Source organism: Gossypium hirsutum, chromosome D08 (assembly GCF_007990345.1).
Source record: "Gossypium hirsutum isolate 1008001.06 chromosome D08, Gossypium_hirsutum_v2.1, whole genome shotgun sequence".
Taxonomy (NCBI): domain Eukaryota; kingdom Viridiplantae; phylum Streptophyta; class Magnoliopsida; order Malvales; family Malvaceae; genus Gossypium; species Gossypium hirsutum.
In genome coordinates this window covers 3,666,026-3,810,204 of record NC_053444.1, presented here as the reverse complement: position 1 = coordinate 3,810,204, position 144,179 = coordinate 3,666,026, and the positions used below count along the sequence as shown (strand labels likewise).

The 144,179-nt window shown below is 32.5% G+C and overlaps 12 protein-coding genes, 2 long non-coding RNA genes, 1 other non-coding gene and 1 pseudogene across 18 annotated transcripts; 9 read left to right on the top strand and 7 right to left on the bottom strand.

Moving 5' to 3' along the window:
* Positions 1 to 686: 686 nt before the first annotated feature.
* On the top strand, positions 687 to 20,428 carry LOC121220068 (BEACH domain-containing protein C2-like; annotated as a pseudogene).
* A 6,752-nt stretch (positions 20,429 to 27,180) lies between these two features.
* On the top strand, positions 27,181 to 30,972 carry LOC107922626 (ankyrin repeat and zinc finger domain-containing protein 1). The gene is made up of 7 exons (XM_016852737.2): positions 27,181 to 27,611; positions 27,719 to 28,173; positions 28,290 to 28,404; positions 28,533 to 29,201; positions 29,769 to 29,846; positions 30,237 to 30,353; positions 30,498 to 30,972. The coding sequence occupies exons 1-7, from the start codon at positions 27,282 to 27,284 to the stop codon at positions 30,792 to 30,794; spliced, it is 2,061 nt and encodes a 686-aa protein (XP_016708226.1). The 5' UTR covers positions 27,181 to 27,281; the 3' UTR covers positions 30,795 to 30,972.
* A 13,897-nt stretch (positions 30,973 to 44,869) lies between these two features.
* LOC107922469 (kinesin-like protein KIN-UB) lies at positions 44,870 to 51,570 on the top strand. The gene is made up of 19 exons (XM_016852518.2): positions 44,870 to 45,199; positions 45,315 to 45,415; positions 45,562 to 45,684; positions 45,874 to 46,059; positions 46,285 to 46,506; positions 46,636 to 46,789; positions 47,034 to 47,183; positions 47,373 to 47,461; positions 47,759 to 47,962; positions 48,108 to 48,230; positions 48,607 to 48,741; positions 48,841 to 48,972; positions 49,130 to 49,253; positions 49,336 to 49,428; positions 49,618 to 49,743; positions 49,891 to 50,016; positions 50,541 to 50,684; positions 50,896 to 51,024; positions 51,133 to 51,570. The coding sequence occupies exons 1-19, from the start codon at positions 45,019 to 45,021 to the stop codon at positions 51,291 to 51,293; spliced, it is 2,703 nt and encodes a 900-aa protein (XP_016708007.1). The 5' UTR covers positions 44,870 to 45,018; the 3' UTR covers positions 51,294 to 51,570.
* A 2,222-nt stretch (positions 51,571 to 53,792) lies between these two features.
* LOC107922132 (brefeldin A-inhibited guanine nucleotide-exchange protein 2) lies at positions 53,793 to 62,264 on the bottom strand. Its single transcript, XM_016851984.2, has 11 exons — positions 60,766 to 62,264; positions 59,642 to 59,959; positions 59,192 to 59,537; positions 58,677 to 59,099; positions 58,303 to 58,595; positions 57,649 to 57,922; positions 56,682 to 57,184; positions 56,270 to 56,591; positions 55,795 to 56,173; positions 54,966 to 55,651; positions 53,793 to 54,683 (listed from the first exon to the last, which is right to left on the bottom strand). The coding sequence occupies exons 1-11, from the start codon at positions 61,950 to 61,952 to the stop codon at positions 54,072 to 54,074; spliced, it is 5,343 nt and encodes a 1,780-aa protein (XP_016707473.2). The 5' UTR covers positions 61,953 to 62,264; the 3' UTR covers positions 53,793 to 54,071.
* Positions 62,265 to 67,308: 5,044 nt separating this feature from the next.
* Positions 67,309 to 74,475, top strand: LOC107920946 (protein GRAVITROPIC IN THE LIGHT 1). Its single transcript, XM_041099564.1, has 3 exons — positions 67,309 to 67,917; positions 72,036 to 72,044; positions 73,018 to 74,475. The coding sequence occupies exons 1-3, from the start codon at positions 67,435 to 67,437 to the stop codon at positions 73,954 to 73,956; spliced, it is 1,431 nt and encodes a 476-aa protein (XP_040955498.1). The 5' UTR covers positions 67,309 to 67,434; the 3' UTR covers positions 73,957 to 74,475.
* Positions 74,476 to 76,215: 1,740 nt separating this feature from the next.
* On the bottom strand, positions 76,216 to 78,574 carry LOC107922412 (uncharacterized). Its single transcript, XM_016852442.2, has one exon. It carries the CDS (start codon positions 78,451 to 78,453, stop codon positions 76,588 to 76,590), a length of 1,866 nt encoding a protein of 621 aa, XP_016707931.2. The 5' UTR covers positions 78,454 to 78,574; the 3' UTR covers positions 76,216 to 76,587.
* Positions 78,575 to 79,773: 1,199 nt separating this feature from the next.
* Positions 79,774 to 82,804, bottom strand: LOC107920891 (proteasome subunit beta type-1). Its single transcript, NM_001327181.1, is given in 7 exon segments — positions 79,774 to 79,848; positions 80,724 to 80,810; positions 80,893 to 81,035; positions 81,130 to 81,259; positions 81,491 to 81,572; positions 82,540 to 82,647; positions 82,758 to 82,804. Coding segments are annotated over 7 exon segments (672 nt in total).
* A 672-nt stretch (positions 82,805 to 83,476) lies between these two features.
* On the top strand, positions 83,477 to 83,549 carry TRNAK-CUU (transfer RNA lysine (anticodon CUU)). Its single transcript has one exon. It is a non-coding gene; the product is annotated as a tRNA-Lys (tRNA).
* A 108-nt stretch (positions 83,550 to 83,657) lies between these two features.
* LOC107921009 (transducin beta-like protein 2) lies at positions 83,658 to 87,505 on the bottom strand. Its single transcript, XM_016850862.2, has 10 exons — positions 87,127 to 87,505; positions 86,687 to 86,792; positions 86,507 to 86,567; positions 86,119 to 86,417; positions 85,867 to 86,006; positions 85,613 to 85,687; positions 85,128 to 85,218; positions 84,554 to 84,757; positions 84,199 to 84,243; positions 83,658 to 84,108 (listed from the first exon to the last, which is right to left on the bottom strand). The coding sequence occupies exons 1-10, from the start codon at positions 87,334 to 87,336 to the stop codon at positions 84,026 to 84,028; spliced, it is 1,314 nt and encodes a 437-aa protein (XP_016706351.2). The 5' UTR covers positions 87,337 to 87,505; the 3' UTR covers positions 83,658 to 84,025.
* Positions 87,506 to 92,378: 4,873 nt separating this feature from the next.
* LOC107920890 (40S ribosomal protein S13) lies at positions 92,379 to 94,646 on the top strand. Its single transcript, XM_016850710.2, has 5 exons — positions 92,379 to 92,602; positions 92,717 to 92,789; positions 93,691 to 93,829; positions 93,913 to 94,099; positions 94,397 to 94,646. Exons 1-5 carry the CDS (start codon positions 92,580 to 92,582, stop codon positions 94,428 to 94,430), a joined length of 456 nt encoding a protein of 151 aa, XP_016706199.1. The 5' UTR covers positions 92,379 to 92,579; the 3' UTR covers positions 94,431 to 94,646.
* A 6,786-nt stretch (positions 94,647 to 101,432) lies between these two features.
* Positions 101,433 to 105,166, top strand: LOC107944554 (uncharacterized). 2 transcript variants are annotated; one of them, XR_001696238.2, is made up of 7 exons: positions 101,433 to 101,902; positions 102,062 to 102,124; positions 102,406 to 102,476; positions 102,768 to 103,586; positions 104,239 to 104,329; positions 104,407 to 104,490; positions 104,871 to 105,166. It is a non-coding gene; the product is annotated as an uncharacterized lncRNA (long non-coding RNA). The 2 variants fall into 2 exon arrangements; XR_001696237.2 differs by having other exon boundaries at positions 101,440 to 102,124.
* A 389-nt stretch (positions 105,167 to 105,555) lies between these two features.
* LOC121220207 (uncharacterized) lies at positions 105,556 to 106,859 on the top strand. The gene is made up of 5 exons (XR_005917381.1): positions 105,556 to 105,997; positions 106,078 to 106,159; positions 106,298 to 106,406; positions 106,485 to 106,601; positions 106,702 to 106,859. It is a non-coding gene; the product is annotated as an uncharacterized lncRNA (long non-coding RNA).
* An 821-nt stretch (positions 106,860 to 107,680) lies between these two features.
* On the top strand, positions 107,681 to 110,415 carry LOC107944553 (uncharacterized). Of its 3 annotated transcripts, none has more exons than XM_016878368.2 (4): positions 107,681 to 108,184; positions 108,628 to 108,713; positions 109,158 to 109,261; positions 109,951 to 110,415. In XM_016878368.2, the coding sequence occupies exons 2-4, from the start codon at positions 108,686 to 108,688 to the stop codon at positions 110,068 to 110,070; spliced, it is 252 nt and encodes an 83-aa protein (XP_016733857.1). In that variant the 5' UTR covers positions 107,681 to 108,184; positions 108,628 to 108,685; the 3' UTR covers positions 110,071 to 110,415. The 3 variants fall into 3 exon arrangements, 2 of the variants coding, with proteins under 2 accessions (XP_016733857.1, XP_016733856.1); XR_001696236.2 differs by having other exon boundaries at positions 107,699 to 108,184; positions 109,100 to 109,261; XM_016878367.2 differs by lacking the exon at positions 109,158 to 109,261 and having other exon boundaries at positions 107,704 to 108,184.
* A 2,396-nt stretch (positions 110,416 to 112,811) lies between these two features.
* Positions 112,812 to 114,816, bottom strand: LOC107922656 (UDP-glucuronate 4-epimerase 3-like). The gene has a single exon (NM_001327207.2). It carries the CDS (start codon positions 114,381 to 114,383, stop codon positions 113,076 to 113,078), a length of 1,308 nt encoding a protein of 435 aa, NP_001314136.1. The 5' UTR covers positions 114,384 to 114,816; the 3' UTR covers positions 112,812 to 113,075.
* A 7,390-nt stretch (positions 114,817 to 122,206) lies between these two features.
* LOC107922403 (protein GRAVITROPIC IN THE LIGHT 1) lies at positions 122,207 to 124,338 on the bottom strand. Its single transcript, XM_016852423.2, has one exon. The coding sequence runs from the start codon at positions 124,122 to 124,124 to the stop codon at positions 122,691 to 122,693; it is 1,434 nt and encodes a 477-aa protein (XP_016707912.2). The 5' UTR covers positions 124,125 to 124,338; the 3' UTR covers positions 122,207 to 122,690.
* Positions 124,339 to 135,383: 11,045 nt separating this feature from the next.
* On the bottom strand, positions 135,384 to 136,328 carry LOC107921256 (histone H3.2). Its single transcript, XM_041099563.1, has 2 exons — positions 135,817 to 136,328; positions 135,384 to 135,663 (listed from the first exon to the last, which is right to left on the bottom strand). Exon 1 carries the CDS (start codon positions 136,225 to 136,227, stop codon positions 135,817 to 135,819), a length of 411 nt encoding a protein of 136 aa, XP_040955497.1. The 5' UTR covers positions 136,228 to 136,328; the 3' UTR covers positions 135,384 to 135,663.
* Positions 136,329 to 144,179: the final 7,851 nt, after the last annotated feature.

Here is a 144,179-nt window from a genome sequence, read left to right as displayed (position 1 = left end):
TGGGCCTTAATTTTTAGAAATTAATTTTCTTTTAATCTATGGTGCTGTGTTAAAAGTTAAAGTATTTTATTCATTTAATAAAAAAATAAATTTTATATATAAGATTAAAAAGTAAACTAATTATTTTCATTAGGATTTTCACTTCTAACTACAAGGATATTAATGGTACTTTCACCTATCTGTTATATTATTATTTTAATTTCGTTTATTTAAAAATTGAAATTGATATAGCAAAAAGAAATTAAAAAAATTGTACGTTTACTTATAAATCATAATTTTAATCAGAAAATCTTTTTTAATAATTTATTATTATATTTGTGGGTAAAATACAAATTTTTTAACCTCAAAAGTGCTTAATCGAAAAAAATAAAATAAGAAAAAAAGGGAAGGCCTAAGCAATTATGATCCTTAGTTTTTTTGACTGAGCAATCAAAAGGAAGGCCTAATGCGCTAATTACTTGCCAAATGCACCTTCTCTTTCGCGCCATTTTCGCGCTCTTTTCATTTCTCTTTTGCTCTCTCGTCTTCTTTGATTCTCTCTTTCTCATTTCGATTTTATTTATCGTTCTTACTTTGAAATCGATACATTCAACGGGAAACTTAAGAATTTGAACCGCACTGATCCATTTGAGGTAACTTCATCAGTTACTTTCTCCATTACAGGTATGTTAGAATTATTCAAATCAATGACCGGTAAACTATGATCTCTGCATGTATCTCAATTATTTATGTTTTCAATTAGGTTGGATCGATCATTTCTTGTTTTCTCATATTCCCGATTGTTAGTCTCAATGGTAATTGATCGATTCGTCAATGTAAGGATGAGATCATTTTTTTAACCATACAATTGGGAGAAACTTATAGTTTTAAATGTTTACGTGCTTCATGAGATGGATCTGCGGCTTGTTATATCTAACTATTTGATTCAAATTTGAATTGCTTGCTTTTTCTTCTGTGCGAATTTGAGTCAGTTGCCAGCGGGGAAGTTGCGCTTAATTTTTAGTCAGTGTGCAAAAAAATTATGTTACAGGGTTCTGTTTGGTTTAGTTCACGAGAATATTAGCAAATTTAGAGGAGCTTCAAATTCTTCTTCTTCTTTTTGTACTACAAGACTAGTTTCACGTGGTGATAGTTTTGCATCTTAGAGTGTTAAGAATTATAGGAATGACACTTCTCTTCTGATTTATTTATTTCGCAGGAAAATTAGTTGTAAAAATATAAATGAGTATCTGCTAACCTTTAAAGTAGAAAAAAATGGAAGAGAGGAAGAAAAAACTTTGGAGAACTAATGCACTCTCAGATAGGGTAGGAGGATCTCATCAGGGAACGTTAATTTTACAACTGGCGAGGAAGCTGTATTAAGAAATGATAATGCCAGTGTCACAGGGGTTTTGTTCTGCATCTATGATTGGGAATAAGACAAATCTGAGCATGTATCTCTAGAAAATCAGCCTAAGACTGCTGGGGAGTCTCATGTGGGTCAGCTGGATACGAATCCATCCAAAGATTTAGACTGTGACAGAGGGCTCATCAGGTGGGTTTGAGGAGCATGATTCTTTCCCAATGATTGGAACATGGCATGACCGTTCTAATTCAAGCCTGGACCAGCAAGACATACAGATTATGATATTAGGCAGTCAAAGCTCGGCAACTTGTCTTGATTCTGTCTTTATGCAGATTCTGGATATTCACCCCATGCTTCACCAAGAAAGGCAAAGCCAAAAGCTGCTATGCCAAACGTGTCTCCTGAGCTATTGCATTTGGTGGGATTCTGCCATTTATGGGAAACCCTGAAAGCTTGAACAAGCTGGCAAGAATTTTGTAGCTGGGGTTGAGGACTTTTGGAAGTGAGGAAACATGGAAGCATTCCTTTCTTGGTTGTTGATTCACTTATTTGCCACAATGGGTGGAGTGAAAGTTTTGAAGAGGACGAGGATAACAATCCTCCTAGTGTGATGCTAAACTCTCGGGCTGCCAATAGTGGCAGGTGAGCTAATTCCCTTGGCTTCCTTGGGAAGACGATAGTGACATTGCCATGTCTTCCAGGACACGGATGGTTAGAGGCTTGCTTGTTATTTGCGGGCTTGCACAAGAAACAGGGCAATGTGCTCTATGGCTGGTTATTACAAGTGCTTTTGAGGTCAGCTGAGAATATTTTGCTCAGGGTGTTGGTTCACTAGAGCATATTAAAATGGGATGGGACTCCCTTATGTTATTGCATCCAACATTTGGCGGGGCATTCACTTAGTGTTATTGATTTGCGTAGATGGTTTCAGGTCATTACAAGAACACTGACTACCATTTGGGCACCTCACTTACTGATTGCATTAGAGAAGGCAGTGAGTGGGAGAGAGTCGAGGGGGCCAGCACGCACCTTTGAATTTGATGGTGAAAGCTCTGGTTTACTTGGTCCTGGGGAAAGTCGTTGGCCATTTACCAATGGATTTTCCTTTGCAACGTGGATCTACATTGGAATCCTTTGCAGATACATTAAACACAGCAACTGCTGCGCTGCAATTGCTGCTGCAGCTGCAGCAAGTCAGGAAAATCATCGGCTATGTCTGCTGCTGCCGCTGCAAGTGCCCTTGCTGGTCAAGGCACAGCACACATGCCTTGTTTATTTAGCTTCTTTCTGCTGATAATAAGGAATAGAGGCATATTTTCATGCACAATTTTTAGTGGTTGAAAGTGGTAGCGCAAAGGAAAGAAAAACATCTTTACATTTTACTCATGCATTCAAACCTCATGTTGGTTTTATTGGATGGAATATGTATGCAGGCAGGGATTATTGGGAAGCGACAGTGAATTGAGATTATATATTGATGGATCTTTGTATGAAGCCATCCTTTTGAATTTCCTCGCATTTCCAAGCCACTAGCTTTCAGTTGCGTTGGGACAAGCCCTCCTCCGGCAATGGTGGCTTACAGCGCCTCGCCGTCAATGCCCTTTATTGCTGAATAGGCCCAGTGTATATCTTTAAGAACCATTGGGCCTGAAAGAATGGCACGAATAGCTTCAGGGGAGGGATTGCTGCTTCTTTTGGTAATGGTGCGATTCCTTGGCTGCCAATTGATCATGTTCAGATGCTGGGATTGTTTATTGATGCTGAATTGGGTTGTCTTCACCTACTCTACCACCCCTGTCTTCTTACTGGGCGGTTCTGTCGAGATGCTTCTCCTTCTGCTCAGCGGTGATAGATTCATCTTTAATTTCAGTTCTTTTTTAGTGCATGAATGTCCATGAGCGTTAAGTTCTTTTCTTCGGTACTTGTTTCTTATTTATGATATTTTTTCTCTTTCCATGTTCCTGAATTCAGAACGGTTTATAAGATTGCTAAATAGAGGAGAGAGTTGTTATATTAATCTCATTTTCTTTTCCCTTTATTTGTGCTGTTTTAAGTAGTACGAGCATGCAGAATGCTTCTGTTTTTATTAGTATGTTTCTTTTCCTACGTTTTTCCCACTCTCAGTGCATGCATGGATGTTGGAGGAAGTGTTGGTGATGGCATGTCAGTTTACTTGACTGTGAATGTAATTCTTCTGCTGTGATGGTTTACCCGTTTCATTTATGTGACATTGTCTTTTTCTGGTTTGTAAAGTGTTATCCTACATCTGTTAAATATTAGGTCTCCTATGGTCTTATATTAAGTTGATCCCTCCACCTATTACCAATTGGTTTCAGGTTGGATGCTTAATTTTTATCAAGTCTTGTTTTTGTTTGTTGTTCTTCCTACCAAATCCATGCAAGGTTGTCCACATGTAGGCATTGCGTTTACATGTGAGGGGGAGTATTAAGTGGTGTTATCCACATCTCTTAATATTAGGCTTCTTTTGTGCTTATATCAAATTTGGATGGTTAACATCTTTACATTAACTTCCAGACATTGCAGCATTGCACTCTCTATTTCCTAGATGAGTGGAGAAAAGAGTTCATTTTTTTTTGTTTATATTAGTGAAATCACCATAGTATTTTTTTTCCCCTTCATATTTGACTTTTTTGTTATGTTTAACTTGAAATTTCTTGGCCCTCTTTCTTTTCTATTGTATCTAAGTAATTTTCAGTTCTTGCTTAAATTACCTATCTATGGTGATTCAGATTCTGCGCAGACCTGCTGAGGTTCTTGACAAGTCCATGTTGCAACACGAATGAGACTGTGGAGGCTCTTTGGGCTTTAGCCTATGGAGGTCCCATGTCCTTACTTCCTCTGGCTGTCAGCAAAATGTGTCAAGATAGCTTGGAACCAGAACAGGGTAGTCTTCATTGTCTTTGGCTACAGCAGCTCTAGCTGCTCCAATATTTAGATTATTTCTATTGCCCTCACCACCCAGGAACAATGAAGAGATACGTCGCACAAGGGGACTTGAGATTCTTTCAGAATCTTAGACTATCTTTTACAAACTTTGTCTTCTTGGGGATGGAAGCATGATGGTGCGGGAGATGAGGAGCTTGTTGCAGCTGTGGTTTCTCTATGTCAATCTCAGAAGCATAATTACGTGCTTAAAGTGCAGCTTTTCAGTACACTGCTTTTGGATCTTAAATTTGGAGTTTGTGCAGCTATGGGCTCCAAAAGAAACTCCTATCATCGCTTGCAGATATGGTCTTCACACAGTCAACAGTGATGCGAGATGCCAATGCTATGCAGATGCTCCTTGATGGCTGCAGAAGGTGCTACTGGACAATTTCTGAAAAGGACTCCTTGGATACTTTCTCCTTACTTGATGCTACACAGAGAGTAGGTGAGTGAATGCTTTGGTTGATGAACTCTTAGTGTCATTGAACTTTTAATAGGAGCAGCACCACCTTCATTGGCTGCAGATGATGTGCGTTGTTTACTAGGATTCATGGTTGATTGCCCACAACCTAATCAGGTGAGTTCATGTTGGTTCTTATTTCCTTTTCACTATTTCCTTTAAAGATGAGCAGTTCACTTTTTCTAGATAAAGTTGAACAGATGTTGGTTTAACGATGTTTGTCATATTGAAGATGACTATCTTTGTATGTTTTGTTATCTTTTAATTAAATAAACTTTGGAAAGAAACTTAATTTCTTAAGAAGTAAGCTTCTGATGATGATGTGCTTAAATTGTTTTTGCTTCTTCTCTGAAGTTTATTTTGGGTCTCCAGAACATTTATCCTATTTGACTTTCTTTTGCTGGATCAGCATATGATCAGATGCACTAGACCATACGGTTATATGCATGCTTCTTATTTCTGGCTGATATTGGAGGACATCTCTCTCATTGTTTTGCTAGAAATGACTCAGTTGTATTCCTTTCAGGTTGCCAGGGTGCTACATTTAATCTACAGGCTAGTGGTACAACCAATGCCACCAGAGCTCAAACATTTGCAAGTTCTTTCATGGGTTCTGGTGGGATAGAAACACTACTTGTCCTCCTGCAACGAGAAGTTAAAGCTGGCGATCACAACATTCCTGAAACTAGCAATAAGGAGGATGAAAGCTTGTCTGTTCAAAGATCTGAACCAGAAGGAAGCCAGGATGAAGGGTCTACGAAGGAGAGGGATCAAATTTCACAGAAAGATTTTGAATCTCTATTCCTTGATGGTGGTAGTAGCCATGTGGCAGCTTTCCTAGTGTGAAATGGAAAGGATGTATCTGTTTCTGAAATTGCTTTTATGACGAATTTGGGTGGAATAAGTATTTCAATTAGTGCCGACAATGCAAGGAATAATGTTTACATGTTGACAAAAATGATGGAATTGTTGTTGGGGTCATTGGACTGTTAGCCGCTTTAGTAGCAAATGGCATCTGAAAATTGGTTTACGCGAGTCCTCAGAAATGACAAGCAGCCTTTTTGGTGTTGCATTGAGTGATTCAGGTGCAGTATGTTTGATGATAAAGTTCTCTTCTGTTTTATGCTTTGCAGAAGGCTTTTCAGGCTGCTCCTAACAGGCTTATGACAAGCAACGCTTACACTGCTTTATGGGGCTTCAGTATGATAACAATCTTTTGCTTTAATATTATCTTGACCTTGATGATCAATGATATTCTGCTTATATTTTCTTTCAGTTGTGCATTGGAAAACTTATTGGTCTACCATTGCATCAACTTCTAAAACTTTCTTTTAATTCTTTTCTTTCTTTTTTAAAGTATAACCAGGATGTGGTATTTTTCAGCCTGCTGAAGTAAAAATATCATCTATGCTTTGGAACTATGCTAGCTTCTTATGGCATCTTGTACTTGCATATAGCACTGAATGCCGAAGTCATTATTATTATTTTCTCAGATCAATGCTTCTTCGACAGAGGATAGGTTGAGCTTTTATGATTCTGGCCATCGTTTTGAACACTTACAACTTTTGGTGGTTTTGTTGCGTTTGCTGCCATATGCATCTAGATCTTTCCAAGCCGGGCACTACAGGTATTCTTGTCTGAATTTATCAGTTGCAGATTTCGTTCTAGTGTTTACGAATAGTAATACAAAATAAGCTTTAACTATATATGCTTATCAGAACATAACACAGTTTTCAACCATCACCAATTTATTTTTGTGCCTAGCTTTTTCTGTCCTGATTCAACTGCAGTTATATACCATTGCGTTTTGCTTTCATGCTCTTAACTATCCATATTACGACTTTTTCTGATTTTGTATTATAGTTTCTGAGTTATTTATTTCTGTTCAGGATCTTCTGTTTTTGGCTTGCAGTCATCCAGAAAATAGAAGTAGTCTAACAAAAATGGAGGAATGGCCTGAGTGGATACTAGAGGTCCTTATCCATAACTATGAGGTAACTCTTTCCATCTTCAAATTTTCTTTATGTTTGTGCTTCTTCCCCTTGTCGTCTTTGATGTTCCACTGCATATAAATCTGTTAGATGGTGTTGTTTAGTGTTAAAAGTATCTAAGCTAAACCAATTGGCTATAGAAGGAGGGGTCCAGTTTAATATAAGACCACAGAAACTCTGTACTTGATAGATATGAATAGCTCCACTTAAAACTCCCTGGACAATGTCAGCAGGGCTCTCAACCTCACTTGGGGTTGGGTTAGGTAGGAAGAACAACATAACAGAACTTTGCTCCAATACTATGTTAAAGCATCCAATCTAAAGCCAGTTGGCTTAAGCGGAGGGTCCTAACGTTAATATAACACCACATGAAACCTGATACTTAGTTGATGTGGATAACATCACTTGATCTTTAGGATTGACATTTTAGAGGATTTGGACTAGTATTGACCTTTTTGGGCAACTATGAATATGCATATACTCCTTGTGTTAAGCATTACACATTGTTACTTGATTTTGCAGATGGATGAAAGAAAACAGTCTAATTCAGTAAGCTTTGGAGACATAGAGGATCTCATACACAATTTCCTGATTATTATTTTGGAGCATTCAATGCGCCAGAAGGATGGATGGCAGGTTTTTCTTTATCCATATTTTCCAATTTACTGTATCTTTCAATATATATTTGTTCCCCTTAATTCAAGCATGTCAGTTCCATTTATATTTTCTGGTTATTGGTTCCAATTTACAGGATATTGAAGCTACAATTCATTGTGCAGAATGGCTCTCTATTGTGGGTGGATCAAGCACTGGGATCAGAGAATTAGGTATTAACTCTATTGAGTCCTGTTCCATAAATTTATTGCTGTAATTGTCTCCAACAGTACACTGGTGCCATTTGTGATTTGTTGAACCTTAGTTCCTTTCCCTTGGACTGCTATGTAAAATGAGCACTTCTGTCGGAACATCACAACATGCACTTGTCAAAGGAGAATTCTACACTTTGTATTTACACAGATATAAAGATCTCACTTGCCAACTTGTAGAATCACCTAGTCATTGAATTCTGTCCTTCCTTGAGGTAACAAAATCATTGGCTGCTTTGATATGAAGTGTCAAAGTATAGAAACTTAATTTGCTTCTTTTTCTTATTGCTTAAAATTCTGATACATCATGCACTGCACTAAACACTTTGTGTATCCAATATATTTAATATGCTTTGCATAGGATATTAAATAGCCACAAGGCTACAGTGATTTATTTAACATTGTCTCTGATTGTTTCATATGTGTTCTTCATGAAGCCTATTAAATGTGTTACGTTTGGCAGCAGTTGCTATTATTGGTGAAAGCTTATCTGTAATATATTTTTTGTATGAACAAGTAAGCATTATTTATTTTGATTTCCTTTGTGGTTGTTTTCTGAAGGCGTGAAGAATATTTGCCAATATTCAAGAGAAGGCTTTTGATTGGGTTGCTGGACTTCGCTGCTAGAGAGCTGCAGGCTCAGGTAAGATGGTCTTAACAATTGCAGTTTAATGCAATAATTATGGCTTCTATTTTCTTGATTTTTGTTATTTTACTGTTCTCACCACTAGCTGCTTTCTCATATTTCTGCGGCTGTTTATATTTCAATGATTAGTATTAAGTCTCACTACTAGAGGAAAAAGTTGCAATAATTCTTCATTAAGCTTTTCTTCCATGGCAGACTCAAGTGATTGCTGCAGCTGCTGCTGGGTTGCAGCAGAAGGTTTGTCCCCAATGGAAGCCAAGGCACAAGCAGAGAACGCTGCGCAACTTTCTATTTTTTGGTAGAGAATGCAATTGTCATTTTAATGCTTGTTGAAGATCATTTACGGTTACAAAGTAAACTTCTTGTGCATCACACAAAGCTGAGGGTATTGTATCTCCGCTTTCTCTCGTATCTCCCCTATATAATTACTCAAATTCCATTGCATCAACTGGTAGAGAATCAACTGGTAGAGAATCAATTGGTAGAGAATCATCAGAAGGTTCGGATGATCGTAGATCTGGAAATTCTGGTGGACTTCCTCTTGATGTACGTGCATTGCCCCCTTAAAGATAATTGTCTATGCATACATGGAATTTTCATATTTTAGAGATTTATGTCTTTATGAAGTTCTCTACTGTTAAACTTCTTCATCTTCCACGATAGCCTTATTAGCCATAATGTCTTCCTGGATTTCCTGACTTATAGCATGGACATGTGACAGTTCTTAGGCCTGATTGTTATTATTAACTTTTTATGGACATTGCTTTGACTTCCTTTATGCTATGCCTTGTTCTAATATTTTTTATTTCCTGCTTTCATGTTCTTTTTCCAAACAAGGTCCTTGCTTCAATGGCTGATGCAAACGGGCAGATTTCTGCAAAGGCGATGGAAAGGCTTACTGCTGCTGCTGCAGCTGAGCCATATGACTCTGTCTCCTCAGCTTTTGTGTCATATGGAAGTTGTGCTATGGATATAGCTGAGGGTTGGAAATACAGGAGCCGCTTATGGTATGGGGTTGGCTTTCCTAAAACTAGTGAGTTTGGCGCTGGTGGCAGCGGCTGGGAGTTGTGGAGTGCTGCTTTACAAAAGGATCCTAACGGGAATTGGATTGAACTTCCTCTAGTGAAGAAGTCTGTAAGCATGCTCCAAGCTTTATTGTTAGATGATTCTGGACTTGGTGGCGGCCTTGGTATAGGTGGTGGATCAGGTACTGGGATGGGAGGAATGGCAGCACCTTACCAGTTACTGGACAGTGACCAACCATTTTTATGCATGCTTCGCATGGTGCTTCTTTCAATGAGGGAAGATGATAATGGAGCAGACAAGATGGTCGCGAGGAATGTGGGCATAGAAGATGGAGTGCCAGAAGCATTGTATCACCAAGGAGAGAACATCATGTCCTTAGACAACAGTGATGGAATCGCAGCAGGAAATCCAGAGTCAGCATTGTTGTGGAGGTAAGTTAGTGGAGGATTCTCCTAATCAACAACCACATGATGCATAAGTGTACATATCTATCCACTAAAGTGCCTGCTCTGTCTCTCTCCTGTACCGTGTAGTCTAATTGGTCTTGTTTCCACCTCACTTCCATTACTCATATACAAGGAGATTTTAGAACTTATTAATTTAATTATTTGCAGTGTGCTTTCTCCTATTCTGAACATGCCAGTTTCTGATTCCAAGAGACAGAGAGTTTTGGTAGCATCCTGTGTTCTCTATTCTGAGGTTAGTTCTAAGTGAATTGCTTGGTATGAAATAGCAACAAATTATTTACTTCATTAGTTTTTGTGCTTTACTCTTCAACTTTTTGTGGCACAGCAATATGTTGTCTTCTTCTTTTCTTTGTTCTCATCTATTGTCATATTCATTCTGTTATGATATTGCAAAGGAATGTTTAATGTTTACTTTTATTTCTTCCTCATCACTATGATTATCTAGGTTCTTGATTGATATTCTGAATTAACCTATACATGACATATGCTGCAGATATGGCATGCTGTTGGGAGGGACAGAAAGCTGCTTCGTAAACAGTATCTTGAAGCCATTGTACCACCTTTTATTGCTGTTTTGAGGAGATGGAGACCACTTTTGGCAGGAATCCATGAACTTGCTACTGCTGATGGTTTGAATCCTCTAGCTGTTGGTAATCCTGTGTTGGCTGCTGATGCTCCACCGTTAGAGGTTACTACATATTATTCTTAGCTCCTTTCGTAAAATAATCTTGCTCATAAGTGTTAATTTGTCTTTCCTAGTGCAACAGTACTATGTGCACACATGCATGCTTCTCTGTTTTGCATGACTCTCAGCAAGGAGCCGGAATTTATTTTCTGGGAATTTTTTTTTCAGAGTTGGTTGTTATCCTCACGCTACATTGTTTTCCTTCTTTCAATGTTTTTCTCATTGGTGCTTTGCTTGAGAATTTTCAATTTTTACCCCACCCCACTTTTTTTTCCAGACAGCTCTTGCAATGATCTCTCCAGATTGGGCTGCTGCGTTTGCATCACCACCAGCTGCAATGGCATTGGCAATGATTGCTGCTGGGGCTAGCGGAGCAGAAACTCCAGCTTCTCCAGCAACCACACAGTTTAAACGTGAATCCTCAATGCTTGAGCGTAAAACAACTAAGCTGCATACTTTTTCAAGCTTTCATAAACCTCCCACAGCGCCTAACAAATCATCATCCTTTCCAAAAGACAAGGCTGCTGCAAAAGCTGCTGCCTTGGCAGCTGCACGTGATCTTGAACGCAACTCAAAGATTGGTTCTGGAAGAGGTCTCTGTGCTATTGCAATGGCTACTTCTGCACAGAGGAGGAATGCTAGTGATATGGAACGTGTGAAAAGATGGAATGAATCTGAAGCCATGGGAGTTGCTTGGATGGAATGTCTGCAACCAGTTGATACAAAATCAGTCTATGGGAAAGATTTTAATGCTTTATCCTATAAATTTATTGCAGTCCTTGTTGCAAGTTTTGCTTTAGCAAGAAATATTCAGCGGTCAGAGGTTTGATTACTGCTAGCTATCATGATTGTTGTTGCTTTTTTAGGCTGCAATAAAAGTTAGTAACTGGATTAATCTACCTTTTGCTCTCCAGATTGATAGGCGCACACAAGTTGATCTAGTTGCACAACACCAGTTATTCACTGGGATTCGAGCATGGCGTAAACTTGTTCTTTGCTTGATAGAGATGAAATGTCTCTTTGGACCAGCAGGGACCAACCTAGTCAGGCACGTGTAAGTTTAGACTTCTCTTTTCTCCTTCTGAAAAGAAAAAGTTTATGTTTCCAGATAGCTGATTTTTTTTTCTTCTTCCCTGCTCTAACATTTCTCTTTCCTTTTTATGATATGTGTAGACTTTATGTAAGCTAAGGTTTATGGAGAGTTCTTCAAGAATGAGACCATATTTGAGAAGGAATTACACAGGGACTGCTCATTTTGGCAGTGCTACTAATTTTGAAGATCAAAGTGATCTGAAAAACAATCAGCAAGATGTCATAAGCTCATCTACTGCTCCTATTCTGGCAGCAGAAGCAATCTCAACAAATTTATTGAATGAAGTTGATGAACAGCCAGAACTTGATAATGAAGACAACAGAGGCTATGAAAATGACCAAGGTGGAAAAGATCAGCCAAGGCTTTATGGAATATCTGGGCAACCCTTGCACAAAATGGTAGAATCTACCGATTCTCAATTTTCCAATGAGCAAGACTTGGTCCAAAGTTTATCAGCAGTTGCTCCTGGATACAATTCTAGTGAACTTGGTGAGAGAATTGTGTTTGAACTTCCTTCATCCATGGTTAGACTGCTGAAGATTATACGAGGAACATTTCAAGTAAGATTTTTATATTGTGTTTAAAATATTTGCAGATTATATTCAGTGATATAGTTGTTTTACACTGCTTTACAGTGGGCTTAGTATTTCTTTGATACCACCAAATTCTCAAACCTAGATGATTGCTTAAACTATGATAAATTTCTGATGCATGGATTCTCAAAAGCTTCTGATAGGATTCTCTTTAATTAAGGCAATATGTTTGGCATATAAACTCATAATAGGACCAAGACTGTTGGCTGAAGAACCAGTCAATTTTCTGAAATTTTCAGGGAACAGTGCCTCTTTTTGATATTAGCGAATTGTGGATTTTGACAGAAGTGCATGAACTTAAAGGGAACATCATTCTTAAATGGCTTTAAATGAGGACTGCATGCTATCTGGTGCTTAGGATTAGATCCGTTAACAGAAGGAATCTACTTGAGTCACAACAGCCAAGTCTAAAATATGATGAAGTATGCAGCTAAGTTGTCAACTTACTGTATAAGATCGATAAATTGTATTAGAACAGAAAAGTAATGAAGAGATCTACAAGAATAGAAGTCCCGCTTCCTCTCTAATGTTTCTGCCTAATTGAGATAGCCCTCGTATAAGTCACCAATCTAATTCATTTTTCATCTCATAACTCATAGCTTAGGTACAACTTTACAGCTCAACTTATGGGGACTTTTAAACTAAGTAGCCATTAACATTTGTCACACTTGCAGAGCCAGATGTCTGGCCACTGAGGATGCTATCATGCATCTTTATACAATCCTTATTTCACCTGCTTTCCCATAATCCTCCGTCATAGGTGTCTGTGGATGCTAGTTTTCCTATAGATTTAGGATAAAAGAGAAATTATTTTTATTTGTGTTCTAGAACAAGAATGGAAACTACTGTTGCAAATCTAGTGCGACTTGTTTCTCATACTTTCAGTACTTGTTCTATCAAACCAGAAGAAATGGTTATCAAGAATATGAACTATTCTCCTTTTTTCAGGTAACCACAAAGAAAATAAATTTTATAGTTGATAATACGGAAAACAACACAACAATGGATGGTTTGGAACGCAACTCTGAAATGAGAAATGACCAAAAAGACCATAGTTGGCTGATTACTTCTCTTCATCAAATGTATAGCCGAAGGTGAAGTTATAGTGAAACATAATAGTTTTACTGTCATTTTTGTTCAAGCTAGCCTTAGAAAATTTGAGCATCACTATTGTATTTACTAGCTTTGAGCTTCAAGTTTTGTTATCTGATATTCTCAGTAGTTGTATTATACTCATCTTGCTTATCATTATCAGACAATATATGTCTAGTTATTATCAACCATCCTTGATTTCATATTACATTCATGCTATCAAATATTGAAACAAGATGCTTGCCTAAAACAAGGAATGAGAAAAAGATGCCTGCTGGCATTTTATTGTTGTATGAAATTACTTTTATTTCAGCATCTCATCTATATCTCTTAACAACCAAAAGTTTTCCAGAAATTTCTCAATATTCTGAAAATGTCAATGTGAATGTCTGCACACTATACTGCAAGAGTTGGATATGACTAGCAGATGAGGATTTCTTTTATTATTATTGTTGTTGTTGTTATAGTTGTAAAATCCAGTAATGACTTTAAGGTCTTCTCTCTTTGTGCTTATCGTTTATATTAATATTACAAGGAGCGTAAAGAAATATTTATTCCACACAGTTATCCATCACATAATAATATTTTTCATAGCTGCATTAAAGAATTTTAACTTTTCATCATCCAATATTGCTTTAGCTTTAGCATCTTCTTTGTGCCTCATTTGCTGGTTTGTTTTTGCCATAGATATCTCTTAAGACGAAGTGCCTTGGAGCTGTTCATGGTTGACCGTTCTAACTTCTTCTTTGATTTCGGGGTATGTTCCTATTGGATGCGCCTTCAAAGTTTATTTGTTTGTGATTACAAGAAGTATGCTTTTGATGTTTGTTTACTACCTGTATGTTCCTCTTATTTGCATTGGCTTTGGCTTTTCCCCCCTCTTCTTTTCTTTCTTAAAAAAAAAAAATGGATCCAGAGTTCCGAGGCCCGAAGAAATGCCTACCAAGCTATTGTTCAAGCACAACCTCCTCATTTGAACAACATTTATCTTGCAACTCAGGTTGTATTTTGGTTGATTTTTATTTTTATTTTATATTCTTTTATTTTAATTGAAAGAGGTCTAGCACGAATGCAGATAGATAATATCATCTGTATTTAAAGGAAATGAGTGGAAAGTTCACTGGTATTTTACTTCTATAAATTTGGGTTCATTACAACTTAGCTAAAGGTGTGTGTATTAGCTGCTGTTTACAAGGATTCATTTTTTATTTACCTTCCTGAACCTGAACTTATATTGTTTTCTGATGTAGAGACCAGAACAACTTCTGAAAAGAACTCAGTTAATGGAGCGCTGGGCCAGGTGGGAGGTATGAATTACAGTACATATATAAATAATTCACATGCAATAAATAAGCATCATAATTACTGGCAGAATTGTAACCCTTCTGCAGATCAGCAATTTTGAATATTTAATGCAGCTAAACACATTGGCTGGGCGTAGTTACAATGACATAACTCAAGTGAGACTGTTTCTGAGTGCATTTTGATGGATAATCACACGTTCTTTGTGCGTACTTACATTGCCCTTTTCTTTCTTACTTACAGTATCCAGTATTCCCATGGATTCTTTCTGACTACAGTTCAAAGAGTTTGAATCTTGCTGATCCATCTGCTTACAGAGATCTTTCAAAGGTAGTTTGCTTTAATCTTGCTGGCACTTACTTTCTATCTGCACTATCCTTTTCCATTATAAAGTCATGTGTGTTTGCAGCCTGTTGGGGCACTGAATCCAGATCGTCTGAAGAAATTCCAAGAGAGATATGCTAACTTCAATGATCCGGTTATCCCCAAGTTCCACTATGACTCACACTATTCAAGTGCCGGAACTGTAGGTTTCCTAACATATTTAACATTTCTAGTTGTACTTTTATGATGGTTATAAGAAAATTCCTTGAAATAGGGGCAATGTCAGATATATCCCTGCTATTCATGAAGGGTTTGATTTCCTTAGTTTGTTTCCTCATAGTACTTGGGACATTTGCATACATGTGCGTGCAATTGTTACCTGTGCAGTGGTTGGCTTTAAAAATTAAATTATACTACCTTCTGTATGATACTCTCATTCATCCCTACAGGTGGTGCTTCACATGATAGACTAATCCCCTTTATAGGGCCAACATGTTGCTGCTGTGCACCTGAAATCTGTAGTATATGCTCTTTAACATATTGGTCTAAATCTAATACCATGAGATTTACAGTTGCATTCTGCATCAGCCAGTTCACTAGGTTGCATGCTTCATTTATTTAGTTTTAAGGATTATTTACATCTATCCTCTGAATTATGTGCAAACATTCATTTGAAAACAATGTGATTGCAAGAAGTCTTCCTTTCCTCTAATTTCTTTTTTCTATTTTTTGATGGAAGACTTTCATCGTATTCAATCCAATTTTCTATTTCTATGCAAAGTAGTTGATTTTGTTAGTTTTGCCATCAATTTGAGCAGGTTCTTTATCTAACTTCTTTGTTATATGTGGTGCTTTCTTGCAGGTTTTGTACTATCTTGTTAGAATAGAGCCATTTACTACTCTTTCAATTCAGCTGCAAGGTAGAAATTTTAATCATTCAGACCGGATATTTTCAGATGTTGCTGCTACTTGGAATAGAGTTCTTGAGGACATGAGTGATGTGAAGGAATTGGTATGTGTTTTATGTTTTGTCTTCAGTGTGAAGGAATTGGTGTGTGTTTTATGTTTTGTCTGGTTAAAATATGAAGCACGTGTGTACCCTGTGATTGTTGCTTGTCTTATCTTGCCGATCAGTTTTGGACACATTTGTACTTCAGTAGAGTATCAATATTTCCTTCATTTGCTTTTTATTTTATATTATTTCTGTTAGGTTCCTGAATTGTTTTACCTTCCTGAGATGTTAACCAATGAATATTCAATCAACTTCGGAACAACACAAGTAGGAAGAAATCTTGGTATGTACCTAAGTTTCCTCTTTTCATTGTCTGAAGAGAAACAAAAGCCATTTGCACTGAGTCTGATTCTTTTCTCTTTTTTTCAACATGCAGATTCTGTTAAACTCCCACCATGGACCCAAACCCCAGTTGATTTCATTCATAAACATCGAATGGCTCTTGAGAGTGAGCATGTCTCTGCACATTTGAATGAATGGATTGACCTCATATTTGGGTACATTTTTGTATTACTTTCACTAATAATAATTGTAATATTCTTTTTTGTAATAATAATTGTTCACAGAGATTCTTGTTTTAAGAAAACCTTGAGTTTACAAGATTTTAAATGAGTGAATTTGAATGTTTAGGTATAAGCAACGAGGCAGAGAAGCGATATTGTCCAATAACATGTTCTTATACATTACATATGAAGGGACAGTTGATATTAATAAGATCTCTGATCCAGTAAGTTTGATTTGTTATCTTTTCTTCTAATGTCTGCTCTATTTGGGAAACCTTCTTTATTGTCTTACACATGTTTTACATATAAAAGGTACAACAGTGTGCTACACAAAACAAGATCGCTTATTTTGGACAAACTCCTTCCCAACTCCTTACTGTTCCTCACATGAAGAAGATGCCACTTTCAGAGGTTCTTCATTTGCAGGTAGCAATTAGCAATTCCATCTGCAGTTCAGTAGTGATCTAATAATGTCCTTTCACTAATGGCAAACTTTTTTTTTCGAAAATGAATATGTTAGATCTACTTCTGATTAACATTTAATGCCAGACAATCTTTCGGAACCCAAGAGCAGTCAAACCATATGCTGTCCCTGGTCCTGAACGCTGCAATTTGCCTGCATCTGCTATTCATGCATGTTCAGATGCTCTCATAATTGTTGGCACTAATGCACCTGCAGCTCGTATTGCACAGCACAAGTGGCAGCCAAACACTCCTGATGATCAGGGAACACCATTTATGTTTGAACATGGAAAGGCAATCGCAAACTCAGCTGGTGGTGCACTTATAAGAATGTTAAAAATGCCAGCTGGCTCTGGTTCTGATGAGGAGCAGTTTCCCCAGGCACTAGCATATGCTTCGTCTGGGATCAGGAGTTCATCTATTGTTTCCATCACATGTGATAAAGAAATTGTTACAGGTAGCCTCTTGATTCATAATTTCTCTAATAAATTTCTTTCAGCTTATGAACCCTAAATCAGAAAAGAAAAAGTAATATTTCTTTCAGATGCTTGCTGGGATTTCGTTACAACATCTCATTAGAATCCTTCCCTTGGTCCTTGTAGTAATAAGTTGTAAAAGGGTGCTTCTTACATGCACCATTGACTGAACTCTGAAGAATACTTTATAAGCATGAATTGAACTTTTCTTTTAAAGACTTTTTCTGGTCAACCGAATGAACTATGATTGTAATTAAAAATGTGCTTATAGCTGTCTCTTAACAAATCTTGGTCCCTTTGTAAAAGAAAAAGGGTGGATGGTAGCATGTCTAAAACTATCCCAAGTTCTCATAAACATTCTATAATAAGATAATCTTTCAATTTCATAGCAGTGAAATGCTGCATGACAACTATGTTTTATGATGATGATAACAGTTTTTGGTGTCTAATCTTCTGATCTTTTACAATCAGCTTCTACTGTTTAATGTTTAAATATTTAGGGTGAAACATTGGTTAAAAAATATATCAATAACTTGTGAATTGTCCCTTTACTTTTCAATTTTGATTTGCTGTTCAATCACTATTTATATAACATTTGTAGCAGTAAGAGACTTAATTTTGAACTACATGTTCAGTGTTATTGATAATGGTCATGCGCATTTCTTGTGTTATTTAGTATCTCCTTATATATTTTTTCTGGAATTTAACTAGGTGGACATGCGGATAACAGTATCAAGTTACTCTCATCTGATGGAGCAAAAACACTAGAAACGGCTTTTGGACACTGTGCTCCTGTCACTTGCCTTGCTCTATCACCAGATAACAACTATCTCGTGACCGGTTCCCGGGACACTACTGTATTACTTTGGAGGATACATAGGGCATTAACATCCAGCTCAAGCAGCACATCAGAAGCAACTGCTGACCCTGGCACACCAACCTCAACTACTGGTACTTTAGCTAACACCTTTGCAGAAAAAAGCAGGAAGCATAGGATAGAAGGTCCCTTACATGTTCTTCGGGGCCACCGCAACGAAGTTATTTGTTGCTGTGTCAATTCAGATCTAGGTATTGTTGTTTCATGTGGTCATTCATCAGATGTTCTCTTGCATTCTATAAGGAAGGGTTGCTTGATGAGACGGTTTGCTGGTGTGGTAGCTGACACTGTCTGCCTTTCTTCTGCGGGAATCATTTTAACCTGGAACCAATCGCAACATGTTCTCAGAACATTCAATCTCAATGGGATTCCAGTGGCAACAGCAAACGTTCCTTCCTTTGGTGGTCTCAGTTGCATGGAAATTTCTGTGGATGGCAACAGTGCTTTGATTGGAATGAACTCATCTTCCAATGGAGTGTTCAATAACAACCAAAACTTCAGCTTTAAGAATCCCGGGGTTGACGATTCAAATCTCGAGTCAGAAGAGATCGAAGAATTGGATATTCCATCACCTTCAGTTTGCTTCTTGGATCTGCATGCTCTGAAGGTACAAGACAACATTTAAACTAAGATGCTATTATTACCCACTGTATATGGTGAATGCAGCCATGCTTGTGGATTCAGTTTGCATTAATTTTGTTCTAAGGTACCTTGGGGAGACTAAACCTCTCTTCCTCCATCTCGGAATGGGGTGTTCCATAGATTAAACTCCTTTGAATGCATGTTACGCATAAGGAGAACGAGCCATATTGGCAAATAGTGTCACCTGGCTAAAATCTTTGATTTACAGGTGCTCCATGTGTTGAAACTGGGAAAAGGGCAGGATATTGCAGCTCTTGCTTTGGACAAGGATAACACAAATCTTCTAGTCTCAACCGCAGATAAGCAGTTGATCATTTTCACCAATCCAACCGTAAGTTAGCCTGATCTTCCAATCTACCTAATTTGAATTTTTGGCTTAAATATAGAAAGAACCCTGATCTTGAACTAAATAACCATCTAAGCATCATTGTTTTAATACAAAATCAATTAAATCCTCAAGCATCTATTTTTCACCCAATTGAACCCTTGATTGGACTAAAATTGTCAGATTGAAGGCTCAATTGGATGAAAATAGATTTGAAGGGTTCAAATGCATGAAAATAGATGTTGAAGGCTCAATTTATTGTGAATGACAAGGGCTTGGATGATTATTTAATTTTAGTTCAAGAGGTCCTTTTTTTTCGTTTTAATACTTGAATTTAAGTTAATTACAAGTATTTAAATTTATGTGGCCTAAATATAACTAAAACGAAAAAATAACCATCTAAGCTTTATTGGTTTATTACAATCAATTAAATCTTTAAAATTAAATTTTTTATTGGACAAAATTGGTTAATCGCATAATCAATTTCCATCCAATTGAGGACTCAATTGAGTAAGGATGAATGTTTTGAGGGTTGAAATGATAAGGGTTTAGATGATTAATTCTTTTCATTGAATTTAATTTTAGTTAGAAGTATATGAATTTTTGTGGCTTACATATAAAAGAGCCCCTAAACCAAAACCAAATATTCATCTAAGCTTTCATTATTTTATTATAATCAATTTAGTCTTCAAGCATCTAATTGTCACTCAATTAAACCTTAGATTGGATGAAAATTGATTAAAGTTATAATTAATTTCCGTCGAATCAAGGTTCAATCGGATGAAATTAAATACTTGGAGGTTTGAGAGTTCTATTTACTATAATAAAATGATTCTAGCTGATTATTTAACTTTAATTTGATAATTTAAAAAAAAATCAAACCCAATTTCGAGCTCAATCTAATTATAAGATTTTAAATATTTGTAGTTGAGTAAGAAAATGGCAGAGAAGAAACCCAAGGTTGGTAGGGAAGGTGAAGCAGCCAGCCCTCGTCTAAAATCATAGTCTTCAATTCAGCCTTTTTTGAGCTTTGAGTGGTGATGATAATATACAAGATGCAACCATTGATGTCACCATGGTCCATATTATTATGCAAAATCAAATCAATAAACACGACTTTAAAAAGGCCTATCCAAGTGCTGCTGCTGCTGCTTCTGTGTACATATATTTTATGCGTTGTATATTTTCACTAGTGAAAAACAAACCCTCTAACAAAAGGGCTTTTAGGCTGATTCCTTTTGCTTATTCCATTTGTGAAAATGATGAGCTGAGATCTTCATTTTTTTGTTCATCAATTCTTTTTTTTTTTTATTCTTTTAGGACGCATTTTTGGTTTTGTATCTAATTGTGACCAATTAGATTGAGAAGGCTTCATGGATTTTAATTGAGATCATAGATGTCATTTCTCACATTTAGTGCAATTGTGAAGGTATCAATCGAAAAAAGAAATAAAATCATTACACTAAGAATTAAGATTAAAAGGTACCATTATAAATAGAATAATTAATTTCAAACAAGCAAAGATTATCACATTTGGACAAATGAATTTAGAGGAGGAAAATGTATAAATCTATTAAATTTTCTTGATTTAATAATCAGAGATGTTAACTCATTTTCTTTTTTATTCATTTCTTTTTAAATCGCAACTTCAAAATCGTTAAAATCAATAATTAATTTATTGCTTTCTAAAATTAAAAAGAATGATAATCTTTTCATTTATAAATAAAATACTAATATAATGAAAAAATAAAATACTTAAATTTTAATTAAAAATGTTAATTGAATCATATAAATTATAACTTTTAACTTATACAACCAAAATCAAATAAACTAATTATCGTTTATCGTGTCAATTTCTTAACCTTTTATATTAAAAAAATTCTATTGTTAATATATTAAAAAATTATTCTTATTTTAAATTAAAATTAGATTGAAATTAAAATTTAATTTAATGATGTATTATCTAGGGTAAGGTAGAATATGACAGTTCATACAATAGTGTTAAGAGAAGAAGATTTTTAGGATAAATTGACCATAAAAAAAGTTAGTTTAGTCATGGGAGTCTCAACATGTGCATCTAGATGTGATGGATGAGACATTAAATTTGCTGAAAAACTCTCAAACGTAATCGATGTTGACTTGGTGTTTGTCCACGTGCAAAACATGTACAAAATTGGCATCGACAGAGAATGGTATATAAATCCTATGCACGTGACAAGATATTTATTCTAGGCGAGGTGGCTTCTTACAATGTTTGTGTGGACGCTTCTTTATCATTTATTGAACAAGATGACCCATACGAGCAATCCTCTCCTCTCTCTTTTTTATTAGAGCAACACGCTAATAATGTGAATGTATTGTCCTCTTTGGATACCACAGAAGAGCAACGCATTCTCAAGGTTTTGTCAATTACTTTGAAGAAAGTTAAAAGGTATCTTTCAGAGTTTCTCAAAACGGATGACAAAATCTTAAGGATGCATTATTCTTTAACTACATTTAAGAAGGACAATATTTGCATTATCAACATGATGCTTTAATAATAGTCAACAAAAAATCTATATACATCCATATAATAATTTGCATATCTTTATATTTCCACAAATGGAACAAAAAGCTCTACAAGCATATTCTCATATAATTAAAGGCCACATGGTAATGTTATAACCCTACTTGTGGAGTTTTTTTTTATTTTTTATACGCTAAGTTAATTGGAAATATTTTATTCGAATAAAATTATTACTTTTCTCTTACATTAAAAATATTATAAATATGCCAATAAGGTATTAATAATATCTTAAGCGTTCAACTTTGAGTCTTAACATGTATAGAGGTATTTGGGTTCTCTTCCAAATCATCTTTTGCTTAAGTCTCATCATGTGTTAATATTGTCTAAATTTATTCTGATTTAAATTTAGATATATTTCAATTTTATATTAAGCTAATTCTAATTCTAATTAATTAAATTTTTATTATTATGATTTATATCTTACTTGTGAGTATGCATGTAACTTAAAAAGAATATTATAAATATCTAATTTTTCATCACACCAAAATATATAAAAAAAAATTAGTTTATTAGAAAAAAGTTAAAACTAACCTACCCAATTCTTGTCATAAAGGAAAACAAAAAGGTTAAGGCTATCCTGGGAGGTTTTGGGTTTAATTATCTTTGGAAATATTTTTTCTCCAGTTTGATCCCTGCCTCACTTTTTACTATGACGTTGTGAGATAATCACCCAAAAGCCAAGCAACAAAACTTCACAAAATCATGGCTTTCACCTTTGATTCTCTTCAAGGCTACTCTGATATGCTTTTACTCTCCTTTGTGTTTCATTTCATTAGCTTGTTCTCATTGCTTCATCTTACTTTGAGCTTTTGAGATGGTTTCAAAGAGTGTTTTTTTATTTATTTCCCAAACAATACTTTGGCTATAAGCTCTCTTATGATGTTTCTTCAATGGAAGAAACTCCTAAAAACTTGAGGAAATTGTTAAGAGCTTAGCTTTATTTATAGATGGAAGCATGAACATACAAAAAGCCCAAAATGCTACATGGGATTGTTGGAAATTTTCAAATTTCTTCAGGAAAGGGAATACAGAGAGGAAATGAAGAATTAAAACTTTTTCAGATATGCCCCAAATAAAGACTGAAGAGCAACTAGTAAAAGAACCACAGTAGGATGAGCAAGGCAGTTTACAAGAAGGTAATATTTGTATTCCAGAAGAACATGTTGATATTACTTCTGAGAATGTGGAAGAATGAGTTAAGGTGGTGTATATTGAAAAGACAGATAAGGTAGTGGAAGAAAGTGACTAATTGTTAGTAGAACCTTACTATCCAAACCAAGATATCACTCAGCAACAACCAATAGAAATTGATCCAGAGGCACAATAATTTGTTGAAGAAGTAACAGCAGCAGAAGAATAGTGAAGAAGTTGGTGGTGAAGAGCCTAAGATAGTTGCAATTGGTTCTGCATCTCAAATTGAGTCCAAGTACACCAATAAATTTATTGGAAACTGCTGAAGCAGGTAGGCCTGAGCCTGAGTAGAGGAAACCAAGATTCCTCAACCCGACATATGCAAAGAGAATGAAGATCATAGTTGAAAAAGGTTTTATCAACAAAAGGAACATCCAAGAGAATTGGTTCTGTTTCATATGTCAAGTCGTATGTGAAGAACCTAGTGTTGGAATTCTATGTCAATCTTTAGAAATCCATCAAAGACAAGGATAATGAACATTATATGCAGACATATGTCAGATGACACTTATTCACGTTTAACCTTGCTGTGATAAGCAAATTCTTTCATCATTCTAGTAAAGATGGTGAAATTTTTATTGTGGAATATGATTATCTAGCCTCCCAACTCATAAATCAAATTTGATCCATTTGACTCAAACTTGAGCCTACATGTTGCATTGGAGGCCATAACTACTAAAAATTGGAGTATTGTGGTCAGCAAGAAAATGGTTGTGTTGCTATTCAAGGTAGTTTCATTTATATCTGTTGATCTTGGTTTACTAATCTTCAATGAAATTATGAAGCACGCAGAGACCAAGAACACCAGGCATATGCTGCTTTTTCCCTAGCTTATCTACCAAATCCTGCGACAACAAAAGAAGGATATTGTGCAGGAAGATGAAGTCATTGAGTCACCTGTGTCTGACTTGAAGTGCTCTTATAAGTGGAAAATGGGTAAACATGTAGCTATAAACACAAAGTCAATTTCATGTTTTCATCAAAATAAACTATTTTTTATACTATTCAATTTAGTCTTCTTTTCCGATAACTAATCTCAATTATAGCAATTCAATTCAAATAATTACTTTATCTTTCCTCAATATCATACTATGCAAAAATTTTAGTGATTCAAATGTTAGAAATACAAACCGAAGATTTGAGTTACTCGTTGTCGGCTCTCGCCTTTCTTTTCCCTCTCGATGGCCCTGCATCGTCTTTAGCTACGAATAATAATCCAACAATACATGGTATCAAATTCCAGTTCAAACCGCAACCAATTACAAAGTCACACATATTTTATAATTTACTCAATTTAGTCCTTAAACCCGAGACAAGCATAACTTTCGGTTTAGACCTTTGGATTAAAATCTAATTTCACATATATTCATTAGGGACCTTGTATTTTCTATTATTATCAAAATTTCATAACAATTTTACATTTTATTTAATTTGGTCCCTAATGTACAAAATTATCACACACAAAAAACTTTACAACTTAGTCATTTTTTAATCAAGCTTAATTTCTATCGATTTAACACCTAAATCATTCAATTCTCAACAACGACATCTCATCAAAACTTCACCAATTGATCAAATTGATTCTTGGATTAGCTTAATCAAACTTCTAAGATAAAAAAAATCTATAAAAATCAAAGAAAAATGACTAGGGACTTACTTACATTTAAGAACCAAAAGCTTCAAAACTTGAAAATGGCGTTAAACTTCTTATTCTTTGTTAGCAGTTAGTTGGAGGAGATGAATGTATCTTTCCTTCCATTGAAAATGTGGATTAAAATTAAATTAACTTTAATTAATCATATTCTAATTATAATTATCTTATTTTACTTACTGAAACCAATGTCATCATACCGTCCACTAATCCTTATTTGAATATGGTTTAATTACTATTTAAGTCCCCAAACCTTAATCTAATTAAAAATTTAGCGATTAAACTTTTACAATTTAGTCTCTAAGCTAATATTTCTCACAATTTTGGTTAAATCACTTGATCAAATTTCAATTCATAAACACAATAACTCTATAAATATCTCTATTAAATATTTACGGGCTTAATTTACAGAAATGAGATCCCAAAACCGCCTTTTTTTGACACCATCAGAAACTAGGTCGTTACATGATACATTTTCTACTAGTGATGCTTCTAGTTTTTTTCTTCTTCTGGTATATTACTATGTTATAGACCTGATCAGGCCACCCACCCAGGCTTGAAAGCCTGCCCAAAAAGTAAAAAGGTTGGGCAAAAATATAGGTTCAAAAAATGAACTTGGATAAAAAAATAAGACTTGTTTTCTAAACGGACTGAGTCTTGGGTAGGATTTTTGGCTTGGCCCGGCCCAAATCAGCCTATACTTTCTTTTCTGATGTTGTTTTGCTATCACTATGCTATTATATTGCTACTATTTCGTTATTATTATTTAGATTGTATAATTTGTGTTTTTTTGTTAATTTTGTTACTATTTTAGAGACATTTGCTTGCTAAATTGCAATTATCTTAATGTTATTTAAGTATAAAAACTTTTTTAATGTATTTTGAATTTGTTGAGAAACATTTATTTTAATGTTTTCAGTGTATTTGATATATTATATTTTTTAAATTTATTTTTTATATAAAAATTAATATGGGCGGGCTGGGTCAGACTTGGGTTTAACATTTATAATCTAGATCAAGTTTAGGTAGAATTTTAGATCTTTTTTTTAGGTCGAGCCCAGATCCAAGAAAATGGGCCTAAAATTTTGCATCATCCCGGCCCAACTCAACTCATGATTAAGCCTACTATCCTACTATATTCTTCTATTTTTACTACTTATTTACTCTTTTGCATTAATGATTGATTTCATAGTTATGCTACGTAGTTGGTGGGATTAAGAGGGAGTGTTGTGTAGAAGATCACATTTACTTTGCTTGAAGATTAATATTGTATTTTGGTTAAAAATGCCAAAGAGAGAGATTGATAGTGCCACTTACACTTTTCAAATGCAAAGTCAATCACAACTTAACTTGTATATGTAGGGGTGTAAATGAATAGAACATTCGATGAACTGTTCATGAACCGTTCGTTTATGTTTATTTATTAAGCTAAATAAACGAGTATGAACAAATTTTTTATGTTCATTTAATAAACGAACGAACACGAACAGAGGTGTGCTCGGTTCATTTATGTTCACGAACAAGTTCGTTTAAAAGCTTGTTTATTGGCTCGTTTATAAGCTCGTTTATTGACTCGTTTATGACTCGTTTATTTATTAATGATATTTTCTTATAAAAATTCCATTAGTATATATTAATAAAATTATCTTAGTTTGTATTTTTTTCATTTATAATATAATTATTAATATTTATATTTGACTATTTTTTTATCTAACCAATATATGTGTGTGTGTATTTATTTATTTATTGTTAGTTTGTTTATTATTTATTAACATTGTTCGTGAACATGTTTAATTATATGTTCATGAACATGTTCGTTTAATGTCCGTGAACATGTTCGATTAAGTTAAATGAACATATTCGTGAACATTAAACAAACGAACATGAACAAAAATTTGGAATTTTTAACGAACACAAACTGAACACAAATAAACTTAAAAATAAATAAACAAACATAAACAGAGGTTTGTTCATTCAAACTCGATTCATTTACAGCCTTATATATGTATATGGATTGTTTTCTGTAATTTGTTATATATGTTGGCATTTCTTTGATCGGAAAACATCAACTTTTTAATGTATATATTGGAAGATTTGGAGCAACATTTTATTGGATTAAAAAGTAAAAAAAAAATCAAGTCAATAAGGACTATTTAACAACTTTCAACATGATCAAATTCTCGTCAATTTGGTTTTTTTTTTTAAATTTGACCATTAAATTTTTAAAAAAAGTCAAATTATTTTTTTTAATAAAAATACGGACTAAAACATTAAAACTTTTTAACAATGTTAGCGTGCCAACCTACATGACAGTATATGTATACTTCGTGCTAACATGACACTATTTGTCTTATATATCGCATTAATAAATAATTTAAAATTTAAAAAATTAAATTCAAAAGTAAAATAAATTTAAATTTTAAAAAATATAAAAATATAAAAATTCATTAAAATACACGTGAATTATTATACGAGCTGTCATGTCAATATTTTGTTAAAAAAACAATTCTATTTTTTTTTTGTGGAAAGTTATTGTTAAATTCAACTCTTTTTAAAAAATGGAGGTCAAATTTTACTTAAGAAAAAGAATAAAGTCCAAATTGATAAAAATATAAAAATTAAGTACTTAATTTGTTATTATGCATATATTTTAATCTAAAGGTTTTCGATTGCGAGGCATCGTTTCGTTTAGCAGTAGTAAAGCAAACCAAAACCAAAGGGCTCAACCCAGTCCACAGCCATGGCAAGCGAACATCTTCCATCCTCCTCCTCCTCCTCCTCCGCCGCCGCCACTTCCCCAGTAAACTGGCACCGTTCGATATTCGACCTCCCTGTCAACTTCTTCGATTCGTGTCGTTTGCTTTCTCCTTCTTTAACTTCAGTCTTCGAGCCCCTCTCAATCTCCGAAAACTATTCTTCAGAAAACCCTCATAGCACCGATGACAGGGAAGAAAAGAGCACCAAAACCGGCGTCTTTTTTCCTAGATGGACTTGCAACACCTGCAAGGCTGAGTTTGACTCTCTTCAGGACCAGCGCTCCCACTTCAAATCCGACATTCATCGTTTCAACGTAAATTTTCTCACCTGTTCCTTTTGAATTTGCTTTAATTCTACTTACCTCTGAAATCTACTTAGGAATTGAAGCTATGGGTATTTTTTCGTTTTATTTGATTATAGGTAAAATTAAGCATTGCTGGTAAGGATATTGTAAAGGAGGAAGATTTTGATGAGTTGACTATGGATTCTTTCAAAGACTATGATGTCTCGAGTATTTCAGGATCTGAGGATGAAGCTGATAAGGGAGCTTATCCTCGTAATGATGCTTCCAAGGGATTGATTGAAAATATTAGGCAGAAATTGTTTATTCTTCTTCAAACGGGAGAGAGAGTTTCAGTTTGGAAATCTTTGATTATAAATGATTCTGAAAGTGTTTTATATGAAAATGATAAAGATGCGTGGAATGATAATCCTTTGTGCTTGAGAGAAAATGAGGTTATTGAGAGATTGAGAACTTTGATTCAAGAACCTAAAGATAGTACAAGTTTCAGGATTGTGCTGCTTTCAAGTGGTGGCCATTTTGCTGGATGCGTGTTTCATGGTAACACCGTGGTGGCTCACAAAACGTTTCACAGGTCTGCATTTATATATATGTTATTGTTCGAATGATAGTAGTAGTGAATGTAGCAAACATTGTACTTCGTCATGGAATATAGGTATTAAGGTGATAGTCCTGTTTGCTGTGTTGTAGATATGTGGTGAGGGCCAAGGCTGGTAAGAAACAGTCATCCAAAGATGCAACTGGGAAGGCTGCGCATTCTGCTGGAGCTGCACTCCGGCGGCATAATGAACTTGCGTTGAAGAAGGTAATGACTTTTTGTTTTTGTCATTAGATCCTATATGTTATGTTACCATCCTGATACCTAGCAGTGTTCTAGTGAAAATGCTTTGAACTCCACAAATGTTGACTGATACCTGTGATGTTAATGTTTAGGAAATTCAAGAGTTGCTTGCTTCTTGGAAGTCTTATTTTGATGCATCATCTTGCGTTTTCATTCATGCTCCTTCAAGCAATCGAAACGTGCTTTTCAATGGGGATAAACCTTGTTTCAGTCACCAGTTTTGTGCCATTCGAAATGTTCCATTAACTGTTCGTAGGCCCACCTTAAAGGAGGTCAAGCGTATATATAGCCAACTCACACAAGTTTCTTATGAAGTGGAGGAGAAAGAAATTCCACCTAGCACCAAAGAAGACATGTTGTTAAGTAGCAGCACCAATGATAATGGCAACCTAGATCCCTGCATAGAGGAACTAGGGAATGACTTGAATTGTAGGGATTCTTCTAAAAGTCCTTCAATCAATGTAAAATCTGATACTATATCAAGCGAGAGTGATAGCGAAGTTGTTTGTACTTCAACACCTTTGCATGAAGCAGCTCAATCCGGAGATGCTCAAAAAGTTCTGGAACTCCTGGAGCAGGGTTTAGATCCCTGTATTAAAGACCAAAGAGGGCGAACCCCATATATGCTGGCTAATGAGAAGGAAGTCAGGAATACTTTTAGACGGTTCATGGCTTCAAACCTTGAGAAGTGGGATTGGAATGCTGCTAAAGTTCCTAGCGCCTTAACTAAAGAAATGGAGGAATCTCAAGCAGCCAAGCAGGTATTTTTATCTATCTTCCTTGATCTTATATCAGAGCATTCACCAAGAATCTTATTGGCAGTTGATTTGCTTATGCATTATAGTGCACTATAAATAGTTAAGGTTATCTAAGTAGCTATGGATTAAGCAGGCTGAGTATTGTTCAATATTTTCTTCATATAAAAGGTAAAAAATCTTTGCATAACTATCTGTCATGAGATATTCTTTGCATAGCTGTCGATCATGACATCAATCATGAACTATTCAAAGTCAATAGAAGCATATTTTCTTTGATTAATATGTTTAATGCTGCCAGATTTTGCTTTAGTATTACCATGGTATGCTACCCCTTTTCTCTCTCATTCACCAATGCACATGCACTCCATCAAAGAATGGGAATTATTTCATCAGTCTCCATAGAATTTATTATTCTTTCAATATTTCTTTTCGCTCGATTGTGGAACATCTCATCGTTTAATAACTTTGGCTGTTGCCGTCCTTGGGTAAATTAAGTCATTTATGCAGTGTTTTTATATTCCATATTGACTTCTGCGTTCTGATGACTTTCTCTGTATGTGGATGTATCAGGCAGAGAAAGAGTCTAAGAGGAAAGCGAGAGCAAAGGAACTAAAGAAATTGCGTAGAGCCAGGGAAAAGAAAGCTGAGGTAAATATTCCCTATTAATTACTGTCCCAAAATTTCATGCTCAACACCCCTCCCAGAAAACTTAAAGAATATATGATCGAAAGAAGAAAAATTGCTCTTATCTTGGATCCAACATTGAGTAAAACTATAATAAAACACGTGTTCATCAGATATGCCCTTTTAGTTCAATTTCCTGTTTGATATTGGAGATCAGAGATGACTTTGAAATTGCCTTTTATGTTCAAGAGAATGTCCATGTCTGTGTATCTGTACTGTAACTACGTGTCCATCCTTGGGAATGGAATTTGGTATTTTCTTGAAATTATGTTGTAAAGCTTCGTCGCAATGAATTTCTTAATGCTTATTAGGAATGTTGACACACTTGGTTTGAATCCCCATACCGATATGCAGGCTGAGGCTGCCCAGTCCCAGAAAACCGTAGCAGTTTCACAAAATCAGGCCACTGTAGCCTCGGTTTCAAAGGGATGGCAATCCCAATCAGTTGGTATATCACGAATCTCTAAAGAGGTGGGATTAAATTATTGATTTTAACAGTGCCTTCTCCATTGAATATTTAGGCTTTCTTCTGTTATTTTTCACTTTAAATCCCCTCAAATTAAGCAATGTTAAGACTGTTCTTACATTTCCCCCTCCTGCTGTGTTACTGAACAGGAAGAACTGAAGAGAGCACAGGCTCTTGAGAGGGAAAAGAGAGCCGCCGCTGCTGAGAGGAGGATTGCTGAAGCAGCAGCTGCTGCCACCCACAGCCGTGATGCTCAAGGCAGTAGCACGACAGTAGGATCAACTACTAATTTACAATCGAAAAGTGGATTATCAGGTCCAGGTGATATTAGCTGCTCGTGTTGTAATACATCATTGGCTGGAAAAGTGCCCTTTCACAGGTATAATTACAAGTATTGCGGCACCTCTTGCATGCATGTTCACAGAGAGATTCTTGAAGATACATAACCAGTTATATGCATATATATATATATATATCAACTAGGCATAGCGGGATTACTCTAGTTATATATGCCTCATGTTTTTTTCCATAGTTATTCACAATTAATAATATATATACTTTGCTGAACTAAATCTTCTTTCTTCTCTGCTTCCTTTGCCAAATAAAAAATTGATTAATTTACTCCTTTGCTGAGTTGTAAGTTCATCCAATGTTCCGAGGAAAACAAAATGACAAGCATAGCTGCTGGGCTTTTCTTTTCTTTTTTCTTTTTTTTTGTGTGTGTACAATTATTATAATCTGGCGAGGGAATGTTTAACACCAGAATTTGAGCTCTAAACTTTGAAGTGATAACACAAAGTTTTAAGTAGCTCTCGAATAATGGGAACAAAGTAATTGATGTAGAGGTGTAAGGCCGTGGTGCTGATTTTTTTTTTTATTACTCAAAATTATATTAATATAAATATTTATAATTAAAATTCAAGCGAAGAAGTTTATTTTATTACTAGGATTAAATTATCACAATGTGTGTGAATGTTAAGAATTAAATTTATTATATTAACATTTCTGTCTGATGATCAAGAGTGTCTTAAAAGTAAACTTAAAACTGTATTAATATGATTTTTCTTTTTAAACACAACAAATACAATGCAGCAAAAAGCATATAGATGATGCAATATGAACATCTCAAAATCTATTAAATAACATGTCAGTCGAACATATGTTATACTGTTTCTGTATTTAGTCTTGGTATTGGACAAAAAAACACGTTAATAGTTATTTAAATATGATTATATATATGATGTGAATATCTGAACATATTTTTTTGTTGGGTTTAACACTAAAAATGCTTGGAAACCCCTAAATGACAATTTTAACGCTTCATTTGCAAGGAACTTTTTGTCAACGAATTAGCCTACTCAACGAAAATCGAATGTAGATTAACCTTCCTGAAAAAGACACTTTTTGGAAAATAATTTACTTTCTTAGAAAAGTTAATACTTTGGTAATTAGATAAATTTGTGTAAAATATTTTCTGTTTTTTGACAGACTTCTTAAAAATATTTCATAAAACTTGTTCTCAATTAAACATACATTTCAGGTTTTCTTATTTTTTCATTATTTAATTGAGTTTATTTTATATCTATAAATTTATATTTTACAATGTTTTTGTATATATTAAAAATATTTTGTTAAATTCAGGTTCATTACAACGTCATTTTTTAGTTACATGACTACCAAGTAAGTATTTTTTTATTTAAAAATGTAACATCAACAAAATTTATAAAAAATTTAACAATGTCAACAATTGGACTTGATTTTCAAATCTTAAAAGTAGAGGGATTAAATTCTTGAAAATAAAAATACAGAACTAAATTGCAAATTTTTGAAGAGTACATAGGCTTATGACATATTTTAACCTTTATACTACAAAATATTTATTATTAATATATTTATAATTATAATAAATATTTTTATTAAAATATTAATATTTAATATTTTCAATAATATGTGAACAATATTATTTATAATTTATTATAAAAATAAAATTGAAATATTAATTTTAATAAATTATATTAATTATTTATTATATGACTAAATATAAATAATTAAATATGTATGTTTAATAATATTGAAAAAATATAATGTCTTATATTAATATTTTAATATTTTTAAAAATAAAATTTATTATCAATATAATAATATTAAGTTTGATTTAAGTTAAATTTTATATAAAAATAAAATTACATATAGAGGAGCTTTTTTCTAAAAAATAACTTACACTTTTTAAAAGGATAAATCGTTTTATAGAAAAAAAAAAGCTTATTTTATGTTGACTTGTAAGTCATTTTCTATTGACCAAGCTGTTTTTTATAAAACAAACATAAGAAAATATAGAAAACATTTTCCGTAAAACCTTTTACATGTAAACAAACGGATCCTTAATTTATATCCGTAAATATGGTCGGTCATTACTCAACTAGCAACTCTCCAACAACAATAAGACACCTATAATATAAGGGTCTCACTATTAAATCTATAAATAGTTCGTCCTTACTAGGGATGAATCCAGGCGGCGCGGGGGCGGTTGCCTCCTTGAAATTTTTAAAATTTTGAATTTTATATATAAATTATCATGTATTTTAAATTTGGTGTCCGCATTGTATAACATTCACCCCTGGCCAAATTGTATCTCATATAATTTGCTTCTTAAACCATAAGATTATACTTTATATTAACAAAGTATTTTTCAATTTTTAATTATATGACTTTAATAATAATCAAATATTAATATATGATGGGCCTCGAAAGACTAAACTTAGAGACTCAATATGAACTTTATTGTATTTTGATTTGTATGTCTTGCTAAAGAATTATTTTCCTCTAGTAAGGTGTTGACGCTGTTGATAGAAAAAGAAAGGAGTTTGATGTCAAACTGTGAGCACAGAGTAAAAAATACAAATTATCTTCCTCTCGGCTCCTTATCCAAGACCTCTTGATAAATACTTTTGCATAAATTATGTTCTTTATTTATTTGACTTTTTTTTCTTAATATGTTATTGTTTAATGTATTATTATAGTCTTCAGATTTTTCGATTAAATTATGGTCAACAAAAAGAACAAATCTTTTTTCAAGAAAAGGGTATTAGAAGCAATAACGATTAATTGGTTCCTCAACCTTCTATTATTAGTGGAGAAAAATCAAATATTGGATCTTTCAAGCTCTTGAACGAGATATCAGGTCTTCTCAATCCCAAGCTCCTAAATGATAGTATTAGTTATTCTTTTTTGCATATTAGAAAGAAATATTTAATTTTATATAATGTGATTTTTTTATAGTTAAAACGTTCATGTTTTTTAAAAAAACATTAAATTAATTTGTTTGATAAGAAAAAAAAATATTTGAGAAGAATTTGTACTTTTTTACGTTTAAAAAAAGTCGTTCGAATTTAGAAGTTTAGCCCCCTTAAAGTAAAGTCTTAGATCCGTCCTTGGTCCTTACCGTTTTCTTCCTCAATGTACTTAAACTTTGATATTCTCTCAAAATCTTCTCAAAACCTTCAAACACTCAACTATATTTGTGTTGATGCAAAATTTAGTGCTGGAGGTTGAAGATGATTCACACAAGAGTGCCAAGACATCAAACTCCAACACCATTCTTCCTTAAATTTTGAAATCTAAAAAGTAAAAAGGCTAAATTCTTAGAAATATAAGTGCATGAACTAAATTCCTAAGTTTTGAAAGTAGGAGGACTATAAGCATATTTTAACCAAAAAATTAATTAAATAATTTCACTAATTGAAGAACATTTCTTATACATCTGCTGTAATAATAAATTTATTTATTTATTCACTTACAACTACTGCAAGAAGCAAGCAAATGGTGAGATCTTGGCCTCCACTAGCAACCACCAACCCAAAATATATCACCTTCTTCATTTGAAACAATTATTTAGCAAACAAATCAAAACCACCTCTATGTTAGACAAGGACTAAACTATAAATTTTTAGGATTAAAATTAACTTATATATTTTTATAAGAGTTAAAATATAATTTTATTGTTTCATTGATTTGTATCTTTATAATTTTTTAAAGGGCAATTAAAATTTTATCATTTTAAGGGGTTAAAGAGTACTTTTACCATGTACTAACTTATAATTTTATAAAATTTGAAGGGTTAAAAGTGCGATTTCTCATTTTAGGATGCCCGGGTCCTTGCCAGCTCTCCCTCAATGCCGCCTTTGAGCACTGGGTGTTCATTTTTGTAATGACCTGATTTTTGTCGGTGTTGAAAAGTCGATTTTAGTGTTTTGAGTTATTCGAGAAGTTAGGTGGAGAGATTTTCGAGAATTAATTTCGGGGAGAGTTAAGAATTAGTGTTTGATTTGATTCATTAAGAGGTTGAATTAGTGGGTTAAGTGTTTTTTGGGCTTTGTGGACGGTGGTTTCTTCCATTTTTTCAACAAAGCCATTCTGCAATGTCTGCAGCAAAACCATTCAAAGAGTGGAAGAAGTGAAAAGGAAAGAAGAGGGTATATTTATTATCAGGTCCCTGGTGAAATTAAAGAGGAAAAATATCTCACATTGACCACCATGTGTCACTTTTTAAGTGGGTCAGTGTATTGACACTTCATCGACTAACAGTCAAGGGCAAAACTAGGAGTTTGGCGAGAGCCCCCTAAAATAATTTTTTTAAAATTTTAAATTAATAAACGTAAAATTACACTTTAGTTCTCCTAAAAATGATAAATTTTTAATTTAATATTTTAAAATTTATAAAAATATAGGCTATTAAAATGATGAAATTATATTTTTACTATCGTAAAAATTATAATTTAATTTTGACCCCCTAAAATGTTTTATGGCTTCGCCATTATTGACAATACCACATTGAGAAAAAAATTTAAAGTTCAAATATCAAAATAAAAAATTTGAATGTTCAAACATCATATTAAAAGATTGATCAAAGCTCAAGTACTAAATCTGACATTAAGCAAATTATTTATCCAAAATTTAATAGATTTAGCTCGTACCAATAGTTTTTATAAGGTTTTTATAAAGTAGACATTACTCGACTAGAATTACTATTTAAAAATAAAAACATTTTAACTTGAATTTAATTATAATATAAGAATATTAATATAAAATAAAAATTTAGGTCATTTGTCTTCCTCGAGCATGGGTGAAAAAGTAAAAAAATATATTTTATGATTTGATTTTATTATTATTATTTATTCATTTTGGTATTTAAAGTATTCCTCCTTTATAATTTTTAACCCAAAATTTAATTAAGGTTAAAAAAATTTCAGTCAATTAAATAGTGTATTTATATTTCATAAATAAGTATAAATGATTAAATCGTAAATTAAACTTAAAAAATTAATACAATAATCGGTTTTTTTATGATCATCTCATAAATTATAAAAAAATACAATATTAATAGAGTTAAATAGGTAATTTGCTTAAATTTTTAAAAAATACAAAACAATTTTCTTATTTTTACATTTAATAATTTTTATCAATAATTAATAATTAAATAATTTATTTTTCCATATAATTTTTTTATTATATGTGTTTTTTAAGGTGGTGATAGCTCCATCATTAGTAAATTACAAGCATGCATTCTCCATCTTTCAACTTCAAAAATATTTACTTTATGAGTTTCCTTAAAGTGGTCACTTGTTTGTTAGATCAATTGACAACACACTATTATCTTATTGCTTATTTCATTTTACAAATTTGTCTCTCTTTTTTCCCTCATTTGGTTAAAATATGTTTCAAATCCCTTTATATTTTATACATCTGCAATTTAGTCCATTTACTTTAATTTCCAAAAGTTTAATTTCTTTATTTTTCAAAATTTTAAAATTCAAATCCAGTTATAAACACTAGTAAAATTCTTTTGTTAAATTTACTTGCGGAACATTTTGAAATAAGAAAGTTACTCGCTCGGTATCCATGTAACTAAAAAAAAAACGTTGTAATACTTGAATTTATAAAATAATTTTAATAGTGCTAGCAATTGGATTTGTATTTTTAAAATTCGAAAAATGGAATGACCAAATTCCTTTAAATAAAAAGTACAAAACTAAGTTCCAAATGTGTGAAGAGTATAGGGACTTGGAGGATATTTTAAGCTTCTCAATCTAATTATGTCCATAGCCCCTATACTCTTCGAATTTTTGAAATTTATCCCCTCTACTTTTAATTTTAGAAATTCAGTTCCTCTACTCGATAGATTTAAAAAATAAAGTTCAATTAGTAACGTTGTTAACTAACTTCCGTTAAGCCTTAATATGTGCTATTATTTGAACTTTAATTATTAAATCTGACATTTGAATATTGAAATGCCACGTATTAAAATTTAACAAAATCCTATTAACGTAATTGTCAATTGGACTTTATATTTCAAATGAAACAAGTAAAATGACTAAATTCTTAGAAATAAAAGTAAAAGAACTAAATTTTAAATGTTAAAAGAGTACATGTACTAAAGGTATAATTAGACCTTCCTATTAATATGCAAAGGTAAGGTGTCCAAAACTATGAATGTAAGCTTCAAGTTTGTTGAAGGATTGGAATATTAAATTGATAAATGGTGAAAAGTTGAATATTCCATATTATTACATTCAATATTTTGCAATTTAAATATTATAAATTTGGAATTTTAGATGCTTATATTATATATATTATTCATAATTAATTTCAAACTATTTTCGCCTTTTTATTTATTTATTTTTGGTTCGAATAGATCATTAAAGGTTTTAGACTCCATAAGTTGAATCGGGAGTTAACAAGTGTTCTATAGGGATATAGTAAAATATTTATAAAAAAAAACACATGTCTATATTTTAAGATTGCTTGTGGAATAAAAAAAATACATTATCAGTGTGCCAAATACTGACCTATGTTTATGTGTGGTTAAATTGTCTAGCAAGTCCCTATACTATAGAATTAGGAACAAACTAGTTTCATTTATTATAAAAATATTTTTTTTGTCTTTATTTATTTAATTCTAAAGAAAATAGATAATTTTTTTTAAAAAAAATAGTAATTTAATTTTTGTCATACTTTATTTATTTGTTAAATTCGAGTCTCACTAATATTCCTTTTTAAACTATAAAAACCTAATTGTGATCTATAAGATTAATTATTTACTTTAAAATTAATCTGTATATATTAAGTCGCTTAATTTTACCTTGAGATATAAATTATGATTTAAAATATATAAATTAATATAATTATATATATAATATAACAAGGTATATAAATCTATATTGCGATAAGTGACACATTCCCTTTTTATATTTATTTAAATAATTTATTATCCATTTAATTTTTATAATTTAAAAAATTTATATTTTCTAACTAAATTATCCTTTCAAAATATTTAATTTTAAAATATCTTTATCTTTTAATATATATATTCCTATAATTATATATTTAGATCTGTGCTTATTTTAATAATTATATATTATCTATAATTAATTTTTAAGTTAATGTTTAAACATGAATTTAAAAAATAGATAAATAGAAATTAAAAAAAAGTTTAATTTATCCCTTTAATTTAACTTAAATATTATTTATTTGTGTATTATTTATATTATATATTGGTATTTATTTTAGGAGGATCAACTTAGGTATTTCTCTTTGAAAATAAAAAATGGAGAGTGAGAGAAGGGGGAAGTCGTTCAAAAACTGTTACATTTTCAATTTAATTTCTGTAATTTATTGATTTCAGTTTTTGATTTAATCATAAATTCGTACCCTGGTGCAATTTTAATTTCATTTTTTAATTATTATTTAATAATATTATTAATATATCAATGTAAATATTTAATAAAATCCCAATGGAGATGAGGTTTGATGGATTTTTTATTAAAAAAAGAAAATTAAAAAATATATATTAAAATTTTATTAAAAATGCAAACCTACCGCCCAAGTTAGCCATTCACGTGAGAATGGTTTTAATATTTTTTGTTCTTGATCTTTTTATAGAACAGGTCTCTTAACTTTAGTCAATTTTCTAATTTAACCCTCATTTGTTTTAAATTGTTTTAATTTAGCTAGTTCGTGTTCTTAATATATATTTATTTTAATGATTATGAAGCTCATTAGCAGATTTTATTATTTATTTGTAATTTATTTCAAAAATTAACTTTCTAAAAAAATAAACTTTTGTTTCATTATTGTTGGGGATAAACTCGATTAAGCAACGGACAAGTAAAATAACGAAGAAATTGAAAATATTGAACACAAATATTTTAGATGGAAAACCGTAAAGATAATTTCACTATAACAACAAAAACAAATAGTACAAAAGATGAAGATAAAACTAAATCCTGAACTCGAAATAAGAACCCTAAAAAATATAAACACAAAATTCTCAAAAAGTTTATAAAAGCTAATACCTAAATGTGTTATGGGTTAATCTTTCTAGGGTTGAAAAAAGACCTATTTATATGTTAAATTCGTAGGTCAAATAATCTACACTAATCAAAGTTCGACTGAAATAAATACTCACAGTTTAACCAGGAGAAGAAAACTGAGAAAATTGCATGACACGTCCCCACATCCCCAGTCGTGTTGTCACCACGTCATTTCTACTTCTCTCCTATTTTCGTCGTCATGTCTTTACGACCTCACATGGCTTCTTGTCGCAACATCACTTTCTATTTGTGCCTTATTTTGACCGAAATGCGAGGCATACTCCACAAATCTCCACCTTGACTCGTATTTCCACAATGCCTTTTTTTTTCAAAGCCTGTCACGGGCCTATCTTGAACTATACAAGAGATTAACTAAGTCAAATTTGTACTTGAACTTTGAAGTTGGAAGACTTTTTTTTTTCGACTTGTGCACTGCCAAATCAAAATTGACTCGAGTCTGATTTCCATGAACGCAGTGCCTTATCTTTTCAAAACATGCACCAAAAAAAGAACCTCTCTTATACGAAATGGTTATACTTTTTTCCATCCTATGACCAAGTTGCATCCACTTCAAACAAGTCGACTTCGACTCATTAATAGACGAGGAACGTCCTGTTTCACCATCACTGTTGATCCTTCCAGAACATAAAGACTGTCAATTTTTTTCCTTTCATTAAAATGAGAGCCCTACGATATACCTTAATGTCGCTTGACTCAATGTTAATTCTACAACCTTTCGAGTCCAAATTTTCCAATGAGATAATATTTATCTTTAAACTAGGTACATGCCTAACGTCTGACATTGTCTTGATTGCCCCGTCGTGCATCCTGATCTGAACAGTACCAATACTTATTACCTTATTAGGTGAACCATTCCCCATACGCACAACTTCACCTTAAGTAAACTGTATGTGGAAAATCAGTCCTGTTAGGACACATATGGAAATAACACATGAAATCGAGGATCCACTCGGACGTAAGATTAGAGCTTTCACTTGTACCAACAAGAGATCATAACCCTTGTCATCAGCCAATTTAACACCAGCTTAATCTTCCTTGTTGCTCTCAATAGCCATTTTATTTCACAATTTGTAACAATCTGCCTTGACGTGGCTTAACTTCTTACAATAGTGACATATATTGTCTCGTTTCCTTGATACTACCAAAATCGAGGCTTGCCTATCTAACTTGCTATCCAGACCAAACTCATTGTCGAGTGTAACACCCTTACCCAATCCGATCATCGAGTCTGAGTAAAGGGTGCCACGACTAAACCGGATCCTTTAACATACTTAGAAGCTCATAAAATACAATCATATTGTATTACCTATTTATAAAAACTTACTACCGAGTCAAAAGTTTTAAACAATATTTATTGTCTGAACTTCGAACTTTGAGGAATCTAAATAAATACAATATATTTTCCCATTGGCGAAGTTCTTAAAGGTACCCCATTCTTATGTGCATGATTATTAAATAACGAAGCTTCTTAATCCCATAAGATGCGTACTTTAAAATCCGTTTCTGAGGAAGCTTTTGTCAAATAATGTAATGAAACCCTCATCAGTGCTCAAAAACGCGTTTCATAGATCACTAAGTGAAATCAGACACATGCTTTAGAAAGCATTTAATGCATCAAAACGTGTTTTCAGATTTTACCCGAGATTCCCAGAGTCATGTACCTGACCCCGACAATTTTTTTGCAGATTTGAAGCACATTTTAAAGATTTTCGATGAAAACGCAAGTCCTGCAATGCATTTTCGACCACGAGATTTTTTCATTTACAATTTCACCCTTTTCTTGTGCCTATAAAAAGGGGCTCCCCCTTCATACTCCATCATCCTAAAAACATCATCTCTGAGCCTCTATCCGTCCACTTTACAATAATTCTCTCTCTCATTTTTTTTTCATTGCTTTAGTGTTAAAAATTTTTGTCGCTAATATAATTTTTGGTTTGAGGTATTTTTGAGTCATTAATGATAGGATATCGCTCTGAGACGCACATATTTCATATATCCTGCCAAGATGGTACCATTACCTTCGAAACTTATCTTGTGGAAGTCGGGTCTTGGGGTTATTTTGCTTTGTATGGTCAGGGGTGGAAGTCTACGTAGAGGTCTCAATCGACGACCGTTATGCGATCATGGATCGGAGTATAACGGGGGAGCCAGTTGATGGTCATTACGTAGCCACGAGCTCAAACTTTTCAGATTCTAAAAAATGTTGCCTTATAAATACCATATAGAAGTTTGAGGGCATAACCATATGGAAAATTGTAGGGCTTTCTGTTATAATCGGTGTAATTTTTTCTTAATTTCCATGTAGTTGACATCTTTAAACTTCCTTCTTATCTGAAGGTCGGCACCACCGTGGACGCAGGAGGACTCTCAGGCGGGTAGCAACTCTTTCGGTGGAGTACATGTGATGTTCCTTTCAGGGCGACAACGATTTCCATTATTAAACAACGTATTAATAACTACAATCACTGTAGCGCCGACTTGAGTTTGACCTCTACTTCTATTGAAACATCCGCTCTTCGCCTGAAAGCCCTTTTGTGTCCACCTCGATGTCAGTTTTCGAATAAGAATGAAATGTTAAAGATATCGATTGCCTAGAAATAGAGAAAAAAATTATGTTGCTTACACCGGAAAGCCTTCCGTTTTTTCCTATGATTATGACTTCAATATTATGTATGGTATATATAAGGCATCATTTGTGGGTATCCAAAAAGCTTAAACTCATGACTGCATAATGATGGTCAACTGGCCCCCAATTATACTCGAACTCGAGACCGCATCACAACTGTTGATTGAGACCTCTATTTAGACTTCGACTCGTGACCATATTAAACATCGTCACCCCAAAATCTGACTTCCATAGGATGAGTTTCTGAGGTAAAAAATCTTAACCCTAAGAGAGAGTGTGTAAAAGTGCGTCCAGCTGGGCACACTTTCTGCATAGTTGGCAGGAAAGCGTGCGCTTTCACACACTCTCTAAAATCGCTCTATTTCCCTAATTTAAAAAAAACGGCCTAATTACCTAATTTAGCCTAAAAAATTGTTCTATTTTTAATTTTTTTTCAAAATTAGCTAAAAAATTTTAAATAACAAAATTGAGATTCAATTTCTCAAAAATAAATATAAAGATTAAATATTAAAATATGAAAAACTACAATTACTTCTAACATATTTAAATTTTAAAAAAAATGAATAACAAAAAGGTCTTCCCACTAAAGTCATTTCTTTCTTAAAAAGGAGAGATAAAAGGAAAAAGTATTGGTACCTTTCCTCATCCTTTATACGTACTACAATCAAAGTCGGTGGTAAGTGGTAACATTACCTTATATTTTCTTATTTTTGGAATATAACATTAACTTTTATTTTTAAAATATAACACTAATTACACCTAGGTCATTAAACTATTAATAAATTTATATTTTGGTTAATTAACTTTAAAAAATTATAAAATAGTCACAAATTTTTTTTTGAAAATTTTCATTTATATCATCAGGTCGTTGAAATCGTTATTGTATAGACTTCACTGATTGCAATATCAACACTAATTAAAAGCTCTCTTTTACAATTAATTTTTTTCATAAAATAAATTAAAATGTCACGAATTCTATGAACCAAAATCTAAATAACTTTTTTCTTTAATCCCCGCCAACTAACAATTTGGATTTAAGTTATGTTCTTTACTCATTAATGGGTACAGAACCACCGTATATATCAATCGTCAAATAATCGCTTGGAGCTTACTATTCAGATTAAAAAAAAACTTTACAACCTAGTGATTCAAATAAAAACTTTCAGTAATTCAACGACTAAAATGAAAACTTTCAAATAATTTAATTACCGTTTTATAACTTTTTTAAATTAAGTGATCAAAAATAAATTTATTAATAATTTAATAACTTTAGGTGTAGCTTTTAATTTTTTTAAATAATATTTTTAATTTTTAATTTATTAATATTTTACTTTTTAAAGTAATAAATCTCGGACCATATTTCCGAAATTTTAGTAATTTGTGCTAATTTCATCAAATAATACTAATTTAAAAGTTGTATTTCACGTATTTTTTAAACAAAATTAATATTAATATTTTATATTGAGCTTTGTAAGTATGCTGCATGCATGTTTATTAATTTCAAAATTAACATAAACGATCGAATTTATTGATATAATTTAATAAAATTAAATTCATGATTTATATAAAAATTAGTTAAATTAAGTGACTTAAAATTATAAATTCCCCAGTTTTATGTTTCCATCTTTTTAGCAATCGAGGCAACAATAATATGATTTCTAGATATTGTTTGGCTGGCTAATTTAATATCTTTTAATAATAAGAATATAAAATTAATTACAAAAATTTTCTAAATATTTTTATATTTTTTACGATAAGTTTTGGCTGTCAAATTAATTCCGATCATGAATTTTTGGGATTGCTCAATTCAAAGACAGGTAAGCACGAGCAGGGGCTCAATCTAGTTGGCTATAAAATAATGCTTCGGTTTCTAAAGGTAAAATTTTTAGATAGATCCCTGTATTTTAGTGTAGAGTGCATTTTGATCCTATAATTTTAAAATAAGAAACGGTCTTAAAGAAAGTGAGCATAATGGTCGTTTTTATTCTGAAAAGAAAAACGACCATTATGGGTTTTATAATATGATATTTTTAAGTGACATGACATGTTCATTTAACGTATTACAACTTTTATCTAAACTATTGCATTTCATTTGACTTGATTTCATATTTTATTCACAACAAAATACTCTGGTCTAACTTAAACTACAGTAAGGTGGTAAACATGATATTTTCTATTTTAAATAAATGTCATATCATTTAATTGAGTGCAATGTAATTTTTAATCTTTGAATTTGACAATCAAGTCTATTTTATTATGGTGCTCTTTTTAGTCTTTTGGCATTTGAACTTGAAAACTAAGCTCATTTTGATCTCTAAATTTAAAAAATATAAAAGCTTGATAACATGACACAATCTCATAGCATCACATTATCAAATCTTGACGGAATCTAAGTTCAGGGACTCAAATGGATTTAATTGTCAAATTCAAATGCTAACATGGATCTAACAAGTTTAGAGACCAAAAATGATATAAACCCCAAATTTAATTGTTTTCTTCGATAGTTACAGAAAATTAATTAATTTGCTCATTTTGCTATAAGGACTAAAATGCACTTCACATTATAGAATAAGGATCTATACAATAGTTTTACCATTTCTAAATTAAATTCCAATAGACCTGGGTCGGGCCACCTGGCTCGGCCCGAAGGCCTGCCCGAAATGTGGGAGGGTTTGGGAAAAAATATAGACCCGAAAAATGAGCTTGGATAAAAAATAGGGCCCGTTTTAAAAATAGGTCGGGCATTGGGTAAGTCATTTCTGGCTTGGCTCGGCCCGAATTCACTAAAGGACAAAAAATCTGTTTTTTTTAAATATTATTTTCTTATTGTTTTCTCCATATTTTGATACCATTTTACTATTATGTTGCTGCTATTTTGTTGTTATTGTTTGGATATTATATAAAACATATTTTATTGTTAATTTTGTTATTATTTTAAAGACATTTGTTAATTTTGTTGTTATTTTAAAGACATTTGTTAATTTTATTATTACTTTAGAGATATTTGCTTGTTAAGTTGCATCTATCTTAGTGTTGTTTAAATATACATATTTTTTAAAATTTATTTTCAATTTGTTGGAAAATATTTATTTTGATACTTTTAATATTTTTGATGTATTATATATATTTTAAAATAATATAAAAATTAATATAGGCGGGCCGAGTCGGACTTGTATTTTAATATTTTTATTCAGATCAGACTTGAGTAAAATTTTAAACCTATTTTTAAGTCGAGTCAAACCCAAGTCTAACAAAAGGACCTAAATTTTTAATTGAGTCCGGCTCGGTCATGCATACCTCTAAATTCCAACAACAATGAGAATAAATAAAAATAAAAGCAACCATGAGAATAAATAAAAAATAAAAGGAGAAAGTTTTGGTAAATTTTAGTTTTAAATATAAAAATTAAAAAGATGAGAGGCGGGTCCCATGAAAACTGAGACCATCTCTGTCTTTTTCCCAACTATTTCCCAACACAGTGGGTCCCTTTCTCTTCCTCCATCATCACTCGTTTTTCTTTTCTTTTCTGCTTTGAAATTTCACTTAAAATGTTCTCCCTCTCCGCTTAAAATTTTCCCCAACACCAAACAAGCAAACAAACAAAAACGCAACAAGTTCAAAATTATAATAATAATTATAATAGGAAAGAAAGTGATGGCGTCTAATGTTTACAGGAATGGTACGGGTTCGCACAAGGGAGCAACGAGGCCACTCGCCGCTTCAAATTCATCGAATGTCAAATCAACTTCATTCAAATCAAGAATTCCTCCGTCGAATCACTCACCAGGATCTGCACCTCTTCGCCGCTCCAACTCCGCTGGAGGAAGTGACGGAGGTTTTTTTTCTTTTCATTTTGCTTTCTTTAATTGTTTTCGTGAATGTGATCGCGAACGTATTTTTGATGTTACGTACTAATTATTATTTTTTTGTGCTTGATTTTTTCTCTACAGTGCCTGGAAGAGTTCGAGTAGCTGTTAGATTAAGGCCGCGTAACGCGGAAGAATCTGTGGCGGATGCAGATTTTGCAGATTGTGTTGAACTACAGCCTGAGGTAAGTGAAAAAAACTCTAAAATCTCATTTTAGTAACCGTGATTCGTTATGTGGATAAAATTTATTTTATTTGCTTCAATAATGTTTTATTATATAGTTTTTGTCGTTAATTATTTTTGTAATTATGTATTCTTGCGCTACTGTAGCTCAAGAGACTTAAACTTAGGAAGAACAATTGGGATTCAGAAACATACGAGTTTGATGAGGTGCTTACGGAATTTGCTTCTCAGAAGCGTGTCTATGAAGTTGTTGCAAAGCCTGTTGTAGAGGTCTGTTTTGTTTTGTTTTGTTTTTACTTTTTAAAATGTTCTATTATAATTATGCCATTAAATCATGCAGTCAAATGCTCATTTTGTTGTTCGGAGATCTTTCTAGTTAGCCTCAGCAAGCTGTAAACACTTATATGGATATGGCTTAATGAATGAGACTGTGTATTGATGTTGGTTTGGCTTTTGCAGAGTGTTTTGGATGGTTATAATGGAACTGTAATGGCTTATGGCCAGACTGGAACCGGGAAAACTTTTACTCTTGGACGGTTGGGTGAGGAAGATACATCTGCTCGTGGAATAATGGTCCGCTCAATGGAGGAGATTTTAGCTAATGTTTCTCCAGAAACAGATTCTGTTTCTGTTTCATATTTGCAGGTTGCCAATCGCATGATTTTAATTCTATTAATCTCAATTGTTCAATTAATTGAAAAAAATTCTTTGATGCCATAATGTCTATGTGATCATGTTATTTTGTATTAATTGCTTATTAGAGTTATAACTTTTCTCTGATATTTTATTAAACTTTCTGTTTCAATTCCTGTGGGCTTGTATGTTCTCATTAAGAATTTTTACTAGTTTACTTTCAATGTGTCCTTGAAGCTTTATATGGAGAGTATTCAGGATCTCCTTGATCCAGCAAATGATAATATTTCCATTGTGGAAGATCCCAAAACTGGAGATGTTTCATTACCAGGGGCAACTCATGTTGAAGTCAGGGACGAGCGGGACTTTATGGAGTTGTTGAGGACAGGAGAGGCTCACCGAATTGCTGCAAATACAAAGCTAAACACTGAATCATCGCGCAGTCATGCTATTTTGATGGTGATTAATCTTCTCTTTCGTTCTTCCCCTTCCCAGTCTCTATGCTTCAAGCTTTTGTTGTCCTGCCTTTAGTTATGCTGTTGTTTTATCCTTTGGTGAAATATTGTGTGTTCAACCATGTTAGTGCAGGTACATGTTAAGAGATCGGTTTTGGGAGCAGAAGATGTTATTCCAAGTGAAACAGACAAGTCTTCTCACTTTGCCAAACCTCCAAAGCCTCTTGTGCGAAAAAGCAAGCTGGTTTTGGTAGATTTGGCAGGCTCAGAGCGCGTTCACAAGTCAGGTGCATATCATGGTCCTTTTATTTCCCTCCAGTGGCAAGTCAATTGCATATTGTATTTTAGAGCTTTTCCCCCACCTGCTTGAGCATTGTATTTGGCCTGTAGTTAATTTATGTTTTTGCCAGATAGAATTTTTCTTCCTGTTCCCACCTATATATATTTGTAGGCTTCCCAAGTGCTGGAGGTACTCTTATAAGTTCAAGTTCTTAGGTTTAAAGTGAGTTTGATTCACTATACTTTTGGCAGGAAGTGAGGGACACATGTTGGAGGAAGCCAAGTCTATTAACCTTTCTCTGAGTGCTTTGGGAAAATGCATTAATGCTTTAGCAGAGAATAGTGCTCACGTGCCAGTTCGTGATTCAAAACTTACGAGGCTGCTTAGAGATTCATTTGGAGGTGAGTTATCTTTTATACTCATGTAAGTCAACGTGTGCTTTGGCTTCATTGTACCTGAACCATGTGCTTTTAGGAGAACATGTTTATGATCTAAAATTTTATGTACTTTCTTGTATTTCTTTTGGAATTTTATTTCTAGCAAGTTGATTGGTTTTCCGAGTTATCATGAGGTAGATTTATGATTTGTAGGCACTGCAAGAACCTCATTAATAGTTACCATTGGTCCCTCCCCACGACATCGAGGAGAGACTACAAGTACAATACTGTTTGGCCAAAGGGTGAGTTTTTATAGAAAAAAGTGCTCAGATTGTCATCTTTCATGGGTTCATATATATATACTTATATATATCATCTGTTATTATGCAACTTACCTGTTATTAAGTAATTGCACTTTGGTTAATATCCACCGTCTTTAAATTTGATCTCTTTTTTTCAAGTAGTTCAATTTCATTTCATTTCATGACATTCACATTCCTTTCATCTGTTCATTTCTTCATATTTTGTATGTACTGTTGTCTCTAATTGTGTAGAAGTAGGATGTTTTACTTGACACTGCATTACTACATTTCTTTCAGGCTATGAAGGTGGAAAATATGTTGAGAATAAAAGAAGAGTTCGATTATAAAAGTTTGTCCAGAAAGCTTGAAATACATCTGGACAAGCTCATTGCAGAAAATGAACGGCAACAGAAAGTATTTGATGATGAAGTTGAAAGAATAAACTTAGAAGCACTAAACCGTGTTTCGGAGGTTGAGAGAAATTTTGCAGGTGCCTTAGAGGTTAGTCCAGTTATTCATCATTCTCCCCAATGAGTGATTCTTGCCAATGCCTCATAGTTTTCTATTTTCAGTTATCTTTTAAACAAATTCTGTGCTTGAGAGTGTGATATGTTGGTAATGAACCCCTAGTGCCTTCCTTTAACAGAAGGAGCGACTAAAGTGCCAGATGGAATATATGGAGTCCGTTAAGAAGCTGGAGGAAAAGATGATAGAAAATCAACAAAAGCATGGGTGTGATGGCTTCATGCAGGATAAATGTAACGGAGAGGTACTGGCATCAACAACTGTATCTAGTGTGTCATGTAATATTATCATGTGAATCCATTGCTCGCCAGTCGGGCCCTTTTTTGATGACAGGCATGCAATTTATTTTCAATGATGTAATCGGGGAATAGTGCATTATTTTCCAACTATACCAATACATCTTTATTAAGTATATTCATATCAGGGTGGGGACTGTATTCCCCATCCTTATCCCTGATGGGAAATTCGTTTCTTTTCTGTCCTCAAATTTAAATCCCCCAAACCTGTCTGTGTCAGGGTGGGTTGAGTTTGGGGGAGATTGGCATCCCTATTTGTACATCGGATTTTTGGCCATCTTGTGCATGTATTATGATAATATATTTCTTCATCATAATTTTCAGGGGCCTGGTTCTTCTATTGTTGAGGATGTTGCTGAGGTCAAAAAGCTACTGGAGAAAGAAATTCACATGAGAAAGGAAGCTCAAGAGGAGGTCAACAAACTTAAGAGTCAGCTAGGGCAGTGCCCAGATTCAGGGGTATGCTTGTTTAGTGAATCATGAATACTTTTGTATCAAGTTCTCTAAACTTCTGTTGGATTCTGGATAATGATATATGAGGATTTTTTGGTGAACTAGGAAGGTGGTGGTTCTGAAATCTTGAAGCTCCAAAAAGCTCTGGCAGATGAGGTTCGTCAAAAAAAGAAGCTTGAAGAAGAAATGATTATACTAAGAAGTCAAATGTTACAACTGACTTTTGAAGCCGACCAGGTATTTGGATCTTGGATGTTATCATGCTTTTAAGGCCATTGTTCTAACAAGTTGAATTCTCTTCATGTAACGGCATGCTTAAATCAAACACATGCATGTGAATTAATAAAAAGCAAGTACACATTTATGCTGGTTTCCTTTTTATTTTACCACGTAGATGAGAAGGTGTCTTGGAAGAAATGGATCTGCAAATGCTTATGGTGGTTTAGATTCTCCAATGTCTCAAGTTAGGGGCTCTTTAAATGGACATAAGACACCAGTTGCTGCACTATTTGAACAAGGTGATAAAAAAGGTGTATTGTCATAATATCAGTTAAACAAATTTCTGTGCATGCATTACTTACTGCCCTATCAATTTACCAGTTGGATTGCAAAAGATCTTAGCTTTGCTCGAGTCAGAGGATGCCAATGTACGCATTCATGCTGTGAAAGTGGTCGCCAACCTAGCTGCTGAAGGTGAGTAAAAGCTTTGATTTCTTATGCTATTACTTGATGTGCCTTGGATGATTATCCACAAGTAAACCTCTATTTCTCACATGATAAGCTTTATCTCTTGTAAATGCTTAAATAAAATTGTGTTATGTCTATAAGACTGTTTAACTTGGTTTTCCGAGTAACAAAGCGCATGTCCCATGTACTGAACAGAAGCGAATCAGGAAAGGATTGTTGAAGCTGGTGGTCTTACTTCGTTGCTGGTGCTTCTCAGAAGCTATGAGGATGAAAATATTCGCAGAGTCGTAGCTGGTGCAATTGCCAATCTTGCTATGAATGGTAATTGTTCTTCAATATCATCTCATTCTGTGTAAACCTTTCTTTGTTTTTAATCGATGTTACTGTTATTGCTCATGAGTTTGGCTACTGAATAGTTCCGAGTTCCAATTACATGAGTTTAATATTGTTTCCTTTTATGCAATGCAGAAACCAATCAAGAACTCATAATGATTCAAGGGGGAATCAATTTATTGTCTGTGACTGCATCTCGTGCTGAGGACCCTCAGACTCTACACATGGTTGCTGGAGCTATAGCTAACCTGTGTGGGAATGGTATACTGCATTTCCTTTTGTATCACCTCTTTAGCTAATAAGTTTTGTGTTCTTAAATATTCGGGATTTTATAACCTTTCCTTTGGTGATTAAAGGAATGAATCCTTGAAATGAGAATAATCAGATGTGTGTCAACTAATGTGTAAAACGAATGCATCTATAAGGAGATACTTCTGGGTTTTGGCACCATTATATTACATGGTCGATCTCAAGCACTATGTAAATTATGTGCTTAAAGCTACTGCATGAAGAATTTCTTGATTAAATCAGGGTTTTTCATTTTTATGTTGCTTTCGATTTTTTTTCTTTTTCTTCTTTTTTTAAAGTATCCGTGCCTGACACCCTTTTCTAATGCATATCCTGATTCCGTTATTGGGATATATCCCCTCATCATACTTTCCAAAGAGAAACTCGGAAAAATATAACGTATATGCACACTCAAGTCCGAATAACATAGATTCTTTCCGAGCAGTATATCTGGGTCTGCTCTTTCTGCTTATCTAACATGCTCATACTTCTTCCAGATAAGTTGCAAACAAAGCTGAGGTCCGAAGGTGGAATTAAGGCCTTGCTGGGAATGGCGAGATGTGGACAACCCGATGTTCTTTCCCAAGTTGCACGTGGAATTGCCAACTTTGCCAAATGTGAATCCCGTGCGTCAACTAATGGTAAGTCTTTGATCTCTAACTTGACATTATCTGATTGTTTACCGGTGAAGTTTTTAATTATCTTTTAGAGTGGACCGAAGATGAACCCGATTTAAGCTATGTATTCTTTTCAAATCTTTATTCACTCATTTAGCTTGGCCTCATCTTCAATGAAATGACCTCAACTCAAGTTCTATTGTCTTTCTTTTGCATGATCTTATAATGACTCCAGGCATAAAAAGTGGGAGATCGGTTCTTATTGATGATGGTGCGCTTCCATGGATTGTGCAAAACGCTAACAATGATTCCTCACCTATTAGGAGACACATTGAGCTTGCACTATGTCATTTAGCCCAACATGGTAAGTCAGATTTCTTCTCTATTAATAAAAGCGCAAACCTTAAACTCTAAACCTTCTTAAACCTTAAAAGATAAATTACATGAAGGAACGTTTATTTCGAAATTTCAGAAGTAAACGCAAAGGACATGATAAGTGGAGGTGCCCTTTGGGAGCTAGTCCGGATATCGCGGGATTGTTCTCGAGAAGACATAAGAAGTCTTGCTCGACGAACTCTGAATTTAAGTCCCATATTTCGAGCTGAAATGAGACGACTAAGGATAGAAGTATGATTTGAGACGAAGTGTTGGGTTTTCGAAACCGAGTGTGTGGATGTAGCTATAGGAAAAACAACAAAATGTTGGCATTGTATAGGGGCTAAGGTGGGAGATTCTTTAAGAGTGGGTTGGCTTATGATATTATTATGATCATGTTTACTAGGTTCTTCATTCAGCTTAGTGTATGTTGGTGTTAGTTAAAAAAGTGGGGAGGGATAAAAATTTTGTAGGCAATTCAGTTGAGTGAGTCAATATTTTCCCCTTCTTTTTTTAAAGAAACAAACTTCTATTAGCTAACTGGGGGGACTAACTCATTATGTGTTCTTTAAATATTCAGGGAAAATAAATAAATTGTTATGATATAAAAATTGATGAGTTCTCTTAATTAGGGGTGTTCAAACTTTGGTTAAAACCGAATTAACCGACCAAATCGATCTAATTCAATCAAAGGTTGGTTAAAGTTTTTTTGGAATTTCGTTTAACGGTTAATTCAGTTCGAAATTGGGTAATTAATCGAATTAACTAAACTTAATAAATAATATTATATATTATATGTATTAGGTTATTACTAATTCAATCAAATAAAAATTATCAGTTTTTTATATGTTTTATACTTGTTTTAACAGAAAATATATGTATAAATTTCGGTTAACCAATCGAATTAATCGAAATATTTCAGTTTAGTTAATGGTTAAAGGATTAAAAAATTTGATTAATTTAATTAATACTAGTTCTATTCAGTTAATTGTTTAAATATCCCTACTCTTAATTGGTGGGTGTAAGTATTGATCAAAGGATAATGGATTATCTGGTTATGACTTACTTGTAATAGTTCCTCTTTTTGTTGAAAAAAAAGTTTTTTTTTTTTTAGGAAATTTTCTTACATCACTTTAGCCTAATGAAATTGGTTATATTTTTCAAGGCTAATGCAATATTTTTAAGTAGTAATTAAATCATTTGTTTAAGTTTATTGTCTAAGGTAGCAATGATTTAAGTCTTTTATTGTCATCCTTTCCACTTCAAATATTAAGGTTGTAATCTTGTTATTGTCATCCACTACTGTAATTTGTTCGGTTGCTAGTGAGTGATAATGTTATTTCATCCACTGTCAGACTACTTCCTTCACATCCTAGTAAACATATCTTTTAAGAAGAGAGTAATGATTGTTAATTTGTTATTGTTTGATTCCACATTGAATGCCCCAATGAGAGCTAGTCTAATTGTGACTCTACATTTTAATGCCTTTAACAAGTAGTGTCAGAATAATCTTTGAGTCTTATATTGAATGTTCCAATGAATGAAGTAAAGTACAATAATCCCCCCATTGAATAAGGAAATGAAAATTGTCGACATTAAAGTGGGTGTATTATCCCTCTTTCTAAACGTGTCTAAACATATTTTATAGAAAGAGCATTAGATTAAGGATTTAAAAGCAAAAATTGTTGTAAGCATGAGTTTTTGAAGGAATCTAAGATTCATGTTGGGATTGTAAGATTTCAACTCTAAATATAGGTTGTAAACTTCTTTAATTTTATTTTTCTTATATTAACTTTCACGTCACTTTAAATGAAGCACATAATTATTAATTTAAAAAAAATGGACACAATCATTTTATTTTTAAAATAATATTCGGATAATTCAATTTATTGGAGACCAAGTATAAGTGCCAAAATCTGGATTTCAAAACCTTTACTTTTCGACAATAAAGAGAGTTAGAGATTATGAATCTACTCACCTTTGTTTCATTAGACAATCTCTCAAAAATTGTAGAATACTAATTTATATAATATAAAGTACTTTAAACATACAAATACACAAAAATCAACATGTACTTGTTATATGAAGATTAAAAGAAAGCAAACCTAAAAAATACTTTCTTTTTTACACTTATGATTGAAAAAATTAAGAGAAAATCCTTTTATTTTATCATTCTACTCTAGGAGTAAAAATTAATAGATAATATTGAAAATATACATGACTCCAACCACTCAATTCTCTTTTTCAATTTCGATTGATCCCTTGAAAAATGATAATCTGCACGATTTTATTTGCAAACTTTTTTTTTTCACTTTTCTATCGTCTTTTATTTATTTTTGGTTGAAATATACCATAGATTCATGTATTCTTCACAAATTTAGAATTTAGTTCTTATATTTTTATTTTCAGGAATTTAGTCTTTTCACTTTTCAATTTTCAAAATTAAAGTTCAATTGTTAAAATTGTTAAATTTATTGCTGTGATATTTTGAAAAAAAAACTCACTTGGTAACAATGTACCTAAACAAATGTTGTAATGAACTTGAATTTAAAAAAATAATTTTAATAGTATTAATAGTAGTACCTAAATTTTAAAATCTAAAATATAGAATGACTAAATTCTTAAAAATGAAAGTAAAAAGATTAAATTCCAAATTTATGAAAAGTACAAGAACTTATAACATATTTTAGCCTTTATTTTTCTACTATTCCAAAAAGAATAGCTATTCAGTTCAAAAGCAGTATTGGAAACCAACTCTTCAAAAATCAATTATTATTAACTAAAGGAGAAAACAAAAGAGGCTGTGTCGAGTATGAATGTGTCCGACACACAGTGTATTTACTTTCTTTTTTTTTTTAAAAAAAAAAAACTTTGAAGTATCATATCCCTATACCCGATATGGGTGTCGGACGCCGATACTCAACTCATTAAAGAAAAAGAGCCGGAGCAACATAGAAGGAAAACTATGGAGTTAATAAGAGGCAAAAAGAAAAAGGGAAAAGAAACATATTTACCATGACGGTCGAATCTCGAAGATCAACAGGATTGAAGCAAAAGTGGACCGACTGAGGAGTTGAGCATATCACTGAGAGCTGCCTGGACTTCATTTGAACCATGTTCACAACTTATCAAGTTCGAAAGAAGAGGGAAGAACTTAGCTAAGTTCTTCTCGAACAAAGTGTCTCCGAGGGTGCATATGGTCTGTAGAGTCACTACGACAAGAGGTGCACGTGCGGCCAGTTCTTTTCGTTTCCCGGAACCTAAAGGGATCAACCATTGGGTTTGGCCATCGGCGGATGTTACGGAAGTCTGTCCTGAGCATGCGCTTTCGATATAAAACAGTAAAACCTCTTGGCAAAGACCAACAAGATGGGACTCTATTTCTGCTTCCTCAAAACTTGGAGGCCTATCTAATATCAGATTGTGCAAGAATGTAAGGCAAAATTGATACGATTCGTTCTCGAGACGTAATAATGGAGGATCCTGCATTTGTGTCATCCGACCAAACTCTAGAAGCTTGGTACGTAATATGGCATCGTTGTTGATCCCGTGAGCATGGGATGCTACATCATGCATTGCATCAACAAGGACTAAGATGTTCTTAGCTGATATGCGAGTTCGATGCATGTTGTAAATTTCCATCGTCGCCTGTCGGGATAAAAATAGTTGAACTCAAAGTTAGCCCCATTTTGAACTTAAAACCTTGGTATCTAGTTGAATATTCATGCAAACAATGGTAGAGAGCCAATCAGCATAGAAACTACATCCACAAAGTAAATTCCGATAGTGAAGTATCCTAAGGGACTACCAGATTTGAGATTCAGACAGTTTCAAATATCATAATAGGGGTACAACACATATAGCAATTTCCATTCGATTTAAGAGGATAGATTTCTGATTATATTTCAATATTAAGATGAGAAGTCGGACCTGAATCAACAAAAGCTGAATAGCAGCTCGGCACTTCGTATCAGATAAAGAAGCATAAAGACGTTGCTTTCCTAGGCTCTCTGAATCACCACGAGACGTGTCAGAACCATGAGAAGCCTCATTGCTTTGGTCATTCAATACATGTCCATCGCCTTCAAGCGTGATATCCCCACTAACGAAGTACGAGAAATCAGGAAGTGTTGCATTAACGGCTTTTCTTATTGAAGAAACTACTTCCAGCCACTTCTCCTCGAGGAAAAGATCACCAGAATTGGTCATCAAACGTACAAATGCAGCAATCCCGATTCCAGCTAGGCTTTGGTGAGGACGCTTGATAAAACTTACAAGTAAAGAGAGAACCTTCGGTAAAAGTGGATTGACAGTATTATAAAAACTCGCGAAAAGATCTACAAGCAGTTGAAGTGCCAGGGTGCACGTCTCATAGAGCCATGCATCTTGATCAATCTCACTCATTTCACTATCAATTCCCTGCTCAGGTGGGTCACCACCTGATGGATCGATAGCATGGCGTACGTATTCAAATATTGGAAAAAGGACAGATTCAAACACCTTTTCCCATAATGGTAGTGAGAAGAGGTGACTATGGTTGCTCAAAGTTTCAAACAGCACTTGTAAAGCACTCTCCCTAATTTCCGCTCTAGGGTCAAAGCCAAGTTTTGATAAACCTACACAGCAAAATGTAATGTAAGTTCACTTCAGAACATAAAGCATTTGTATAGTAAGAAGATAAAAGTATTATTAAAATTTTGAAAATAAAGCAAATTCGAATGCCTAGTAACATTGAAACAACTGGTTCATTTTTCCTTACCAGCCAACAAAGGTAACCAAAAATAGAGATGATCATCCTTATCAATCAGCTCTCCGTTTTCTTGTTTTCCGTCCTTTCCCTTGCTAGGTGAAGATTGATAAGTATTACCCGATTCCTTATCAGTTTTAATAGATGCGGAGCTGAGATCCCCTTCAGCAAGTTTTGTGGCACAGAATCGCAGAAAAGCAATTGCATTGAGACTAATATCCTTGTTGAATCGATTGTTGGTGAATGCAATTAGGCAATTCACACAATCTGTGAATGTGGTTGTTTCAGTTTCGGTTATGTATGGGAAATAGTCTCGAATAATCTTTTCTGTTACTTCAAAGGCTAGTAGTACAATGTTTTTGTGGTTGTCATAAGCTGCAGTGGTGAAAACCTGAAAGATTTATGGGTTCAATAATAAATAGATCAAAGATTAAGGTATCAAAACTATGATATATATATTGTGTGATAGATATTAAAAATTCAATACCATGAACATGCTCTTCCACCCTGATTTGACATTATTGACTCGAGATGACACCATTTGTGAGACACATCTGATGATTAATTCTCGGATTTCAACAGCACTACTCTTCTGCATTGCAATAACAAAAGGCTTCATAAATTCATTTTGGAAATTGTAATTAGCCAACTCCTCTCGCTCTAAAAATTTCATTGATAGCTGCCGTAAAGAGTCCATCGCAAAAATCGCAATTGACAGGTTTTCAGAACAGCCAATGGTCACAAAGAAATCAGAGAGTACAAGCCAGATGCTTGACCATACAAGCCGAATCCGGTTCATGTTATAGTGCCTGTCAGCATATCAGAAAATTAGCAGTCAAGAAACATAAACAAAATGCATTAAGTTTAAGCCAAAGGAAGAGAAGTGGAATGATTCTTACGCTATCTCAACAATTTTTGTAAGGCTAAAAACCCGAGGGTCAGATGTAGATCTCAATTCCTCCATGGACACCTTGCAAAGAGCCTTAACAAAGTCTATTATAGCCTCGCTATTCAATTTTTGACTACGTGTGAATATTCGATTCATTTCAGAGCTTCCAACTTGTTCTAACATGTCGAGATTAGAGACTAAATTGTTCATCTGTTCAGATGTGATTGTCCCAGTATTACCTCCAATACCAGCACTATCGTATGAGCCCCTCATCACAGCAGCAGCAGCATACTGAATTCTTCCTGAACCCTTCTTCCTTATAACAGGAAGACCAGCTGACTTAGCTTGCTTAGATTTTTCTGATTCATTCTGAGAAAAGGAAAAGAAAGTGGCATCCGGAGGAGCACCCTCTCCCAATAGATGCAAATGTTCAAACCGTGACACACATGTCAAAATATGCTCCCAAGCCTCTTGTAAATAATTTCCATCTTCATCTGCAATTGTAGCTATCGCCTATTAACAATGTAAAAGGAAAATTCTATGTTAGGTCCACAAGCAAATGGAAATTTTCAGAGAGTTCAAATAATGGGTCTCACTAATGAGTTCCCTAAGGCCACTTATTAAAGCTTCTACTTAAAGAATAACTTCAAAAATACATGGGAAACAATTTTAGTAAAAGTATGGAAAATTTTGCCGTAATGACATTCCTTTTGAGGTGAAGTTGAGTAAGTCAACCATATATTGTCATCTCAAAACCAAAGATTACAATGAATATCAGCAATGGCTAAAATGAAATAAAGCATTCTAACTGATGTGACCATACAGCATTACAGAGTTTGCAAGATTACAAGCATTTGAAAAGAGAAGACAAAGAGAAAAATATCACAAAAATTAAGCACTTTATAGTAATTTTCAGAATAAAAATAGAGAAGGGTTACTGACAAAATATTCACTGCAGAACAAGCCAAAATGCTAACCTTGATTGCATCTATATTTTTCTGCCTTATATCTGCTGGAGAGTGGAGTGAAGTAAACTTAGCTAATGAAGTCAGAAATGCATCTCTATGAGTCTTCATGCACATCACAGCAGTGATATGAATTGCACAGCGGAAGCCTTCAATACACAATGCAGTTACTGCTTCATCATCACTTTGGTCAAGAGGCACACTGAACGCAGCCAACATAGGAGCCCAGCTTGCCTCAACCATGAATCTCAGAATCACCACATCTGTGGCTGCATAATAAACTGACCTACAAATTGCCAGTACAATGGAAATCAAATGGCAATCAACAACAGAGTTTCTTTTTCAAATGTTAAATGCCACATTTCAGGGAACATGTGCACATAAAGATGGAAGGTGGTGGGAGGTCCTGTTAAAAATACCACAAGGTAAAGTGAAAATATCTAAAATAGTATATAATATTTACAACATCTTAACAGATTAATTAAGCGTGAGCCATGTAAAAAATTGATAAAAATACCCAGGATTTCACCTTATTCTAACAAAATATAAAGGCATAACATTTTAAAGAGGAAAGACCTAGTAAGATGGTTCAGCTATATACAGGCAAACAGGAATCTCTCTACAGTAAAGCATCAACATAAAAGCTCAAATGGCAGTTGATCATACTCAGATTTGCGAGCTTTTTCTTTAAATTGTTCTTGCATGTGCCTGATAAAATCATCACTGGTCTCCATATGCTCGTCTTCATCACTCTTGCGTATCACAATATTCAAGATATTGTCCAGACCTAAAATTCTGTTGGAATTCATTGACTGTTTCTGTAGCATAGACAAATCATCATCTTTCATTTTGATCTCATTTCTTGATATCCGTTCAAATAATGATCTTAAGCATTCTTCTGGCAAATCTTTTCCATCATCTATGCCACGATTGTTTCTTATGAAATCATCAGCTGACATCTGCACGTTTCAATTTAGGAAAAGGGAGAACATCAATTTTCAAGCACTAAATGGAAACAAGATCAGGTAATGTATATGCACCTTGTTCTTAACCATAGGGTTATGAGCATCAGTATTGAGCATTATGACAGAGTAAGCGAGGACATATGCAGTATCAGCACTGATGAAAGCCTTAGGGTTACATTTGCAATAACGCTCAGCAAACTTTTCCATGATTCGATCAATTTTTTGTGCCTCACCAGGCAACCTAAAACCTTGCAAAAAGGCTCGGATTGCCTCATCAAACTCCATGCCTTGAAAGTCAAAGGAGTCAACATAGGCATGCATCACTTTCAGTGGTAAATCTTCCCTTTCTCCGAGATAATCACCAATCAACGTTTTCTTCAGACCAGATGTATTTTTAAGAAAAGCTGCTATCTCCTCCGGGGAGTTACCAACCTTTCTTGCTTTGATTAGAAATTCAATTCCTTTTTCAGGCTTCCGATTAAAAAGAGATATACCTTCCTGCCAGGAATTTTATGTTAGATTTCATGAATCATGATCAGCTAAAATGAGTACAGTCAGATCAGTTTACTAGACATCATCTGGAGACATACCAGAAGTTCAAGCTTGTAAGCTCGACGCTGCTCAATTGTTAAAATTTCAGAAGACTCGTTAATGGCTTCAGATTGAGAATCTGACCCTTCAACAGGCTCATCCCCATTCCCATTTTCCATGGGGACAGTTCCAGGTTCAAGACTGTTCTCAGCTGCTTCAAATCTCTTGGTAGAATAAGGATCTGGAATGCGCAACTGTTTGTTCATCCAGCCTCCCATTGATTTCAAAATAGCCACTAGACATTTCATAGCTTCAAATTTCATGGTTGCTTGCTGGGGAGGCAATAGTGTTGTCGCTGTACCAGGAGGAACACCTTGAGCTGTTTTCAGAAGTCCATTGACCATTCTGGAAAGATCCATAATGAAAATAATGGGGAAAATACAAAAGTAATTAAAGTCTAACAAAAATATTTTCTTAAGTTCGATAAAATTACAAAGGTAGGAGAATACCTCTCAAATATGTTTGACGAATTGACATCACAATCATAGTTAATAAAGATATCTACTAAGATTTGTGAATCAACACAAAGTTTATCCAGAAAACGGAGAACTATCATCTTTTGCTGAAAATTAGGTTGAGCAACATTTTCCAAGACCCTCAGAACAATCATAGGAAAAAATACTCCGATCTCGGCTTTCAAGCCAGCTCGAAACCTCGACACCAGACTAATGAAAATGGAGCAAGAAAGCTGGAAAACGATTATAAGAGTTGAAGCACTGTTCTTCAACAGTGACAGACACAAGTACTGCTTAATGGCTCCTAAAAACCTGTACCACCAGAAGCATTTTCACCAGTAGGAAAATTCAAATTCAGTATAGGTACTATGAGCAAACAAAAATGAAATGTGGAAAAGGAATAAAATACAATCAACTTTAATCAAGGAAAAATATATTATATGTACTAGTAAATAGTAATACCCATGTTAAAACATGAAATGTATCTTTAAATTTTTTTTTTTTTAAATCTCACATTCTCACTATAAACATAGAATAAAATCTCTTAGACAAATCAAGAACTAAAGCTGGTGCTGGAATATTAATTGAAGCAACAGTGTTATTAAATAAACAAGTAAATACACCGCCGGTTTCCAAAGTAACCAGGGGTTAGAACTAAATTGGTCAGTAAAAAGGCACATCACTAAAACACCCAGAACAATTTGTTAAATGTTCAAAGGGTACACAACCAGAAGATTACAACACAATATGGTTTAAAATATCCAGAAAAATTCTATACTACCAAGGTTTACTTTTATCACCTCATAAGGAAAAGCCATCTCAGATGTCTCAAAATCTAATTACAATGGTTTTGGCAGTGCTTCGAGACTCATTACCCAAGTGCCTAAACCTTAGTGTTGTTTGTGAATATAACCTATATTCAGCACATATTTATCCTCCAGCACATACTAAAACATATTCAGCAAACTATATTAGGACATATCAAGAAACTTCAACAATTAGAACTTAATAGTTAAGAAAATGCAGAACTAAATCCTTAAAAAGAACCTTCTCGGATTGCAAATTAGAACAATCAATAAAAGCAGAGAAATATGTGCAAAGATGGAACAGAAAGATACCTTTCACTTGTTCTAAAAGCAGCTCCAGCATTCTCCAAAAAGATCTTCAACAATTCCAGTGCCACAATCTTCCCTCTCATCAACTGGGGATCCGCCAAAGCCTCTTTAGGTGGTGTCTTCATCGACAACTTGCAAAGTGCTCTGAACACCAAAAACGCATCCCGCCTTAACTTATTCCCAATCTGAACCTCCAAATCATCGTCTCTCTCTGCTTCCTCATCCGCCAACTCTCCTTTCCTCCCTTCCAGTGCTGTCTTATACATACTAATCTCCCAATATTTTGCATCCAACATATCCTTATCAGTAGAATCCAGCAAATCAGTAGGATTCGTGGTTTCAACAGTAGTAGTGTCAAATGCGCCATCATGGCCTCCTAAAGAAATCTTACTTGGTGTCGCTGGATTAAACACTCCATCAATGTCCAGCATGATTTTAGTTATAAACCCTTGAACAAAGTGAGTCATTGATCCATCAGCATCCGATTTCTCAATTGGTCCCATCAATTCAGCCACTACAATTGGCTGAACCGGAACCGTTGAAGAATCAGCCTCCATTCTCCTAAAGACAACAACTAACATTTGAATCAAAGTAGCTTTCGCAGTCGTTTGATTAACCGCATTTTTGGTCCCTAAGTATATATCATAACAAGTCCTCACAGTTTGCAACAAACAGTCACCGTGAATTCGCAACGAGATGGAAGTTACCGCGGTTAAAAGCGTTTTCAATACCAGCAATTCAATGGATTCATCACCTACAGCGTGGCATTTACACACGGATTCAATCAATTTGGATAACAGCTGAGCCTCGGGGCCTCCTGTGGGGTCCGCTTCGCCACGCAGGTACCCGTGTGCAATTATCTTCTGAATGCAATCAACGGCGGGATCGACGATCTTGTTGAAAGAGGTTGCACAAGCATTGATCAGAGGACTGAGAATAGACTTCGATTCAGCGAGTGAATACTCTACTTGGCCGCCATCGTTGATTGGTCCAGGGATCGAGTTTTCCGGCTCCGAATCCGACGGAGACGCAGACGAAGGCGGAGGCGAAGGAGAAGTGAGTGTCTTGAGAATCGATTTGCATTCATGAGACAGTTTCGAGTGCTTCCGCCACGAAGCGTTTTTTATTATCTTCTCTAGCGCCGGGACTACCAATAGGCTAATGCGGGAATCGGCTTCCGCAGAAGCCATTCCCGAGTCGAATACAACGCGTCAAATCTCACCAACTCAGATCTAGGAAACGGATAACGAAAATGCTAGGTTCCATTTTTGATCTCCCTTTCAGCTGTGTGAATTATCCGAGTGAGAAACCGAGTCGAGCGGTTGACTCACTGAGCCTACACATCACGGTTGCTCTTGCTCTAATTGCATTTACGATTCACAATGAACGTAAACTGAAACCGGTAACTGCCAAGAGCCGAAGACTGAGCTGATTTTTTTATTTTTATTTTAAGATTTAAAGGATTTCAGATTTCGATAGCGTTTTTAATCTGTTTTTCTTTTTCATCAAATTTCAAGTTTGAAAGCCAATGTACTGAAATACCCTTGCTCAGTAACGGCCTAACTGCAATAAAGTGGACGCTAACATGTAGAATGGTGAAGGTGCAATATTTGTGATTCGAGGAGGGTAATTAAGGCATTACAAATTTAGTATTTCAATCGGCGGGGGAGAAGCGTCCCGGCTACTTCCAAGCTCCAACCATATTTTATAATTCGAATATTTTTATCCTAGTTTAAATTCTTGGAGAGGGAAATAAATTCCACTCCACATTATTTTATTTTAGGGTAAATTCCACCTAAGGTCACTATAAAATAGGATTTGTTCTATTTTGGTCATTCTAATTTTTTTTCTCTCAATTTAGTCACTCTAATTAAGATCATTGTTTGAACTAGTTAGTGTCGTTAAAAATTCTGTTAATCCACAAACGGATTGCTGACATGGCACATTAGTCAATTGAATGACGACACATGGCACTTTGTTTACTCTTTAAAGTGACCGAATTGAGAAAAAAAATTAGAGTGACTAAAATAATTTTAAAGTGACCTTTAGTGGAGTTTACCCTTTATTTTTTATATAAACATATGAAAGTATGTGGGACGAGATCAAATTAGTTCTACTATTGAATGGATCAATTTAGCTATTCTATTATTAAAAAGAATCAAATAAGGTCAAATTAGAATAGAACATAATTAATATTTTTAAAGTTTGTATGCTTCTGTAAATTAAATATTTGGTTCGAAATTGAACTGCAATTGTAAAATAATAATTTTCAAGACATTTTTATACAATAAATATTAGTTTTATTACAATTTATATTTAATTAATTTTTTAATAATAAAAAAACTAAATTAATCTATTTAATAATACAAAAACTAATTTTATCCCATACCTATAATAAAAAAGATATGTTAACATGGGTGTAAATTATAATTTAAGTGGTATAAATATTGGGGTAAACTATACAATCAATCACTTAAATATTAGTGTGTTTCTATTTTAGCCGTTGAACTACACAAAATTTCATTTGTTTCCATCTTAGTCATCCTCCATTAAATCATTTTTCACCCATTCTATCAATTTAATTTTAATTCTGAATATTTTAATAAATTTAACCCTTTATTTCATTGATTATCTCTATTACTTTTTGTTGTTTAACTTTTGTAATTAAACTAGCTTAGAAAGAAGATTGTATTGACGATATAAACCCAAAGGCTTGTGTCTCGAAAAACATTTGCAGTATGAGAGTAAAACTGATTATGGGTCGAGTCGATACAAAAAATTTAGGTCTATTTTTTAGGTTTGGGTTCTGTTCGGTCTAAAAAATAAGCTTAAAATTCAGTCCAAATCCAATCGAGATTAAAAATGTTAATCTCAAGCTCGACCCGGCCTGTCGGTATTAAAATTTTTAATTATTTTTATATAAAAATAAATTTAAAAAATATAATACATCAAATACACTAAAAACATTAAAATCAATATTTTCAACAAATTGAAAATACATTAAAAAGCTTTATACTTAAATAACACTAAAAAGAGTTATAACTTAGTAAGCATATGTCTCTAAAATAGTAGCAAAATTAACAATAAAGTAAGAGTCATACAATATTTAAAAAATAACAATAAAACAATAACAATAAAATAACGAAATGACAACAAAACAGTAAGAGAAAAAAGAAAGAAAGTTTAGGCTAATTCAAGTCGAGCCCAAGTCAAAAAATCCTACTCGAGGCCCAGCTCGTTTAGAAAGCAACCTTTATTTATTGTCTAAATCTATTTCTTAGATCTATATTTTTATCCAAGTTCTTCCATTTTTGGACGGAACTTCAAATCTAACAGAATGGATAATAAGTCTACCTGAAAGCTTTTGCCCAAGTATTCTAATTTTTGCTGAAGCTTAAGAAAAATCGATTTTCCTCTTAAGTGGAAGCTTAAAAATTGTAAATATATAAATATTATATATATATAAATAAAGTACCATATTAATTTCAAGTTCTTTAAGAAAATGAACAAAAAGTATTCTATTAAGAAAATTCCAAAAAGCAAAATCAGAATCATAAACTTATAACACGTTGAAAAGAAATTAAAGCATGCTAAGTTATTTTGGCATAAAGCATACTCCATGGATTTTTTCTTATAATTCCAAGAATTTATTTTTTCAATCAAAATTATGATTTAACATCATTAACTAATGATTTTCAATATAAAACTAAGTATGATTGTCGATTTAGTTGATTGGTATGAATATTGTTGTTAATACAGGAGGACATGGGTTCGAGTACATTGAAGCGCGTTATCTTTCTATTTATGAGTTAGTATGGGTTAGGGAGTGATTATGAATAGTTCTAGGCCATTATATATATAAAAAAAAACAAATATGATCAAAACTTATAATGAATTTATTAAATAAAAAAAACAACTAAACATGGTGTGTAGGAACAAAAATAAATTTATAAAAAATTAATAAAACTTTCAATTCGTGTATCAATGTCATTTTATTTAAAGTTCTATTTGTCCCTATATATTTTGGTGCGCAAAGCACAACAAGAATATCAATTTTTATAAAAAAATTCTATAATAATTCTTTATAGAACAATCTAGAAATATAAGAAATGGTGGGAGAACAGAAAGACTTTATTTTTATATTTATTTGAGTGTGCTTTACAAATAAAAGTTCACTCCTATTTACAAGAGGTTTTATGTCTCTCTTTATAAAGACAAAACAACTCAGATGGATAGTCATCTCTTTAGCAATAAACATAATTATTCAATATATATCTACTTGAATAATTAACTGAATACTTATGACTCTCTGTTAATAATCAAATGACATAACTTTAAAATTTAAGAAACATAATTCATTATTATAAACAGTGACAATTTTTTATTAATAACCATGTAACATAACTTTTAATTACTTATAATTTTTCATTTGTAACTACTGAAACACTATATATTTGAAAATGTTCCAACAAATATAATATAAATCAAGGAACTATAGACTTGATAAAAAAAATTGATTTGATAAGATCATACCATTATAACAAAAGTATATTTTGTTAAATATTTAAAATTATTTTATTTGTTTAATGATTTTTTTAACAGGTTCTGATCATATTTGTTCTTTTCGACACAATGCTTAAAATTACCTATTGTCCCTCCTCAACTCATAAATAGGAAGACAATGTGCTTCAGCGTGTTCGAACTCACGTCCTCCTATATTGGCAACAGTACCCATGATATTTGTTTAATAATTAAAAGCATTAATATTAATGTAAATAATTAAATTTAGAAAATGTCATTTTGATTATTTAATAATAAAATTCAAAACGATCCATCCAACTTGAACATCAAGAATTAGGATTTGAACAAGCCTTGGATTTATCATCATCCACTCGATCTTCTTCCCAAATTAGTCTTATTACAAGAATAAGACAACTAACAAAAATAGAAATTGTAAATATGGAAGGTTTAATTTGTTGAATTATTCAGACTTGGGATTAAATCGATAGAATACGTAAATGTTGAGAATTAGATGTGCAATTATATCAATTTTAAAAAAAAAAGCATGAAAATAAAAAAAAAAATTATAGTTTAGTGACCAAAGCAAAAATATGCTAATAATTAAGTGACTAATTTTACAATTTACCCCTTGACAAAAAAATTAATATTTTTTATTTACACAAAATTTAGTATAGATATTTTACATCCAATTTCTTTTGAATTATTTCCTATGTTCGTTTTACAATTTATGTTCAAGATTCGTAGTTGTCCTTTTCAATAATATATCTTCAAGTTCAAATCTCATTTTTTTTATTATAAAATTACAATGTTGCATCTAACACTTATTGGTACAATTAAATCCATCTATTTATATTATAGTCCTATTTAAAAATATATTTATTTATAATTTATGATGTTGATAATTTTATTTATTTGACATTATTAATATTATTTTTTAACCTTCAATATTTTTATATATTTTTAAATTAATAAATCATTCAGGTTCAGATCATTTTTAACTTAATTTTTTTTAAAGTGTAAATAATTTCACATTCAAATAAATTCCAATTCATTAGTTTCAAGGTCTAATCAATTTAGATTCGTACGGGTGAAAACAAAAAAATATGGAGGGGGCCGGGAGCTACCCTAAAGTGGGAAAATTATGTTTTAGCCCCTTCAACTTAAATTTTAAGATTATGTATGATAAAATTATAATTTGATACTAAAAAAATATCAAAATTTATTTTAATTCTTTTAAAAACTACAAAAATATTGTTTTAACTCTTACATAAGTTGAATGGGAGAGTGACAATGCTTTGCTTATGGAGATTATTCAAACCAGACTTACAACGGTTAGCAATGTTGTTGAAGTTCAGATGATTAATGATTTATGTCTCAAATATTAGAGAGTAAATTTCAAGAGTATCCATAGAACAAATAATAGAGTAGCGGATCGCCTAACTAAGATAATTAGTAATGATATTGATCATCTAGTGATATTTGAAGAACCATCGTCTTAGATCAAGATTTTCTTAGAAGAATATATCCGTTTAAGTATTCTTGTGGAATCAAGTAGTAATTAGTTTTTATTATTTTTAGGCTTCATCTATTTCATTTCTACCAAAAAAAAATATAAATAGACAAGTTGTTTTAGTTAAAAGTAAGTACTATATTTTGATTTACATTTTTGTTTTTTTATTAAAAAAATTGAGTAAAACTTGGTATTTATATATAAGGTATAATAATAAATTTAATCTTCAAATTTTACATATTTATTCAATTTGACCCTTTTTTTTATTGGAAGTAAATTAAAAATTTTTTAAGCTAATAAGGCTAAAGAATCAAAACGTTTTTAGCAACAAATTAAAAAAAATCAATTAAGTTATTTAAAAATTTTAAAATTAGTAACAAATTAAAAAAATTAATTAAAAATTTTAAAATTATAATATTTTTTTAATTAAAAAATGAGGATACCAGTTGTGAAAACAATGAGATTTGTGTAGAGCTTGGAGTTCGTACATACCTTACTTTGAAGGCATCCAAAGCCCAAAAATCCAAAAGCAAAGAAGCATTTGCCCACTTTCCATCAACAAACCCAGAGGCAGAGCAAAGGGAAAAAACTAAGTTAAAAAAGAAACCTTTCCCTTTTTCATTGCCATTTGTTTTACAGAAATGAATGGCTATGAAGCTCCAATAACGCCCATTAAACCCCCTCAAATCTCTGAAATGTTTCAAAAATTCGCTTTGGCTTTCAAGACCAAAACTTTCGAGTTCTTCGCCGATGAAGACAATCACAACAACGGCAGCCACCTTTCAGACTCCGATGGATTCTCCCTCCTCGACTCCGCTGAAGACTTCATCACCGACCAAAAAGTCGTCGTCATCAAGCCTGACCCACCGCCCAATTCTTCTTCCTCTATGAATAACGGTTCCCACCGTGGAACCATCGATACCCAGATCGCTGAATGCTTGGTTTCTTCTGTTTTTGCTGCTGTTTCTTCCTTTGAAGCTTCCTATATTCAGTTACAAACCTCGCAGGTGCCCTTCGTGGAGGAAAGCGTGAAAGCAGCTGATAGAGCTTTGGTTTCTCATCTCCAAAGGTTGTCCGATTTGAAGCGTTTTTACAGGGAATTGCGGAAGAATCCGAGTTTCCAAGTCGGGTCGTCTCTGTTGAATATTGGCAATATCCCACATTAGGAAAAGATAGAAAGGGAGGGGGTTTGGTTTGTTATATATAGAACCCCTCCCCCTTTGGTTTTATCATCCCAAAATCTTCTCCTTTGTAATATTTCTAGAAGAAATATTGATTTGGTAGTGTCCGAGGACGTAAGCTAAATTGGCCGAACCTCGTTAAATCTCTGGTATTTTATTTCTTATTTGTTTGCTTATATTTAATAGCTTTATGTTGGTTATATTTATTTAGTTATTATTGCTATAAATATCTAAGTGAGTTCTGTCTAGTTGTTGGGTTTTAAGCGGGACCATTTGTGACCCCTCCAATTTAACTGGGAATTTTCTTAGTATAATTGTTGGCATTATAATTATCTAAATATTTCTGATAATATTGTTATTAATATTATCGTCGCTTCCGCAACAATTGGTATCCGAGCCAAGGTTTTGTAGTATGCTCTGTGTTTGCAGCTTAGTCTGATCTTACACATCAGAAACATTTCCTAAAGCTTGTGGGTATTCTGCATTTGGTGGCTATTAAGTAGAAGCTATGGCAAAAATGACAGAAGAAAAACCATCCATATCAACAACTTCCACTTCGTACATTTTGCCGAGGATTGGAACTGCAAATACGAGATTTGTAGTGGAAATTTTTGATGGAACAGGTCATTTTGGCATGTGGCAAAGTGAGCTTCTAGATGCCCTCTTTCAACAGGGTCTAGATATTGCCATTGAGGAAGAAAAACCAGAAGGGGTTGATGATAAAGAATGGAAGACCATCAACCGATTGGCATGTGGTACAATTCGATCATGTCTTTCCAGAGAGCAGAAGTATACATTTAGTAAAGAGACTTCTGCAAGTAAATTGTGGAAAGCATTGGAGGAGAAATTCTTGAAGAAGAACAGTCAAAATAAGTTGCATATGAAGAAAAGACTGTTTCGTTTCAATTATGTTCCTGGTACCACGATGAACGAGCACATTACCAATTTTAATCAGCTGGTGGCTGATTTGTTGAATTTGGATGTGACTTTTGAAGACGAAGACTTGGCGTTAATGTTGTTGGGATCGCTTCCTGAGGAGTTTGAGTACCTTGAAACTACTCTACTTCATGGAAAATCGGAAGTAACTTTCAATGAAGTAACTGCTGCATTGTATAGCTATGAACTACGCCGAAAGGATAAGTTGAAAGGTTCAGGTGAAGCAGCAGTGGAAGCATTGGTAACAAGAGGTCGTCAGCAAAGTCAGTCTAAGGGGAAGAGTAGAAAGTCCAAAGGTCGAGCTGTTGCCAAAGATGAATGTTCCTTTTGCAAAGAAAAAGGACATTGGAAGAAAGATTGTCCAAAATTGAAGAAAAAAGGGAAGACTCCGCAAGATGCAAATGTTGCAGAATGCAATAGTGAAGCAGAGTCAGACTTTTCTCTTAGTATGACATCTTCAACATCACATGCAGATGAGTGGATCATGGATTCTGGTTGTTCCTATCATATGTGTCCCATTTGGGAATGGTTTTTTGAATTTCAAAAACTAGATGGAGGGGTTGTTTACATGGGTAATGATAACACATGTAAAATAGCCGGGATAGGTTCAATTAAACTGAGGAGTCATGATGGATCTACTAGAATTTTGCGGGATGTACGATATGTCCCAAAGTTGAAGAAGAATCTCATCTCTTTGGGGTCGTTAGAATCTAAAGGCCTAGTTGTGACAATACGAGATGGAGTTCTTAAAGCAACTTCAGGAGCATTGGTGATGTTGAAAGGCATAAGAAAGAACAATCTGTATTACTACCAAGGTAGTACAGTGGTCGGGACAACAGCAGCAGCAATTACGAGTACCAAGAAGGACGCTGAGGCAACACAGCTGTGGCATATGCGTTTAGGCCATGCTGGTGAAAAATCCTTGCAAACTCTAGCCAAGCAAGGATTATTGAAAGATACAAAGACTTGCAAACTTGAATTTTGCGAGCATTGTGTTCTGGGAAAACAACGAAGGGTGAAATTTGGCACTGGGATTCACAATACTAAAGGTATTCTGGATTATGTGCATTCTGATGTATGGGGACCGTCCAAGACTCCATCACTTGGAGGAAGACGTTATTTTGTCACCTTTATTGATGATTTTTCCAGACGAGTTTGGGTGTTTCCTATGAAGAACAAAGATGAGGTGCTTGAAGTTTTCCTTAAGTGGAAAACTAAAATTGAAAATCAGACAGGAAGGAAGATTAAGGTTCTCCGATCAGACAATGGTGGAGAATATAAAAGCGATCCATTCCTGAAGATATGCCAAGATTGTGGCATAGTAAGGCACTTCACCGTAGGTGGAACACCGCAACAGAATGGGGTGGCAGAGCGTATGAATCGAACGCTTGTGGAGAAAGTTCGATGTATGTTATCTAATGCTGGATTAGATAGAAAGTTTTGGGCTGAGGCTGTGACGTACGCTCAACATCTCATCAATCATTTGCCATCATCTGCTATAAATGGCAAGACTCCTTTGGAGAAATGGTATGGAAAACCTTCTACTGATTATGACACCTTGCGTATTTTTGGTTCTATTGCATATTATCATGTGAAAGAATCAAAGTTAGATCCAAGAGCAAAGAAGGCTCTATTCATGGGCTTCAATGCTGGTGTTAAGGGGTATCGTTTGTGGTGTCTAGAGGCAAAGAAGACGATAATCAGTAGGGATGTTACCTTTGATGAATCTGCCATGTTGAATAAGGTAAATCCAGAAGGAGTGAGTAGTACTTCGCAGCAGGTGGAGTGTACTCCGCAGCAGGTGGAGTTTGAGCAGAGTGTGGTAATTCCAGCAGAAGGTACCACTAGTGATTCTTCATTGGCAGATGCAGAGTCAGATGAGGAAGAGGTTTCTACCCAAGAACCTCAACGGCAATCAGAGCCAATTGCAGTCAGAAGGCAGAGACGAGAAATTCAGAAACCAGCTCGTTTCACTGACATGGTAGCTTATGCACTTCTAGTTGTTGATAATATTCCATCCACTTACACTGAAGCCATTCAGAGTTTAGAGAATAATAGATGGTTAGGTGCAATGGAAGAGGAAATGCAATCTCTAGAGAAAAACAAGACGTGGAAGTTGGCACAACTACCAAAAGGGAAGAAGGCGATTGGTTGCAAATGGGTATTTGCAAAGAAAGAAGGATTTCCCGACAAAGAAGATGTTCGTTACAAGGCAAGGTTAGTGGCTAAAGGCTACGCTCAGAAGGAGGGAATTGACTATAATGAGGTATTTTCTCCAGTTGTTAAACATTCCTCCATTAGAATTTTGTTGGCCTTGGTAGCGCAGTTGAATTTGGAGCTAGCTCAACTTGATGTGAAGACCGCGTTTCTACACGGTGATTTGAAGGAGGAAATCTATATGACTCAGCCAGATGGATACAGGGTTGCTGGTAAAGAAAATTGGGTGTGTAAACTTAGCAAATCGTTGTACGGATTGAAACAATCTCCGAGACAATGGTACAAACGATTTGACAGGTTCATGAAGGACCAGAAGTACAAAAGAAGCAAATACGATCATTGTGTGTATTTGCGCAAGCTTCAAGATAGTTCCTACATCTACTTACTCTTGTATGTTGATGATATGCTGATTGCAGCAAAGAGCCAAATGGAGATTGATAGACTGAAGGCTCAGTTGAGTAAAGAGTTTGAGATGAAGGATTTAGGGGAAGCTAAGAAGATTCTCGGCATGGAAATAACTCGGGATAGAAAGAGGGGCAAACTTTGGCTGTCACAAAAACAGTATTTGGAGAAGGTACTACAACGTTTCGGTATGTCTGAAGGTACAAAACCTGTAAGTACCCCAGTTGCTCCTCATTTTAAACTAAGTAACCAGTTATCTCCAACGACTAAGGAAGAACGAGAGTACATGGCAAAAGTCCCATATGCAAATGCAGTTGGAAGCTTGATGTATGCAATGGTATGTACAAGACCAGATATTTCACAGGCTGTTAGTGTTGTTAGCAGGTACATGCATGATCCGGGCAGGGGTCATTGGCAAGCTGTGAAATGGATTCTGCGGTATCTCCAAAATACCATAGATGTCGGATTGGCATTCGAGCAGGATGAATCATTTGGTCAATGCATAGTTGGATATTGTGATTCTGATTATGCAGGTGATTTGGATAAGCGACGGTCTACAACTGGCTATTTGTTTACTTTAGCGAAAGCGCCAGTTAGTTGGAAATCTACCTTACAGTCCACGGTGGCTTTGTCTACAACAGAGGCAGAGTATATGGCAATTACAGAGGCTGTGAAGGAAGCAATTTGGCTTCATGGATTGCTTAAAGACTTGGAAGTTGGTCAGAAACAACTTAAGGTATATTCTGACAGTCAGAGTGCTATTCATTTAGCAAAGAATCAAGTTTTTCATGCACGAACGAAGCACATAGACGTTCGCTATCACTTTGTGCGGGAAATTCTCGAAGAAGAGGAGATACTTCTCCAAAAGATTCACACTACGGAGAATCCTGCAGATATGCTGACTAAGGTGGTTACAAGGGCCAAGTTTGAACATTGTTTAGACTTGATCAATGTCCGACACATTTGATATGGCGTCGTTGGCGCAAATTTGAAGACACTATTGAAGTTTGTGTTATGAGAAGATGTTCGAAGATGTGGAATATCGCCAAGGTGGAGATTTGTTGAATATTGGCAATATCCCACATTAGGAAAAGATAGAAAGGGAGGGGGTTTGGTTTGTTATATATAGAACCCCTCCCCCTTTGGTTTTATCATCCCAAAATCTTCTCCTTTGTAATATTTCTAGAAGAAATATTGATTTGGTAGTGTCCGAGGACGTAAGCTAAATTGGCCGAACCTCGTTAAATCTCTGGTATTTTATTTCTTATTTGTTTGCTTATATTTAATAGCTTTATGTTGGTTATATTTATTTAGTTATTATTGCTATAAATATCTAAGTGAGTTCTGTCTAGTTGTTGGGTTTTAAGCGGGACCATTTGTGACCCCTCCAATTTAACTGGGAATTTTCTTAGTATAATTGTTGGCATTATAATTATCTAAATATTTCTGATAATATTGTTATTAATATTATCGTCGCTTCCGCAACAGTCTCTCGGGTCTTGCTTGGAAGCTCAAGTGCAAGAGAATCAAAGCAAGTTGAGGAGTTTGGAAACGGTTTCGAACCGATTGCAAGAAGAGATTGATGAAAAAGACAATGAAGTCTTGGTTTTGAGGAAGAAATTAACTGAGATTCAATGGGGTAACACCAAATTGTCCAATAAATTATCTGGTAACCTCAATTCAGCTTGTGATGTTCTTTTAACTGTTAGGGTATTTCATTCCGTTTTGCATGATGCTTGCAGAGCAACTCATAAGTTCAGTAAGATTTTGATTGGTTTGATGAGAAAAGCTGGGTGGGATCTTGATTTGGTTGCCAATTCGATTTATCCTGATATTGATTATGCTAAGAAAGGGCACACTAGATTTGCTTTTCTATCATATGTTTGTTTGGGGATGTTTCGAGGTTTCGATTCTGAAGGTTTCAGTTTGATAAAAAACGAAGTTCTATGTAATGGGAATAAGGGTACTTGTTCATTGAAGCAATTGCTCGAACACATATTGAGCAACCCCATGGAGTTACTAAGTAGGAACCAAAGCTGTGAATTCTCAAGGTTTTGTGAGAAGAAGTATCAAGACCTTATTCATCCCACCATGGAGTCATCGATTTTCAGCAATTTGGATAGAAATGAAGCCGTGCTGAATTCGTGGCGGTCATTGAGCGAATTCTATGAGTCATTTGTTTGCATTGCTAGTTCCATATGGACACTTCATAAGCTGGCCTTTTCATTTGAACCCGTGGTGGAGATATTTCAAGTTGAAAGAGGACTCAATTTTTCGATGGTATACATGGAGGATGTTAGCAAGAGAGATAACTTGCCCGGGGAAACTAAGGTGAAAGTGGGGTTCACAGTGGTTCCAGGGTTCAAAATCGGAAGGACTGTGATTCAGTCACAGGTCTATCTAGGTGGGTCAAAATGTAAAGACTAGTTGCTCAAATATTGCATCATGTAGAGAACTAAGTTATAATCAATCTTCGGAGCAAAGGTTATTTCGGTTTGAATCTTCGGGTGCAACCCTTGAAGGTCCCGGATTGTAGATAAACTGTTTTGTCATTAACCCCAGAACCTGAAAGATCAAAGTTCCCGTTTTAGTAGCTGTCTTGATCCTCAAGAAAGTCCCTATTGTGTAAACACTTACCATATACTAACTCTGCTGCTGGACTTTTTACTGAGCTCGAGGGAGTGACTGCGGTAAGGCAGCTTCTTTAGCCATCTTCTGATATTTAAGCACATATCGAGGTTGTGAATTTCCTTCTTTTTTACGATTTGTGTGAGTCCATGTAGAAATGACTTTAATTTGACACAAGAAAAAATACTACACCAAATGTGTATCTACATAATTGTTGCTTATAGTGCTAGGAAGTAGGAACTTTGTATTATTCCACTCCAAGTTGTGTCTTTGATTAAAGCAAATATGTTTAAAGCAAACTTGCATTTGCTACTTAAATGTGGTCGAGTTCTTTAATGGCTTTATGTTGGCATGGATGACCGAACCTTCTTAGATCATAGTGATCCATGCATTTTATTTGCTTTTCTTTCAATGCATTTTTGCATATTACCTTTTCTTTGATCTGATGAGAGGAAATAATCTTCATTTTGTTCTTTAGATGGTATATTATTTAATTGGTCTTATGCTCGAATCTCTAGTTTTGTAAAAGAAATGTGCTTGAACTTCAATTCTGTGATAACTGATTTTGTAATGTAGTTCTAATTATGGACATGCAGTAGTATGTATGGTATCTACTCTGCTCCAAGAGGTACATCTAGCGATGCATATTCTGGTATTTTGTTGCCTTTTATTCTGATGATTGGTGTGGAACAGATTCTGCACTTGATTCGGTTGCAATTTGCGATGATACGATCGGATTCTTCATTGCTTTTGCTCCAGTTTCGACTAGAATCGGAAGGTCTTTTTTATGCAAACATCAAGGCACTATGCATAAATGTTACTTTGTTGCATACTTTTAGATTTATGAAAAAACCATGTCATTAGCGTTTTCCCTTTTACAATATAGTTTCTTGCAGGTCCTTTTTCATTATCTCATTGTTGGAATCCTTTGGCATCTTGACGGTAAAAAAATCTCTCTCAAAAAAATTGAAGTAATTTAGTCCATATCAATTTCTAAACTGAGCAACTAAGGACAATTAATCACGGCATTAATGTCTTTGATTAGTATAATAACAATTTTAGCCTTCAATGTTTATATACTTTGGTCTTAATTTTTTAAAGTTTAAAAAATTCAGCCTCAATATTTACACAAATGTTGCAGAATAAATTTGTTAATTTAATATAAAATTGACAAAATGTGTAAACTTTAACGGCTAAATTTATTATTTTATCAATCAAAATTATGTACAATTGATGGAAAATATTGACATCGTAATTAATTGTCTTTAGTTGTTTATTTTTAAAATTAATAGAATTAAATTACTCTAATTTAATTTGTTCAATTTTGAAATTCATTTACTGCCTCTTGAGCCATGTTGCCGTGAGTTTTTTTATTTTTCTAGAAGTATTCATTCTCCTCTCGTGTTTTTAACATATATTCGGATATGATCCAACACACGGAAGAGCTTTGAAAGAAGTTGAAGCACATAATACCTTTTGTGAGGATGGAGATGATACCGAGAATTTTTATTTATTTTTAATAAAGGATACTTGTATGAAGTGAATGTTAAATAAAGTTATATGTTCTTTTTTAAATGTTTGAAAGCATGTAAAAGCTTAAAAATAAAATCGATTAAGTCTTAATTCGATTGATATGAATATTGTCGTTAATACAGGAGGATGTAAATTTGAGTACGTTGAAGCGCATTATTCCCCTATTTATAAGATCATAGTTCTGACAGTCACTTTGTAGTTAACAACAACACAAAAAGATCCTAAATTCTATACGATCTACTTTGATATAATAAGTAGAAGAGAAAACTACTCAGTATAGCAAGGTAAAAAGAAAGAAATCAAGAGTGATAAGCAAAACACAAGATTCCTTGATTAAATCAAATCTCGACCCATTCTGCAAAGATTCCTATGATAAACCTGAAGCATTCACAGATAATCAATGGTATGATTCACAATAACACAAGGGGATGATTGTAACCACCAGCATCGGTGATACGAACCAATTTAAATTGGTAATGACTAATGAGCTTTAAAGCAAAGGTACAGATGATATGGAAGAGGATAGAAAGAAACATTCATGTCATAATATGGAGAAGATGAAAAGGTTTGAACATGATATAGACAAGAATCTAAAAGAAAGGGTGATGACAACAGTTCAGTCACTAGGGTCCATTTTTAGGAGGAACCCAGCTAAAAATCATGGATGTTCATAACATGGTTAACAAAAAGTAAAATATATAGGTATGTGCAGTAAAGCCCTAAATGGCTATATACTTTACAGAAACCACACACAACAGAAGACACCTAAAAGCATGTCATAAGCTCCAAACTTCGGTATACATAAATGTACAATCCAGTGCTGGCTGGGATACGGGACAAAGGGACAATATAAATTGATGATTATGTTAGAGTGGGTTAACCTGGCTCTTCAAGATTCTACACAATCTCTCCATGTCTAAATCCACCATCACCACAATCCGTGCTTGAATCTAGTTCACAAGGAGATTCATACCATTTAGGGTTTTCTTGGTAGAAACTATCAACCTGAAGGCCAACAAGACCTACATCTGTCACTATGCCATCATCGTGTCTCATGGGCTTGGTTAGTTTAGTATCTTCACAGTCAAGAATGCTCTTCTCGTCGAAATCGGCGCATTTCAACCACTTATCTGTCTTACAAGGCTCGCTTATCAGACCCTTTGGACTCCTACAATCTGTCTGCATTTGGTCCCAAGGAACAACATCACCAAGCGTCCTTCCAAAACTGTCTTCATCATCTTCAATCAATTCTGCATCCTTGCCATCCCCGTATATCCGATCATGGTGATCACTCCAGTGAGCTAAATCATTCTCCCCTACCAACAGGTCATCTGAATGAGGCTTGTCAGAAAGCAACTCCATCGAATTTGGACCCTCTTCACCCAAACTTCTAACTTTACTCAAAATATCAAACAGCTCCCTAGATACCGAACCTAACAACTGATGGGGAATCTTGTCAATCCTCCCCTCTAACAACCCAATTTCCGCTCTCAACTCCTGCACCTGCCGCAAAATAGCAAGATGCAACTCTTCATCTTCCTTCCCCATCAATCCAAACCCCTCACTATCCAAATCCTCACTTACCCCATAAACAATATCTTGATCCATGAAAAACCCTCCCTTATGTCCGACAACACGATGCATAATCCTTGCATTCCCATCCAGTGGCCCGGGCTCATGTCCAGAATGCACTGCATACAACTTAAACACTGCCATCCCTTCCTCTTGATAGACAAAAGTCTTATCCTTCTCATTGTAATTGGCAATTGGCACTATTGCCCTAATTCTAAATCCACAACCGCACCTCTTAGAGGCATAAGGTTCCCTCTTCAAGATTCTTGACTTCTTTCCTGTAGGCTCCCCTGCTCGATGGCAAGCATAATCTTTCACCTCGGCCATAAAAGGCTTATACCTAATATATTTCTGTCTAATACAGAGCACAACCTTGTACTTTGCAGCCAATTGCTGCAATCTATGAGGCACCTCCTTTGCAGGCACGTCAAAGGACTCGGTGTACTCAAATCGTCTTCGTTTACTACTCCTGGAAGCAGACCCGGAGGATGCATTGCAAACGGGGCAAGCCGCAACACAAACCCTAATGTAACTCTCTGGAATTCCATAGAACTTAGCACCTACAGTCCACACTTGTTTAATCCTCTCAATTGTTTCCTTCAAACCTAAGTGTTTCAAATCAGCGTCGCTGTGGAAACTCATAACGATTTCTTGCCATTGATTAACATGTGAAACGAATTGGCTAGAATTGTTCTTGAAGCAAATGAATTCATTACCGGAATCGGGATCCACGTGCGCGGTGAGCTTGTCTTGGATCCGCTTCCAAGCGGTGAGGTAAGCGGTGTCCTCGTTGCGGTCCTTCCACACGGCCCGCCACGATTTGAGGACGGAACGCGGCGTAGCGGCTCGGATCTCAGCGGGAGTGGCCAAGCGATGCTCGCGGATGCAGCGGATCATGAGGGAATGGGAGTCGGCGTTGAAAGTGTAGAACTGAGAGGAAATGTGAGGCTCAGGGCTAATGTTGTGGTAGCCGAGGGGCTGAGCGGAGATTTGACGGGAATCGGCGGGGACGTCGTCGTTGTCGGAGGAGGAATGGGCGGGGGAGGAAGGGCGGAAGAGGAGGACTTGGGGGAGAGAAATGGAGGGCTGAGATTGAGAAGGAAGGATGATGTGAGGGTGGTGGGGAGGAAGTGGGGAGAGATCAGGGTGGTGGTGGTGAAAGAGATCGGGTTCGGTTTTGCGGGGATTCATGGGGTGGAGATGAGATGATGGGAGCAGTAGGTTCGTGTTTTTCTTCACTCCCTCCCTATCTCACATTTTCGGTACTCAACTGTCTCTCTATCTAATACCCTTAAAACGGAAAACTTTTTAAATTTTAAATAAAAAATCTAATCTTTTTGCCTTTACTCTCTTGGACACCATGTTTGTCGTCCACTCCACAACCATTTCATTTAAAGTAAATAAATTATACTTTTATTTACCTTATATTTAAAAATTTTAAAATAGTACAAATTAAAATTAAAATCACTAAAAACTAGATTCGAATTCAAATTGTGTATAGAATCTAGGATGTGATAATTGGGAAAAAGACTTTTCATGGATACCTCGTCTTATATTTCAATCAACTTTACTTGTCAACTTAAATGTTCATAAATATATTTGTTATTATTTATCCTGTATTTCCTCCTGCATTCAAAATCAAATGAGGCTCTCTTCAAAATTTAAATCTTTAGCTTTAGGACTCCCAACTCTCGATCGACGGAAAACTTATAAATTTTAATTATTTTGAAAATTATATATATTTTTAGTACATCTTCGCTCCCTCTAACAAAATTTATGCCTTCGTCTTTGATTTTAAAATTATATTAAGGTGTTATAAAAATAAATTATATTTAATATCAAGTATTCTAAACGTATATTTAATTCAATTAAATCTATTTAACTTTTTCATTAATTTTAATTAAATAAAAGGAAATTCTAATTCGCCTCAAACTTAATATATATAATTTAATTAAAATTAAGTTGTGAATATTTAATGTGTATTTACATAAAAATAATTAAAAAAGAAAAGAGAGGCAAAAAGAATATATAATTATCATTTATGGCCTTTTTTTGAGAAATAAACTTACATACATGTTATACTTATATTAGACTATGATATCATTTATAATTTAATTTAATAATTAAAAACAATTTTATAACTAATTAAATTTTTATTTTTTATTAGTCTTTTATTAACAAAAATAAATAAAATAAGTAATTAATAAAGGATTAATTCATCTTTTTTATATGTCAAAAAAGACTGATAGGATGGATGAATCAGAAGTGGAAATAATTTTGGAGTTAAATTAGAACACCAAAGACTAGTCATGCAACATACCATCCATGAAAGACTATTTTCGTCTAACAGACGGAAGATAAAATTCAACTGCAATCCATATTTTAAAGTATCCAAATGCAAGGAAATAGTTGCAGTACAAGCATCAGACACATTGTAAGAGTCATTCCATCAATTTCAAGAACTCACACATCTATAAGAGGTGGTAACCCAGTTTGGAGAATGGAGATTAATCAATCTTTCCTAAGTTCCATGTATTCCCGGCGGATACCAGCTGCATTTATGATAACAAGTTCGAGTTTGTCTCCCTGTCAAACATCCGTGACAAACTTTTTAAAAAGAAGTGGTGCTAGAGGAGAGAAAGTTGTTATTACTGGGTAACTAGAATGTAACACATATGAGAATGAAATTTCATGCCCCAGATCATTATGATATCTAGAGAAAGCCAAGACTAGAACAACAAACAAGGGAGATGTTACTTGAACTCAGGTATGAGTGTTGAAAATGGTTATTGTCTAAGTTTTTTTTTTTTTTTTTTCCTTTTCATGTATCAAAAGGATCTTTGGAGGATCATGGCATGTTACTCAACTTCGAGTGCAAGTATTGAGTACGGGTATGTATTCCACATGAATATGTTCGTTTTTCTACTTTTTACATATAATTTGAAGGCCCCTTTGAGATCATACCCCAATAGCCCCAAGGTAAAAAATGTATTAGACATGGGTACTTCAAGAAAAATGAAATAAGAATGGAATGCTTTTGTGATTCTCTATAAATCAAACATTCTTTAAGCCCAAATCATATGACCAATAAAAAGCCAAAATTTAATGCACCTTTATAAAAAATTAACAAAATGTATTCTTAAGAGGAATCTAACTGAAATCTTCTAAGCACACGAAAGGAAGCAATAGAAGGGAACAGAATAAATTAAAAGCAGACTTGGTTTGGCTTTTGAGACAGTAGTAATCAATAAGGTACGAGTGTCAGATGCAAGTATGTATCCCACATGGGATGTTCAATATTTCTATCTTTTTCCATGTGTTTGGAAGGTCACATCCCATACCCAAGGCAAAAAAAGTGTTAGACACGGATACTTCAAGAAAATTAGGAGTTGGAGCAACACCACACTAGAACAGCCTTCCTAAGTTTACCACTTATAGAAACTAAATGAATTAGAACTTACAGTGTATATATCTCTCTCGGATGCAGATGCAAAAACAGTTTTTACCAAATCAATAGCTTCAGCTTCCACAAGCGGAGTAACAGCATCCTGCAAGGCCATGGGTTTGAGATGAAAAAAATGAATAGTATAAATGAAACATCACATGAAGTAATTAAAATCGGGAGCATACCTGGGCAGGCAATAGAAGAGGACTGGGAGATTTCAGTTGGTTATCCAAGAAAGGCATGATGAGCGTTGAACCAGAACCTTGAGAACTGTATCCAACCTTCTCATAGGAACCAACAGCATCATATGTGAAGACACAACCCTTTCCTAATGGTTTAAGATAAAGAATGTTAATTCATATTCAGATAAAAAGAAAGGCTTAAAAGTTAAAAGTAGAAAACTGAGGCTCAAAGCAGAGTACCTTCGTTATCAAGGCCACCCAAAACATTAAAAGAATAATAAGGAAAGAAACGCTTGTAATAAAGTGTGTTGGAAAGCAATTGAGCCATTGCAGGGCAGCTCATTTGCTTGTTGTGCTGATGCTGATAAATCTGTATTTTGGGAAGCGCCATTAAAATTATATATACATTATATTAGATGCAGCATAAGTTTACAAGTACTATAATCATAATTTGGTTTTCAAATGTCTATGCTACATCAAAATTACATGCCTTTTTCATTTGAAATGATTGTAGTACAGTTAAATGTAAAAAGTTCAAGTAAAGCCGACATTCCTGCTCAAAACAAGTACCACATCATATCTTTGAAAGGTGAAACCTTACCAAGTGCCTAGCTGCCAGTTGCTTTTGTAAAGCCCTCACGTCAGCTTGAAATCCTGAGGATGCCATGACACATTTATCTGCACTGCAATGTCAAAGAGACAATAATAAGAAATCCCGGAAAGAGAAAAACCGAAAACATAAATAAAATCAATCAATACAGTCAATTATTCCCACCTCTTCCCATCTCCATTAACACTTGCTTTAAAACATTAAGATGCACCCAAAGTCCCATTATCTATGGATTAACTGTCTGTCTTCCAAATGAATACCAAAGATCTTGATCTAACGGAGGAGAACAATAAAACTATGCCATATATTTTTCCTTTACCTTCTCAACTATTTGGTTATGGAAAACTTGATAACGCTCTCCTCTAGAGTTCCATAACACTAATGATATGACTCAAACAACTATCAAACATAAGAGCTGGAAAACTCACCAATTCCTGTTCCGTTATGTTAACCAGAAAGAGAATCAAGTGCCAAGACCCTTTCAACCATTAGAGTCAAAACTACTTTAAATATTACCAACAATTTCTTTATGGTATATTTGGGAACATTAATTTGTACTTTTGGATTTGGATTTCATTTGCTATATAAATTATAACAATGAAATGCATAAATTAAGAATAAATTAGTATAAAAACACAAATGTGTCAAATTCATAAAAATTATTTAGGAATTTCAAATTCATTACTAAATAGGCATCCAACAAATTCATGGATTTGAGAAATACTCATAAATGTAACACTTGTACGTGCTTTACAGTCCAATTTACACTGATTCTAAAATCTACCTTAGCAAATTTCACCAAATTCCTTAAGCTCTCCATAAAGTGTCAATTGCCAAATCCCTCAAACTTAACGTTAGCCAGGAAGTTTTACAAGACTAAAACTTAATAAACATGTTAATTGCAGCAAAAAAAATCCATTCTTCTTTCTTCTGCAACTAAAAACAATCGAAAAACAATTACTTTCTATTCCAAATTTCTACCAGTTCCAATAATTTCAAGTTAACCTAAAAAAACAAAGGGACTGAATAAAGAAACATACAGTTTACAGATTTTGGAGTACTCTCGGGTCAGTATATTGTAACCGGTTGACATTCGAGTATCGGCGGCGATAACACAGTAATCAGCTCCAGCGATCGCAACGCAAGATCTGCAATTTTCCATGAAAAAAACACAACAATAACATTCAATAAACAACGCAATCGAAAAAGAGGGAAAAAAACATATTTTATTGGTTGATATAGAAAAAGAAGAAGGTACCCTCCATTGTTGTCGTAAGGAGACCAGTTAGCCTGCTGCTTGGTCATGGTGAAAGAAGCAAATAAAAGAGACTTAGGTCGACAAAGAGAAAAAATTAAAGAAATTTAATTTCCTTTGCTCACAGATTTAAAACGACTCTAGCTTTGCCAACAAGAAATGGAGGCATTTTATATTATCAGTATTATGGGTTCGGGTTTAGGCCCATAGAGGCCCAAACACAATATAAAGCGTGGAAGTACCTTTATAGGTCCCTTAATTATAAAAATATTATTAATTCAGTCATTATACTATTAAATGGATTAATTTAAATTGTGTATTATTAATTTAACAAAGTTAATGTTTATTATTTAAGAAAAATTCATTCAGTATCTAACAAAATTAATTTTTTTTAAAATTTTATGATTTTATAAATAATTTTTTTGTTTGAAGTTGAATTGAAAAAATAAAATAATTTTGATGTCATTTTTTTAAACACTAAATTCTATTAAAAAATTTAATAGTAGAAATACTAATTAATCTATTTAATATTACGACCATTAATTTGATTCAATTCAGTTCGTATAATAAAAGGTATCAGGTAAGGATTTAGTAGGTGGTTTACGGGCGGAAGTCAGAATTTTGTTACAAATAAATAAACTTCTTTCGAGGAGAAGAAATGAAAAAGTAATTAACGCTTGCTAAATGTTTAAGTAATTTTATTGTGAATGACGTTTCAACAAGCCCGTCTAGCTCAGTCGGTAGAGCGCAAGGCTCTTAACCTTGTGGTCGTGGGTTCGATCCCCACGGTGGGCGTTCTATTTTTTCTTCCTTGCTCAACAACAGCAGTTTTGCTTGTTTTCGCTGGCGAGTGGACGGGCCTTAACTCACCTTTAAACACCTTATAATCCCGATGCAAAAACGTTAGCTTGGAAATGAGTTGCTTATAATTCATAAACATGGACCGATTGGCTGGCAATACTTTAGGAATGATCCTGTTTCTAACCAAGAAAATCGATAGTTCATACTATTCAGGGGGGAAAAAGAAAAGGAATAACCAAACAAATTCACACTTGTGTCAATGTCTAAAGTAAGCAAAATTTCATAAACACAAGACTATTTAAGCAAAAAACATATGAAAGATTTCATATATGTGGGGTTTAACTTCATTCCAGCCTGCCATGTTCTCTCTCTCATATCAAGTTGTTGACACTACTGTTTAGCATATCTAAATGGCATTGTGCCTGGCTTCATGAAAATCCTTGACAGGCAATGTAAAGATTTGATTACTACTACGAAGTTACTGACGGTGCTGCCCACAACTTCACTTTCTTGTCGACACTTGCCGTGGCCAGAATCACCACTTGTTCATTTCCTAAAATTTAAAATTAAAAAAAAAAATTGGTGATTGCAAGAATATACAAGCAACTACAGATAACTGACACAAGTCCAAAATATGTTTTACCTAGTGGCATAGTCTTTGGAGACCATGTAATCCATGTGATATCACCTGCAGCATACAATTCGAGTCAATGCAAATAGAACTTTATAATCCATATCAATCAATCATACATGGAAAAAAGATAAGGTCCAAAGGCTTTACAACGAAATATAATCGGGGTTGGGGGGGGGATTTAGTTCTGGTCATAATCACTGTCAGTGCATCAGCACAGAGTACCTAAACTATGCACGATGTTTAATAATTTGAACCTGAAAACCTGAATGCTTGGGGCATAGCATCATTCTATAGATTTTGATCAAATGGTATGGATATGGGCAAAAGCAATAAAAAAAATAAAAATTTACAGCTCAGGATTTACCATCATGGGCTTTCTCAGCAGCATCCAACACCTTTCCTGTTTCCAAAAAAAGCCACTGCAATGTTGGACCACGGGTTGCAGCCAGTATCTTTCCATCAGGGGATAAGCTGAGACGATCATAGTGCAGAGCAGAACCACTTGAATCATGAAGTGGTATTGGAAACACCTTCAGAGTTTTTGGATCCTCAGAAAGATGGTATCGAACTTCAACAAAGCATTTACAACAGTCAGCAGGGACAAAGTAATAACTCCACTACAAGAAATAGAAATTGTTACCAAAATAAGTCTTAGCATAACAATCTGTAAATTAACTTCAAAACAAAAGAAAAGTTTTCTCTTCTTCCAAACACCAATCATGTCTTTTAAATTTATGGAGGTTATTAGTACCGATTTCCCCTTCCACCGCCCAACCCTGACTGATCCTTTTATAGTGTTAGGCTTGGAAGGAAAGACTGAAAGAGTTTAGAGGTGGAAAAGAAAACAACCTTCATCAACATTGATTTTCTCATCGTCAAAACCAGAATGTGCACGTGTGTGAAATAAGTAGGAGAAAGACAAAGGGGTGCGGACAGACCATTGATGTTCCAAACTCTTATTGAACCATCCTTGGATGTTGTAATAATTTGCTCTGAGTTTGGAGAAAAGCATAACCAAGTCACTGCACTCTGGACATTAAGAAAAAGAAACACAAAAAATGAAAGAGGTTAGAAACAAGCAGCAAATTGAAGGAAGGTCATAAAGCAATTACTTCCGAATATGCCGTGAAGAAGAAACAGAGAAGAGATCCATGAGTCAATAAAAGTCCATCAAGTTTAAATTGGTCTCTATTTCAATAAAATATTTCAAACTAGGAGCAGAAATTTTCATCAAAAAGTACCCTAAACAAAAGACTTCATAAAGGTCAAACCCTCTGGTATTCGTTCTCTAGTCATAATTTTTCTGAAAACCTCTAACAGAGATGCTAGCAACTTGTGACATGAGAGAAAAGATGTAATTGAACAATATGGACGTATTGGAAGATAGCACATTATCTTTAGGACTATGGGTGGAATTACATGCCTTGTGCCCTTTAAGCTGCATAACATTCAAAACCTCCTTGACTGAACCGTCCTTGGCATATACAATCTCCCATATCTGAAAAAGTAAATCTCATCATGCTCATCATGACACAATCTTAGTTCAAGAGTTCTGCAAAATTTTGTTGATATACAATTTCAATTTTCAAGTATTAAATTGATGAACTTTAGAATTTCCAAATATTGATCATAGTCTTGATATTGTATCACAAGTAATGGGAATCAAGATATCTCCACCTTTACATCAGCTGTGAAGGCTGCAGCAGCCAGGAAACGGCCATTTGGTGATATTGTAGCCATGGTATTTTTTAACTGATTAGTGTCAACATGCCCTAGAACTTTTCCGGTTCTCCCATGCCAAAGTAAGATATCAGTACCTATGAAATAACAAAGAGTTACTCATGCTTACATCCAAATTAACTGTTTTACCTTTTCTCATAGTTTATTTAATACTGTATTAAATGATATGGATAGAGCGCCACCACAAACCTTCCGAACAAGAGGCAATAATGGTACTCCCATCTCCAGTTCCATAACTTGCAGTAGCTCTAGTTAAGGTCAGGATTGCTTGTTTGTCATGGATTTTATGATGTTCCCACTTAACTTGTGGAAGAGGAAGCTTTGACTGCTGGTTGGAGTCAGTACTACCTTTTTTTGGGTTTTCCTCTCCATACATATACAAGGAACACCCCGTCACAGTCTGAGATGCAACAACTATAGAAGAAGAATCATCAGCAAATGCCACAGCTACTGCGTGACCTCCAAGAGGCACATTGATTCTTAAAAACCTGCACACCAGCCACACAAGACAAGATAAAGTGGCAAGTTAAATATATATATATATACACAGTAGCCTGCATTGTCACCGTATCCTTACTTGAAACTTTTACTTGAAGCATCATCCAACTTAAATACCCTAACCACTCCATCAGCGCAAGCTGTGCAGAGATGATAAACCAAATTAAGAATGAAATATCACATGAATATAAATACACAAAACTTGTTACTATTAAAGAAAGAGGGGAAAAACAAAACAAAAGAGGTGAAAACCGATTACCAGTTGCCAAATTACGACCATCAGATGAGAAACACATCCCTGTAACTGAATCCGCATGACCTTTAAGAGTATTCAAATCCAATGGATGATGACGCTTGCTTTGCTCCTACATTACGATTAGAAAAACATTTCTTCGTTCAATTTCTATTTCATAGATAGATAGATACTAAAATACCTGACTAAACCCTAGCAATATCACAAAAAATAGCGAAGTTTCGAGGTAAATCAAAACTAACTCTGGAATTTAGTGATCTTACTCAAGGTGCTAACCGCCAATCGCTTAATAAATTCAGTTTCTTTTTTCTTCGGATTACATTTATATAAATGGAAGTAAAATCAATAAATAAAACTTCAAGTTTCATAAATTAGATCAGTTTCGAAATTTGTAACGCACAATCAAAGCGAGCAATAAGGAAAAAAAAAAGAGGGGGAGAGATCACCTTGTCAGAGGCATGAGAATGAGGCTTCGAATGATACTTTTTTGGAACATGCTGAGGCTTTGAGGTCTTTTTGGGATCCGAATGAAGCTCGGGCTCCGAAATGGCCTGGACATTGGATCTTTGCTTCAGAAGGTAGCTTTTGAAAAAAACAAACGCGATCACAGCCCCGAGAACGACTGAAAGTGCCGCGGCTGCGAGAATCGGATCCATTAACGAGGGAAGGAATTGTCAGTTCCTTGTGCTACCTTTTTAAATGATCGAAGATAGCAATTATAGTGGAATGTATTGAAAATGGAAATGGATAGAAGGTGGGGGCTGCCTGGGATTATCAAATACGAATGATAATTAAGACCTCGCAATACACAAATACCACGTTCATGGCCGTGCCGGGTTGCGGTTTAATTTTTAAAAGAAATTTAGATTTGGAAAATTTTTTCTTTAAGTCTACTTACTTTTTACACATTTAGAATTTAGTCCATCTATTTTTGTTTGTAAGACTTTTCAATTTTTAAAATTTAAGTTGAATTGTTAACATCATTAAATTCTATTTTTTTAATTCTTTAGCGGAATATTTTGAAATTTTAAAAAACACTCGTTTGGCAACTATAAAACAAAAAAACTATTTTAATAAACATGAATTTAGTAGAAGAAATTTAACGTTATTAACAATTAAATTTGTATTTTTAAATCTGAAAAGTATACGTACTAAATTCCTTAAAATGAAAATAAAGGTTAAATCTTAATGTAAATATTTGAAAAATATTACCACTATGAAATTTTACCCAAAGAGTAATTCAGTATAATTTCAACAATATAAAAGATGATATAAGCTCAACATTACTCCTTGCTCATTGCATCCTCACTCCTATTATAAAAATTCAACACTCCTACTAACTATTTCCCTCATTGAAAGTGTAGTTACAAATATGATAAAAAGAAATCGTTTATCGCATAAATTGCACTTAAATAAGTTCCTCAAGTGAATAATATTTTTCTTTCTTAACTCTCGTATATTTAACATTAATATATCTTCAATGCGATGTTAGACGATAAATGCTCATTAAGTGTTAAAAAAAAAAGAAATAAAAAGAGATGTTCTTTTAGTATTAACTTATTCAAAATCAATACCTCTTCATAGTAGGACTCTTTGAAAAATACTCTACTTGGTCGAATAAGTTCATCAATTATGATCTCAATAAAAAATCTTCTATAAGTGCATAACCAACATACATAAGTCGAAATTTGTCGACAAATAAGGCAAGTTGCGCATTGTCACTGACTGCAAAATGAATTGCAACTGACGGTGCAATTGGCAGTTTTTGGCATTTCTATCAAAAACTCTATAGTAGCTTCTTCAATCAAAACATGATAATAATCAACTACGAAATTTAGTTCCCATTTGGATAGGTGGTACGTTTAGTTTCAGTAAAATTAAAAATAGTAGTGAAAGTGAGATTAATTATTATAGCGATGAGATTAAAATCATCGGTAATAGAAAATGATTGTTAAAGATATTAAATTAAAATGTGTATCTAATAGAATATCAAAATATTTTATAAATTATATTTAACTCAAATAATAAAATATAAATATAAATTATATTTATGCTAAATTATAAATAAAAATTATAAATATTTTTATTTTTAGTAAAAAATTATATTAAATAATAATATGTTAAAATTATATTATGTGTATCAAATAAGATAAATAATAAAATAAGAATAAGAGTTTTTAACTCTCGCTAATATTTAAGATTACAATGAGGTAAGAAATCCACTAGTGGATCTGCGTTTCAGTTGAATTTTATTTTTTTTTACCTTTACAATCTCACCACATTGGAGTGAACGATGATCCAAAGAAGCCGATACTGACGGAATCAAACTCAATCAACATTTTTAAGTACAAGTGTAATACCCCCTACCCGTATTCATCGCCGAAATAGGGTATGAGATATTACCAAATTTTACCGAATAAATTTTTCGTTATTACGAGTTAAATACTATTCATTTATCGAAACATGTCATGACGTCCATTAGATGGGCCTCCAAAGCCCAAAACATACATTGAGACCAAACGGGATTAAATCGAAACCATAAGAAATTTTTCGCAAAATCCCAAAGTTTTTTTTTTAACTCAATATAACCCCTTTATAAATATCTAATCTTCCCTACAATTTTAAACCGATACCAATCCAACACAACCAATCAATTTCAACATATTTTCAAGATAAATTTAACGTATTCATAAGATAACCTCATCACATACCAAAACCAAAATTTGTTAGTCATACCAATGGCTAACCATATATTCATTTCACATTAACATTTATTTTACTAGTTTATACATGCCATTGATTTCCAAAATAAAGTTTCTTTATATACCGAGATCTTGAGGTTGATAGTGTGATACGTCTCTGACCGAATCCGACCTTCGAGCTCTTAACACTACAAAACAGGGGAAAAAGAAACAGGGTAAGCACTTTGTGCTTAGTAAGTTCATGTAACAAGAATTATACTTACCTAATATTTTCAATACAATGCAATAAACATTCATACACCCATTCAATACATTATTCCCCTATCATGCACAAACTCAACATTCAAATTAGTCCAATAATTTCCATGTATCAATAATATATACCATGATTTCCATTTCCTTGTTATTTTTCCATATTTATCCTGTTGAATTTCTCGAAATTTCGATGGATTTTCAGGGGTACACTTTAGTGTACAAATCCGGGTCCGTCAATTCATATTCATGTACGCGCACTTTCCATTTCAGAGAGCACACTCTCGCGAACCTCATCCTTGCAACGGGATTACCAGTCCAGGCTAAATCCCCTGTAATATAAACTCATAGAGTATTATCGGGATTACCAGTCCAGGCTAAATTCAGACCCTAGTTCGGATTACCCGTCCGGGCTAAATCCATTTTCCACATATTCTTCGGGAGGTCTATATCAGGATAGGATCACCCGTCTGGGCTAGATCCTTTTTACCGTCAAATTCTTTTTAGAGATCCATCGAATTTTCCTTCCATTCAACCGGGATTTCTTCCCCTTTTTATAAAATATATCAATGTTTCATACAATGAACATTCAAATCATATTCACATCAATAACAAACATTTCAAGCATTTAAGAATATAATTCAAGTTACACGAACTTACCTCGATACTTGTTCGTAAACAAAAATCTACTAATCCCGAACTTTTTCTTTTCCTCGATCTAGCTTCGTATTTGAATTTTCTGGATCTAAATAAGTAAATTTAATCATTAATCTAATACATTTCATGTTCATATGTAACATTCTCTATAATTCCATTATTATTTTTAGTGCATTCAAAGCTGTCTCATTGAGTCATAGTCACTAAATTATTTATATCTTGAGCTACGGAACTCCAAATTAAGATCCGATAATTTTCCCCGAAACTAGGCTCACATATCTTCTTACCATAAAATTTTCAGAATTTTTGGTTTAGCCAATAAGTACAGTTTATTCTTTAAAGTTCCCCTGTTTCACTGTTTGACAGTTCCGACCCCTCTTCACTAAAAATTAATTATATCATTATACATAATTCGAATGATGTTCTCGTTTATTTCTTTTGAAAATATACTCATTAAGGATTTTAAAAATATAAATTTAAGCCCCTAATTAATTTTTCTTCAATTTTTGATGATTTTTCAAAGTCAAAACAGGGGAACCCAAATTCATTCTGATCTTGTCTCACAAAACCTATTATATCTCATGATTTAAAATTTCATTGCTTACACCGTTTATTTTTTAAGAAACTAGAATTAATAATATTTAATTTCATATTTTATTCATCCTCTAATTCGATCTCTAAAATTTTTGGTGATTTCTTAAAGTTAGACTACTGCTGCTGTCCAAAACTATTTTGGTGCATGATGTTAATTACCATTTTTCTCCTAAGCTTTCAATAAATGATAATTTCATCCCTGCTCAATTAACCTCTCAATTGAGCTTATTTTTCTCAATTAACACTTTATTCTATCACTTTAAACTACTTTATAACCTTTGGAATAAGAATTTTAGCACTAGACTTTAATTCCAAACTTTTTCACTATTAGGTCTTACAAATCAATTTCTATTGAAATTACCTAATAAAATCATATCATAAACAAATTAAAGCTTCAATTTCATGCTATTTCATCATAAAATTCTAGCACATATTCATGGAAACTTTCAATTTCATTCATAAAATAAAAAACTAATGAATTTAGTAATAGGACCTAGTTGTAAAAGTCTTAGAAACACAAAAATTACAAGAAAAAGGCAAGGATTAACTCACTTGGTGCAAAAATTATGAAGTACCAGCTTGAATAAACCCCTAGGATGTTTTTTTACTGATGATAATGAAGAAAATATGAAGAGAATTCTAGATATTCCAATTTGGTCCTATTTTTATGTTAGTAAAATTTGTTATTTTCCCATTTTACCTTTATTTCACCAATTCTCCTGATTTTTCTCAGCTTGTGCCTCCCAAAATATCTCCTTTTGGGCTTATTTGTAATTTATGTCCCTTCTCATTTAACAATTGAGCTATTTAATCCTTCTAGTAACTTTTACACTTTTTTCAATTTAGTCCTTTTTACTTAATTGACTACCCAAACATTAAAATTTTCTACCGAAATTTTAATACCATATTACTAACATTTCATAAATATTTATAAAAATATTTTTGACTTGTTTTTACGAGATCGAGGTCTCGATACCTTGTTTTTACCCAATTTCTTCAATAATTTCTTTTTCTAACTAACCACTAAATCAGTAAAATTCTTCTATCTATATTTTCATATGATTTTCCTATCATATCAATATTCATGCAAAAATATTAAAATAAATTTATCTTTAAATCAGATTTGTGGCTACGAAACTACTGTTCCAATAACCTTGAATTCAGGCTATTACAATAAGTATCAGCCGATTGAGTTTTAGCTTGATTAGTATGGACATTGTTGTCAATGTAGGAGGACGTGGATTCGAGCGCGCTGAAGCACATTATCCTTCTATTTATGGGTTGGGGATGGGCTATGAGTAATTCTAGGTATCATGTAAAAAAAGAGCAGATATGATCAGAACCTATATTGAGATTATTAAAAAAAAGTACAGGTACCATATTCAAATATACCCTATAATTTAGGGGCTATTAATGTTATTATTCCGTTATTTTCAAACCAAACGTTTCTTAACCGCATTTAAATTCGGCCTTCTCAAATTCACTGGCAAGGCCTGATCCAATATATACAATAAACAATACTAGAAAACTAGACCACCAAAGGGGAAAAAAGGGCCCAATAAATCACTAGCAAAGGACCAGAGGAGAATAAGAACCCTAGCCCCCATCCTTAATTTTGATCCTAGGGTTTCTTTGCTCATTGCAAATTACACTATCAGAAGCAATCAATCAGCCGAGCTCGAAACTCTGTCACCATGGGTCGTATGCACAGCCGAGGGTTTGTATTTTCCTCTCACACTTGATTTCATTATCCTCTGAAAACAAACCTATGATTACGTTGGTCGAATCTCTTCTATCTGCTTTGTCACTGATTTGAGTTTTTCTTTTGCAGTAAGGGTATTTCAGCATCCGCTTTGCCTTACAAGAGAACTCCTCCTAGTTGGTTGAAGATCTCTTCCCAAGATGTGAGTCACTTTGGTTTTTATCGTGCCTTTAATTTTATATACGATTTTTAAAACCTATTTGGTTTAGATTAGTGGTTGAAACGTACCTTATTATTTTTTGATTAATGGATATTTCATTGATTAAGTATTGGTCATGATCGAGAATATCGTAAGATGTGATGCAATTCCTCGATGGTTACTATTTAAGTTTGATAGTGCATTTAGTCCTTTTGTTACTCGGATTTAGCTGTGATATTAGATACGGATGTGGGTTTGAAATGGCTATATTCAAAATCTATGGCCGAAGCTATGTTGGGCATTGGTATTATTAGACGCAGAACTTCAAGGAAAGTGAAGAATTAGAGTAAGGTGGCTTTTAGTTGTTTTTTTGATTTTTTTGATTTTCATATTTCTCAAATGTGGAGTCATAATGGTCTTTGGACCTTATTTGTTGGTAGTTTCAGGCCTTACCGCTCGTTCATTTTGTGAATAAACCTCAAGTTGTCTTGACTTTCGATCATAAATTTTACCACTGAAGTGATGGGAGGTTTTTGTAGTAACTAATTGATATTTCCTCAGGCTCAGACTATTGCTTGTAGTTTTCCATTTAACATTCTAAATGCTCTCTTTCCCGGGTTTTACATTATGTTAATTCGATTCTTTATTTTCCTTGAAGTACTCTTGTTCAACACCTATTTGGCCATGAATGTGAAGGTATGATCCTCCAAATATATGGAAAATTTTAAAAAAAGTAAGCATATCACATACCCATATCGACACTTACTCTCAAATCCGAGTAACATAGGTTTTACATTGATGCGATGTGGAGTTGAAAAAAGTACCCTACTTTAGTTTATTCTGTCCATATGAAAAGTTTACTATTTTTTTGACAATATTCATTGATCTTGATTTGATCTTTTAGGTTGAGGAGAACATTTACAAGTTTGCAAAGAAGGGTTTGACTCCATCTCAAATTGGTGTCATTCTCCGTGATTCTCATGGCATTGCTCAGGTGAAGAGTGTTACTGGCAGCAAGATTTTGCGAATATTGAAAGCCCATGGTACACGTCATTGACATTTTTTGCTGTTGCATTTCCCTTATAAGTGATGATAAACAGTTGACTTATCAATTTGGTTTTGTCAGGTCTTGCTCCAGAAATCCCCGAGGATCTGTACCACCTGATTAAGAAAGCGGTAGCCATCAGAAAGCACCTTGAGCGGAACAGGAAAGACAAGGATTCCAAGTTTAGGTTAATCTTGGTTGAGAGCAGAATTCACCGTCTTGCCCGTTATTACAAGAAGACAAAGAAGCTACCACCAGTGTGGAAATAGTGAGTACTTTTATCTCTGCTTCCATCGATGTTCTTAACGTGTTTTAGGTTAGGATGCACGTGTCTTACCTGTGTATGCCCTTTTCTAAATATATTTCATATTTGGCGGATTGTACCTTGGTACCTATTTACAAATATGTGTAGGACACATACGCGGTTAAATAGTAATTTAACTAATGGTCTGAGGTATGGTCTTTTAGAAAATTTTGTTGACCTCGACACTGGTTATTTGAGTATTCTCTGGTCTCAAGATTTGGGGTTTAACTTGCAAATCTGAACATATTTTTCTTCATGCAGTGAATCTACCACTGCCAGCACTCTTGTGGCTTAGAGGTGGCACAGTTTGAACCATCTTCCAAGCGCTGCAGTTGACATTCTCCTGGATGCAGGGCTAAACTTTTGGTATTTATGCTTTTAAAATTTAAAGAACTAGTTCATTTGTGGCTTGAAAATGAGATACTTGGGAGGCAAAATATTATGTTTAGTGTCAGAATTATGTTTAGTTTTTTCCCTTCAAGTTGAAATGTTTTATTTTTGGTGTTTTTAATCTTGTCGTTTATTTGCTTTTAAGATCTAGGGGCGTACCAAGCTTAGCTGAACTCAAGCTGTGAAAGGCTTGAGTTGACTCGAAATTCGAAATTTGAAATTTGGGTTGAAGTCAATCTAGTTTCACTTTTTAACTAGAGAGTAAAAATCGAGTTGCATGAGTTTGTTTATCTAGTGAAAGATGAGTTTTGATTACTCCTCCCATCTTCATCTTCAACTTCAAGTTTGAGTTCAAATTAAAAATTAGAAAAAGTGAAGAGATCAATGCATTTTATTCACTATTATTTTCAAGCATTAGGATAATTAAATTTGACTTTGTAATAAAATTCGACAATGGTTGAGACCTTTTAGGCACTATGTGGTTTCAAGAATCTAAGTTGTTTTTATTTGTTTTCAGAAAATGAAAAACACGAGGACATGATATCATATATGTTTTCATCTTATCAATGTAACATGAAACTAAGGGAGGTACAGCAACTCATCCTAAATGAAACCTCTTAAGAATTGGGTTGGGTTGGGTCGAGGTATGGTTTCAAAATATTTGGCTTGCCCAAGAGGCCTGTTTTATTATTAAAAATTAATTAAATATTAAATATATATTTTAAGTTGTTTTATATATTTTATGATTAAATTTTAATTTTAAAATATTTTTTATTATTTAAATTGAATTTGTGTTGGGTTGCCTTGCCTTGGCTTGGAGTGCAAGCTTGACCTAAGTTGAGTTGGGCCCGTTGGGTTGGGTGGATGGATTACTTGGTCCTTGGATAGGTTTAGTTGCAATTCAGTCCAACTCTTGGATTTTTTATATTGGTTTTAGGTCAAGGCCAGTATTTTTTAAACTGAATTGGTGATCAAATTGGTCAAGTCATTAATTTATTGATTTAATCGGATTGATTAAAAAGATATTTAAAATTTAAAGAATTAAAAAATTTGGTTTAAACGTTAGGTCAATTAATTTAAAATCCCTTTCTCAAATTGATATTTTCATGGATTTCAATTTGAGTAGGGTAAGATTTGTCTTCATGATTCAGGATGGGACTACTCCAAGATAAATACAAAAACAATGCTATATATTATAATAGCACTGTAATCCTGTATATTATTAGAGCACGTGAGGACTTTAAAATCAGCACATATATATTCCCTTCAAATTTAATAATAAAATGCGCAAATAGAATTACAAATAATATATCCATGATCAAATTATTGTATAAACAAGTACATTAATAATCAAAATATATTTAACCTACCCCTCACATGTGATGATATATATATATATTTTGTTGCAGTGTGGGTGGGATGAAGGTGACACAATTTGAATTAGTGCCAAACAATGTCTAACAGGAGCTTTAACGACCACTTTATATACGTTGGAGTTTAAATCATAATGAAATTTGCATTTTGAATTTCAATATTCAAATATAATTGTTGTTGGTGATACATTTAAAAAATAATAATCACTTGATACTTATATAACAAAAATGACTTACGTTGTATTTTTCTTGTGTACTATATAATATGCTCAATTTAATAGTTCATATTAAATTTGATATGAATATAATAAAAATAAATTGTACGTGTATAAGTGATCATTCTTATCCTTGTCACATCACGAAGGAAGAATTATTTAGATGTTTTGAATGATAGTTTGACATATTTTGTGTCCTAAAATTGTTTAGATGTATTATGGAATGGTTGTCGATAGTTTAAACTCAGTTTTAGATGTTTCAGTTATGTTCTGGACAATGTGCCTCCTGTGTAGTGGCATTCGACCTTTAGTGTCGAGTAATTTGTTCTCGGTGTCGCCACATCAGGAGATTAGTGTCACGACATCAGTACAGTGTTGTAACACCCATTTCCCAATGTCGTGACATTGACCTTGTTACCCTATTATGATCCGAATAAGCCCCGAATAACCTCCGTTTGTATCCAAATTTTAAAATAAGCCTAGAAATGACTTGACTAAATTCAAAAAGTCTATTAATGTTAAAGTAAAGTCTTGAATTTGATGATTGGATTAACTTAGTTCTAGCATCCAAATGTGACATCTCTTGCTCGGAACATATCGGTTCGTCCCGATTAAGGGGTGTTACAAAAAAAGGAGAAAAAAGAAGAGAAAGCAAAATAATGAAATATATATATATAAAAGAAACTTAAAAAGACAAAAAGAATTAAATTACTCAAACATAAAAATATAAGGACTAGTTGTGTAATTTGATCAAAAGTTTTCATCTAAAATGATGATATAATATGTCACATCTACTTATTACATTGTTAACAACAATTAAATCGAAAGCATTAGTAGTTATATTATAACTTTGTTGAAGTATAGTGACCAAAAAAAGTAAGTTGAACTATACATTAGTGATAAAATTGTAGTTTAGCCGAATATCATTTAACTCACCAAAAATTGGCCAAATTGACTATAGCATATAAAAACTTACAATAATTTGACTCAATCCCAATGTTTTCAATATCGGTATAGCCACTCGAAATATGAGGTTGGACCGGCTAACCCGGGAATCAGTTGAAGTGGCTAGTCGTATAGGTTGAGCTAATTTGATTTATTTATAGTTTTTTAATGATTTATTCAATTAAAGTGGATAAATCAATTGGACCGGTCGGATTGGAAACGGGCGGTCTAACCAATTCAACCACCATTCCAACTTTGAAAACCTTGTTCAACTACAAAATTGTTAAAAACAATTGAAGTACGGAATTGAGATTTAGTGTTTTGAGATAAATATTTTTATTAGTTTTATCCCTGAAAAATCTAAATTATTTTTAAAGGAATGTTGAGTAAAATTAAAAAAATTAATGGAGAAATTAAGTAGTGTGTATGTCAAATATTAAATAAATAAAATATATTTTAAAAAATAAAACGGTGGTTATCAATTCTAAACTAATTTTCAAAACTAAAAGTTTTAAAATTGAGAATAAAAATTAATTAGATTAGTTTAAAAACTAGATTTGATTTTGGATTTGGATTTAAATAAATATTTAAAAAATAGATTTAAAAGAAATTAATGTTTAAATTTTAAAAAACTTATCTTTCGTATAGTAACCAAGCCTATGTTTTTCTCCTATAAATACTTCTATGTACTGTTTTATTATTCAGAATTAAATATTCAGAATGATTAATATGGGTTTAAAAATGTTGTTTTCTATTTCTTTCTTTCAATGGGTTTTATTCGTTCAATCTATGGAACCATTTGTTTATGACGTCAACTTTTGCAGGAGCCATTGGAGATGGAGAGAGTGATGATACAGAGGTTTATTTTCTGCTTAAATGCTATAGTTGAGAAGTTTACGATATTTTGATTGTTTATTTATATAACTATTTTAGGCCTTTAAGAATGCATGGAATATTGTCTGTAGTTCGCATATCTCTTCAGGGGTATTTCGTGTTCCTTATGGACAAAAGTTTTTGTTGCAACCCTTGACTTTTAATGGTGAATGTCGACCAAAAAATATTACTTTTCAGGTAATAATAATTATTATTTACAAAATTTTTGGGTTGGGTTGTTCAGATTGATGGTATACTCATTGCCCCAAGTGATCCATCTTCATGGAAATGCAATGATACAAACTGTAACAATTGGATAACCTTTCAACATTTTGATGGCCTCATCGTTCAAGGAATCGGAAGCCTCCATGGCCAAGGACAAAAATGGTGGCAAATGGGTTGCATGCATAATAAAGTGGTATACTATTATTTTGGATTTTTGCAGCTTCTTAATATTTGCTTCAACGCAATTTTATACAATTTCTAATTATATTTATCAATTTTTCTATGTTGACAGCTTTGTTCATCCCAAAAAGCAGCGGTATGCCTTCACTTATTAAAAAATAGGAGATTTTTTCATTTAGTCTCCAATTTTATTTACCTTTCACTACACCAAAACAGGCTTTTAGCGGCGTTTGGATAAAAAACGCCTCTAAAGATCGATCATTAGCGGCGCATTACGGAAAACGCCGCTGAAAATAAGCATTAGCGGCGTTTTTGAGAAAGCGCCGCAAAAAACCTAAGCGAAACGACATCGTTTCCCGAGCTTTCGGGGATTTAGCGGCGTTTTTAAGAAAGCGCCGCTAATGCTCAGGGCTTTAACGGCGTTTTTGAAAAAGCGCCGCAAAAAATCTTAAGCCCAACGCGTTTTCTGAGCTTTCGGGGATTTAGCAGCGTTTTTAAGAAAGCGCCGCTAATGCTCAGGGCTTTAGCAGCGTTTTTGGGAAAGCGCCGCAAAAAATCCTAAGCCCAACGACGCTGTTTTCTGAGCTTTCGGCGATTTAGCGGCGTTTTTAAGAACGCACCGCTAATGCTCAGGGCTTTAGCGGCGTTTTTGGGAAAGCGCCGCAAAAAAACCTAAGTCCAACGGCGAGCTTTCGGGGATTTAGCGGCGTTTTTAAGAAAGTGCCGCTAACGCTCAGGGCTTTAGCGGCGTTTTTGGAACGCGCCGCAAGAAAACCTAAGCCCAACGACGCCGTTTTCTGAGCTTTTGGGGATTTAGCGGCGTTTTTGGAAAAGCGCCGCTAAAAATAATTTATCTTAATTGGTTTATTCATATTAAATAAAATTCAATTTATTTCTAATTGAATATTTAAAATCTTCAGAAAAAAAAATAATGACACGTAGAAATAATTTGAAATAAAATACATGGAAAAATTAAAATATTATTATTTAAAATAATTATAAAAGAGATAATAATAAATTTATTTAGGGTTTTTTGTTTAGGGTATATGATTTATTTAATATTTAAGGCCGGTTTAGGAGTTCATATTTTAAGGTTTAAGGAGTATGGGTTATGGATTATGGATTAGGGGTTAGGATTTAATGTTTAGGGGTTAGAGGTTTAGGGTTTTAGGGATTAAAAGTTAGGGATTTAGGGGTCGAGTTAGGGTTTTGGGTTTAGATTAATTATTTTTTAATTTATATTTTAAATATGTTTTTATATAATTGTAAAAGAGATAATAATAAATTTGTTTAGGGTTTTTAGTTTAGGGTATATGATTAATTTAAGATTTAAAGCCAGTTTAGGAGTTCATATTTTAAGGTTTAGGGAGTATGGATTTAGGGATTATGAATTAGGGATTATGGTTTAAGGGTTGGGATTTAAGGTTTAGGGTTAAGGGTTTAGGGGTTAGATGCTAGGGGTTTAGAGTTAGGGATTTAAGGTTTAGGGATTCAGGGGTCGAGTTAAGGTTTTGAGTTTAGATTAATTATTTTATACAATTGATTAATGCTTTTATATTTAAAAAAATGTAATCTAAACCATTTGATATATTTAAATATTAGTTTAAATAGAATTAATAAATAAGTTAAAAAAAGTAATAGATTGATATGGATATTTATGTATAATTATTTCTTTTGGAGAGGACCAAAGTATAAGAATAAAATACAAAAATAAAAATGATATGATATATAGGTAATTATTTAATTTAGATAATTCTAACTTAATAATTATTTACAACCATTTTATCATTTGTTTTCTTATTAAATATATATAATATTTATTTTGAGAGTACTTTTTATTTTATTTTATAAAAAATCAATTTATAATAAACAAAATAAAAAATTTGTAGCATAGCAAAACGGCGTCATTTTGTTCAAAATGAAATAATATTTTGCGGCGTTTTTATGAAAAACACCGCAAATAATAAAAACCAAAATAGCAAAACGACGTCATTTTGTTCAAAATGAAAAAAATTTTGCGGCGTTTTTATGATAAGCAATAGCGGCGTTTTTGTGTTTTTTATAAAAACGCCGCAAAAAATAAATCAATTTATTAAAAAAATAAAAAAATTTAGAATAGCAAAAAGGCGTCGTTTTGTTCAAAATGAAAAAAATTTGCGGCGTTTGTCATAAAAACGCCGCAAAAGATAAGAAATAGCTAAAAAACGCCGCAAAAAATAAATCAATTTATAAAAAAATAAAATAAAAAATTTTTAGCATAACAAAACGGTGTCATTTTGTTCAAAATGAAATAGCGGCGTTTTTATAAAAAACGCCGCAAAAAATAAATCAATTTATAAAGAAATAAAAAAAATTTAGAATAGCAAGACGGCGTCGTTTTGTTCAAAATGAAAAAAATTTGCGGCGTTTTTCATAAAAACGCCGCAAAAGATAAGCAATAGCGGCGTTTGCAAAAAATAAATCAATTTATTAAAAAAATAAAAAAAAATTTAGAATAGCAAAACGGCGACGTTTTGTTCAAAATGAAAAAAATTTGAGGCTTTTGTCATAAAAATGCCGCAAAAGATAAACAATAGCATAAAAAACGCCGCAAAAAATAAATCAATTTATAAAAAATAAAATAAAAAATTTTTAGCATAGCAAAACGGTGTCATTTTGTTCAAAATGCAATAGCGGCGTTTTTTTTATAAAAACGCCGCAAAAAATAAATCAATTTATAAAAAAATAAAAAAATTTTAGAATAGCAAGACGGCGTCGTTTTGTTCAAAATAAAAAAATTTGCGGCGTTTTTCATAAAAACGCCGGAAAAGATAAGCAATAGCGGCGTTTTTTAAAAACGCCGCAAAAAATAAATCAATTTATTAAAAAAATAAAAAAAATTTAGAATAGCAAAACGGCGTCGTTTTGTTCAAAATGAAAAAAAATTGCGGCGTTTGTCATAACAACGCCGCTAAAGGTAAGCAATAGCGGCGTTTTTATAAAAAAACGCCAGAAAAATAATTTCACTTTAAAAAAATGGAACCGTTTGGATAGATAATTATTAGTGGCGTTTTTTTTAAAAAAGCCGCAAAAGGTAGACATTACCGGCATTTTGATGAAAAACGCCACAAACATTTATTGCATTTAAAAAAATCGCGCCATTTACCCAAAATTTCCCCCCTGAAATAATCTTCCCATTTAAAAAATCGCACCATTTCCTCTCTCTGGTTTTTGCGCTTCCTTTCACCCTCAGAGGATGACACTGTCCATGTGCTTCTCTACCACCACGGCTGCTGATCCCATTCCCACTTCAGATCCGCATCCACCCCATTCATCCGACTCTCAATCACTCATGGTCGTTTCCTCCTACAAGTTTGCTGATTTCCCAGGCCATTCATCCGACCATGCTAATTTCCATTTTGACATTTTATTTGTTCATATTCCATGTAGTTTATATTTGCCATCTTGAAAACAACTCCAACGAAAATTTCAACAGTCTTTTTATATTTGTATTTTTTTTCAAACGCCATTTTTCAAATCTTTTCCTTTGAATTTCTGATCCCTTCAGAGTGCTGAAAAATATTTAGGTACTTCGGTAATTTTCACTTTCGCATTTTATTTTCTCCAATATTTGAATTTAGTTCCAATTTCGCATTCCATCAGGTGCTGGAAAAGATTACCCTTGTTTATCTTAAAATACAGGGTAGGGTTTGTTTTCTCTTTTTTGATTTTTTCCTCTTCCATAGTTGCTTACTCCAAATGGATGTTTCGCTTCGATAGCCAATAGTAGCAAATATGCTTTATTTAAGGTCAGTTTTTCCCCTATTATTTGTTTATTTTGATTTTATCTCTGGGTTTTCTGCTACGTAGCTTGTTTTGTGCTTCAATTACATTTTTTTTTGACTAAGTTGCATTCGTTAATATTATGCATCGTATACGTTGATTGCTAATTTTCTGTTGTTGTCATTTAATTACTACTTTATACTTTGCTCTGCTTCAGTTTTAATATTGGGTCTTTGAGATTTTCTTTTTGTGTTTTTTCAATAGTTTGTTGATAAATTAGTCCTTTTTTTTATCTTGTTGCATATAGGGATCTTTGGAGAAGGCATAGGAGGAAGGTTTTGGTTACAGCAGGTGTTTTAGGAACTGGCAAATGAAGAGGTTAGTTAATTCTTGGCTAACCCTTCTTGAATATTTGTTTTGATTCAGTCAATAGTGAAGGCATATCAAACATTATTAAGATGGTTCACATGGAATCAATGACCTTGAAAACTTTTATGTTACAATTTGTTTTCTTGTAAGGTGCATTAATTTTTAAGCAGCTAGCTTAAATAGTTAAATGATTTATAAAGGCATGTCCAGAATTTTTTATAGCCACTTGATGGATAATGTCAGTTCTCTTTTCCCAGGATGTAATTTTGGTTTTTGACTGCTAAAATTCTAACCTTGCAGATGGGCCATGGTTTTTGACTGCAGATGTAATTTATAAAGGCATGTTACCTCTTCTTTTTTCTTTATACAACTTCTCATGTTTGTATTTTGCTACCTGAATGTGTTGGTTGGTATGTTTTTGAACTGTTACGTGCATGATAGATCAATACAATTAGCGGTGGTGCCATTTTTTTTCTTACTTGAGTAGCTCCTACACAAAACTGATGCTATGTTGTGTCATTACTAAAATTAGATTAGAATATATGTGGCAAAATGATTTGATAAATGAGTTGGCCTTAAACTGGAAGAAGATAAAATAAAAGGAAAGGGGAACATGGAAATCGTCATGATTTGTTTTTGGCTATTTTAGCATGTAATAGACAGAGCTATATTTTTAGAATTTCTTTCTGGCCAAACTATTGCTCTCTTTCTGTAAGTGAAAAATTGGAAAAGGTTATATAGTTTAAAGATTAGTTATCCATGTGAGTCTGTATAAAAAAAATTATATATGTAAGTCAAATTTTAAGAGATTATGAAATCAGTAAAATATTTGGTGAAGAAAGGAAAATCGTAACAAATGTAACAAAATCATAGTTGATCCCAAGCTATTAAACTTTTATAAGTAGGCATCAACTCTTCACTGAGTTTCTCTTGAGTTGCATACTTAAACTCTCCCTTACAGAAGTTTTGGGTAACTCTTACTTTCTCCAAAAGGGTTTCCATTGAAAGAGTGGTGGGGTCCTACAAATGGAGGAGTTATCGGTTGGCCACCCTGTTGGGTAGCACAGACAAGGACCATCAATACACTCATTTTTGGATCACCTTTTCTTTTCTAGTGAGGTACACTAGTTTTATTATTATTATTATGATTCTGTTGTTACTAATTAGTTAAGAAATGAAGTTGAATTTAAGTTACTGTTAGTTCTATGCTGATGATAAATAATTTGTTTGTGGGATGATAAATGTGCAGTTTCTTATTTAGATTCTGTAGACTATTTTAAATAAAAACAGTTCTATGGTGATGATAAATAATTTGTTTGTGGGATGAACTTGCCTAGTGTCTTATAGGTTTAAATTAGTTATATAGTAAATTAGTATATGGAATCATCACTTGCTTTTTCAGGTAAAGGTAGATGCAAAGGCACTACCTTAAATTGAATAATGCATTTGATTTAGATGTTTATTGTTATTATTTTCTTTATTTTTATTATCGCTCACAGTCCATGTGTCTTAGAAAAAGTAGATTGTCCTTAATAGAAAGCTCATCTGTGAAGTTGGTTTGCGTGACCTCCCTTACTTTTAACAGATTGCAAAAAATTCTTGAGTAAGAAACCTTACATTGTGACTGTAGTGTACTTTGAGTAAGAAAAAGTAGATTGTCCTTAATAGAAAGCTCACCTGCATATAATTCTTGAGTAAGAAACCTTACATTGTGACTGTAGTGTACTTTGAGCTGTTTGAAACTTGTACATATTGCTTTACATGTTTGAAGGTATGTGGAGAATGGTTCACTTGCAAACATTATCAAGCCAAATAAATTTGGGCCTTTTTCTGAATCATTGGTGGCTGTTTATATTGCCCAGGTTTGTTTCTACTGCAATTTATTGCTTCATTTCCCTATTAAAGTATCATTTCGATATGCTAATTACTTGTTGAACAGGTTTTGGAAGGTTTGGTTTATCTACATGAATAGGGAGTTATCCATCGGGATATCAAGGGTGCAAATATTTTGACAACTAAAGAGGTAACCTACCAACCAGTTCTCTTTTGCTATAAATGATTTTTCCTATTAAAGTATCATTTCGATATAAATGATTTTTCCTTTTGCTAAAGACCTCCATCTATAATGTGTGAGCTACAGTTTCTTGTTGTTCTGGTTTAATGGATAATTGTTTGTTCCTCAAAATAAGATTGATGTGGTTTATTTTAAATTTTTTGTACATATTAATTTTTTGTACATATAAAGTAGGTTGAATATCTAGACTTTATTTTAAATTTTTTGTACATATTAATATTATTAAACAAAAGTTTTCACCTACACATATTACATATTTTATTTTGTTCATATTGCATATCTTATTTAATGTTGTGGCTCATTGTACTGTTTTGTGTTCTTCCTGGCAGTTTTTATTCGGGGTAGCTCATGTTATGAAGAAACCACTACTCATGCAAGCTTGTGAATTAGCATTTGCCGAATGTGATGTTACAAATGGAATGCAAGCCCCGTGGTTGGTGGAGATAGGTATCTGCAAGGCTTAGCACTTCTTCAAGTGGAGTGTTATTTAATGTTGCATTCCATGGTCGTTTATCTTAGTCAGAACTTGAATTTGGTGTTATTGAAACAGGGTTTTGTAGCTACCTTGTGTATTAGCTTCTTTAACCATGATTGTTAATTATTACGTGTTTTGTAGCTTCTTTTATATTTGGCCGAGTTAATATATATCATATGAGCTTGTAAGGTAGATTGTTCGTTTATTTAAACATAATATTTTAATTCTAAATTTAAATTCATTAATTTTTATATTTAGCTTTAAAGTTAAAATTTTAATAGAAAATTTAATTTAATTAATATTTTTTATCCTTAAAAGTATATAGTTTAATGTTTAAATTTCAAAAATAAAACATAATATAATATTTATCATAGAAATAAATATTATTTAATTAAAATATTATTTTAAAAGTCATGTTTTTAGTGGCGTTTGTGAAAAGGTGCCGCTAAAGTACGTGATTTATAGCTGCGTTTTTATTTAATCGCCGCTAAAGAACATGTTCTTTAGCGGCCTTTTTATTCAAGCGCCGCTAAAGAACATGATCTTTAGTGGTGTTTAATTTTAAAGGGCCGCTAAAGAACATGACCTTTAGCAGTGTTTTTATCTGTAAACGCAGCAAACGTTAGCGACGTTGTTGTTAGCGGCTTTTTTCGCAGCGCTTGGGGAAGCGCCGCAAACATCTTTAGTGGCGCTAAAAAGCGCCGCTAAATGCCTAAAAAAGCGCCGCTAAATACCTGTTCTGGTGTAGTGTTTTTATTGTTTGTATTGCTTAGGGTTTTGCCATCTTAGACTCTAAGAATGTGCATATTAGTGGCTTAACTTCTGTGGACAGTCGAAAATGACATATTTCAATTGAAAGATCTTCATCCGTTCATGCTTCTAAACTCAATATCAAAGCTCCAAAAGATAGCCCTAACACTGATGGCATTCGTATCCAACATTCCACCAATGTTACCATAGCCTCCTCAATCATTAAGACTGGTATATAAAAAATAAGTATTTATTTTCATAACAAAATATATATAGACAAGTATTGAGTTTAACAATTTTTTTTCTTTTAGGTGATGATTGTATAGCAATTGGAGATGGGCCCAAATATATTAACATTAATCAGATTTTTTGTGGTCCAGGTCATGGAATTAGGTATTTTTATTATTTTTATTAAAAAATTCACTTATTTGTTTGTTTTTATTTCTCACTCTTATAGAATTAGGTATTTTGATTTAAAATATTCTATTTGTTTTTACTTATTTAGTATTTATTTTTCACTTTTATATGAAGTATTGGAAGTCTTGATGAAAATGGAAGAAGGGAGACAGTTGAATATGTTACTGTAAGGAGAGCTAACTTTTGTACTACAGAGAATGGTCTTAGAATAAAGACATGGCAGGTAATTAAAATTTTCATTAAATGTATTTTATGATTTTTTTTACATTATATTTAACTAATTATCATGTTATGTGTACAGGGAGGACATGGATATGCAAGATATATAAGATTTGAACGTATATCGTTTAGTGAAGTAATTAGACCTATTATTATTGATCAATACACTTGTCCTCCCCATCAACATTGCAAGAATTATGTAAGTTTCATTTTAATCTCTTCATGAATTCAATTGAATATTCAATTTAACATATATATATTATAATGATATTTTTGCATTTTGTTTTTTAATTTTACAGAGTACAGCTGTGAAAATTAGCAATATCTTGTATAATGATTTAAGAGGGACATTAAACGGTGAAATTGCGGTGGAATTTTCATACAGTAGGTCAGTTCCATGCAAAAATATTCGCATAAAAGACATACAATTGAATTACGGAATAAATGGTAAAATATATGAAAGGCGCCCCAAATCTCATTGTTTGAGTGTTGTTCAAAGTTGGGATGAAGGAAATGTTTATCCAAATGTTCCTTGTTTAACAAAAAAAATTAAGTTATTAACTTTATTATTTTGGATGTAATAATTAGGTTTTTTTTTTGTTGGGACTAAGGAAATGATTATCCAAATGTCCCTTCATGTTGCATATATAAAATAAATAAATGCATCTTTTTTATATCAAAATTTTCTACAATAATCTTCTCTTACTTTATGATTAATTATTATTTTATTAAAATAATTAGAGATATAAATATTACAATATAAAAAGAAAGTAAAGTTAATATTTTCAATATTCTAAACAAAATATTACACTAAAAAAAGGTCTTTCACAACTAAATAGGTTTTAATATTAATTTTATTTTAGTTTTCTTTTCAATATTTTACTTTTTTATAAATACTTTTCACAAGTGAAAATGTTGTACCATCGCTTGATTCAGAAAAAAGAAATAAATTATGAAGTATAACTGAGAGATATATTTTAATATAGTTTATATATTCTAATTAAATTTTATAAATAATTAATATTTATTATTTAAAAATATTTTAAATTTATATTTCATATATTAAAATATTAATTGACAGATATAATATTTTTTTATATTCTTACTAAAATATAATAATATTAATTAATTTGAACATTATTTAAATATATATTTATTACTTGATAATAAAAATACTTTTTGACAGTAATACTAAACACTTACAATATGATTGGTTTGGGAATAGGAATGCATTCCCCAAATCGGTGGGCCCACCACCAAACATTAGTTTGGTTGGCTGTAATGGTAATACAGCCCGAATCCATTCAGGTTCTATTACTGGAAAACGCTGAATAGGCATTCCCTTCCTTCACCGCTAAATAGCCAATCCATTCCACGGGAGTATTTTTTTTTCCCTTTTCATTTTTTGCCCTCAGCTTCATCTTCTTCTTTCCTTTCCATCTCTGCGTTTCCCTTTTTTCCTTCTTATTTCCCTTTATCTTATTTCCCTTTTTTCCTTCATTACTGATGTTGAAATTCCGCTGGAAGAACCATAAAAAAGACATCAATATCAGCTTCAAGAATCAGAGGAGAGAAATTCAAGATTGCTCCTTTTTCTCTCTATAAATTAATTATTATTATCGAAAATGGCTATTTCCTCTGTTTATTTGTTAATCGACAATGAGCGATCAATCGGAGGAATTGCCTCTCATGGCTCCCCCACCGACCCCGACCCCAACGAGATCGACCTCGAGGCCGGTCCAGCCGATCAAATTCAGTGTCGAATTTTCCTCGAAACCGACGGTATGTTCTACTTTTAAACCCCATTTCCTCAAATTTAACTTCCTTTTTTTAAAGAAATTTTAAAAAATTGGTTTCATCGATTGTGCTATGAATCACGATCACTTTGCATATTTTAAGCCTTCCTCTCGAAAAAACTTTGGTCTGTTTTTGCTTCAAAATCCAACTATGTACATCACTCTAGTATAACGGGTTCAATTTTTTCGTTTGGCGACCGAACTGATTGGATTATTAAACAAAATTAGAGAAGATAAAAATAGCAATTTAATTATTTTCAATTCCCTTTTTTTATTTTAAATAATTCCTTCGTAGTAAATTTTTTTGGTCATCCTACACAATAATGTTTAATAATTATGAAAAAAAGTAAACTTAATTTTTGTTGCTAAGGGTGTTGTTTGAAGGAACTTGTGCTAATAACTAGTTCAATGTGCAATTGTTTTCCTCAGGTAGAGATTTTATTGCTCCTTGCAAGTGCAAAGGAACATCAAAATATGTACATCGGGAATGTTTAGATCATTGGCGAGCTGTAAAGGTATAAACATTGATACCCTTTTTCTTCATTTTTGAACAGTGAACTTGGAATTCTTTATACTTTACTTGTACTATGGTTTCACTGGCGTCTGTAGGAGTGCTTTTCTTTACAGGTAAATTGTTTGCACGTTTATACAACATTTACAACAATCAATAAAACTTAAACAAGAATTAACCTATGTTACCTTCTTGAAGGCTACCTTTACCTAACAGTAGATAGGACAAAGTTGATTAAGTGCTTTGGATATTTTTGGACAAGGTGCATTTGATTAGGTGCTTGCTTGGTGTGCCTAGGCATACTTTTTGTTAAGGTGTTAGGCATTAAAAGAAGCAGTTTGGTTGAAGCTCTCTTTAATTTAATTTGTTTTGAACTTTTCTTTTCACTAGATGTACCTTTAAGAGTGAGAAAGGGATAACATCTAACTTATTAGATGTACCTTATTAGATGTTGAGAATGCGCTTGCGAAGTTCACATGGGCTAAAGAAGTTCATAAGAAGATGGTTAAGCTGAAAGAGGAAGGCAAACCGATGCTAAAGAACTTTGCTGAGGTAGGTTCACCACTGGTTTTTTTCAGTTATGTTTTTGCTGATCATATGTTGAATGATTAAAATGTATGAGCTAGTGTATTTATGCTTATTGCTCAATTTGTCTGATCTTAAATTCTCTAAGTTAATGTATTTTTGTCTTTTGGCTGCTGCTCGGTGAATATGATGTTGAATGTAGGATGAGCTATTTGAAAGATAAGTAAGATATTTGTCTAAGAAGGTAGGGGAGTTAGTTATGCATATTATCTGAGTCAAAATGATGATTGTATATCTTGTTGTTCAAACTATAGTTTGAGTGTCTGATATATATGTTTGACACGGGTGTGTTATGTTCATTTTTTGTCCAATTTTTTAATGTATTTGGAGGATTTTTAGAGGATTATCTCCCTATATTCATTCTGGTCCCAGACTTGCATCAAACATGGATGCATAAAGGAAAAGAAAGAGTCGAACTAACATAGAGTTACAGATGTTTGGTCTGCTGATCTGCGTTATGCTTTTTTGGTTCAATGCCAGATTGCTTAAAAGACTGAGATGTCTGCCTTCATTCATCTTCAGTTGCTGAAATTTGCATTTGAGTTCGGATGAATGTTTCTCCCACAGTTTAAAACATCAATGACAAGTATTAGTTTATGCATCTCTCTCTTTCTCCATTGGAAATGTCATTCGTTTTATTTTTTTATCTTTTGTAGGTGCAAAAGCTAATGGGTTCAACACCATTGGATCTTGCCAAGTTTAATATGGTAAAGAGTGGAGAAATGAGCCGTAATGCTCCTTGTCCATGTGGTTCCAAGAAGAGATACAAAAGGTAATTTGGCACACTATTTCTCAGCGATCTGTGTTGCTATGAGTAGCTCATAACCTGGACGCAGTGCTTAAGAGATTTTATGTCCTCAACCACGGAATGTTTTTCCAGTGCCAGTGTTGTTCCCTTCAAGTAGCACAATTTGTTTATCTTCTTTCATAAGAAGTTTCGCTTTGTGAGCTAGTTTCGTTTTGATACTTATATGTTATTGGGGTCTACTTTAGTATCTAACTTTACAAATAGGTCTATTTTGACTATGAATTTATATTCCGTCCAAATTTAAAAATGTGAGACAATCTTAAAGTGTTATGTCAATAAAATTTTATATATTTCAAGTTCAAAGATTAAAATATATCTAATTGTCAAGTTCAATTATTAAAGTGTTATGTCAATAAAATTTTATATATTTCAAGTTCAAAGATTAAAATATATCTAATTGTCAAGTTCAATTATTAAAATGGACAAAAAATATACAAGTACTAAAATAAACTTAATTGTCAAGTTCAGGTCAAGAAGTACACTAAATCTTTGGGGTAAATTTTAAAATTATACATGAAATTTAATTTAGGGTATGTTTGTTAATATTTGAATATTATATTTATGCAAAATATGTAAATGTCAAGTTATTTATTACTTCTAATTTTTTTTGTAGAATAATTAAATTATTTGATTTACTAATGATGTTTTAGCACATTAAATTTGTATTGCGGTTTAAAAATAATAAATGAGATTAAATATTTTTTATATTATTATATATTATGATTTTAGTAAATTAATATAAGAATAATTATATTAAGAATTTTATTAAATTATATATTTTAATTACAATATATTTAATAATAATTATGTTAATTTATATTTTATAGTATCATATATTATGATTTGGGTAAATTCATATAAGAATATTAATTATTAAGAATTTTATTAAATTATATATTTTAATTATAATATATTTAATAATAAATATGTTAATTTATATTTTATAGTATCATATATTATGATTTCAGTAAATTCATATAAGAATATTAATTATTAAGAATTTTATTAAATTATATATTTTAATTACAATATATTTAATAATAAATATGTTAATTTATATTTTATAGTATCATATATTATGATTTGAGTAAATTCATATAAGAATATTGATTATTAAGAATTTTATTAAATTATATATTTTAATTAAAATATATTTAATAATAATTATGTTTAAATATGATTAAATTATTTATTATTGATAATAATAATCTTATTAAAATTTAAATAACAATAACAATAATCATTTACCAAAACAAATTTATGCTAAGGGTATTCTAGTCATTTTAGTTTTTTCCATTATGTTATTACACCTCTATTCCATTCAACCAAACACAAGAATACTATTACGCCTCTATTCCATTACATTCAACCAAACAATTGATTTGCTGTTACACCTCTAATCCATTACACCTCTATCCCATTACGTCTCTATTCCAATACAGCGAACCAAACGTGCTGTTAAATTTTAACTTTTCAAAAATATTTTTCATAGTATTTTTCAAAAACATTGCTAAATTAGCCCTTAAAAACATATTTTAAACATATTTGAACTATATAACTAGAATACAATATAGAACAAACATTATTATTGTTATTATTATTAGGCTTAATTCACAATTTAGCCTTTGAAGCATATTTTAAACTATATTTCATATAGAAAAATTTTTTGTCCTAACTTGGTACCTAAAGTATCAATTTCCTCTGTTTTTAGTCCATTTTGTAATGGGCGTTAAAAAATTCTATTAGGCAACTTTGGCCAATGAAACAGTGCCACATGATATGTTTTAGCCAATGAAAAAATGTCACATGACAATTATGTTTATTTAAAATAAATATATTAAATTTAGATTAAAAATAAAAAAATTATAATATTAAATATTTAAATATTTTAAAAAAACTTGTCTTTGGCCGATTGTTGACCGGTCGTTGAGCGAGAGTTGACCAAGGTTGAGCGACCACATGACACAATTAGAACAGTCCTTTTTTATTTTCTAGTATTATATATATTACATTGATTAAAAATGTAAAAAAAATCATATATAATATATATTTTTAAAAAGTTTAAAAACAATTTTTTATAAAATTCTAAATATATAATTCTAAATTTTAAAAATAAAAATAATATATAAAAAATATAAAATATTATTGCAAATTACTTGAAATTTAAATACCTTTTTAGAATTTTATAATTATATATTTCGGAATCTTATAAAAAAAAATTTTAAAACCTTTATTTAAAATTTCTTTTATAATTTTTACCAACATTTTACATTTTTTGTAATAATATTATTAATTTCAACTAATTTCTTTTCAATTATAATATTTTTTTGTAATTTTATTTTTATAAATTTATTTCTAGATTATATATATTTCTGATTTTTTATATATTTATTTCTATTTTTATATTTTTTAATGTGTATATACATTTAATAAAAGGAAATATTTAACATCTATCAAAAAAAGGGACTGAAAATATATAATGAAAGTATATTTTAGGTACCAAATTGAGAATTTGAATGTACTTTTAAGTACCAAATTGAAAAAAAAAGAGTCTAGGTAGGGGTATAGTTTTTATTATCAGTGCAGAGTGATTTCAAAATGTGAACCAAATTATCCACAAAGGAAAAGCAACAACATAGAATTAATGTGCTATTTTATTGGAATTTCATACAACAATGAGATCAGCATATTCATATAATTTCTGAAAAAGGCCAAAACTACAACAATTTCATTCCATGTTAAAAATTAAAAATATATATAATAATTATAAAAAAAGAAAAAGAAAAAAGAGATTGTTCAAGTGTTGTTTTGATACAGCATCTGCCAATTTCCCAGTGACCAAAAAATATCACCTTATATAAGATAAATGTGGAACAAACCATAATCTCAAAGCAAACAGAGATGTTATAAAGCAATTTTATAAAAATGATTCAGAGAGGATCATATCATCCTACCGTGATACCGCCGATTGGATTATCCGGCAGCTTTCTTCCCACCGGAATAGAAACTGGTATACCACTTCACGAATTTCTTCAATCCGGTCTGCAAATCGGTTGTAGGCTTATATCCGAGCTCCCTTTGAGCCAAACTAACATTGGCATGCGTAAATTGAACGTCCCCGTTCCGTGGTAACTTCATAATGTTCCTCTTCACCTTAACCTTCAAAAGTCTCTCCAAGATGCTCACGAGAGTGGAAACCGGCACGGGCGAAGTATTCCCTAAATTATACACTCTCAATTGAGCCGGACCTTTCTTCTTCCCACCGGTACCGGTACTCTTCTCAGCAGTATCCAATGCAGCTAAACAACCTTTCACAATGTCATCAATGTAGGTAAAATCCCGAGCTACCGTACCGTGGTTAGCAGCCTCGAATATCGGTATCGGTTTCCTTTTCAAAATATCCCTAGTGAAGAAGAAATACGCCATATCCGGCCTTCCCCACGGTCCGTAAACCGTGAAAAACCTCAAACCGGTTAATGACAATCCATATATATGATTATAAGTATGTGCAATCTCTTCACCAGCTTTCTTAGTAGCAGCATATAAACTAGCAGGTTGATCAGTTCTATCTTTTTCTGAAAATGGGACTTTATTATTGAGACCATAGACTGAACTTGATGAAGCCCATACAATTGCAGGTTGTGGATTAGCAGATTTGCATACTTCAAGTAAATTAACAAAACCGGCTATGTTACTATGCACATAAGAACCAGGGTTCTCCATTGCATACCTTACACCAGCTTGAGCAGCTAAATGCATAACATGGGTGAAGGCGACGACCTCAAAAAGCTTCATTAAAAGGGCTGAATCGTTGATGTCGCCTTCTACAATGAAAACCCCACTGCGTTCAAGGAGTTCTTGGCGAGCTCTTTTCAATGACGGGTCGTAATAATCGTTGAAATTGTCGAGCCCTAGGACGCCGTCGCCGCGTTTTTTCAAAGCGGATGAAACGTGGGTTCCAACGAAACCGGCCGCTCCGGTGACTAAAACGGAGAAACCGTTACGGGAACGGACTCGGGCGGAAGAACGGACCCGTTTTTCCCATGCGGGTCCGCCCCAATTGTAAGTACGGAGAGAACGGCGATATGGATCTTGAAGGAGGGGATTTGAAGATGGGGATCGAAAAAAGAAGATCAAAATCAAACAGAAGAAAACAATTGACCAAAAAGTGAGCTTCGCAAGTGAAGATTGCCAGTGCCACCTCATTCTACTGTGAATGAAAGGTGATTTTTCCATCTTGAATTTCCCCGGTGTTGATGGAATGTCGTCGAGATGAGACATAATTTCTTTTCTTACGAGCTTGAATTTAGGGTTTTTAAAGAAAATGGGTAGCAAAGATTAACGGCGGCGTGACGGCGGCGGAAAGGTATACTCTTTTTCTTGCTACTTCTTTTCCATATTCCGATGAAAAAAAGGAATTTTTTTAAAATCTCTTGAGCTTCAATGGCGATTTTCAAGATTTGATATTGCTTGGATTATTCATGGGATACCAATAAAGTGAAAATTCAACTGGTTTTAAAGAAATGGGGTTGTTTTGATTTGGTAAATAAACTCCATACGATGTTTTAAAATTTTCTTTTTTTTGTTTTTTTCGTTTTCTCAACTGAGAAAACGAAGGAAAGAAACAAAGAAAAAGAGAGAAAACAGTAAGAAAAATGGTGAAACCAAATTAGTTTTTTCTTCTTCTTCTTCTTTTTTCTATAATTTGATTCTTGTATTTTTGTTTTGGGGCCAATTTGTTTGGTTGGGGGAAAATTAGGGATTTTACTATTTATTTAAGGATTAATGATATTTTTGAATGGTAAACCCTTAAATTTGGGCTGTTATTCAGCTTGGGGATTAGTTGTTGATGGTCTGGAATGATTAAGATTTTCATATTTACTGTAAGAGGGTTTTTTCCCCTTAAAATAAAGGGTAAATATAAAAAATAGTCACTTTTGTTTGTCTCCGATTATATTTTAATCACTTTCGTTATCGTTTTGTTACGAAGTAATCACTCTACCGTTAAACTTCATTACCTCCTTAACGACAGTCCTACGTGGCAGTCCAAATGTGTTTTAAATGCTAATTTGGATGTTCTACATGGCAGTCTAAATTAAATTTATTTAATTAAAAATCTATTTTCATCCCAACAACTGGGCATCCAAGTTGACATTTAAAACCCATTTGGACTGCCACGTAAGATTGTCATTAGGGAGATAATAGAGTTTAACGGTAGAGTTATCCCTTCATAACAAAACGATAACGTAAGTAACTAAAACGTAACATTTCAAACATAAGTGACTAAAATGTAATTTGAGGCAAATCAAAATGACTATTTTTATAGTTTACCCTAAAATAAATGAAAAAAAAATCCTCTTGCCTTCCCTTTTTGTTTTCCTTTAAATATATATATATTGTATTTTTATGTTTTTTCTTATGAAAAGTAATAATAATTTGATTAACAAAAAAAATAATTTACTAATTAGCTAAATTAATGCTTTTTTGGAAGGGAATATAATTGAGGCTTTGAATCTATCTATCTTTTTTAGACAATCCTAAATTTTTGTTTAAATGTACTTTTCGAACTTAATATATTTGTATACCTCCGAATCTTCAAAATTTGAATCATAATTTGGTTTTTAGTAATATTTATTTTTCCTTTCCTTTTACAAAATTTAGGTGAGAATAGGGGGGCCACTTTTCGATTAAAACCCAAAAAACTTATTAAATCATTCCAATTGGATTTTTTTTTTTGCTATGAGTGCTTTTTTTTAATTATTTCGGTTAGTTATCGATTTTTTAGTTTTTAAATTGACTCGACCGAAAAAATTAATTTAATTTAATATTTTTTAAATTATTTAAAATATATTTAAAATTTATAAAATAAATATAAGTTATTTAAGTCTAATGTCTAAAGTTGGTTATCTGACCAAACCAACCAACTAACTTAGGGTGAGTTTGGATGGGCGATGTGTTTACCTGCAGTTAATGTAAAAATAACGGTGGCGGTGAGATTAGATACTGTAGCAATACTGTAATGTGAGACAAAAAAGTAAACTAAACGCACCGCACCGCACCCAATCGCTCATCCAAACCCACCCTTAAAGTTGATTCGATTATATCGATTTTTGAGCTTTAATTCGGTTGGGTCAATTTTTGTAGATTATGATCGGTTAAATGAATTTAATAAAAAATGATTGAAAAAATCGCATGCTCTCCTCTAGGTAAAAGATAGAAAGTAACATTTATATTTAATATTTGACTTAATATAATATTTGGTATCAAACTTTTTTTTGTCCAATTTAGTACCTACGTTTGCTGATTTTACCTAATTTATCACCTTTTTTTTTGTTCAATTTGGTGCCTAAACTTGTCAAATGTATATAAATGTACCCCAAAATACTAACAATGTTATTCTTTTATGAGGTAGAAAAAATAATCAGTGTATGACCAATGATAAATGACATGAAATTTCTTTCTAAATTTCAAATGCTCGTTTACTTTTAGTCTAATTTATTTTAGTTTTTTAATATAACATAAATATTTTATTTCGAATTTTTAAAATTCTTGTTTTATTCTTCAATATCCCTTTGTTAAGTAAATTTTGAGCATGTTGTCTACCGAAACAAAGGAAACTTCAAATAAATATTATCATTCCTACCATTAAATTTCATGTCACATGCAACATGTTTGTTCATACATTAGATATATTTGACCCCTTATAAAATAAACTAATGTTATTAGTATTTTGAGGTAATTTGTATAACATTTAAAAAATTTAAATATCAAATTGAAAAAGAAATTAGATATTAAATTGAGAAAAATACCAAATTTAAATACTAAATTAAAAAAATTGAAGTACTAAATTAGGAAAAAAGAAAATTAAGCCTTAATATTTTGTTGAACTGGTTTTACTTTTCTGACTTGACGTGATAAAAATACTTTAACATGGTCTAAATTATTATTTAAGATATATAAATATTATTATAAAAATAATAATGGGTTTACAATAATAATTCTTATTAACCAAATATTAATATTTTTTGAAATAAATAATGAAGCAAGAAAAGTAATAAGAAATATAAGAGTAAAAGAAGAGTACGTATTTTTATTTATCAATAAAGATGTGTAAAGTACTTTTCCAAAGTCTATATTTATAGGCACAAGAAATATAAATGAAATAAAAATCAACTTCTCATGAATATTAGATTTCTAAAGTACATCAAATTTATCTTGATCATTGGTAGATAATGTGTTTCGTTAAAACCTTACTAAGACAAAAACCCTGTGAGAAAAAATTTCTTAGTGAAAAAGTACAAATATTTACAATACACATAACATGTTGTCTCATTAAAACCATTATTAGGAAAACCCAGTGAGACAAAACATTGGTTAAGAGGAAAATAGTATAACATGTATTTACTATCCCTTATAAAAACATCACATAATATCTAAAATTCTACGTATTCAATCTTGAATATCAGCTTCTCAAATAATCAATTGAACGCATTTGTTAATCATTTAATCACCATTCATTTTAAAGTCATGGTGAGGAACAATTTTGGGAAAATATAATTTGATCTCTTCAATAATTTCAACAATAATCATAATAAACATTGATCATGCTACTTCTATAAAATACAAATAGGTATTTTAGATCATTTTATAATCATTCTTCAACTACTATTCACTGAGTTAAATTTATCACATATGTTCAAATCATTTTAATTCCTATTAATTTTACTCAAATGTATTGAATAATTTCTTGAGAATTTCTATATGCTTTTAGCATTCTAAATTCTTCAAATATTTCAATATAAACTTCCATTATATAGCTATTCATACAAAGATTAGAGGTAATCATGGGCCGGGCCGAGCTGGGTTCGGACCGGGCCCAGACAAGATTTTAGGCCCGTTTTCTAGGCATAGGCTCGACCCGGCCCAAAATATGGGCCTAAAAATTTGTCCAAGCCCGGCCTGAAAGAAAATTGCTAAGCCCGAGCCCGGCTGACCCATATTAAATTTTACAACACCAAAATAGCATATTTTAAAAAGAAAATAGCATATTAAATTTTAAAAAGTATATTTGATTAAAAATATATATATTTAATATATAATTCGGGTAGGGCCGGGCTGGGCCCTGGCCAAAAAAGTTTTACCCAAGGCCCGGCCTGGCTCTTTTTCTAAATGGGCCTCGTTTTTTGCCCAAACCCATATTTCGGGCCTACATTTTTACCCGAACCCTCCCATTTTTTAAGCGGGCCGGGCCGGGCCAGGTCGGGTAGCCCAACCCATGATCACCTCTAATGAAGATTATAACAATAATCATAAGGCACATGCCAAATATTTCATAAACTGTCAGAGCTAATAATATATCTAAAGGTTATTGTATAACTACAAAAAAAATTGTATTTTTCATAATCAATACTAGGACTTAGTAAAAATTTTCATTTTTCTTATTTTGTTTTCGCAAAACTTACTCATTTGTACTCCTCTGGCTTTATACCATTAGATGTTTGGACTACTGATCTGCAAACTTCGCGAATTAGATTCTACTTGAATTGTGTCTTTCTATTTCGGCCAATCTATTCCATGTCTATTTTTCTTGACAATTTTATTCAGTATCATTGTTTTCTTTCATTATCTCAATATTATTATTTCATGTAAAATTGTTGTCGAAAACTTTTCTATTTTAGGGTGTTGGATCTGGTACCTTAAGTGCCATTTGGTTGAAAGCTAGGAATGTCTAGAATCCATCTCGCACTAAGTACAAATATTTTTCATGTAAAAAGTTTATTACTATAAATATCATAAATCGGCTCGGTTTTCATAATTTTATTTTTTTCATTGTGAAAAAAATTGTTTTCTAAACCAGATTTTTTCACCACTGGGTTCCATATTTCCTTGTATTGACATAACTTACTAAGGTCTCTTTATTTTCATCATTTCCATATTAAGTACCTAAATCTATTCCAGAGTTTTAATAATTAGTTATGCCTTGAGTCTTTTCAGGAGGACATGCCTTTACTATATGATCATCTTGATTTATTATTTTCTTTTATGAGAACTTTTATATTTGGAACCAATCTATCTATCATTCATTGGGTATGTATTAATTTCAACAATTAGTATCACAATCCACAAAAAGGATGTAATTCATATTTAATGTTTAGGCGTATGATAGGTACCCAACCAATGGCCTTTCATACAACATCGATAACATAAGTTATCTTCACTCCTTAAAGGGTTTTCTTGTTCATCTCTTATTTATCTTCATTTTTTCACTTCTGGTGCTAGAATAATTATTATGACCATCTATTTGACGATTATTATGTAGCCACTTACTACATCCATGTTAAAGATTATGTCTTTATGTATTGCTACATTCATTTCAGGGAATGGAGCAAATTTAATATGACGAGCTTTATGGCTTTTCATTTAATAACTCGTTATTTTATTCAACCACAAGTAAAACATGATATTAATTCAAAATTTCTTAAAACCTTTTTCACGATATTGCTACTGCAGGAGCACATTTGAAGCATGAAAAGTTTAATAAGTTTTCTCTAACAAGTTCTCATCAATAATATTTTCTTATATAATTTTAATTGAGAATTTATCATAAATATTGCAGAGTTATACTCATTCACAGTTTTAAAATATTACAACTTCAGGTACATCCTATTATAACGAGCTTTTGATAAAATTGGCATATTCCGATGGTCATTTCTTTCTCTTAAATTATTCCACAATTCAAGTAGATCTTCACAGTCAAATATTCAAATTTCAACCCTTCATGGGGTTGATGACAAAGGAATACAATAGAGATAATCACAACTAATTTAAGAGTCAATCAAGTCTTTAAGCATAAGTTTCATGCATTCAACAATTGAATGTCTCTATCCTTTTTAAAATCAAAACCGGTAGATATTCATAGTAAGAGTGGTTCATATCAAATATAATTTTTCCTCATTCACAATCTTAATATGAAATCAACCATAGTGAATATCTTTTAAAACTTAATAATTTCCCTCCCTTAAAGAATATTAACAAAAACAAAATATTTGAGCATATGACAAGTATGTGACTAATGATATTTTATATCCCATTCATAATATAAGTTATATCTACCCTTTGAAGGGTTATATTGAGAACTTTTATTGTTCTCTTATTTATTACTATGTTTCCACTTCTATTGGTTATCATTATGTCATTTATCATGCCCATGATTATATATCTTTGATTCGTTTTTTATGTTTGCATTCGCTTAGAGAATGCAACAATACAATCCTAGTAGAACAAACTTTTAAACGTCCCAATAAATTCTTTAAAATAAAAAAAACCAATAAGATCAACCAAAGAGGATTTTATTAATTAATAAAGCACACGAATAATCACTTAATAATTTCAATATATACCAAATCCGGTCATAATTCAAATATCAAAGAAATTAAATATCTCATGAAAAACTCTAGGTATAAGAAAGAGAATATCCTACACAAATAAGTTCTCAATATATACATACACCACACAAATACCAAATATATCTACCCGTTATCTCTTTTACACAAAAATAATAACCTAGAGAGGTAGAAAATCAAATACTATTAGAATATGAAATTTATGTCAAATAAAAATTAGAAATAAGCATACTACAATTAAAAAAAAAAAAGTTGAGATGTAAAAGCTTCTTACCAAATTTAAACTTAACTTGAGCTTGTACAACGATAAATCAAAGATCGATAATAAGAACCAAGATTCATTCTAAAATCAACATCCTTGACAACATAGGACTAAAACAAGTTAATCACGTAATTGAAAATAATAATCTCAATGTCAAACATTAAATAAAAACCATTTTTACCGATTAAGTTTTAATTCGATTGGCATTGTTATCAATGCAGGAAGACGCGAGTTCGAGTACGTTGAAACGTATGTTTTAAAAATATTTGGACAACTTTTTGCCTGACTATTTTGGCTTTCCCTTCTTCTCCGCGGCGACAATCGGTCCTTAAGATTTTGGATTGCCAAGCTCAAATCCTTTTGGCGACATCTTATTTTGTTTTTCTTGCCTCCAAATGACTGAATTTGAATGGCTTTTATAGTTTGGTTTGTATATAATATAGAAATAGTTTAAGTAGCTGAGTGGAGAGTGACTTGGCTTAACTTCAAAGGGTTGTGGGTTCAAAAAGGGACGGAGTGTATTTAAAGAATAGTGAAAAAGAAAAAGAGTATCGTGCGAATAATTATTATGCTTTTCAAAAAGAGGACCAAATTAAGATTTTATGAATTTTAAAAGATCTAAACCAATAATTTTCCATTTAAGATGTCAAGCCTCGTCCCTGCCTCCCTTCGCCCCTGCTTATAAACTAGGACACGTGAAAGATGTGTTCTTTTTTTACATGATGTTCAAACATTAGAGAAAAAAAAGAGAAACATTCACATCTCGTACAAGGATCCGACACTCAGGAATATCATCATCCCCATCGTCATGACAGGACATGTCTAAAGATACGTTAAACACGGATGTCTCTCACATGAATACCATATTCTTATACTCGTGTCTAAAGATACGTTAAAACAAAACGAGTCAGAGCAATATGGGTCAAGAGGCCCAAAGGAATCCAACAATGAGATGAAGACAAAAAGATCCAAAAATGACCTGCTAACCGAGGTGAGAACAATGAAGAGTTCATTCGTGTAGTCGCGAATTGCAACTGAATTACATGCACAATATGAAACCCATGGTTCCACACCGATTATTACAAGAAAATGAAACAAAATACCAGAAAATGTAGAGTAGATATCATGCTTGTATTTATACTATGCATGTTCCATATCTTAGCAAGCTAATAAACTAGAACTACATAACAAACATCAATTATCGCGGAATTGAAGTTCAAGCACATCTCTTTTACATAACTAGCTATTCAAGTACACGGTCCAAGCAAAATGCATTGAAAGAAAAGCAAATAAAATGCATGGATCACTAGGCACCAGGTTCAAATTAATTCAAGAAAAAGCTATGGAAGTATCTCTATAACCAACCAATAGATATGATCTAAGAAGGTTGGGTCATCCATGCCAACGTAAAGCCATTAAAGAACTCGACCGCATTTAAGTAGCAAATGCAAGTTTGCTTTAATCAAAGACACAACTTGAAGTGGAATAATACAAAGTTCCTAGCAGTATAAGCAACAATTATGTAGATACACATTTGGTGTAGTATATTTTCTAGTGTCAACATACAGTCATTTCTACATGGACTCACACGCGAATCGTAAAAAAGAAGGAAATTCACAACCTGGAGATGTGTTTAAGTATCAGAAGATAGCTAAAGAAGCTGTTGTATCGCAGTCACTCCCTTGAGCTCAGTGCAAAGTCCAGCAGCAGAGTTAGTATACAGTAAGTGTTTACACAGTAGAGACTTTCTTGAGGATCAAGACAGCCACTAAAACGGGAACTTCGATCTGGGGTCATCATGACAAAACAGTTTATCTACAATCCTGGACCTTCAAGGGTTGCACCCAAAGATTCGAACTGAAAACCTTTGCTCCAAAGACTGATTATTAACTTAGTTCTCTACATGGTGCAATATTTGAGCAACTAGTCTTCACATTTTGACCCACCTAGATAGACCTGTGACTGAATCACAGTCCTTCCAATTTTGAACCCTGGAACCACTGTGAACCCCACTTTCACCTTGGTTTTGCCGGGGAAGTTATATCTCTTGGTGACATCTTCCATGTATACCATCGAAAAATCGAGTCCTCTTTCAACTTGATATATCTCCACCACGGGTTCAAATGAAAAGGCCAGCTTGTGAAGTGTCCATATGGAACTAGCCATGCAAACAAATGACTCATAGAATACGCTCAACGAGCGCCATGAATTCAACACGGCTTCATTTCGGTCCAAATTGCTGAAAATCGATGACTCCATGGTGGGATGAATTAGGTCTTGATACTTCTTCTCACAAAATCTTGAGAATTCACAGCTTTGGTTCTTACTTAGTAACTCCATGGGGTTGCTCGATATGTGTTCGAGTAGTTGCTTCAGTGAACAAGTACCCTTATTCCCATTACATAAAGCTTCATTTTCGATCAAACTGAAACCTTCAGAATCGAAACGACGAAACATCCCCAAACAAACATAAGATAGAAAAGCAAATCTAGTGTGCCCTTTCTTAGCATAATCAATATCAGGATAAATCGAATTGGCAACCAAATCAAGATCCCACCCAGCTTTTATCATCAAACCAATCAAAATCTTACTGAACTTATGAGTTGCTCTGCAAGCATCATGCAAAACGGAATGAAATACCCTAACGGTTAAAAGAACATCACAAGCTGAATTGAGGTTACCAGATAATTTCTTGGACAACTTGGTGTTACCCCAATGAATCTCAGCTAATTTCTTCCTCAAAACCGAGACTTCATTGTCTTTTTCATCAATTTCTTCTTGCAAGCGGTTCGAAACCGTTTCCAAACCCCTCAACTTGCTTTGATTTTCTTGCACTTGAGCTTCCAAGCAAGACCCGAGAGATGACGCGACTTGGGAACTCGGATTCCTCCGCAATTCCATGTAAAAACGCTTCAAATCGGACAATCTTTGGAGATGAGAAACCAAAGCTCTATCAGCTGCTTTCACGCTTTCCTCCACGAAGGGCACTTGCGAGGTTTGTAACTGAAGATAGGAAGCTTCAAAGGAAGAAACAGCAGCAAAAACGGAAGAAACCAAGCATTCAGCGATCTGGGTGTCGATGGTTCCACGGTGGGAAACGTTGTTCATCGAGGAAGAAGAAGAATTGGGCGGTGGGTCAGGCTTGATGACGACGACTTTTTGGTCGGTGATGAAGTCTTCAGCGGAGTCGAGGAGGGAGAATCCATCGGAGTCTGAAAGGTGGCTGCCGTTGTTGTGATTGTCTTCATCGGCGAAGAACTCGAAAGTTTTGGTCTTGAAAGCCAAAGCGAATTTTTGAAACATTTCAGAGATTTGAGGGTGTTTAATGGGTGTTATTGGAGCTTCATAGCCATTCATTTCTGTAATACAAATGGCAATGAAAAAAATGAAGAAAATAAAGGAAAAGGTCTCTTTTTTTAACTTAGTTTTTTCCCTTTGCTTTGGCTATCTCTGCCTCTGGTTTTGTTGATGGAAAGGGGGCAAGTGCTTCTTTGCTTTTGGATTTTGTTCTTTGGATGCCTTCAAAGTAAGGTATGTATTAACTCCAAGCTCTATATTTTCACAATCCTACCGCTACTTCACTTCATCAAGTCACAAGTTTTATCGCTTCAATCCAAACTGTTTTGTTGAATTTAATTAAAAAAAAATTTAAAAAATTTTTTAAAATCTAAAAGTAAAAAAATCAGTTTTAACTGAAATTTTCTTTATCCAGGTCAATGAGTCTGAAAAATATTATTAGAGGCCGAAATTAAATTGTAATTTTAATAGTTAATATCTTTATATTTTTTAAATGGTTAAATTAGTTTTTTTATCATTTTTAAAGGTGTCAAAGTATAATTTTATCTAAGGGGTCGGACCCTTGCCAACTCCCCTAAATATGAGTCCAAATCAATATCTCAATCCAATCAATTTGACCGGTTAATTCTATTCAAACAATATTAACAAAATTCGAAAATCCAATTCAATTAATAAGATATTAACTCATGAAATTTGAAGTTTCACCCTCTAAGATTTCAACATGCATATTTCCTTGTACTTAATGATTTTCGATTTTTGATATCCATTCTAAAATAAAATGTTTAAAACTAATTAAATTTTCACAAAAAAAACTAATTAAATTTTAAAATAAACCAAGAAAATTCTCTTTTAAAAAAATTAAATCATATGGAAATAAATTAATTAGTGGAAATAAAAAAATTAAATTTTTGTTAGTTTTTCTTTATTATGTATTATTTTTTATTTTTTTTGTTCTTAATGTTGTGTTAGCCCCTAATTTTGCGGACTTTTGGGTAACGGTAATATGTGGCAAGGCTACAATGACAGCCGAATATAATCCTTTTATGTGACAGAACGATCTGGTTTCTTGATTTGTCCGACTTTTTCCTCGTCTTTACCTTCTCAAATATATTTCTCTTTTTTGCCTTTTGATATATTGTGGGTGTATAATAATTTAGTATTAATTATCAAATTTTAGAGGTTAAAATATGTTTTAAGTTTTTGTATTTTTGGTACATTTAAATTTTAGTTTTTCATATTTTAAAAATTTTAATTCATTTAATGTTGAGATTTAAAAATGTAAGTTCAATTATTAACACCATAAATTTCTTTTATTAAAATCAAGTTTATTACAAAGTCATTTTTTAATTATATAATTACTAAGTGAAATTTTTTTCAACTTTAAAATGTCATCCAACAAATTTAATAAAAAAATTAAAAATATAAATAATTAAACTTAAAATTTAAAATTTAAACAATAAAAAAATTAAATTCATAAAAATACATAAATTAAATTTCAAATTTATTAAGAATTCAGGGATATATAACATATTTATCTCATCTTAAACAATATTGAACTCTCTTATTTGGTTTAGTGGTTAAAGGTGAATTCACCTATAAAATTCACGAGTTTGAACCATTAGGAGCAAAATAGTCTTTTATTTGGACAACTTTATTTGAATGTAATGCGTGTTGAGAGAATAGACCCCAGTTGTGAGAGCGTGAAAATAAATATTTAATATTTTAATTGCACATTAAAAAATTTTTATTTAAAATGCTAAATATTAATCTTGTAAAAAAAAAAAAAAACAAAGACTGCAATTTGACCGTAAATCTGAACGGAGAGGTAGCTGCTGCATTACGGCATTACCCTCCAAAAAATGCCAAGCCTAGTCGTTACGTTAGCATGAGATCAAATTTAAAATAAACGATAAATTTCAATATAAATATTACGCCCCAAGAAGTCAATGCTTAAACCGTACACGTTAAATATTTAATACAACTAACCACCCTCATTAATTTATATGGTTATCAAGTGCTTTCATAAATAAATTACAGATTAGTACTTAATAACAAGATTTAAATCAAATGCATTAATATTAAAAAGCCATATTTTTATTAATATAAATTTATGCATTATAGTGATAAAGTAGTATTATTTCATTAAAAACTTATATGTATGATTTTCTTAGCAAAGTTGCAAATTAAATAGGGGTTTTTAAATTTCCGTTAAAATTAAATTAATTGATTGAATTGATCTAATTCGATTAGAGGTCGTTAATAATTTTTTGAAAGTTTGATTATCGATTAATTCAGTTTGAAATTGAGTAATTAACCGAACTTAATAATTAATAATACAAATTATATGTAGTTTTAATACGGTTAATTTGATCAAATCAACATTATCAATTTATTTTTATATGTTTTATACTTATTTTAATAAAAAAAATAATAACATATAAATTTTGATTCGGTTAACGATTCAAAGATTAAAAAATTTGATTAATTCAATTAATACTGATTCGATTTAGTTAACCGATCGATTAACCATTTGAACGCGTATAAAATTAAATTCTTATATCATGATTTATTTATTTATTTTTATAATGCAAAAAGTGAGGAAATGGGAATATATAGGAAGAATGGGTGAATGGTATAATGATGGCTTCAAAGTAGCTTTACATGTCTTTCAAGCTTCCTAATAAAAGCCTCTGCATTGCATGTTTATATGCTTTGCTTTTAAAGTCCTTTTCCGATGCTTTTAACCGACACTACTTAGTGGGCTTCACCTCATTACACTTCTCATGCTTCACTATGAGTTTAGTTGGATACAAGAGTAAAGTCAAGAATTTTGTTTTGAAAGGATTAAAATGAAATTATAAAATTTTGATGGTGAAAACTAAAAAAATTTAAGTTAAAAATATTAAAATTGAATTATTAATTTTTGGGAGTGGTCAAAAATGAAAAGCTTTCAATTAATCAAGATGGTAAAATGATTTAAATAAAATTATTATTATTTTCTAAAAGGATTAAAATAGTAAATTTTAATTTACTCAAAGAAGTGTAATTTAATTGATTCGTAGTCATTTTTATTTGTGGTATCTCAATCAATTAAGTCTTAGTTCAGTTAAAACGTATTATCCTCTTATTTAAGGGGTTAATGAGAGGTTATGAATTATCTTAGGTATTATATTAAAAAAATAAAAATTAAGAATCGTAATATTATACTTATATGAAAGGAAGTAAATAAAGAAAAAGTAAATCTCGATATATAAAATTACAAAAAAAATGTATAATTATTTGATATATTAACGAACCCAACATTAAAAAACTGTCACATGTCATTAGTTGATGTTTTAAAAGAAAAATTGAACAAATTTTGTAAGAATGCAGACAAAGTGAAAGAGATAGTTGGTGGATGGTATAAGTCAAGCAAGGATTTTTAACAATTAGGTTGGATTTCCCCAAAATAAGAGGTTGACTAGAAACAAAATACATATATAAAAATGGGAAGCAGGTTAGGATTTGGTAGAAGAAGTCAAAGACAGAGGCAATTGGAATGGGAAAAAGGAACTAATCCATCCCATCTTTGAAACTCTCCTTCTCCAAAACTACATTAATACTCATCCAAATTTTTTTGTCACTCAATTATGAAAATTACAAAATGATCACTTAATTATTGCTAAATTTCCTTTTTATCACCCAGTTATAAAAAATTACAAAATGAGCACTCAACTATTTAATTTTGTTTTTTTTATGTCACCCAATTATCTTAGATTTTTGGGTGTTTCCACTTTTACGTTAGCCAATTGATGACTAAAAAAGATAATTTGAATAGTTAGGGGACAAGAAAAATTACTTATAGTTGGGTGACCATTTTGTAAATTTTCATGAGTGACTAAAAAAGAAAAAAAATATACATGGATGACCTCTACTGTAGTTTATCCAAAAAAAAAATTCCTAGATCAAGCTCAAGTCAAACTATTTTTTTTTTCTTTTATGATCACCCAACTATGAAAAGCCAACTATTTAATCTTATCTTTTTTGGTCATCAGCTGACGTATATAAAAAATGAAAACACTAAAAAATCCAAGATATTTGAGGGACCAAAAAAAGATAAAATTAAATAGTTGGATGACTATTTTCTAACTTTTCATAGTTTAATGATCATTTTGTAGCTTTTCATAATTAGGTGACAAAAAAATAAACATAATTAGGTGACTACTAACGTGATTTATCATATTTTTTTATAGGATTATGATATGATTTTAGATTTAATCGTAATAATTAATTATGATACAAAGATAAAAAGAAGAAGTTCTAGATATTAATTTTTGAATATTATATCTATTAAAAAAAACACATTTTAGATTTGAGAATTTTTAGACCACAAGTTCGAATATCACTTTACGTAAAATGTGGGAGTTTCGTTTTAGATTCATTATATTAATTAGAGTTAAAGTTAATTTATTTTGGATAAATAATTAGAGTTAAATTAATTATTAAAATTTAAAGTTTGTAATGATTAATTGCAACAGAACGATTATTACACCTTAATAATACTTTATTCCTTAAAAGCAAGAATTTCATAACATACAAAATTATGACAAAAGTGGAAAACAAAAGAAATATATAATAGAAGTATATTTGATGCATTAAGTGAACTAGATTGTGACACATAATCTGAAAAGAAAGTATGATATTTTAAAAAATAATTTTACCATTAGTTTTTAGTTCCTGTATTTTAATTAGATAATGTTTGGTTCTTATATTTTTTGAAATTTGGAATTTCAGTCATGATCGAACAATAATTATATAATATTGTGTAAGCTTGTTATTTTCATGTACTACTAAAAAAATCAATAAATAAATTCAGTAGTTGTTGACGTTTGCGTAAAGACTGATATTTTAATATAAAAAAAGCATAAGGACTAAAAATGATTCAAGATATAGATTAAATTTACAACTTTATGAGTTGCGCAAAACTAATAGTGAAATTTAACTAAATAAATTGAAGTGTTACCATTTAGATCAGAATTAAAATTTCAAAATTCAAAAAATAATTAATCCATCTAAAAATACAAAAATTAAATCTACATCTCAAAATTTGACTATAATTAGTTGCATGTATTTCCTATATCTTACTTCAGTCCAATTGTTGATAGCCATAAAAAGGATTTCAAACACCCCATGTTTTCAGCCATTAACAGGTACCAATGTGGAAAAGGAAAGAAAAAGAGCAACTCATATGGTATAAGGTTTGATTACTTGTATTATATATATATATATATAAGAGATAGGTGAATTATGTTTGTTCCCATTAAACATGGGATTCGGACAAGAGTGCTGTCTGGTTCAGCTTTACAGTAAATAAAAGACAAATGCAAAAAGACTGGTCAACAAAAGTCAAAACCATGAAACAAGCAGACCAATCCAAGAGAACTACATTTTCATGATTGGTTTGTTGGTAATGCCAATTGCTTTATGGCACCACCCCCCTCCTTACTTTTTTTTATTAAGATTTATCTTTCATGTGCCTTTCTCAATGACAAAAAAAATTTATGCTAAAGTAGATCACAATGTATCATCTAAAATGTGGTTCATATAACAATGAATTCATGAATTTTATGTTTGTTGAGTAATATTTTTTCATGTTGTATTAAGGGAAATATAAAAGGTATTTATACACATTCTTATTGTAACCATTACAGCTCATAATAGGGCCCACTGTTTTGTCTTGGCCTTTAGGGCGAAGGCACTGACATTGCATGTCCCTGGTGCTGACATTCTCTGGGCCTCCTTTGGCTTATTGGATGCTTGCTTGTGGAGCAAGCGGTCCTTTCTAACCCTGAGACTAACTCTCCTAGTGAACCTTGCACATGCCAGTCACAAGTGGGGGTCCTCTTCGCAGACATGGCCACGACCTAATCCATGCGAGGTTTACGTGAGCTCCCCTCTTATGACCTTATTTGTGCGAGACTTACGCGAGCTATCCCACGCGAACTATCTCTGCGAACATCTTGCATTCCCGCGAGGTCCTTAGTTGATTATGCCTGTAGACAAACATTTTTCTTCCGGGTCGAAGGCCCAGATCCTATCGCTCATTTGGACTATCAATTCCCAAATCCTAACAATCCAGTTCCCCCTTGGTGGGCCTAAGGGACATTAGAAAGTGGCGGGCCTTAGGTCCATTTCAGACACAGCTTGCTTGGCACGCCGTGAGTTATATTGAGCTTGCAAAAAAATCGATTAGACATATATAATTAGAGGTCAAATAATTTGTAATTAAGTTCCAACATTACTTTTCCATCTATCCTGTAATGTCAATGAGAGGATACCATTTACCTTTTATTGGACTATGAATTCTACTATTATAAATGAAGCTATGTCATGCAAAAATCATATACCCAATGTACCAGCTTTCAGCTCTTTAGTTATTTGAACTCAAGCTTTTAAAATATCAAAGTATAGATCCATGCACACATAGTGTTAGTGTAAGCCCTTCAAGCCAATCATGATTCTCTTGTGAGCACTAAACAATTTTTCATTGTATTAACATTATTATAATTGTATAATAATAAATTGAGATATTTCATTATCCATGAGTAAAGTATATGATATTTAACACTTGTGTGGATAAAGCTCATAAAACACATTAGGCTATACAAGGGTATTATGAAGAGTTATAATTATGAGATCTCTATGCATCAAAGTCGTGATTCCTAAATTGTTTTTGACCATTGTATTATCGAGATAAGGCATTGATAATGCTCCAAGGTTAGCACATGTTAAGCCTTCATACATAAGATGCATACAACTGATTTCATTAGTTGAAGTATATGATACTTGAGCATAACATGTGGTTGCTTGTTACGAGAATAAATACACCGAACATGATCCGCTATTAGAGTTCCATTCGGTATTTCACTCAAGTGTCTATGGAAATACTCTCATGTGTCGGTAGTGTAAATAATCCTTAGACATGTGACAATAACTCTCTTTGTATGTTGAGTGTCATACTTTATTTCCTCATGAAATGGGTTTGTATTGATGGAAGCTTAAGGTAGGATATTTTGGGTATGACATAAGACATACAAAGGTGGTGGAGTGGTTTAGAGAAGATCCATCACCCCAAGTGACGTGAGGGGACATATCCTATATACTGTTGACTCGTATTAACCGCAAGTCATTAGCTAAGGCAATTAATTAGGGTTAATACAAGGAGTTGCAAGACTAACATGGACAAGCAAAGGTAGACACTGAGTTATGACTTTTAGCTTATTTGAGATATATGATGGAAGGATCGAATTACACATAGATACTGAACACTGAAAGACTGTTGAAAATATATTAATTCTTCCAATAATTGGGGGTCATGATGGGTTGCTAAATCCTGTTCCTGCTTTACAAATATAATTATTTCTTGATTGAAATAAATTATATTTGTTGCAAACATAATTGGAAGCCTAATGGGTCACACACGATAATGGAATTCGAACTTAAAACGAGAAAGGACTAAATTGAATAGTTTAACAAACTCCAAGGGGCTAAAGTGCAATTAATCAAAATTTTATTAATCTTTTTCAAGAACAAACAAAAAGAAAATAGAACAAAAATAATTTCTTGAATTTTTTCTTCTAGTTTTTTTTTGGAATTGAGATTGAGACTAAAAAGGGCGTGGATCCACATGATTAGATAGCTAGCACTATCTTGGCCAAGTGGATCTCGACCTTACAAAGTTTTTATAAATTCCTAGTATGGATTATTGTTAGAGGTTGGACGTTTAGACGACTGAAAGTTTTCGACAACCGAGCCTGATGTTTGTACAAAAACAGAGAAAGCATTGAATGAGGATGCAACTACCCTTTGTCAATGTATAAATTCTTTTATTGATTTTCATGTATGATGACATGATAAAATCGTTCAAATTGATCCTTGGTGGAATTTGATTCGTTGTATATTTTCATTTTTTGTTGCATTTATTTTGATGCCTATTTCGATGTATTTTTTTTGGGCTATAATCGGATTCCAACACATAGTCAATCACATGCTCAGGATTGAGGTAATTCACAATTTGAATGCCACGAGTGAATTAATCCATAAACAGTCTATCTTCTGAGAGTAAGCCACTCCGATACCCAAGATAAGGTATCTCCCCATTTGGACTTGATAGACGACATAATAGGCCTTTAACCGATTTGCTCAATTTCGATTCATCAGACTATGGACCTTTTAGATTACCGACTAATAATACAAGTTGTCTTCTCGCATTACAATTCGACCACGTAATGTAACTTAGTATTAGTTAAACATTAGGTAATCATTGAGCCAATATTTGCTTACATTTTGCTTTGCATGCAAAAACTATTGAGGACAATTGCAAACGATATTAATTTGAATAATGAAATTTTATTTAAACCAAATTATTCGAAAAATTACTTGTAAAAATGACAAATAAACTACATTTACGACACTAGATCCTAACATTGCAATCATATGAATCTCTATGGATTGGAAATTAGAACCATTCATATTCAATTGAAAAGATATGAAATTACTATACTAGAATGAAATATAACAAAGGTAAATTAATTCTCTTTTAACATTTTTTATTCACTAATAATTTATTTATTAATTCTCTATACCAAATTTATTTTATAATAGACGATACTATTAAAAGGCCTAAATTTAGAAATTTTTTTGGACAAAACTAATATTGATTTTTAGGCACGAAGCTTACATACACAAATTCCATCTTGACAGTTATGGACTTCACAAGTTGGTGGTCAAAGCTTTGCGCAGTTTGTGTCATCGTTGCATTTAGCATCCACCATTGGCACAGCGTTAGATGGCATCTGCTCTGACCTCGGCAAGTATCTACATTTTTTAGTTGTTATATCACAAAAGCCTCCATGTTTCCACTTGCCCAAACAATCTACGTCACGAGTACATCCTTTTGAGTTTGACAAATCTAAAAATTAAACAATAAAATTTTCATCATTTAAACATTTTGTTTAATTAATTTATATTTGATATTATATATAATGAGTTCGAGAAATATGGGATTTGAATTGAAGGGATTGCAATCCCACCCTTATTTTAAGACTACAATTTTTTTAAAAAATATATATATATATGTATGTAATGATTCACTATTAAAATAAAGAAAAAATTTAAATATTAACAAAAAGTCGCGAGCAAAATGATGAAAAGAGGAGCGACATCAAAAAAGGCCATGGTTTGAAATGAAAGTTGGTGAGATGAGAAAATAAGTTAATGATGCAGTTACTAAGTGATGATATACTTACCAATTTTGTGGCAATAGAAAAATCCACACAGAAGATTTTGCAATTTGCTTTATACTCATCTATGGCAGTATAATAAAAGCACAAATAAATCAGATATAGTTACCATATTCCTATTTTTATAGTTAATTGAAAGTAATATTTTGAAACAATAATTTAGAGGTAATAAAATATATATTTATTTTTATTTAAGATAAATAATTAAATTAATATCTTAAAATTATTTTTATTCTCATCGTTTAGTAGAAAGGTAAAAAGAGGGTACTAAATTTTCTTCCTAAAACTACCCTTGATGCCTGCCATGTAACGTTGACATGTTAGATGTGTAGTACAAACAATAAATGTAACTAATAAACTAATGGACTTATGTTTAAGTTTATCCGTATTTCTTAAAAATATTAAAATTTTACTTACATTCGTTCATTTAAAATTATATGTGTTCATATTTATTTGTTTAAATTAAATAAACAATGATATAAATAATAAATCAATATACAAAAAAATGGGGATACATCTTATTATTTTAGATACAAAATAATTAAATATAAATATTAATAATTATATTATAATTAAAATAAGCACACAAACAATAATAATTTTATTAATATATAATAGTTGAACCATAAACGAGTTTTACGCGAGCTTTATATGATTTATTAAATGAATATAAACGAGTTTATTTATGAACATAAATGCACTACAATTGTTTATCATTTTGTTGTTATCAATCTTGAGTTAATATCGAGTTGACTTATGATACCAACTCAATCAACAACATTATCAATATACTAGAAATTCTATCTTATGCGTATGTGTGTGGAAATTATATACTTAGAACATAAAGTTGTATTTAAAAATTAATAACACTTGAAGTATCTATGATATTAAGATGAAAAAAATAGATTAAATTGTAAGTAAAATAAATTTTAAACACGTAAATGCATCAGATCGAGATTACTAAATGCACTATAATTGTTTATCCTAGTGTTGCTATCAATTTTTAGTTGGTATCGAGTTAACTTGTGATGCCAACTCAATCAACAACTTCATCAATACTACGTATTCAAAACACATATTTTAGTTAACAATAACATATGAAATACTTACGATATTAAAATAAAAAATAAATTAAATTATGAGTAAAATAATATTTAAACGCATAAACACATCATATTAAGAATACTAAATGTACTACAATTGTTTATATTGGTGTTGCCATCAATCTTGAGTTGGTGTTGAGTTGTTTTTATGATATCAACTCAATCAGCAACATTATCAATATATATAATTGGTAGAGGTAATAACATATGCATAATACAATTAAAATGTAAATATTATATTAAAAATAATCTTTGGTTTAGTAATAAAGTTAATATTTTATTGATGTAAACCCACCACATGAAAATTTTTTATTGGCTTTTCAAAAAAAACAAAAAGATTAAAGTACCCTAAAATAATATAATTTATTTGGTAAAAAGAACTCTCTAGTCCCTCTTAATTTTGATATTAAACAAATTGATCTCTCAGAAAATTTGAAGCAATTTAATCTACTAATTTTGAAAATAGGCAACTAAAGACAATTAATCATGATATTAATATTTTTTGTCAATTGTATATAATTTGATTGATATAACATTAAATTTAGCACTTAAAATTTACACATTCTATTAACTTAGTTTCAACTTAACAAATTTAACCTACAACAATTATATATATTGCAATTAAATTTGTTTTTTTTTTCAGAATTAAGATCAAATTGGCAAAATATATAACCATTGAAAATTAAATTTATTATCATACAAATTGAAATTATGTACAATTGACATAAAACATTAATATTGTAATTAATTGTTTACTTTTAAAATTAACAAAGATTAAAGTACCAATATTAAAATTAAGAGGGATTGAAAAGAATTTTTACCAATTTAATTTTAAAAAAAAACATGTTTAGCACATTTATGTTTAAAGAGTAAAGTTTACTTATTATTCAATTGATATATAATTAATGACACTATTATTTGTATTCTTTCTAACGTAGCTAAACAATGCAAAGTTGCCATTGATCCCACCATTTCCTAAACTGGGTTTTCCACAATATTTCCAACTAAAAACATGATATCAGATCCAAAATTTTGTAACTTCTGGTGCAGATGATTTAGTTGATACATTTCATAAATGTATTATTGAAATGAAATTTTGCATAAAACAATCTCGAACTTGGCGTGTTTTCTTCTGCCATTCACCATTTTATTTTGTTCAGATTCCATATATTTGTAGGCCCAACTTGTATCCCTATTCAATTCAAATGCTTTAACCTGTCCCAGTTTCCATTAAATTAATCAAATTTCATGAAACTATAAAGCATCAATTAGAATTCCATCGATATACAACCAACACTTGCAAAGTTAATACAACAAAATGAACGAGATCACTAATTCTAGGAATCAATCAACAGAAAATAAACCAACCTAAGCTCTCTCGCCTCGAATCCTCCTAGCAAGCTGGATATCTTTAGGCATGATGGTAACCCTCTTAGCATGAATAGCACAAAGATTGGTATCTTCAAACAACCCGACGAGATAAGCCTCGGCAGCCTCTTGAAGAGCGGCAACGGCGCTGCTTTGGAACCTTAAATCAGTCTTGAAATCTTGGGCGATTTCTCTCACAAGCCTCTGGAATGGAAGCTTTCTGATCAAGAGCTCGGTGCTCTTCTGGTATTTCCTGATTTCCCTGAGAGCCACAGTTCCTGGCCTGAAACGGTGAGGCTTCTTCACTCCTCCGGTCGCCGGAGCTGACTTCCGAGCAGCCTTCGTGGCTAGTTGTTTACGTGGAGCCTTGCCACCGGTTGATTTCCTAGCAGTTTGCTTGGTACGAGCCATTCGTCGAACAATTGACGAGAAAATAAGGGTGTTTGGATCGCGGGAAAGCTAAAGATAGTTTGAAAGAAAAGATTTTCGACGGAAGTAAGTTAGGCAAATTGAAGGGGATATATATAAAGGGGGAGGCGGGAATAAGTAATTAGGAAATATTTTAAATGGAGCAATTTGAACCGTATATTGGATGGGTTATCGACGGCTGTTAAGTTGTGGAGCGATGAAAATTGGCCAATAGGATTCCTTTTAAGCAGCATGGTTTTAAAGTTTGGGCGCATTTTTTAACTTTTCGTTAGCGATCTGTTCGAGAGGATCTAAGCCGTCCACTCAGGAGATATTGACGGATGTGATCTATTAAAGCCAGTGAGTATTGGATGACTATCCGTCGTATGTCCAGACAACCAATGGGATTTATCCATTGATCTTGTCCCTTCACAATTCACATAGATTTTTGGTCAAAATGTGCTATAACTCCTTGTACTTTTTAAAAAATAGAAATTAGTCCCTATATTTTTATTTCCAATAATTTAGTTCCTCTACTTTTCATATTTCAGAATTCAAGTTCAACTGTTAACATAATTAAAATTTTTTTGTTAAATTTGTTGGTGTGGTATTTTGGAAAAAAAAAACTCATTGGGTTATCATATAATTGAAAAAATGATGTTGTAATTAACATGAATTTAACAGTTTAACCTAAATTTTGAAATCTAAAATATAAAGAGATTAAATTCTAAAAATAAAAATATATGGCCTTAATTTCAAATTTTTGAAGAGAATAAAAATTTTAATCTTTATTTTTCACATCCTTTTTCTTTTATTCTCCTAGCAAAAGAAATATGCTAATTATGCTAAAAATAAAACATCTACATACATTGATGCCATAAATGAAATATTAAAATTTATTAGATTATAACACACCCAATATTAGTGAACCACAAAATTATGTAATAGATATTTTTATTAAAAAATTGATATAGATAATAAATTAGGTTTTGATTAAATGATAAAGTACAAATGTTAAAAATTGATATAGATATTTTTCACATTCTATTTGACATTTATTAGAATAAGATTTTTTGAGCTATAAATAGAAGTAGTTGAAACTCCTTTTGTATAATTCAAATTTCATCATTAGTGAATTTTTTTCTCCTTTGCTCGTGGTTTTTCCCTAAAAGGGTTTCCACGTAAAATTTGTGTTCTTAATTTTACTTTCTTATTGCTTTATGATCGTTCTATATTGCCATTATCGATGTTCAGTTGTTACAGTTGGTACACAATCAACTTTTCGTATTACGTATACTCCACTTCGTCTACCCCAGCAAGAGGAGTTGGTTGTGGATCCTTTATTGAATCTTGAAAGTGATTATTCTTTGGAATGTGAAGTGGAATGTCATAATTGATCTGATTGTATGGTTTCGGATCCTAGTATGCCTAATGTGTCTTTGCTTTATAATGATAAGGAAGATAGTGTGGATTTAATTGAAGATGGTAGTGTGAGGACATGGTCGCTTAGTCGAATTAGTGGTGATGTTTCAAGGAATCATTAGGACCTTTACTGGATGCATTTGATAAAGAGGAATTGCCCATTCATTTTTTAAGGTTTCGGTTTTGAGGCCTTTGGTTAATAAAAAAAATTCAATTACAAATTAACTGGTTGATAAGAATTTTGGATTCTTTTTTATTGAAAATTGAAAATATATTAATATATTCGTAAATATTTCAAAATATATAGTTTCGAAAAACAAAATATCATTTTCTTTTGAACAAAAAAAAGAATAAAAAATGAAACTGTCCAATAATTGTGCTTAAAGCAATTCACGCCTAATAGATTAGGATTTTATTCAATTAGGAATGTATCATAAAAAAAATCCTAGTCATGTCAATAAGATCATGAAAAGCATTTCAATTTATTTATCTCTTATTTTACATAGAATGGATTTGCCTGGACCAATACACGATTTTCTTTTAGTTTTTCTGAAATCGGGTCTTATATTATGAAACCACCTACACTTGAACTGAAACCATTGTCTGAAAACTTAGAGTATGCAAGGGAGTCGGTTGGACCATCACTAATACTAAGGGAATTAGTCCATCTATTTGTCAATAGGAAATTTTGCACATGAGGCCTTTGAACTATTGGTTTTGTTTGACTTAGGAACCTAAATTATTTTTGGGCCAATCCGGATACCTAAACTTTGATTCCGTTATTGAAGTTGGTACCTACAATTAATGCCATTAAAAAAAAGTTTCAACCAATGTGATTGTGCCACGTCACCACCCTATTAAAATATAATTAAAAATAACTTTATATTATTATTGTTATTAGAAATAAAATAAAAATTTACCCTCCCTCATCCTTCCTTATCTCCCCCCACCACCCCTACTTTAACCCCTCTACTTTTCAGAATTTGAAATCTTAGTGCTCAAATAAACAATTGCAGATAATTTGGTAGATTAATTTATGTTATCAGTCTCATAGTATCCCTAAGTTGTGGGTTTAGTTCCTATTCTCCAATTAGATCAGTTTTTGTTTTTATATTTTTTGACATTTTTATATTGACCCAAACAATACCTGTTAAATCCATTAATTCAATCGAGTCACTTTTTGTGAATATTATGTGGAAATGACTAGCTGGCATGATATTACACATTTGGTTATCAGTTTGTCGCATAAGAATTTTAAAACATCAAAATTAACTTAATGAATTTGATGGTCACGGTTTAGATCAAGACAAAAATATAAAAATTCTAAAAATATCAGGACTAAGAAGAATCAAATTAGATGTACAAAAAGATAATCAAATTAGTTCTCTATAGAATCCTACTATTATAGTTGTATAAGAACCATCTCCCTATGCTATTAAAATTTTAGACAGACAAATCAGATTGTTATATAAAGGATTGACCTTATGTAGGATTGGAAAATAGGCGTGCGAAAAGGCAACACAATAATAAAATTGAGAGGATATCGAAGCATTATATGGATAACATATAAATTCGATGGATCGAAAATTAGAACCATGCATGTTCAATTGAAAAGATATGAAATTACGATACAAGAACGAAGTATAAAAAAAGTAAATTAATTCTCTTTAACAACCTTTTTCTTCACTAATAATTTATTTGTCAATTTTTTGGATAAAAAGTTTATCTTATAATATATGGCATTGTTGAAAGGCTTAAATTTAGTTCTCTGAACGAAAAAAATATTGTTTTTTTTCCAGGAACAATGCTTGTAGAAACAAATGCCACCATGAATGTTATGGGCCTAAAAAGATAGTGGGAAATCCTTTGCAGTTCCCGTCATCGTTGCATATCACCCACCATTACTGCAATGTTAGATGGTAGCTGCTCCGACTCCGGCAAGCAACTACACTTTTTAGTTTTCAAGTCAGAAAAGCCACCATGTTTACACTAGCCCAAACAATCTATGTCACGAGTGCATGCTTTTGAGTTTGATACACCAGCAACTTAAACAACAAATTTCATCATTTAAACAGCAAATTACGATACTTGAATGTAGTATAACAAAAGTAAATTAATTCTCTTTAACAAACTTTTTATTCACTAATCATTTATTTGCCAATTTTTTGGATACAAAGTTTATCTTATAATATATGACATTGTTGAAAGGCTTAAATTTAGAGTTTTTTGTTCGGATTTTTTTTCTTCAGGCACAACGTTTGCAGACACAAATGCCACCTTGAATGTTATGGGCTTAACAAGCTGGTGGGCAATCCTTTGAAGTTTCTGTCATCGCTGCATAGCATCCACTGTTGCTGCAATGTTAGATGGTAGCTGCTCTGACACCGGCAAACAACTACATTTTTTAGTTGTCAAGTCACAAAAACCACCATGTTTACACTGGCCCAAACAGTCTATGTCACGAGTGCATGCTTCTGAGTTTGATAAACCTGAAAATTAAACAACAAATTTTTCATCATTTAAAAATTTTGTTAGTTATTTTATATTAGCTATTATATATAATTAGTTTAAGACACATAGGATTCGAATCGCAACGATTGCAAACCCTCCCTCATTTTAATACTGCAATCTCTTGTATACTAAAAAAGTTACATTTATATATACGTATGTAATAATTAAATATTGAACTGGATAAATATTTTACATACTAACAAGAAGCCACAAGCAAAACCGCAAAAAGAGAAACCACGCCGAAAGAAGCCATAGTTTAAAATGAAAGCTATTGAGAGATGAAACAAAGAGTTAGTTATATGATAACAAGCTGATGATATACAAAAAAATGACATGCATTTGGCCATTTATAACTGAATTTCATGGAATTTTTTAAACCTAATATTGCAGTAAAGTTATGACTTGGTAGGTGAAGATATACTTGCGAATTTTGTAGGAAGAGAAAAATCATATAGAAGATTTTGCACTATGCTTTATACGTCACCTATGGCAAGATAATAATAGCACAATTAATTTAGATATAGTTACCATATATTAACATTTTTCTTTTTCTGATAATTAATTGAAAATAATATTTTTATACAATAACTTGTAGGTAATAAAAAATTTCAAATAATTGGCTATTATTTTATCCACACCTTAGTAATTGTGCTCGTAAACTTAAAAAATAAACCCTAATTCATACGATTGAATTTTTTTTATTAATCTTTTTACCATACATAAGTTGTGGATTTAGTCCTTTTAGTTTTATCTGAGCAATTATAATTATTCTACTTTTTTAATTTGAAATTCTAGTACTTGCATAAACAATAGAAGTTAAATTTGTTAGATTAAATTATGCTATTAGTCTCGAACTATGTGTTAGTTGTGGATTTAGTTCATATTCTCTAATTAGATCGTTTTTTGTTTTTATAATTTATATTTTTGTAACTTTTGCTGGAATAAGATAAGAAGCCAATTGTTGATGCGTAATGTCGGTTAAACCCAACTATGGAAGAGGTAGTAAAAAAGAAATCACTAAACAGTTGGATGTTTGTATTGTGTATGTTATCTCTGATAGTGAGAGAGTAAGTCCAACTCAATGCGTTTCTAATAAAGGTGGCACAATAGTTATCCTGAATAAATCGACTCAATTAAATTATTTTCAAAGTCATAGAATTTTCTTTTGATTCAAATGCAGTCTGATTGAGCTTTTGTTGAGCTAGCAAAGGGACCAATCAAACATATACAATTAGGCTCAAGTAAATGCAATTATGTCCAGAAGCTTTATTTAGATAATTCACAATTTACTTAATCTTGAAGTCAGTCCACATGTAGTACCATTATTGAAAACTACCTATTGTTTACTCTTTATGAAAGCAATTCATCCAACTACTTTGTCTAATGATCTCATATGATATCATTGAGTCATTTGAGTTAGATTTATTCACTCACTAAAATGATATTTTATCTTATCGTCATCGTTGTGTATTCTTAATTGTTAATATGATCATTGTCAACTAATGACTGTGACAAATTACTCGTTCGAGAACAAGCAACCCCGTGGCCAAATCCATTTTTATCAATCCAAACAATATCAATGAGAGGATATCGTTAACTCTTAGTCGAGGTATGGATTTCATTGTTGCTAGTAAAGCAATGCCAAACCCAAGTCATGTACCTAACATATTGGCTATCGACTCGGTCATGTTAAGAGAATAAGCCTACACTAATATCAAAGCACATGAGTTACATACGCATGGTCAGTGACTAACTTAGGATTTAGGTAAGTCACACCATGAACGTCACAAGTGAATTGATCCATTTTAGGTTCAGTCTAATGTCTCATTCTTCCAAGCAATACGATTATGTCTCTACCCGTGGATTCAACTGCTCGGATAGCCAAGACTAATCACATCCCTAACTAGAATTATAGGCAACATAATAATGCTTTTGAGTATTTGAATCAAATGCTCACTTTGATTCTTTTACGGGATTACAGACTTGTTTAGATTATTAATAGAAGTAAATTGTCTTTCTCGAAATGTAAACATTCTTATAGTGCCACACTTATCATCAGTTTCAACTTAGACAATCAATGAGCTAACATTTACTTGTTACAATTTCGATATGTAAGTAAAACATGGAAGACAGAAACACAAGATATAAAAGTGACATGTGAAATTAACTTTATTTATTTATTCATCGTTCAAATGCATAGAAAATAGATACATGTTTACTATAATACGATCACATTTACCAACATCTTTCTCTTTAATTTGAGATTTTATTAAAGGCTTAATTGAATAGGAGGCCATTGAACTATTTGCTTTGTTTGACATAGGTACTGAAACTATTTTTTGGCCAATCCGAATACCTAAACTTTGATTCTGTTACTGGAGTTGGTACCCATAGTTAGTCCCATTAAAATAAAGTTTGAACTAATGAGATGGCTAAAGTCAACACCCCACTAAAATTTAATTAAAAATAATTTAATATTAATATTAATATTAAATAAATATGTTATTATAAAAAATAAAAATTTACCCATCCCTTGTCCCTCTACATCTCTCCCCACGATTATTGTAACCCTTCTACTTTTTAAAATTTGAAATCCTAGTGCCCAAATAAACTCTAGGGTAGATTAAATTATGTTATCAATCTCATAGTATCGGTAAGTTGTGGGTTTAGTTCCTATTCTCCAATTAGATCATATTTTGAGTTTTGATATGTCTATCTTAACCCAAGCAGTAGTCGTTAAATCCATTAATTAAATCAAGCCTCTTTTTGTGCGAATTATGTGGAAATGACTAGTTGGCATGATATTATAACATTAGTCGTTAAATCCATTAATTAAAGGATTGCATTGACCACATATAAATTCGATGGATCGAAAATTAGAACCATGCATGGTCAATTGAAAAGATATGAAGTTACGATACTTGAACGAAGTATAACATAAGTAAATAAGTTCTCTTTGACAACCTTTTTATTCACTAATAATTTATTTCCCAATTTTTTGGATAGAAAGTTTATCTTATAATATTTGGCAATGTTGAAAGGCTTAAATTTTGAGTTTTTTGTTCGGATTTTTTTTCTTCAGGCACAACGTTTGCAGACACAATTGCCACCTTGAATGTTATGGGCTTAACAAGCTGGTGGGCAATCCTTTGAAGTTTTTGTTATCGCTGCATAGCATCCACTGTTGCTGCAATGTTAGATGGTAGTTGCCCCGACACTGGCAAGCAACTACATTTTTTAGTTGTCAAGTCACAAAAACCACCATGTTTACACTGGCCCAAACAGTCTATGTCACGAGTGCATACTTCTGAGTTTGATACACCTGAAAATTAAACAACAAATTTTTCATCATTTAAAAATTTTGTTAGTTATTTTATATTAGCTATTATATATAATTAGTTTAAGACACATAGGATTCGAATCGCAACGATTGCAAACCCTCACTTATTTTAATACTGCAATCTCTTTTATACTAAAAAAGTTACATGTATATATATGTATGTAATAATTAAATATTGAACTGGATAAATATTTTAGATACTAGCAAGAAGCCACAAGCAAAACCGCAAAAAGAGAAACCACGCCGAAATAAGCCATAGTTTAAAATGAAAGCTATTGAGAGATGAAACACAGAGTTAGTTATATGATAACAAGCTGATGATATACAAAAAATGACATGCATTTGGCCATTTATAGCTGAATTTCTTGGAATTTTTTTAACCTAATATCGCAGTAAAGTTATGACTTGGTAGGTGAAGATATACTTGCGAATTTTGTCGGAAGAGAAAAATCATATAGAAGATTTTGCACTATGCTTTATACGTCACCTATGGCAAGATAATAATAGCACAATTAATTTAGATATAGTTACCATATATTAACATTTTTCTTTTTTTGATAATTAATTGAAGATAATATTTTTATACAATAACTTGTAGGCAATAAAAAATTGGAAATAATTGGCTATTATTTTTATCCACACCTTAGTAATTGTGCTCGTAAACTTAAAAAATAAACCCTAA

Coding starts and splice junctions, on each gene's coding strand:
- LOC107922626 (XM_016852737.2), top strand. CDS start 27,282: ATGGCAAGCGAACATCTTCCATCCTCCTCCTCCTCCTCCTCCGCCGCC. Junction 27,612..27,718: donor CCGACATTCATCGTTTCAAC/GTAAATTTTCTC, acceptor ATTTGATTATAG/GTAAAATTAAGCATTGCTGG. Junction 29,847..30,236: donor CCAGGGAAAAGAAAGCTGAG/GTAAATATTCCC, acceptor ACCGATATGCAG/GCTGAGGCTGCCCAGTCCCA.
- LOC107922469 (XM_016852518.2), top strand. CDS start 45,019: ATGGCGTCTAATGTTTACAGGAATGGTACGGGTTCGCACAAGGGAGCA. Junction 48,742..48,840: donor GGCAGTGCCCAGATTCAGGG/GTATGCTTGTTT, acceptor TTGGTGAACTAG/GAAGGTGGTGGTTCTGAAAT. Junction 49,254..49,335: donor TGCTGCACTATTTGAACAAG/GTGATAAAAAAG, acceptor TCAATTTACCAG/TTGGATTGCAAAAGATCTTA.
- LOC107922132 (XM_016851984.2), bottom strand. CDS start 61,952: ATGGCTTCTGCGGAAGCCGATTCCCGCATTAGCCTATTGGTAGTCCCG. Junction 59,538..59,641: donor TCGTCAAACATATTTGAGAG/GTATTCTCCTAC, acceptor GGATCTTTCCAG/AATGGTCAATGGACTTCTGA. Junction 56,592..56,681: donor ACAAAAATTGTTGAGATAGC/GTAAGAATCATT, acceptor ATATGCTGACAG/GCACTATAACATGAACCGGA.
- LOC107920946 (XM_041099564.1), top strand. CDS start 67,435: ATGAATGGCTATGAAGCTCCAATAACGCCCATTAAACCCCCTCAAATC.
- LOC107922412 (XM_016852442.2), bottom strand. CDS start 78,453: ATGAATCCCCGCAAAACCGAACCCGATCTCTTTCACCACCACCACCCT.
- LOC107921009 (XM_016850862.2), bottom strand. CDS start 87,336: ATGGATCCGATTCTCGCAGCCGCGGCACTTTCAGTCGTTCTCGGGGCT. Junction 86,007..86,118: donor TATTGCCTCTTGTTCGGAAG/GTTTGTGGTGGC, acceptor GTTATTTCATAG/GTACTGATATCTTACTTTGG. Junction 84,244..84,553: donor TGCTGAGAAAGCCCATGATG/GTAAATCCTGAG, acceptor TGTATGCTGCAG/GTGATATCACATGGATTACA.
- LOC107920890 (XM_016850710.2), top strand. CDS start 92,580: ATGGGTCGTATGCACAGCCGAGG. Junction 93,830..93,912: donor GCGAATATTGAAAGCCCATG/GTACACGTCATT, acceptor TGGTTTTGTCAG/GTCTTGCTCCAGAAATCCCC. Junction 94,100..94,396: donor CTACCACCAGTGTGGAAATA/GTGAGTACTTTT, acceptor TTCTTCATGCAG/TGAATCTACCACTGCCAGCA.
- LOC107944553 (XM_016878367.2), top strand. CDS start 108,028: ATGGCTATTTCCTCTGTTTATTTGTTAATCGACAATGAGCGATCAATC. Junction 108,185..108,627: donor AATTTTCCTCGAAACCGACG/GTATGTTCTACT, acceptor TGTTTTCCTCAG/GTAGAGATTTTATTGCTCCT. Junction 108,714..109,950: donor ATCATTGGCGAGCTGTAAAG/GTATAAACATTG, acceptor TATCTTTTGTAG/GTGCAAAAGCTAATGGGTTC.
- LOC107922656 (NM_001327207.2), bottom strand. CDS start 114,383: ATGTCTCATCTCGACGACATTCCATCAACACCGGGGAAATTCAAGATG.
- LOC107922403 (XM_016852423.2), bottom strand. CDS start 124,124: ATGAATGGCTATGAAGCTCCAATAACACCCATTAAACACCCTCAAATC.
- LOC107921256 (XM_041099563.1), bottom strand. CDS start 136,227: ATGGCTCGTACCAAGCAAACTGCTAGGAAATCAACCGGTGGCAAGGCT.